Source organism: Anguilla anguilla, chromosome 18 (genome assembly GCF_013347855.1).
Source record: "Anguilla anguilla isolate fAngAng1 chromosome 18, fAngAng1.pri, whole genome shotgun sequence".
Classification (NCBI taxonomy): Eukaryota; Metazoa; Chordata; class Actinopteri; order Anguilliformes; family Anguillidae; genus Anguilla; species Anguilla anguilla.
The window spans coordinates 8,545,351-8,659,880 of record NC_049218.1 but is presented as its reverse complement, the minus strand read 5'-3'; the positions used below and the strand labels follow the sequence as shown (position 1 = coordinate 8,659,880).

General features: G+C 43.9%; 6 protein-coding genes across 12 annotated transcripts; 3 read left to right on the top strand and 3 right to left on the bottom strand.

The window, feature by feature from the left end:
- Window positions 1-5,429: 5,429 nt before the first annotated feature.
- On the top strand, window positions 5,430-14,260 carry LOC118217574 (zinc transporter ZIP9-B). The gene is made up of 7 exons (XM_035399449.1): window positions 5,430-5,862; window positions 6,811-6,916; window positions 8,367-8,546; window positions 9,036-9,104; window positions 11,276-11,361; window positions 12,338-12,472; window positions 13,095-14,260. Exons 1-7 carry the CDS (start codon window positions 5,767-5,769, stop codon window positions 13,359-13,361), a joined length of 939 nt encoding a protein of 312 aa, XP_035255340.1. The 5' UTR covers window positions 5,430-5,766; the 3' UTR covers window positions 13,362-14,260.
- A 427-nt stretch (window positions 14,261-14,687) lies between these two features.
- On the top strand, window positions 14,688-81,448 carry mtrf1l (mitochondrial translational release factor 1-like). 4 transcript variants are annotated; one of them, XM_035400169.1, is made up of 7 exons: window positions 14,688-15,054; window positions 77,862-77,941; window positions 78,427-78,610; window positions 78,945-79,108; window positions 79,829-79,946; window positions 80,735-80,871; window positions 81,188-81,448. In XM_035400169.1, the coding sequence occupies exons 2-7, from the start codon at window positions 77,876-77,878 to the stop codon at window positions 81,395-81,397; spliced, it is 879 nt and encodes a 292-aa protein (XP_035256060.1). In that variant the 5' UTR covers window positions 14,688-15,054; window positions 77,862-77,875; the 3' UTR covers window positions 81,398-81,448. The 4 variants fall into 4 exon arrangements, with proteins under 4 accessions (XP_035256060.1, XP_035256059.1, XP_035256057.1 ...); XM_035400168.1 differs by having other exon boundaries at window positions 78,393-78,610; XM_035400166.1 differs by lacking the exon at window positions 14,688-15,054 and adding an exon at window positions 76,657-77,468.
- LOC118217932 (coiled-coil domain-containing protein 177) lies at window positions 17,281-20,453 on the bottom strand. Its single transcript, XM_035400165.1, has one exon. It carries the CDS (start codon window positions 20,100-20,102, stop codon window positions 18,345-18,347), a length of 1,758 nt encoding a protein of 585 aa, XP_035256056.1. The 5' UTR covers window positions 20,103-20,453; the 3' UTR covers window positions 17,281-18,344.
- Window positions 23,672-47,768, bottom strand: slc29a1a (solute carrier family 29 member 1a). 3 transcript variants are annotated; one of them, XM_035400173.1, is made up of 14 exons: window positions 38,385-38,421; window positions 36,312-36,417; window positions 35,627-35,711; window positions 35,415-35,496; window positions 32,820-32,995; window positions 32,148-32,287; window positions 31,484-31,618; window positions 30,839-30,936; window positions 29,104-29,185; window positions 28,652-28,725; window positions 28,069-28,177; window positions 27,150-27,235; window positions 25,145-25,344; window positions 23,672-24,617 (listed from the first exon to the last, which is right to left on the bottom strand). In XM_035400173.1, the coding sequence occupies exons 3-14, from the start codon at window positions 35,653-35,655 to the stop codon at window positions 24,506-24,508; spliced, it is 1,323 nt and encodes a 440-aa protein (XP_035256064.1). In that variant the 5' UTR covers window positions 35,656-35,711; window positions 36,312-36,417; window positions 38,385-38,421; the 3' UTR covers window positions 23,672-24,505. The 3 variants fall into 3 exon arrangements, with proteins under 3 accessions (XP_035256064.1, XP_035256062.1, XP_035256061.1); XM_035400171.1 differs by lacking the exons at window positions 36,312-36,417; window positions 38,385-38,421 and adding an exon at window positions 47,694-47,768; XM_035400170.1 differs by lacking the exon at window positions 36,312-36,417 and having other exon boundaries at window positions 38,385-38,482.
- Window positions 81,449-82,572: 1,124 nt separating the features above from the next.
- fbxo5 (F-box protein 5) lies at window positions 82,573-86,456 on the top strand. Of its 2 annotated transcripts, XM_035399733.1 has the most exons (6): window positions 82,573-82,680; window positions 83,780-84,458; window positions 84,720-84,810; window positions 85,251-85,406; window positions 85,756-85,991; window positions 86,115-86,456. In XM_035399733.1, exons 2-6 carry the CDS (start codon window positions 83,848-83,850, stop codon window positions 86,170-86,172), a joined length of 1,152 nt encoding a protein of 383 aa, XP_035255624.1. In that variant the 5' UTR covers window positions 82,573-82,680; window positions 83,780-83,847; the 3' UTR covers window positions 86,173-86,456. The 2 variants fall into 2 exon arrangements, with proteins under 2 accessions (XP_035255624.1, XP_035255625.1); XM_035399734.1 differs by having other exon boundaries at window positions 82,574-82,680; window positions 85,756-86,456.
- A 14,784-nt stretch (window positions 86,457-101,240) lies between these two features.
- On the bottom strand, window positions 101,241-106,906 carry vip (vasoactive intestinal peptide). Its single transcript, XM_035399884.1, has 7 exons — window positions 106,754-106,906; window positions 106,040-106,144; window positions 105,103-105,219; window positions 104,802-104,906; window positions 103,854-103,985; window positions 103,125-103,233; window positions 101,241-102,588 (listed from the first exon to the last, which is right to left on the bottom strand). The coding sequence occupies exons 2-7, from the start codon at window positions 106,132-106,134 to the stop codon at window positions 102,580-102,582; spliced, it is 567 nt and encodes a 188-aa protein (XP_035255775.1). The 5' UTR covers window positions 106,135-106,144; window positions 106,754-106,906; the 3' UTR covers window positions 101,241-102,579.
- Between the last annotated feature and the right edge of the window lie 7,624 nt (window positions 106,907-114,530).

Here is a 114,530-nt window from a genome sequence, read left to right as displayed (position 1 = left end):
TCCCACAGACAGCCAGGCTCTTTTTCTACTGTGGTCAGTCACCGCAAGCGCACACTGGAAAAGTGTTGTTTTTTAAAATCCAGGTGGATTTCTTTTCTTCTTTTTTTTGTAAAGGAAAGAAAAACAAAAAACAGAACGAGGACCTGAGATGGTAGCCCCCTCCTTTGCTATTCTCCGGCCCCACGCCCCTCTGCCCCCTCCCACCCAGCTGCCCCCCCCCTGCTGGAAGCTCTACGAACTGCACACTACCAAGTTTCCAGAGTTTGTGACTAGCGCGCTAGACCGCACACACACTATTTATTTTCTCGATGACATGCTGGCGCCTGCAAGCGCCCTGAGCAGAGCCCCGCCTCTCTCATCCCGACACAGAGAGAGGTGTCCACTCACGTTCCTCACTGAGCTCCCGCCCCCAGTCCGTCCCACCTGACGCGCGGGTGAAGCCTGGCCCCCCCCCCACCGACTGCATGCATGCCTTATGCTAGGCTCATGCTCATTTCTAATTTGGCTTTTGGGTTTTTTAATGCCTTTTATAATGCCCTGGTCTAAAGTAAAGACGAGAAGGGTGTGAAGCACAGGAAGTTAGGTTCGCTGTGGCTAAACCGTTGGCTAAGGCTGTGGAAGTGGCAGGAAGTGAGTTAGAGGTGCTTTCAGCTCCAGTGAAGCGCTGCCTGTGGCGTTGGTCCAGAGGGTAAATAGAGGTCAGGGGTCAGCACCCTCTTCCAGCTCTGATGATTTTGTCTGTTTGGATTTTTTTTTTCTTTTTTTTTCAGCAGCAATACCACAGCTCTTTAATGTGCTCCATTTGGAACAAAGTAGAAAAGGAAAAAATCAATAATGTTTCCATGGTGGTTTTTGTTACACTACCAAAAAAAAAACTGGAAGAAAACTTGTTGACTGTTCTACTTCAACTCTGCTTGACTTAAACACTGTAACACTGGATCGGGGTGTCGTTAGGTGTCACACGCTGTGGATTGGTGCTTTCTCGCTCTGGAAGGGCCAGGAGAGTCGGATTGGGCAGAATTCCCTGTGAAAGCAGAAGGATCTGGGTCCCCGTGAGGGTGGGAGCGTGAGGGCGGAGTCACGGATGAGGGCGGAGTCGCAGACTTTTCGAATCATGACCCAATAAACGAAGCAGAGCTCTTGAGAGTCCGGTGTGTCTGTCGTGCTCTCACCAACCCTCCGTGGTCACTAAAAACTGTGGCATCGGTGCCGCAAGATTCGTCGTCCTTATATGTGGATCATTCATACTAATGGATTACTGAGTGATTTTATACTTTTGTAAATTTATGTTCATTTATTATTGATTACCTTCGGTCACTGCATAAAGTGACATCAGAAAGTAGCAGCCGGACACATAAGAAAACAGCATTTAATTTGATATGTTACCTCTAACCTCTAACTGGAAATTCTCAAGTTTCAATGAATTTGTGTTGTTTTTTATTTATATAAGTGCGTGCGTGTGTGCTTGCAAGGTTGCATGCGTGCGTGTTTGTGTGTAAAATTATTTTTTTTTCCTGTGTTAGGCACCTGGAGTAAAGTGTAAAAAAATTTTTTTTTTTTTGAGTACTTTTCAACTCTTGGACTGTTAAGTGCACTCTGTGACCTTTGACCTGTGTTTTATTGCACACACACACACTACTGCACAGTAACAACCTTCCTCACTAAGTTCTGTCGGAACACCATGATTGGCGGGCCCCTTTCGGGCCGTCCGAGCGTCCGCCTCAGTCGGGTCACGGTTGAACTGAGCTGGGGGGGCAAATTCCATGTCAGCTCATGATGTGAACTGAATTCCTCCCATTGTCCATAATGCTCTGTTCAGAATGTTCAGGTAATGAACTGAATGTCTGCATTTCATCTAATTTCCTACACTGCGTTTCTTTTTCTAATGCTCCCCCCCCCCCCTTTTCTCCCCTAATTTGGAATGCCCCTTTGTATTCATTGCCTCTGCTTTTGACTTGAGAGGGCACAGTGCAGTTCACGCCCCTGAGCTGGATTGAAATGGAATTACCCCCTGCTCTTTTAGCCATGAGAACTTCACCTTGTGGGCCGTTCCATTCCGTTGTGTGGGGGGAGACTCGCTTAGAGAAATGTGCTCTCTCTCCCACACAATTTCACACACGCATTGGAAGGTTTATTAGTTTGGTGGTATGATTGGTAAGTCCTTGTTGAAACAGTGTTTGGTTTTTTTTCTTTTCTTTTTTTAGTGTCACCTCTACTACCTTAATTGATGTAAGCTATTGCGCTAAAATGGATTTTAAATAGTTCTTGGGCTTGTTCTTGTTGGGGGTGGGTGGGGGGAACAGGATATTGTAATTAAGACATTTTTTAAGGTATGTATACAGTTTTTGCTCTTTTAGCTCTGTGACCTCTCCTGAAGAATTCACACTTCGCTACATTAGGCTCATGTTTATGACAGGTTTTTTGTACATTTCCGTGTTCTTTGCTTTGTGATCACTTGGACTGTGGGTGAGCTGAGAGCAAATAGTCTTTATTTTACTAATTAAATTCCAAATGTCTGTTTGCAGAGGTCTCTGAAACTGTCACACCATTACCTTCTGCTGAGATTATATGAGCTCATAGTAATAATGCTTCTAAATTCTTGCTTTAGCACCAATTCCTTCAACACCCAATAGCACATGCTGAATATTTTAGGTAAGGAGGAGGAACATATGGTACAGCATATATTTGCAGAGCACTCAGGCATATTCCAAAATTAAGGCTTTGCCAATAAATAAACCATGTATTAGGTTCTTATTTAATTCCGCAGGCTCAAGTTTGAAGTCTAAATGAATAACCACATTGCACACAAAAAAAGCAGTCTGCTTTAGTTCAGGTGTCTAGTCCCCTGGAAAAAATCTCTAACTGGAAAAGTCGAAACTTGTTGGACTGAAATTGCACTCATTCCCCCACCCCTCGGCTGTCACAGTGACACAATGGCCGTTAACTGATAACTGATAACAATTGATACCATTTTTGGTTTTTCTAATCTTCCTGTTTGAATAATGGCGCAGAAGGCAAGCAACGTTAACGTCCTCATCCGCCTTTTGATGCAGAGCACCAGAGACCAGCTGGGCCACAGTAGTCCTCAATCTGCTGTTTGCATCCTAAGTACAGGACGTCTTTCAAATATGTGGTTTCTGGTGCCCCATGAAAATGCCTGTGTGCATGTACCAATCCTGTGCTTTAAACTGAAAGCTTCCTTTTGGTTTTTGGGGATCCTCAGGAAATGGTGGGGTGGTGGTGCCGCTGCCCCCTGCTGCTTTGGAGGGAAAGGGAGGGTGGGTGGGGAGAGCTTCACCAACCACTGCAATCCAGGTGGACGCTGTCCACTAGAGGTCTCTGTACAGGCGTCTCTGTTCTCCAGACTTGGAGTACGGACTGATCTGTGTCCGGTAACAATGCACAAACAACGAGGAGGTTTGTAAATATTTTTGCCTGTCTACAAACCCCCTTCAACAAACTGAAATATGTTTGTCTGAATTTGTGCAAAGGAACCGCGCGATACTGTACGAATAATGATGTATCGAGAGAAAATAAATCTGTTTTAGTGCACCTGTGAGTTCCGTGTCATTTTCAGCAGACTGACGATTCCTCCAGTTGGAGGTTTACATCTTTGTTTTTGTTCTCTGGTCGAACAGTTTGTCGTTTCTGATTATTTGCGTTCCATTTAAGATGATTTGTCCCTCTGGAATCTTGGCTGAGTAATTGGTGAACAAAGTCCGCTTGTTTGACGGGAATGTTGTGCCCTCATCACCCTTCAGTGCTTTTACTGGCAGCCCCACACACAACCACCCCGCAGTGGACATTGTCCCCAACTTCACATTGTACTGTTAGTGACTGTTAACCCTTTAAGGTGTGAAATCACAAATATGTGATTAGAATGTTCTTCACTGAACATTCCGGTGCTGATGTAACAATCACTACTGCTAACTGAAAGCAATGGAGTTCTAGAACAGTGACTCTAGAATTTTGGAGTAATTTTGAGTACCTAATGCCCTGTAACTTTTCCAGTTCTTGAAAAATTTGTAAATATGTTGGCCCAAGTTGAAAATGAAGAACCATTTTATTGATAGGAAATGGACAATAAGCAGACACGACTTCTGATTGGCAACCCATACAAAAGGGATTTTAATTGTTATAGATTAAAAATATTTCCTCTAAATGTATATCATTTATTGCAAGCATGTAGACCTGCATTCTTTCCACAGGAATTTAAAATGATGTTTAAATTCATATTCAAGTTTTGGCCTGAACTTTTATACTTTTGGCCAAAGGCTGTGTGAAGAAAAGTTTGCCAAATTGTCGCAGTTTCATGTATGAGCATATTCCTCCTCAAAGCATTCCTTATTGCTTTGCTTTCTGGAGAGAAGTGCTGTCAGATTCCAGTTTTGGATGACCTGTTTTTGCTAGTTTTTTTTACATTATAATCAGTTTGCTGATACCCTTATCCAGAGGACCTACAGAAAATCAGTGTTAGTCTCAGGAATATGAAAGTGCGATGTCGCCGAGAAGGAGCAGAAGAGAAGGCCCATTTATCAATAAGTTGTTAACCCGTGTTGTTAACTGTAATGTAGCAAAGGGAAATGCAATTTAGACGGATAACCTATCTTTACTTCGCTGTACTTAACGTGGACTCTGGAGCCTATCATCAAACGGACAACAACAACCCCCCACCCCCACCCCCACCCCCTTCCCCCCCCCAGTGGTCTTTATTCTAATTATGTGAACTGGTTAATTTAGGTCACTGATTGGCTAAAAAGTCCACACACCTTCTTTCCAATGCCCTCTGATTGGCTAAAATGTCCATAGACCTTCTTGGCTAAAATCTCCAGCTGGAGCGATCGAGGACCAGAATTGGAGCACTCCTGTAAGAGAGTGAGAGTTTGCTAACTGCCCTATTTATCCCCATTAAAACAGAAATGTTTTTATTTGCGTGTTTGTTTATTTATTTATTATTTATTTCTTATGTAACTAAGCACTTCTCTACCTAACAAAATTCGTTCACAGTTGTCCATCTAAGCATTGGGTGCCATTGTGTAATTGGGATGTAGAGTCTACACAAAATAAATTTTCAGTTGAATTGTATTTGTACAGTACTTTTTATAGACAATATCAGACACTTTCAGAGGCACATATTTCCAACTTGTTTTTAGACGCTACACTCTTGGCAGCTTTTTCCCCGTGTCCAACTTTACAATAGCCTAATATTTCATGTTTTGGGGTTTTATTCCGCTATCCAGACGCAGTCACACATTTCTATTTCAGTCCTTTCCTACGGTTCCCTTTTCACATTTAAGCATCTCATGATCACTTAAAAAAAAAAAAAAAAAAAAAAAAAACAGCTGGTCACATGTTTGGCGGACTACGGTGTTCTCTTCTCCTGGAGTTTGAGTACTCTGTGTTCATTGGCTATACAGTAAGTCTGTAGTATTTAGCTTTGTTGTAATTCTGCGTCTGGACGCAGGGAGGTTATGAGTCGCAGCGGCTGTTGAAAATTAGGCTAAAGCCGTTAAACTCTCATTGCAGCGTACAGTGGCGACGTGGAAAGTTTACCCATAGCATTTCAATGAAATAAACAGCCTTTCTGGGTTGCGGTTGTTTTTCAAACGACACACTTGCTATATCTTATAGAGTAGTGCGTTTTAAAGTGACAGTCCCATGCAGCTGCCTTTCAGCCGAAAGTATTTCTGGAGAAAGTTTGGAAATGCATAGCGAACGTTGCAGCTAGCTTACTATCTATCAGACGCTGCCTGAAGCCCGTGCGCCATGGACGGAGCAATTGTGATCATTTTGATTTCAGTGGCTATGTTTGTCGGTTGCTTTCTTTTAGGGCTTATTCCACTCATGTTCAAACTGTCAGAGGTAAGTGAATTCGCCGCTTTACTGTTCCGTTTTGTCGAAGAGGCATTGAGGCTTTAGCTGAAGTTGTTCGCTACACCCAAAATTCACAGTCTGCCGGCTACATTTGCTCCCTGGTAGCCTGCAGTAAACTTGTGAAATATCAGGGATTTTCTCATTAGAATAATGTGTCGTAGCGTCGCTTAAAGTTTGCGCTGAAAAATTAAGGGCGACGAATTCCTTGACGTTTCGGTTTCCGAATGTTCAAGGATCACCTTTGTGTTGAAAATGTTTAAGGGTCCCTTTTGTTTTTTAAATAGATTGTTTCTGTAACGCTTTTTTGCGGTTATCTGTTGATGTTCTGTAGTTGAACTCCTCGCCAGCTAGTGAAAGTGTCGAGTGTGTGTCAGTAAATAGAAACATAATTAGGATGTTGCGCCTCTGTCTCTCAGTTATAGTTGAACTCAAACACATATGCATGCGTATATGCGCCCGTATATGCGTGTGTGTGTGTGTGTGTGTTAAATGTGTGCAGCATATTTCAGGGGCAGGGTGTAGCCTATGGAAGAGGCGTTAGCTTCTTCAATACATATCAGTCCACAGGCTTTGATTCAGACCCACATAAATAATAGAATCTTCTCACTTAATGCAAAGTAGTTTGATTTTCTGTGCACGTTTCTGCAGGAGCTTCAAAAAGGAGCAGCAATGTATCATAATGGTTTGGGGACGTATTGGTTTTTGCTTGAAACTTCGAGATTGTAAGAACTCCCTTTCCTGGGTGGGGCACCGTCATTGCATCTTGCATCTTAGCTCCAGCCTTTCAGTAGGGGCAGGATGCACATTTGGTATGTGTACTGGCATTCACTGAATTGTTTGAACTGAAATGGAATTAACCCCCAACCATACTGTCTTCCGGGGGAAGAAATATAAAGGCTGTCCTTTGATTGTGTTCCTCTCCGTCTCTCATTTCAGCAAAAGCTGCAGTATGTCAGTGTGCTGGGAGCAGGACTGCTGTGCGGAACAGCCCTGGCCATCATCATTCCAGAGGGGGTAGAACTTTTGGAAAACTCCTGGAGGGGTAACTCTGGGGGCTGGGTGAATCCGCTAATTAATCCGCTGATCTTACCTCATCAGGTCAGACAACCTAACCACCTCGATTTACATCTCAAAACCTTTCTCAGGCCAGTGCTCAATGGAGGTCCTTCTTCTCTTTTTTTAACATTATTTATCGATGGCGGTTATGGCGCTGGTGATTCCTCCTGTAGTTTGACAGGAAGCAGTCTGTCCCCTTCCCTGGGTCTGCAGCCATGTTTAAAGCTGTGTTTCTTCTTGGCCCTCGTTGTTTGGCCGATCATGGCGTTGCCAAGCCGACAGCTCTTTATTCTTGTGTGATTTGTCAGCAGTCCAGCCCCGTACCCCTATACATCTTAGCCTCAGTCCCATAGGGGCCTCTGATTTGGGGGAGCGGAGGGGTGGGAGGGGGGTGCCATCGGACATTCATTCTGAACCATAGAAAGAACCCCACTGCCTCTGTTTTTATTTGAATGCACTTGTGAGAAGCTGCATTTCAGTGGTGGGTGTGATGAAGTCTGATGTCGTTTTACATTACATGACATTACAGGCATTTAGCAGACGCTCTTATCCAGAGCGACTTACACAACGTTTACATTGCATTTACACTGCATAAATTTCAGCTTTGATACATGTCAGCTCTGTGACAGTTGCTGGTTTCGGTTGACCCCTACAGAGCATTGCCTGCTGAAAGCTTTGAGATGTAAATTGGGGTGGCGTTGTTGTTCTCGTACCAGAAGACTCAAATCTGTTCCAAGTCAATGTACAGCACACAGTGCCTTTGTTAGCGGGGAGAAAGGTGGTGGTAATTCTAGGTGCCCAAAGCTGGGGGGGGGGGGGGGAGAATCCTAGACAGGAGGATCATATATAACTTCATTCAGTGCTGGTGGGGTCCAATGTGAGACCTTTTCACAGGGCCCAAAATCAGTGGCGCCACCGCTGGCAGCACACCCCCATGTCTGTTGTGATTGCGATAGGGTGACAGTGTAGTACTGTAATGGTTAGGGTGCTGGGCTCCGGGCTTGATTCCCAGGTGTGGCTCTGCTCTTGAGCAAAGTACACAACCGTGTATTGATTCAGTAAATACTGCGATGTGATAAAGTGGGGAAAAGTGAGTTGTGTACACGGTTAAATCTTAGGTGTTTATTCAACTCTAGCAGAGCTTATATGACTTCACTCTGAATCAAACGTACTGGACTGTAAAATGAATGTTGTTAGAGTCAATTTTAGACTGGTTAAGTTTGTATAAATCGCTCTGTATAAGACTGTGTGTGTGCATGTGCCTGCGTGTGTACATGTGTGCACCTGCTTGTGTGTCTGTGTGTGTGCATATGCGCGTGTTTGTGGCTGCTTTGTGCGGCTGCGTGTGTGCATGTGTCTGTGCGTGTGTCTGCATGCATGAGTATGTGTGTATGTGTGCAGTCCATGTAAACGTGTCTCCTTCCCTGGTTCTGCAGGCCCTGTCCCTCCCTGCTCCAGCGGGGGGGGCAGAGAGAACAGCAGTGGGGGCACTCCCCCCCCCGCGCTGCCCGCCACGCAAGGCCTGCCACCCCACTTCTTCATCGGGGTGTCCCTGGTGGTGGGCTTCACACTCATGTTCGTGGTGGACCAGATAGGGAGCTACCTCTCCATCCATGGTGAGTGGGGCATCCCCCCCACTGCATACACACACACACACACACACACCCATGTACACATGTACACACAGACACATGTACACACACACACATACGCACGCACACACACATGTACACACACAGATGCGCACGCACATACACATGTACACACACACCCATACACACATGAACATAGATGAACACATATGTACGTGCACACCCTCATACCTAGACACATGCACACTCAGGATCCAGAGTGAAGTGAAAATGTGTTCTATGACATTTACGATGAAACAGCCATTTCACTGTGACATTCACGTCTTGATTCGAAGTTGAGGAAATGTGCTGAAGTCCTCCATTTGTGCTTATTTATTATTATAGTTTATTCAACAACCATAATAAGATAAATAAATAATATTCTTTTATTTGATGGGAGGGGGGAGCTCCGGGATTGATGTCTGGTCGTCCCCCCCCCCCCTCGTTCTGACCGCGTGCCGATTTTACCCACAGACCCCCGGACGGGCGTGTCCTCCAGCACCAGCATCACGGCCACGCTGGGCCTGGTCATTCACGCGGCCGGTAAGCACCGCTTTCCGGAGGCTTCCGCCGAACCCACTTCCTCCTTTAACCCCTTCCTTCCTGTCTGAATTACCGCTCCGCCCGATATCGCCTGGCCGCTCAGTCGGCCCGAAGTGTTCCCTTCCTCGTTTCGGGCGCGGTGCTGTTATGAATTCCGCGGGTTGCGTTTCATTTCCTGTGTTTATGCCGTGTTGTCTTTTGGTTTGGCATCAGTGTTTCGTTTGCAGTTATTTTTTTGATGTTGTTCTGTACACATACTTTTTGCTGATTCATTGTGAAACGACTCTGGGGACGGGAGGAGCACAGAGGCAGGGGCGGGGGGGGGGGGGGGGGGGGGGGGGGGGGGGGGGGGGGGGGGGTGGTGGTTGTTTTGGACACGGGGTAACAGGGAAATCCTTGTCGGGGGTGGGGGGGGGGGCGGTTGCTCAGGAGAGACTTTAGGCCTCTGTTGGAATGGTCCCCTGGGTTTTGTTTTAATATGTCTGACCTTGTGTAGGAAAACAGAAATCTGTATGGAATACTGAGACAGGAAGGCATCCTGTGTGAATCGCTGTAACCTAGAGGCCTGTACAAGCATGGAATTACAGCCCAAACTCGGCTGTACCTGGGACCTTGAGACCCGACCCGACCCAGCCCGACCAGTAGCGCCAAATTTGACACCTGAAACGGAAATCGCTCACAGAAGCAGTTTCGCAATTATCATGCTGCCACAGGCTGTATTTTATTTCCATAAGGGACTGTAAACAAGGCAAGGCCCTTCAGCAGGGTAGTGCGTTAGGCTAATAAACCACTTGTCTTACCGGTTAGTAGCGATCTAGCTCTGTCTGTACGCATCCAGTTTTTTCCGTTGGCAAACCTAACTTGTTTGCTGTACGTATATCACTAGTGCCTTCGCTGCCAGAAAGGTTTCTGCAGTTTCTGGGACAGTATCTCTAAGTTCAGTGTGATCAGTCTTTTTGCTATCATAGGTCAAAATAGCATTGCAAGCTCAACACCGTACGTGACCAGTGAACGTTTTACTTATTGTTACAATGAGGTCATAATATTTCCACCACAAAGCCGTTCCTGTCTCATTTGGAATTTTAAGAAGTTCTCCTTTCGCAAATTTTCGTATAATTTTATCAACTGTAAACAGTTAGCTGGGCTCACACACATGGACTAGAAAGAGAGAGTGCGTGTGCATAAAATTAGTTAAAATAAGAAGTTTATTTTTTCAAATAAAAATGTGTTTAAAACATAAACTAATAATTCATCCACTGCTAGACAACAAACCCAATCCCGGCCCGAGCCTGAAGTTGTATGTGGAAAAAAACGAGCTGAATCCAGCCCAGAACCGTACACTTGGTCCGGTCCCGTCACTCTTTGGTCAGGTAGCAGACCTCTACTGTTACCAGGGGTGAGAAGTTCATTCAGAAAGTAGAAGTCCTGCCATGTGTTTCTTCCACCCATGAACACAGCCAGCTGACGTCACTCATCAATTCTGCTTCCTGCCTAAAGAATTATGCTAATTATCAAATCCAGGTGATTGGACCAAAATGCTAGGGAGGACTTTTGCTTTCTGAACCTGGATTTTCCACCTCTGCCTGTAACCTGTTCTTCCAAATAAAAAGACAAAAACAGAAAGGTCTCTGGGGCATTATCTGTACTTCAGTCAGGTGGTAAAATGATGCGGTCAGGTGGACTCTGTGTTCCCCTCATTAAGCCGCCCTGAGCCCCCTGTTTTTAATGCTGATCGTAGATAACCTGCTCCCGCAGCCCCACTCTTATTTCATTATGGTGGTGTTTAAGGGAGACGGGCTGATCGTCGGTTGCAGAAACACGCTTCTCTGTCCATTCAGCAGAGTAACAGTGCCTATCCAGGCAGGAAGAGAACACAAAGAAAGAGAAGACCAAGAGAAAAGGCTATCAGATGCCCTGAACCTCTGCTCTGTGTATGTGTGCGCACGTGTGTGTGGTATATCTGTGTGTGTGTGTGTGTGTGTGTGTGTGCGTGCGTGTGTATATGTGTGTGCGTGTGTGTGTGTGGTATATCTGTGTGTGCGTGTTGTTGCGTGCGTGTGTATCTGTGTGTGCGTGTGTGTGTGGTGCATCTGTGTGTGTGTGTGTGTGTGTGTGTGTGTGTGTGTATCTGTGTGTGTGCGGCGCTCACTCTGGCCTCCGTGTTCCTGCAGCTGACGGTGTGGCTCTCGGGGCGGCTGTGGCCTCGTCGCAGGTCTCTGTTCAGGTCATCGTCTTCCTCGCCGTAATCCTGCACAAGGTGAGCAGCCTGCGGGCAGCCTGCTGGTACCTTAAAGAAAGAGAAGAGCCTGCCCTGGATACGTCTTTATGCTAGTGTGGGAAAAGAGACTATGAAAAGGCCTAAAATGTGTGTCATCCTGGCTTTATAGAAACAATAAAAACACAATACTGAAACCAAAGCACTTCACAAAAAAAAACTCAACAAAAAGGTTTGTTCTGCCCAGATAATAGGAGATACAGACACAAGCACAACAAAGCAACTCGAAAGAAGTCTCAGGTTCCTCTCGGAGAAGTAGATCTTGCCTCTTGTATTTGGCCGGATTAAGGATGTGATACACCTTGGCTGATTTCCATTCTGCCTCAGGTGTGAACGTCTGTAAGCCCCAGTCTTTGGGAGACAACAGGGAACAACTGACGGCTGTCAAAAAGTGGGAGCAGTCTTTTCACCAACACCACCCCCCTCCCCCCCCTCCCTGTATGTGCCAGTAGTACAGTTATGTAATACAGTTATTAGTTCTGGTAACCTTAGAAACAAAAGTAATAACTGTATAACTGTGAGATAGAGGGCGGGTGCCCCTAATGCAGGCACATAAATGCAGAGTTTCTCATCTGATGATGTCAGAGCGCTTTACAGTGAGGGGGGGGGGGGGGGGGGGGGGGGTGGAGCTCATCTCAGTGACCACTGTTGTGTAGCATCTACCTGGGAGCCATTTTCCCACCACAGCACCCTCGCCACTACATCCACGGGATGCCCCGTCGCAGCTTGGCAGTCTGCCTGAAGTAAAAGCAGGTATTGCCATGCATTACCCCGGATGTCCAGAGTTCAGGCAAATGCGTACGCTTATAGCAGCGATACTTGAACTGTCTGTTCTCTGTAAATCCAGGGTTTGGGTAGAGAGCCTATGTTTTAAGTTTCTACACCTACCACATACCTTCTACCCCTTGTGCCCTATCTATGCCCTACCCTCTACCCCTTATACCCCCCCCCGCTGCAGGCTCCTGCCGCACTCGGTCTGGTCTCTTTCCTGATGCACTCGGGCCTGGAGAAGAGGCAGATTCAGAAGCATCTCCTGGCCTTCTCAGTCGCAGCGCCCCTACTGGCCATCAGCACTTACTTCATCCTGATCGCGGTGAGAGACGGGCGGATGGTCGGCTCTCCTCCAATTGCACGCCTGTATCCTTGCAGACGGACTCGATAGAACGACGCTGACATCATCAGGGTCGTAATTCCCTCCCGCCGCCCCGTCTGCAGCACTCATGTTTGTTCCGGCTTCCGTCAGTCTCTGGTGCCCAATCACGTGTCCCGGAGGGCCGAGAGTACGCAGGCTTCCATTCCAACCAATCACTACGCCCGCTGATCTCACTGCCACTGTTAGTTCCCTCCTCTGTGGTTGAAGGTGTGTTAATTAGTGGAATAAGCAGGTGAAGTGAATGAAAACCTGCACACCCTCGGCCCTGCGGGGCACATGATTGGGCACCACTGGCGTACAGCGTCTCAGTCTAGGGCTGACAGACAGCTCAGTGGGAAACTGCTGCCGGACAGAGTAATGGGTCTGTAGCTTCAGGCTGGCACGGGAAAAGGCGGGATTATTTAAATTTATAAAGTCTTCAGTCTTCAGACGTTCCAAAATTCGGGTGGTATTTAAGATGCCAAATTAAATAAATAATTTTTTTTTTTTTAAAACACGCACTTTCTGCTCAGTGTGAGTGAAGTGTTCTCTCTCTCTCTCTCTTTCTCTCTGCTGTCTGCAGACCGGCGGCTCCTCCCAGTCCCGCCTGAGCGCCACGGGAATCGGCATGCTGTTCTCCGCCGGCACGTTCCTCTACGTGGCCACCGTGCACGTGCTACCAGAGATCAGCAGCAGGGGGCAGCAGCAGCAGCAGGCCTCCTCGCACCTTCACCACCATGCAGGCGCAGCCTCCTACCAGCAGGGGGGGCTGGGAGTCCTGGAGAGCCTGACGCTCATTATCGGGACGGCTCTGCCCGTCCTCCTGGCGCTCGTGCTTCATGACAACTGAACTGCGGCGGAACCCCTCCGCTGGCCGACCGTCGACAGAGCGACCGCGTGTCTGCGTCACCCTCCCTTCTCTGCGCGGTGGTGCGACCCTGTCAGATCGAGTCACACGAAAGGAACGCCAGCTAAAAAATGCTGAGAAAGAACAACTGGCTCTTCTCTGTCAAAATTGAATGTCTACCGAGTATACATGATTTCCAAGGGAAGTTTACACAATGTATCTGAATACAGAGTTCAATGCAGTAACTGTAAAAAAAAAAATATGAAAAGTTTAAATGGTCATGAAAATCAGTAGTGAAAAGACCAGTAAAACACGCAATCCATGCTGTGATTGCATATTCTTGACTGGGTGTCCAATTTGTATATTTGTAATAGTATTGTAGAAAATCTATTTTATTAATATAATGTTTTGTGTTCATATTGTTTCTTGTTCTTTTAAGGTTTTGAGAGGATTCATTGTTGCCTTCACAAGCCCAATATAAACTGATTTCAGCTGTCACAGCATTTTTGCCTTATTTTTCTCCATTTACACCTTGATTTGACTGCTAGCTACTTCATCCTAATGGTTGATATGAACAGCAGTTTTTCTATTACGGTCTGTGCGTGTTTGATGCCGTGTGAAGGCACTGTGAATTGAAATATTTTGCACTACTATGCAAAGAAGGTATAAGCATTATCTTTTTATCATGGAATATGTCTAATAATCTGTCAGACTTCACAGGAAATGTGCATGCACATGGTTTTATGGTACTGCAGTACTAGAACTAAAACTGTGATTAGATGTTATTTTTGTAAATCTGATCAAATGCCTTGATAATAATATATTATAAACTTATGTTCTGGTATAGGATGTCCAAACCTGGACAGGAAGTCATATATTGAATAAATGTTTACTTAAGAGACCGTGGATTGTTTTCTTTTGTCTGCTCCTCCTTGACCTGCCACCACAGCAATGTGGTCATATACATATATTCATTCATATACATATATATACATGTTGTAACCTCAAGACGTTTAAACTTGGGAACAAATGCTCACAAGGGGAATTACAGAGTCAGCTCCATATCCTCAAAGCCATTTGCTGCTAAAAACACACATCAGTATTAATGCAAGAGCTTCTAATGAAGGGCCTGTAGCTGAGAACCACAAATCTGTCCCTTGAGGCCAGTAATACTGCTGGGTTTCATTCTTCCCTCTAATCAGTGACTGATTTAAACCTGATGCGCCAGGTCACCTGATGCACTCCGGCCAATCGGTGAGGTTAATCGATCAATCAACTATCAGTTTGAAAAAGAAAACCAGTAGTGCTAATGCCCTTCAGAGCCAAACCAGAGTATCCCTGTCCTAGGTTTCTTTTTGATTTCTCCACTGTGGCTGAACTCCAGCTGATGGTTTTTTTTTTACAGGGAGGTTTAGCTGTCATTTTGTTGTGAGATTATATACTCCATTTCAGCTCGCAGTGGACATTCGTGTTTGAACGGGTGATGTTGGAGTTTGAATCGTTGCGAGCACCACCTGCGTCTCCCCACCTGAAGCTGGGGCTGAGGGGCGCCGGCCTAGTTCTGCTGTGGGGAAGCAGCGCTCCTGCTGGAGCTGACACGGCTTTGTGTGGACCTCAGCTGCAGCTGACGCCCGGCTGACTCTGAACCCGCTGGAGGAGGAAGGAGAGCTGAGCGAACAGCATCCCTGCTGTCCAGGTCAGTCCTGTTACTGGGCACAATACACGCTGTTGTTCTGATATGTTAACAAAACATTTTAAACATGTTCTGCTGCACTTGAAAATTCAGTTTGTAAATTTGTGGCGAGGGAAAAAAGTTCTATGGGCATTTTGCAATAGATAATATTGAATTTCAGTTCACTTTATGAGCTAAATTAATTGAATGGGCCTGCTCCATTTTAAACGGTTGTGTCATGGTAAATGTGTTTGTTGATTAAGTGGGTCATTCATTCAGAAAGGGGGAAGCCCCTATATTAAGCACACTGGCACCTGAGTCCACATGACAGATCCAGGCTCCAGCAGATTAAGGGTTTTCAGGGCAGAGCTGCTGAGGATCTCTGGGAGCCTCTTATGCTGTAAGGAGTTCGGCCTGTGGCTGAGGCAGGTCACACTGCTCAACTGACACCCATCACCGCAGGGCTAGATTAACAGGCCTACCCTGAGTACGCCCACGTACTTCATTTATGTGTGTGTGTCTGTGTGTGTGCGCGCCTGTATGCATGGTATTAGTAATTGTACCTTACTGAACCCGTGTTCAGCAGTTGTCTACGATCATGAAAAATGTACTTTTGTACGTCGCTTTGGATAAAAGCGTCTGCCAAATGAATGTAATGTATTAAGTGTGTGTGCGTGGACTGCAGAGGGTAGCTAAAACCTCTTTTTTCATTAAGCTACTGAATTTCATCGACTCACCATAAGGCTGAGAGGTATTGCATCGCGTTATCAGATCTGTTCATGTTTGAAGTTCTAAAATGAAATTCAAAACTTGTACTAATCTACAGAAATGCATTCAAATGCAACGTGTATGACTGAGCCTGGCTCAGACTGGACTCTGTATAAAGCAGACCCATGTGGTCCAGTGCAGTCACATGATCACTGCTGACAAGCCTTGTATGCACGTCGACCAATCATATTCACTCTTGTCCCAGGAGGGCTGCAGGGTCTTCTTTGTTACTCAGCACTTCGTTTAACCAAATAAATATCAGTTTAAAAAAATATTATTCATGCCTACAAATGTAAGGTGCACTATAAGCAGAGTGCAAATGTGTTGTATAGGTCTGTGTGTTGTTACGGGCTGAATTTCTACATCTAGGTGGACAATAAAGTAATTCTATTATTTTCTGGTGAATGTAACAACTGTTCTGGAACATTCTGGAACAGTGTGTAACACTGGACAGAGCTTGCTCTTTGGACACCCGCTGAACTGTGTAAATCACTGTCCCTGCGATGGGTTCGCCTAGCCAAGTACGAGCACTGCTTTGAGCTAACAGAGAGCTGTTAATATTCAAACTGAGCCATAACAATATGGACCCATTATAACTGCAGCCTTCAGTTTAAGCAGTTGTGCTGAAATGCTGTACGTGAATTCTGGACTGCCTTTACATTTCTCCCGCAAGAAATAAATGCAAGGTTAATATTCTGAACAGTAAAATAACCCCCTCAGCACATTAACGTTCACTGGCCTGTATTCACTTAACATCTGTTCTTAACTTTGAGGTAAACATAAGCATTACACTTCTCTCAAACCCAGTACCTGAGTTTATTTTTGTGACTGCTGAAGAAAAGGTGGATAATTCTTGCCTTTCATTGCTAGTCAAAGTTAAGGACAAATGTTGATTTGAATAACAGCCAGTAGTTGAGGCTGCATTCTCGGATTTATCAGTAGATATCGGTTTTGTGTCTTCATGAAATTCTGATTGTTTGTTATGGGCTGTTATCATGAGCTACAAAAACAGGTTCAACCAATTTGAACCATAAAACAGACCACCAAAACAGAAAACAGATTTATGACAAATTTAATTAGCCTTTAAAAAATAAAGAACAAATCCATCTAAAAATATAAATCATTCCATAAATATATAAACATAAAATAGCTGAAATGCCACATACATTCAAATAAGTGCATCCTGTCTAACCTTTGTTATTAGTTATGCAATATTCCTGAGATGTTGTGAGATTCACACACACAGTTTGGCCTACTGTTGAACAAAATTACTTTCACATTTGTGTCATAAATCTAAATACATACCCTCTAACCAGTATATATACGTAAGCCTCATGTTCTGATTAGAGCTACTCTGTTACAGTAACCATAGATCATAAGACTGTAAATAGGCATGATATGTATATGAAATGTAGACCAACTCTTATTTAATTTTTCAATATTGTAAGTCCATGGTTCTCAGTCCTGGGCTCGCTTGTGTACTTTTTTTTTTTTTTTTCTGGGGAGGACAGCCATTATTCTGATAAACGTTCTTCCACATTTTCCAGGAAACTTTAACACAATGTGGGTTTGGCTTGTTTCCCTCTCTTGGTTTGTTTTAACTTTCAGCAATTGTGATTCCACCAGTTTCACCTGTCAGTTTACAATTAATCAAATAATGCAGCCTCTTTCAAAGGGAATCATTTACTACAGCACGTTACAGAAAATGAAATGGTTAGTTGATAGGCTGATAGCCCTGGGATATGAATAAAGGCCATTAGGCTAATTCATGGCATGCACCGCTAGTTCAGACATAATGGGGCTTTTAGAGGGCAAATCATCCCCCTGGACATGAAGAATGATTAACAGCTTGTTACGATTCAGCAGATGCAATTGTGGCTCGAACAAAAAGCGAAAACATGGGTGTCCCAGGACCCCTGTTTTAAAGTGCTGTCTAATCAGTCCTCAGAGTGTGATCTTTCTCCTATCTACCACAACACATTGTGTGCCTTCTGTGAGACCACATGGGAAAAACACTTTTGGAATAAACCATTAAAGCTACGAAAACAAACAGACAAAAAAAGCTATGAAATTTGGCCTCAGGCATCCTATTATGCTGACTGTCATGTCTGTCATGAGTTCTGTGGTTGTAGAAAAAGACCTCCCATTGTCCATTTGGCAGCACAGAGGTGTCCTTAGACAACAGGAAACTAACCAAGCCAGGCAGGGCTAGTGCTCGCTAAATGAGAGAATCATTTGTGCAGAATGCGTCACGTCACTGCCAGTGTGATAATGACCATGTCGTTCAATCACTATAAAAAAATCTCCATCCCTGTGACAAACAGACCTGGGTCAAACAGTTGTGGTCATCACGGCTGTATCAGAAAAATTTGCAAGTGGACCAAGGGGAGATTGCAATTGCTTGTCTGTGGGAGGTCGGGGAGGGGGGCTTCGGCGAATAGAGATTGAGATCGTGGACTGGTAGGGGAACCTCCAAATTTGGGTGTCCCAATCAAAAACTGGGGGTGCTTAGGACATCCAGGACACAGCGTGCAGCCAGCAGTGGCTCAGAGCTGAACGCGGTCCAGGCCGGCACACAGCTGGGCCTCCAGGTCCATCTGGTGGAAGGCCCTGCTCTGCGTGTGCTCCCTCACCTTCTCCCGCATCTGAAAGGAGGCGCGGGCCACCTTGCGGGCCTCCTCCAGCGCCTCCTCCTTCTCCCGCCGCAGCCGCTCCCTCCGGCTCTCCTTGCGGGCGATGCCGCTCTGCCTCTGGAGGAGCAGCCCCTCCTCCTCCTGGCGCACCCTCTCCATGTGCAGCCGGTGCGAGCGCTCCCGCTCCTGGTTGGCCCGGCGGGCCTGCCTGGCCTTCTCCTGCCGCTGCTCCTCGACCAGCTTCGCCGCTCGATCCTGCCGCTGCTCGCTCAGCTGGGACAGCGCCTCCTTCTGCCGCTGCTCCTGCCGCTCCTGCCAGCTCGCGCGAACGCGGGCCTCCTGGAGCTGCTCCTCCTCGCGCATCGACCGCTCCTTCAGCTCCTGCTGCTGCGCCGCCGCCGCCTGCTCGCGGTTGTCATGGGAACGCCGCAGCTTCTGCTCCATGGCGCTCCTCTTTGCCAGCTCCTCGGCCAGGGCCTGGTCGTTCACCACCTGCTTGAGCAGGAGGTGGCGGAGCTGCTGCCTCTGGTTCCCCTGGTGCACCCGCTTCCATTCCCTCCTCTCCTGGACGAGCCGGCTCCTGCTGGCCCTCAGCTCCTTCTCCACGGCCACTCGGCTCTCCCTCTCCAGGCTCTCCCGCTCCTCCCTCTCCCGCTCCCTCAGCAGACGCTCCTGGCAGTGCTTGCGCTCCTGGGCCTCCCTCATCGCCGCCTCCTGCCTCTCCCGCCGCTGTGCGCACTGCTCCTCCACGTGTCGTCTCCAGCGCTCCTCCTGCACCGCCGCCTCCCGCTCGCGCAGCTCCGCCCGGAGCGCCTCCTCCCGTTCCCGCTGCCGGCGCCGCGCCTCCTGCCCTGCCTGCCACCTCCGCAAGCTGCGCTCCAGCTCCTTCCGCCGCTGACGCTCTGCCTGCAACCGCCCCAACTGCTCCCTCCTCTGCGCCTCCTTGCGCTGCTCGTCCGCGCGCTGGCTCTGCCGCAGGCGCGCCTGCTCGTCCTCGTGCTTCAGCAGCATCAGCGCGGCGATCTTGCGGTCTTTCTCCGGCACCATTACGCTAGTCTCCTTTCTAATCTCCCTCTCAAGCTTCTCCAGTTTCCTCTCGGTCGCTGGCGTGTGTCTGAAATCCCCCAGGCTGGTGACGGTGAGCTCTCGGGGGCTAACGTTCGTGCCCTCAGGCTTGAGAGACTTGCGCTCAGTCATGTCACCTGCTGATGATTCGCTGCTGGTCTTTCCGTGGCCCAAGGTGTTTTTCGTTCCAGAACTGGTACCTAGCTCGGTTTTTCGGAACTTTTTGTGTTCAGAGTTCTGGCTCTCGGTGGCTTGCTCAAGGTCAGTCTCGAAAGCTGCTTGTTTTTTAACGGACGACCCCCGGCCCCTTTCCGTACCCTCAACAATGATTTTCTCTCTCTCCTCGCGACACCGACGCAAAAGCCTCCGGCGCTCTTTTTCGTACACTTCATAAAGCAAAGTCGCTTCACCTAATGAAACGTTCCGGTGGTCATCGACGAAACTGGCCAACGACTTATGCAGAAGTTGTACTGGTTTGACCCCAAGTCTTGCACATGCTTCTAAAGATCTCGGGCTCGTCAAGACGTACCTGCTGCCTTCGGCGTCGCCTGTGTCAAAGTTGTTGAGGTCCAGGTGTAGCATCGGAGAGGAAGGTCTTTCCTCCATTATCTGTCACTAAGTTATATAATATTAATCTCTCTAGTCAAGATCTGTAACGCTTCGCTCTGCCTTTTAGCCTGCATCAGACTGGATTAAGTTCTATTTTTGAACAGCCTACCTGCATCCGCGAATTTTTAATTTTTTTTTATTTTTTTATTTTTTTAAATACAAGCCCGTATAGAAATTAAATCACGACAAGTGAACTAAAACACAAACGCGTAGCAAAAATTGCCCAAAATCGGAGCAACAGGTGCTGTCAATGTCTACACTACGCGTCGGCAAGGACGCTCGTTTCGTGACCATGGCAAACTAAATTGAGCAAGAGGGCGTCCTTTTCTTGCTTTGAAATGTTCGAGCCCCCTCTAGCCGCGGGGATGATTGATAGAAACTAAAGGGACATCTACTGCGACTTTACTAACAGGCTACTGTAACATAGGCAAACTGTGTATTCAAAGGGCTGAGCTTTGATAAATAAACGCTGATGTTCCCGTTTCAACAAAAATGTTAACACATTTGTGCAGAGCTAAACAATTTCTAACAGAATCTGTAAATGGAAGAGGTGTGAGAATTAGGCCTACTTGAAATCAGTAATGCGACAGTAGGTGGCAGTGAACGCCCGTAGTTACTCCGATAGCTTGTTCATTTTGTAGGCTTCCTATGGACATGTCCAGTGTCACTTTGTAATTGAGTGTGAGAATTTGGACCCTGGGTCACACACTTTTCTTGCTCAGATTGCAGGGTAACAGAGTAACAGCAACAGAGTAACTGGTCAATTGAAGTGATGAACCAGAAAATTATCTTTCCTGTATATATAAATATAAATAGTTATCCAGGGCTATTTGGTCTTGTACCTTGATTCCTACTTCACATCAGCAAAGCCATTTTTTGTTTTGTTTCATCCATGCCTTTTTAAACACTGAAAGTCCCCAGCCATCTTCTGATGTAGACTGAAGACCCCCCCCCCCCCCCCCCCCCCCAAAAAAAGAACTTCCACCTTGATTCTGCTAATTCAGGTTATAGTATTTTTATACCTTTTTATGTTTTTCTTTTTATGGTTTGTGATGGATATAATCTGTATCTATTCCTGATTTTTATTCTGGTTTTTGGTTAGCACAGTTGACTTGCGCTAGTGCTTCAGTGATGCTGCGCTGTATACTGACTGGTCTGTGAGTGCTGTTATAAGGCACTACTGCTCTTATGAATCAAGAATCAGTGCCCATATTCTCCTCCATTTTAAATAATCTGGGTGAGTGTGTAAACTGAATTAATGTAACATAACATAATGATGTAATGCTTCCAGTGGTTGTAACTTGACATTTCTTGAAAGTGAAAGGGTCAATGAAATGGCAGCACAGACAGTATTGAGCATCAGCATTCCCTTCAGAAAGGCTGTCATAGCGTCAGGCTGTATGCTGCAGTTCTGTGAATCGCTTAATAAAATGAGACTATTTTGCATGCGCTCCCTGCTTTTTTTTCATTGCTTTTTTACATGCCAAACGTCTGAACGGGATGACCATCAAAGGCAGGTGTACAAGGGCTGAACTTCTACTCGTAATAAAGATAATTAAATAATTAAATCTTGATTTGACATTTATATAAGCACCAGCTACTGCTGCAGACTACAAGTGCATCTTTAAGATTTTACTGTGGTCAAGTACAGGAGTGAATCAGTAGGCCTATAGTTTTAAAGGGCTGTCTGAAAATTGAAACTGCATTGGTGGGAACAAATACCAACATGCAGACTGTCCCTCCAGGACCAGAGTTGTGCACCCGTTTAAGATTATCCCAGATTTCAGGTGTGACGTGAGAGAGAGGTTTCGCAAACACCCCCCACCGCCCTCCCACCCCATGGGTGGCGCTAAAACTAATAACTGTCAATCACTGACTCGTCTGTAACGCTCAAGTTCTTTTTTTATCCTGGGGGAAATACAATAATTGGGGCCAAATCAGTGAACGAGCGATGTCACTTGGTGTGCTCCGCCCATATTCAGTTTAATGAAGCGCAACGGTCGGACATTGGCCCTGGTGTCTGGTTAGCAGTCTCACACACCACTTATGAATTTCTTTTATAGCGTTTCTAGAACGCGCATTGCGCTGCGGTCAGTCACCCAAGAACCGCCCGCCTACTGCGGGAGATACAGCTGGGCAAAATGGATCACGTTTCAGTCACAGCTAGAGTTCGTTTTATAGCGCGTAATTACTCTGACAATGCGGGTCGAGCCTCGTGTCTTTCTAGCATTAATGCATATTTTAGCGATCAGTTTCAATGTGGAATGGCACGCGTTGCGGTGTACGAGAATGCGTCATCGCAACGGTCGGAGAGCAGCGCGAGATCGTGGTTTTGTTGATTAGATGTGGTTCTCTGCTGTTGAAAAAAATTATCCGTCTAGCCTACATTTGATAGACAGACAGTAAAGCGTTCTTTAATTCGACTTGTATCTGAATATCTTCCCTCACAAATGAAAGTCGATACTACACCCTTCTTAATGCATCAGTGTTTTAAAATATCGTTTCGGTCCGTGTGACCCCAAGGCACCGATTGCTACTCCTATTGGCCTTTTTTTGGTCACAGTTGGGTTAGACTTTCACTGACTGAAACTTGAGGCACAACTGGGTTCAGATTTGACTCTGGGAGCACAGCTGGACTAGAATTTAACTCTCTAGAAATGGGGAGTTAGAATTTGAATATGTGGGAATGGTTGAGTTTGATTTTTTCCATTTTTGGTCCCAGTCATTTACCACTGAGGTCTAAGAACACATAAGCACATTATTGAACATTTGTTCCCCAACATTCCAAGTTTAATTTACTGGGTACATGTAAATGTATAGCCTGACTCACATGTCAAGATATGAATGTGAAAGAATTATACAAGATCCTTCTCTGGAAAAGCTAAGAAACATAATAATGTTAACGTTTCAACTGAAATTATTTGCACATGTATGGAGTATAAAGGACTACCAGTAATCATTGTGAGTTTATGGATGTAATCGGATGCAATTTTTATACTTAAAAAAGCACCAGATATTTCAAAGCAGATGTTAATTATTTTGATTGGTAAATCAGTTGCGCAAATTTCAATAAAAGCCCCATACATGCAATAGAACTGCAGCTTATTTTGACAGTTTTTCATAGTGTGGCTATTACTTTAACCAGCCATACAAAAACATTCACAAAAAACTTTTTTTTCTTCTTTTTTTTAACAAAAGCATTGTTTATTGTTTGAACACAATTCCATTACAAATGTGAAAAACAACTAGCGATGTCATCGCACACCTGCACCAGTTCTCTTTACCTGATATTCAATCAGCAGGCAACTACTGATGATGTCATCGCATACCTGCACCTCTCCCCATAGTGTATATAATATAATAATGAGTTATGAGGGTAGGAAGCTGGTTACTGCATTGCAGGCTGTGCACATTCACATGTACACCATGTAGGCAAAGGGATATTTTACACACATCATACAAAAAGATATTTAGAGCAAAGCAGACATCTATGACATTTAAAAATAAAATAATGTTTAAAAAAAAAAAAAAAAATCATATAAGAAGTACTGTCTTTTTTCCCCACCAAGTGTGCGCTCATCTCTGCAAGTGGCCAAATGTGAGCCAATAACAATCTCTTACACAGTTTTTAAAAAAATAAATGCATTTAGTTTTTTTTTTTTTTGTAGAACAATGCTACTTTTATAACAGTTGGGTCAGAAAACAGATGGTGGCACATCGCTGGGGGTGGAAACACGAGTCAGAAATCAAATTCCTGCTACGTGCATCATCTAATCTCTCGCTCTCTCAGAAATGTATGGCAACAGAAAAAAAAAAAAAAAAAAAAAAAACGGGGACAGAGCATATCAAGATAATAAAATAAATAAATAAAAATAAAACGGAGACCGTGTCCATGATCACGCAGGACGTGTGCCCGTGGCGGCTGACGTCACTGACGGGTCCGGAGCTCGATGCCACTCTGTGATCCTGCGTCTGGAAGCGTGGGCCGCGCACACGCTCCTTCCTTCGGCGGCAGGGCTGACGCGTGCGGGCGGGATCCCGAGATGGCGGTTATTCTGTTTGGGCTGGGAGAACTCCACCCCTTCACTGAGGAGCTCTCCCGGGCGACCCGACGGCCCGCCCCGTAGCGTACGTAGCCGGGCTGCGATACACAATTTGTTTATACAGTTTACTTTAAAAAAAAAAGTTTACACTGAATTTAAAAAGTAAAAATAAAATAAACTCTTTGAAGTTAAGGGCGCATTACAAAAAGAATATAATAAATCTGTTCTGTTCAGGCTAGAACATGGAGCGCCGTTTCCTAACGAGGCGGGACTGCGCGCGAAACCGAAGTTCTCCTCGTGAAACCCCGCGGCGGGCTAGCGCCGGGGGCGGCGGTGCTCGCGGCAGGGCGTCCCGCGCTACACCAGGGTCCGCACCACGAAGGACATGGCGGCCCCCAGGGCCAGGCCCAGCGACAGGAAGAAGGCCATGACGGCGCCCGCCGTCTCTGACTCGTGTCCCGCAACCTTCCTGTGGGGGGGGAGGAAGGAAGGAAGGAGCGTGTGAATGCCGAGAGAGGCTTACTCAGAGGGGGAAACATGGGAATGCAAAAGAGGCCATTTTAGGACAGCAGAGAAAATGATAGAGAAAAAAAAAGAAAAACAATTCCTGGAAAATTTAATGGAAAAACATGTCGGCAATCCAAAATATACAAAAGCAAATGAAATCGTTTTGAAATACTAATATTATTGATATTAAATGTTTCTTCATTAAAACTGAGTCGTGCATGGATTTTACTGCTGTGTAGAGCAGGGACACTCATGACCCTGGAGGTAAGCAGTCCCCCTCTAATCAGGGACTGATTTACACCTGGGACACCAGGTGACTGGAATCTGGCCAAATGGTGACCATCAATTAACTACCCAGTAGAAAAGAAAAACCAGTGCTGCCGCTAACTTTGAGAGACCGATTTGAGTAATTGGGGTCTAGAGGGCAGTGTATCAAACTTTCGGGTCTTGACCCAGTCATGGGAGGGGCGGAGCCGGCGTGGGACGTACTTGGGCCCGAAGCACATGCAGAGGCTGGCCAGGTAGCCGTTGCTGAAGGCGAAGAGGACCATGAAGAGGATGTACCAGGCGTCGTGCTCGAACACCACGGGCGTGTAGTTCCGGGGCTGCACGTTGCACAGCATGAAGAGCGGGATGAAGACCACGCGCAGGACGACCAGGATGGGCAGGAGGATGCTGTCTTTCCCGGGCTGGGGACAGAGGCGCGGGCGTCAGGCGTTTACACAGCACGGCGAGCTCTTACAGCGCCCTTCAAGTCCGCTAAAAGGCCAAACTGAGAGGGAAAAGTTCCGGAAAACTGGCTCAAAAAAAAAAAAAAACAGCCGCAGCTCTGATGTGGCTTGAAATTCAATCAGAGAGACGAGGTGCAGAAGAGCTGAAAGCATTTTTAATAGTCTTTAATCGACTGTGAGGAAACGCACAGAAATCCAGACTTTTTTTTTTTGCTGCCAGAGGAAGCATCATTAACTACAAGCATACGAAACTGTGCCAGGAGCCTCCTTTTACGTTCTACTTCACATCTTATATTGCCGGGCCAAAATATTCCTCGATAAATGCTATTTAAATGTCAATCTAAAACTTTTGCCCAACATGACCTTCAGAATTCAAAAACACTGGCATCCTCTGTCCGCCTATAAATGTTCCACAAAAGTCTTTTTTGTGCATTTCGCAATGTTCCTTAGGGGTAAAAGTGGGCTACAGGGAGCAGGATGGAACCCTGAATCTTGATTTTCTGCCACAATTTTGAGTGGGAAGAAAACCCCCAGACACGCCTGCAGTTTAAAAAGAGATTTTACATGCCTTCAGCGCATAATTATACAATAAATCCACTTAAAAATGACAGAAGACACAAATGTTGCAGCACCCAAGGGGTAATGTTGTCAGCCAAATCGAGTCTTAGCCCTGCAATCTGAATAGTTTACAGTCGGTCAGTCAACTTTTAAGTCCTTATGGTAAGAGAGGGAGGCAGCTGTACCCCAAACTCCCTCCCTTTGGCCGGACTCCTCTGCGCTCAGCACGCTCTTGTAGGGGGGAAGTAAACGAGGCCCAGCTGTACCGAGCGCTGTTTCTGCACCGCCGTCCAATTCAGGCAGCGCTGGGTCGGGGTCAAGATTACGCCCCCCCTCTCTTGCACGCTGAGAGAGACTCGGGCTGAATCAAAATCATTTTGCGGTCGAAGCAAAAACTCCCCAGTTTCCCCCACAAATTGGCACTGTCCCCTCTGGTCTTGAAGTTTAACTGACACACATTTTCCATTATTTAAAAAACAACAAAAAAAAAAAAACAACCACACCCTCAGCCATCCTAGCGCTGGCCTGCTGATGGAGTCAGGGCCCGGCAGCAACGTGCCCACGAACGGCATCCTCTCACCGCTGCAGCCTGTGGCCTCCGAGGTGCTTCCTGAAGCACAGAACGCCCCAAACCCGTCTAGCTGCGCTACCCACAGCTGCACCGGGCAGAACCCCTCCCTCTCCCCAGCCCAGGAACGGAGACGCCCAAACGCGTCTGGCGAAAGGACGCAGCCGTCACATTTCGAACGCTCGACCGCTTTCGCTCGCCTTGGTCACGCGGCAGCGCGCGGCTGTTGTCGTGGCCCGCTAACCGAAGCCGCCGTTTGCACGCAAAGCGCGGAACGCCGTCCGTCTCCTGGACCCTTAAAGCCCTTTTCCTGCACGGGATGTTTTTGCGTGCAGAATGCAGAGGTCAAATTAAGTCAGAATGTTGCGTAAACGTCAGCGACTCTCACAGAATAACAGGGGCGATCAGAGAGAGCCTAGCACATCTGTTACAGTTTATCTCTCTCTCTCTCTTCCATAAAGGCGGGGTCCCTCGTTCTGCTGCAAATCAGAAGTCTTGACAACCAATAATGTTGACCCGATATTATTATCTGGCTGGCCGTGACGGATGAGTCCTGGCGCCGGTTCTGTTGTATCCGGGAACGACTTGCCGGGAAATCTGGGGCCTTGCTGGGGTTTCGGACGCATTCCGGACTCACCCACATGCACACCGCCGTTAGACTCCGCCCGGCCCAGTCCATCACGTTGAAGATCAAGAAACAGGACACCGGGATGAAATACTTTTCTACGGAGAGAAAGGGTGAAGAGGGGAGAGAGAGAGAGAGTGTCAGATCTAGAACTTTACATTTCCATTGTAGCGTTGATTTTTCCATTTCAGAAAAAACAAAAAAAAACAAAACCAGCGGCGTTCTGCTAAAACTTTAACAGGACTGATCCTCCTCCACTTCTGTGCTGGTGCAGCTGGATGTGGCTAACGCAAGCGACTTCTCGTCTGTGTGACAGTGTGCGAGTGTGACAGTGTGTGACTGTGCGAGTGTGCCAGTGTGCGGATAGAGGCGTGTTCGCTGATGAAGCTGACAGGTGGCCCATCTGTGCCCTTAATCAGGGTGGAGGAGAACAGCGCCCTTGCGTGTGCCGCTGTTACTCTGTGTCTCTAATATTATTTGGGAGCTCCATGTGACTGCCCCGAGCAGGGCAGTTTCTGGCATTATCAGCATCATCAGCGGACTGTGGGAGTCCACTGGTGGGAAACACTCAGGCACAAAGGCATTGTCATTAATGGAGAGAAGGTTAAAACGAAAGTTGATCTTTTGTCCCGTCTGATTCTGAAGGAGGCCACTGTGTTCAGCTGTGTCACGTGTGGTTGGCATATTGCCGCGTGTCAGAGGGGGGCAGAGCCGCGCTGGTCCGCAGTCTGACTGGACCTATCAGAGACTTTCAGACAGACCGGCAGTGCTCTCACTGGTACACTGAAACTCTGGGTCATTCAGTCCTGCTCAAAACACTACTCTGCAGAGACCCACAAAAGTGCACACGCATGCTCTTTAGACAGACAGACAGACAGAAACACAAACGCGCGCGCACACACAGCGGTTTTGCGCGCGTGCACACACTCACCCCACGTGCTCCCTTTCTCCACGATGGACTTGACGTCCACGGTGACGGTGGGGAAGGTTCCGATGGTGATGGCAAATATGCAGCACACAGAGAGAGCCATCACCCAGATCTACAGAGACAGAGAGAAATATATAATGTCTAATATAATTTTTTTTTTTTATCCACAGAATATGCATCTGTAAGGGTTTTAATAAATGATAGCTCGGGAAAAAAAACCTTATACGAACAGCAATGCTGAGTTCTCCCACATCAACGTTCAGCTTATTAAACAGGAATATCCCATTTGGATGTAAAAGGGAGCGTTTTGCAATGCAAATAGAGTCTACCGGGCTGTGAATAATCACAATTCATTTCGGCTGATTCATGAAAGTCGACCAAAATTCAGTTCACGAACTGAAAAATGACCACGGAACATGTTCTGTGCGGGTTTCTCCGCGAACGAATGGAATTTCAATTTGTCTCCTGAGTGGACAGAATTTGAACTGAGTCAGAGTGTGGAAGTGAACGGGAATGTCGGAGAACGTTGTGAAGGAGGTGTGCAGTTCCGTGGGGCTCCAGTGGGGGGGCGCTGTGGCTGCCGTACCTGTTTGAAGATGGCGACCACGGATACGGCCGGACGGGGCGCTTCTTCCGTGAGCGAGTCCACTGGCCGCATCTCTGTTGAGGACCGGAAAAACACACAAACCGTTTTTAACAGGTTGACCTTTGACCTGAGCTTTGCCCCTACGCCGCCAGCCTGCAGCTGTTAATGATTTTTCTGCTTTTTCTCCCCAGTTTGAAATTTCGCTCAATAATGCTCGCGCTGCAATGCTCATTCGCATCCTTGTCGACAAGCTCAGTGCCAAGGAATAAATAAGTAAGACGTGGGATTTCACGAGGCAGTTTTGTGTGGTCTTTTGGGAGATTAAAAAAGCAGTTAGGCTGGCCTAGTTGTCATAGGTCCAGAGGAGAAGGACCCAAAAGGCTAACGGGATGCAGCAGAACAGGCGGAAAGTTCCGGGCAGCGCAGCGGCAGGCCAAACGCGGCCGGTTTACCTTTCTTTAACAGGTCCATCTTCTTCTCCTCATCGCCGGAAGCCCTGGCGCCATTAGACTCCAGATAGTACTGGAAGAACTCCTTCAGGAGGGAGAGGAGAGAAGAGCAGAGAGGGTTACTCCCAAAAGCACAGGGAGAGGTTTTAATAATCTCACTTGAAGAGTAGGCTTTAAAACAAAAAAAAATTGTGTCTGTGTTCTGGGACTCCATTGATTCCAGTTACCAGTGTTCAGCATTCAAAAGTTAAGAGTATTCTAATCACACACTTGTGACCTCACACCTCAGTGTTAAACACCCCTGCACACACATGCAGTTCCTTTCTTTTTTTGGCTCTCCTGGGGACCGAAGGCCTCGAACAGCGCCAACCCGCTATTTACATTCTGCGTGCCCCTTCAGGCAGATCCGCTGCGCGTGCAGAAAAAAACCGTGCGTTCACGTCGCCGCCAGCCCTGGGATGCAAACGAGACTGGGTTTGGGCACCGCGAGAACGGCGGAAACAAAAATGAGTGTCCCAACAAGAGACAAGCCCGCCTTCAAATAACCACATTCTGCAGCAGTGAGTGGGCCTAACAGCTACTGGCCAGGAGCTTATTTCTACAAAACTGATGTTGACATTTTCAATATTTGACTTGAGCTACTGTTTTGTCTCAGTTTAAGGCGTGCTCTTTCACATGCAGCTCTCAAAAACTGCTTGTTTGGCTTTCTAAATTGGCTATGGTGGGGTGTGTCATTGGGGATGGGTGATGGCATTGGTCCATATCCGTTCTGTGTACAAAAACCATTTTCTGCGATTGTACATGTGCAAGTGTACAAATTTACATCATGATATGAAACCACAAGTCTCGCATCTCATCAGATTAAGATCAAAGGAGCCTGCTTTGCCTAACAATAGGCTTACAAGTCTACGCACGGCAATTATCGGGTTCCTGTATAAACATTTTACCTGGAGATTTATGCCCTCACAGGAAAAATAATTATGTCTCTGGCACTGCCTGTTAAGTGAAATGCAATGGAATGCCTTGTCAGGACGTAACACTGGTTTGAATGCAGGGACCTGCATGATGCAATACGCAGCAGCCACAGGCCATCATAAATCATAACTGTACACCTGCTGCATGCTGCCTGGTCCCCCAGCAAGTCAAACAGGTTGCAAGACGAGCCCTTCAGGTGTCATGAACCGCAGAGCCGGAAAACTCAGGCTTGGATTCGCTGGCACTGTGCGGCTGACAGTGTAAGCTTTTGGGTATGGTGCGTTTCCAGTTTGGACGGGGTGAGGGGGTGCGTTTCCAGTTTGGAAAGGGTGAGGGGGTGTGTTTCCAGTTTGGACGGGGTGAGGGGGTGTGTGTTCAGTTTGGAAAGGGTGAGGGGTGTGTTCAGTTTGGGCAGGGCAAGGTTAAGGTGAAAGGCGTGTTCAGTTTGGGCAAGGTTAAGGTGAAGGGTGTGTTCAGTTTGGGCAAGGTTAAGGTGAAGGGTGTGTTCAGTTTGGGCAAGGTTAAGGTGAAGGGTGTGTTCAGTTTGGGCAGGTCGAGGTTAAGGTGAAAGGCGTGTTCAGTTTGGGCAAGGTTAAGGTGAAGGGTGTGTTCAGTTTGGGCAGGTTGAGGTTAAGGTGAAGGGTGTGTTCAGTTTGGGCAGGGCGAGGTTAAGGTGAAGGGTGTGTTCAGTTTGGGCAAGGTTAAGGTGAAGGGTGTGTTCAGTTTGGGCAGGTCGAGGTTAAGGTGAAGGGTGTGCTCTTACCAGTTTGGGCAGAGCGAGGTAAGACGCGATGGCCAGGAGGATGACGACACAGGCGGTGATGAAGTACCCAAAGGCGCTGTCTTTTAGCGCTGAACCAGCTGGAGGACAGAGGGGGGAGGGAGGTCAGCGTTGAGGGGGAAAGGGGGCCATGGGGTACCCCCTTATAGAAATTCAATAAACGGAAACATATACAATAAATAAAACCATATTCAGAATATTTCTTTTTAAAATAATGTTGAATATAATTCACAGGAGAATACGTCCAAAAAATCCACTGCAGTATCTGAAAGCTGCATTAAACTGGCTCAAGTCCTCCTGAGCACTTAGCCCTGATTACTCCCAAGGATCACAACACTTCTGGCCAAAACTCTCTGAATACTGTCCGCAGCTCACGACTGCCCTCCTTCCGAAAAATAACCCCAATTATCCAACCCCCCTTTTTGGCTGTGAATACGGGACGAGCAGCGAGCCTCTCTTCGCTCGGTGCGGTAGCGAGTGTGTTTTTGGATGGCTCTGTATTTTACTGTGCGGTATTTTGCACTGCGCTGTGCTGTATTGCTGTCGCCGTGGCGGCAGGCCGGGTCACTGCGGCGAATGAGAACCGGCGGGGCGGCGGTCGGACGAGGCGAGAGAAACGACACGTACTTGCGATGGCGCAGATCATGGAGGCGGCGGCGAAGGTCCCGGCGAGGCCCTGCCCGCTCATGATGGGCGTGGTGTACGAGGCGGGGAGCAGGCCGGCCAGCCCAAACAGACTGCCCTGCAGCATGGCTCCAAATGCTGAGGAGAGGGGTGGGAAAGAGGGGGGGGGTGGGAAAGAGGGGGGGGGTGGGAAAGGGGGGGGGGGGGGGGGGGGGGGGGGTTAGATGGACAGACTCGCACGCTTTTACGCAACGTCTCCGCTTGCTGGCCCGTGAGAACGCAGGCCCCGCCTCTCGCTGAGGAGTTTGGCTTAAACCCCACTCCTCTGGCTCCGCTCAGCCCTTCAATATCCACATAAAAGCCTTCGCATCGGTACACAAACCTGACCTTCGACCCCGGTGAAATAACAAACAAAGCAAAGGGAGGGGGGTGAAAAAAGCAAGGAGTCAGGATCTTTCTCAGGGATAAAAATCCAAGTGCACCAAGGGGGGGGGGGGGTGGGAGGGGCGACCCAAAAGGAGTTGAGGACAGAGGGGAAAGAGTGGGAATGTGGCCCGGGAGCGCAGGGTGGGATGGAAGGGCATTCACAGTTGAAGCAGAGGATTTTGGGTAAGGGAGGGAAAAAACTGTTGAAGCAGAAGATTTTTGGGAAAGAAGGTGGACTCACAGTTGATACAGACGATCTTCATCATGGTGACGACGAAGAAGGGGAGCGGTGCCATCTCCACTTTGACCAGCGCGGCCGTGATCAGGAACACCCCAAAAATCACTGACAGGCTCCCCACAATGCGCAGCTTCTGGGGAATCCTGAAAGAGAGAAACCCATCAAACCCAGCAACCCAATCAACCCCAACCCCATTAAACCCATCAACCCAACCCCATGAAACCCAGCCCTATCAACCCCACCCCATCAAACCCATCAACCCAACCCCATGAAACCCAGCCCTATCAACCCCACCCCATCAAACCCATCAACCCAACCCCATGAAACCCAGCCCTATCAACCGAAACCCAATCAAACCCATCAACTCCAACCCCATTAAACCCAACAACTCCAACCCCATCAGACTTATTAACCCAAACTAATCAAACCCATGAAACCCAACCCCATCAAATTCAGCCCCAATAAACCGAACCACATTAAACCCATCAAACTCAACCCAAGCAACCTCCACCTCATCAAACCTATCAAACACAGCCCCATCAGCCCGAACCCCATTAAACCCATCAACCCCAACCCTATGAAATTCAGGCCCATTAAACCCAACCCTATTAAAACCCATCAAACTCAACCCAATGAACCCCACCAAACCCATGAGCCCCAGCCCCCAGAACCTACTTCTGGTGGATGAAGGAGTTGAGGCAGGTGAAGATGAGCAGAGGAACCATGGCACACAGCGTCATGGTGCTGCTGAACTTGGCCTCCAGTACGCTGCGGCCATCTCCATCCCCCACGAACGTAGCATTGGCCGTCTGATTGGATAAGGACGGTTCCTTCAGCCTGTCTGTAAAGTACTGCAGAGACGCAAAGAATTAGGCTCTTCATTCCCCCACCCCAGAGAACCTCTCCTCCTCACCCTCAAACCCAGCACTGTTCATGGTGTAGGGGTGTAAACCTCAGGCTTCACCACGACAAGATACCATTTTGATTCCGGAGGCAACTGTTCGATATTTGGCAATATTGCACGTTTTGCTACGATACGATCCAAAACAATTTGATATAGTAAGAAACAATCAATGTATGGGATCCAGCTGACACAATCCTCTTACCATGATGAGATTCAGTGTACTAAAACCTATTTATAGCACTAGCTTGAGCGATGAGCCAGAAACAAAAACAACGATGCCGGAAGTGCTGCTAGAGAGCAAACTTCCGTAGGACTGCGGACATTTAAATATTTAGCTATGATTCAGAATGATATGGATCGATTTTTTTGCACGTTGTATCGACTGCATCATTGCCCTTTGAAGCCATACATTGATGGGGCGACATAGCTCAGGAGGTAAGAGCTGGTTGTCCGCCAGTCGGAGGGTTGCCGGTTCGATCCCCCGCCCTGGGCATGTCGAAGTGTCCCTGAGCAAGACACCTAACCCCTAACTGCTCTGGTGAATGCAAGGCATCAATTGTAAAGTGCTTTGGATAAAAGCGCTATATAAATGCAGTCCATTTACCATTTACCATCTGGAAGGATCACGGTATCGTTACACCCCTACCATGGTGTAACGGTTTTCATCGTTACTCAGCACTTGACTGATAGATGAATGCAGCCGGTCACACGGTTAACTTGCCTCGCCCAGTGTCCTGGGCCTGAAGCGGGTGCTGATTGATTCTAAGCAGAAACCAGCAACCCTACGGCTCTCTAAGAACAAGAGCGAATACCACTACACTAAACTCATCCTCTACAGCGGTACACTACATAGCACCGTAAGTAGCATCTGTCAAAATGGACAACAAACCCCCCCACCCCCCCTCGAGATTTTTGTATTCCCTTCCCTTGTTTCGTAACCAGCTTTCGCAACCTGCTAACATTAGAACATATTTAAATAACACAATAGTTCAAAACGTACAAAAAGGACACACTGTTAAATGTACGCAAACAACTACACTAAAACAGCAGTCAGTTACTGAGCATAGAATGGCACACAGAGCATAAAAGCACAAACTTTGCACGGTCTTTGAATACTGGCCTGAAACTTTAATGTGGTCACGGTACAGGGTAATGGTGGACAAGCGCATTTGTGCATGCATGCTTTTGTGAAAACCAGCAGCTGAATTAGTGGAACAAGCACACATTGGACAAGTTGTGCTTCCGGAGAAACGATGGTAAATGCCCAACCAATCAGCATATCCCGTTGTTTTATTGCCAGAAGCCATTGAACAATGCTCCCCACTTGATCTCACATTTACACTAATTCAATATTTCCTGCCCAGGAAAAAACCTTTTAATTACATTTTGAAAAAGTCCGATCTGTTCCTAATTCTGTTTCAGCACGTAGGGCAGCTTTCCGGAGGTCAATTCTACGCTCCTGTTAATGGTTCATTCCACGTTTACAGAAAGGCTGGGCCCTCTACGTGGGCCTATGACGGCTCTCTCAGTTCTGGGGAGGCGGGGTTTGTGACTGCAGAAGCCTGACGTCTTGGTGCACAGCAAAGTGCAGTTCAATCTGCCTCAGTTGACCGAGCCACCTGTTGTCTAAATTTAGTCCAGAATGTGTGATCCCGCCAAACCAAAGATGGCGGCAATTCCTCAAATCATTACACACACAGGTGTGGGACACAGTTGAGACGAAGTCCTTAGCCATTTCTGGATCAATCCCAATTTCTGCTCTGACTCTTTCAACCAACAAAATTGGATATGTAGTCCGTAACCTCAGCTGTACTGAGCCAACGACTGCTTTGTGTCTTACATGAAATATATTATTGTGGTCTAATCACTGGTGCATAGAGCTCATTTGGTAATTGAGCCAGGAAAACTAGATGAAATGAAAACCTGCACACACATCTGCCCACCCCAGCCTTAGCCTTAGCCACACCAGGATGTCACACACAACGGGGAAAGTAGTTTCCCTAGTGAAGGGTTAGGCAATCCCAAGACTGCAGCACCGGTGTGGATCCTTGTTTTTGGTGTCACCAATTACAAGTGTTCTAAATATCTGAACGCACTGAAGATTTAATTATAGTTTAGCCCACAACAATTTGTTTCATGTTTGAGACAGGAACAGTCATCAGCTGTCATTAATGAAGTCAGGAACTCATCAAATATGGCTAAAATAACAATCAAAAACATTTTTGCTGGGCAAATTAAATGGGATTAAATGGGAGCAGAAGTTGGCATGAAGTACAGAAACCGATACAGCTCTCCCCGTTACAACCCGCCCGCCCCGCCCAACTGATTTAAGCAACGGGCTGTATGCCCACGTGCATTAGCGTTACCATGGTTGCGGTTATGAAGAAGTTCCAGGGCAGAAGGGTTCCCAGCCCCATGATGAAGAATATGATCCACACTGCATTGTACCTGAAAAAGTGCAAATAACACCAATAAAGAAGCATGAACACGCCCAGTGGGACCACACCCAAAATCCTGCACCGCCTCCCCATCCCCAAACCTCCCTCCCCCCGTAAAACTGAAAGGAGAAAAGACTCACTTGTCCTGCGGAGCACTGATGGCCGTCATTTTACTCTGCGGTGGGTAGAGTTTTATTTACAACACCTGGCGACGAACCTTTAATGCTGCAAAACAAAATGGCACATGAATGCTACGTTTTGCTCGGCACAGAGCACCACTGAAAATGATTAGTTAGTATTGGCAACGCTCGTTTCTTAAGGCTTTCCCTCCATCTCCCAAACAGCTCTTAATCAGAAATGCCGAGGTCTCAGTTTTCTAAACCAGTGGTTCTCAAACTCGGTCCTGGGGGACCCCTGTGTATGCTGGTTTTCATTCCAGCCTCAACAGCAATCCCAGAATTTTAACAAGCCGTTCATTTTTCTTAATTAGGTGCTTTTCATGTTTTAGTTGGGCTCCCCAGTCTTATCCAGAAAGGGCCAGTGTGGGGGCACACACCTGATCCTGATTCTACTAATCAAGGTGCTTAACAATGACTCTAGTGATTGATAAGTAGAATCAGGTGTGTGCACCCACACTGGCCCTTTCTGGAACCCCAGCTCTAAAACATGAAAAGCACCTAATTAAGAAAAATTAACGGCTTGTTAAAATTCTGGGATTGGTGTTGAGGTTGGAATGAAAACCAGCATACACAGGGGTCCCCCAGGACCGAGTTTGAGAACCACTGTTCTAAACGCAAACAACAGGGCGGGGGGGCCGTGTTTCGCCAGCGCTGGTGCCTTTGGGTAGCAGACAGTGGATCTACAACTGAAGGAAATGAGTGGCCTTCATGGTGATCCTTTCACAGTCAATTCCTCTTCTTGGACCCAAATCCTTAAAATAACACAAAACAATCGCGATTCGAATGTGTCTAGCCATGCAAGAGGTATGCCGACTGCAAGTCATTCGCGATGGCAGAAAAAAGCACCTCTTTCTATATAAAGATTCAAATCAACACTAGACCAAAAAAAAAGTAAAGCCCGATCAACATAAACCAAATTGGTGCCTATCAAATTACATTCCGTCTCAGTGGTGACACCAGCACATGAAGTCCTGCATTCCAGAGATGCAGGATTTCATTTCAAAATCTGCGTTTCACACTAATTCACTTAAGTTCTGAAAAAAACAAAACCAAAAAAAAAAAAAAAATTATTTTTGCCACAATACGCTGATAATAATGACACATGTGCATGCCGTTCATTATTTTATTAAGACGCTAATAACAGGCGGGTTGATGTAAGGTAATGTTCTGGCGCTCCGATCAAAACAAATTTTTGCCACACAGTCTGATGATAAAATTCCCCAGGAGAGATTTACGTTTTATTTAGCCTACTCGTTCTGCACAAGCTGCAGTGGTGTAGGCAGAAAAAAGGTGTTGCCCAGGCCCCCCCCCCCCCACGTATTTTTGTACATTTTCCACACATGCTATGCCCCGCTGAAAGCACTCCTTTGAAGCTAATTCTACGACACTGCTGTGTTCCTAACAGCAATGCCATCATCATTCTCACTATTACAACGCTAACAGTGGTACAGAAAAACACAATTATGTAAACCATTTTTTTTTCTTTTTTAAATCAATATTACATATATACTACAATATTACAGCAAGACTGAGTTCACAACAAGCAGAGCACAGGCTTTACATGAACACAAACCAACAATGCGACCCTCCTGCCTGAAATGTGTGCGTCCACTCATGACAAACACAACTTATTTGCCCTAACTGAGAGGAAATAACAGAATTCATGTACACAACAAACTAGCCATCAAGTACAGGCAGTGAAGCATCAGAAAAATAACTAGCCAACCGTTTTTGTAAACCAACTAGATTTTTTACTTTAGAACATCTCTAGTGACAAATATTAACAACATGTTAATGTCTGAGACGGCACCTTTAGTGTTATAAAGCATTTTAACATTATAGTAATATTGCCACAGTGGCCATCAAAAATGTAGCTATATAATTCCAGCTTACCACTGACTGTTTGCTGCTGAGGAGGTAATGTATTGCAAACTCATTTGGAATGCACTTTATACAGCGCAGAGGACAACCTCACCACAATAGGTTGTTTTTACCACGTGAGCCAACTTTTTTTTATGTTCCAGAGTTTTAATTGGCTACAGTACAAATATGACAGGCACACAAAACAAATAAAATGCATTATCTTAGAACAAATAAAATAAAAGAACATGATCTCGTTTTTGACTTTTCATTCAAATTCAGTGCTTTCCTTTTTAATCTTGCAATGCTACGCAACAGCTGTGTAAATATTATGATCTATAAACAACCCAACTGTCAGACACCAAAGCCGCCTGGCTGATTATTCTGTTGTGGTTCAATGTGGGTCATCACCCGTTGTAATCTTCAAAAACAAACAACAAAAAAAGACCTTGGAATATTTGCGTTTATAGGATGCATTTTTTCCCCCTTTGTTTTGGCTCTCCGTGCATTAAAAAAAAAGCAGAATTCTGCGTTAACGTAACCTTGATAAAAGGCAGTGCATGCATGTACAGTAACTTAGGACAGATCTTGCACTGCAAAAGGCAGGCAATGCTGTAATAAGACCAAGATACTGCACTCTTAGGAAGACTTAAATTTCAGATTCTAAACTGAAGTCATAAATACATCAGACTTCAAATAAAAAAGGAATCTGTGACATCACAGACCACATCAAGCGCACAGACAGTCTATAGACGCACATTTTTGCGCAGGGAGGTTCGCTTAAGAGGCTGAGTTAAATGGTAAACAAGCGCAGATGTGCAGAAGAAGAGCTAGCGCTGTGGACAGCGGGCATACTTACGGTGCTCAGAGCAGGCCGCTGCAGCACACACCTGGCTAGCGTCTGATAGGGTTTTTAGAGACAGCAGCCGAGTTCAGTCTGCTTTATATCAGCCGTAAGCCCCCCCCCCCCCTCCCCCTGACACCCTGGCCAGCTCTCCCTGTGCGCCCCCCGCGCCCCCCCAACGCGTCCCACGCAGGCAGTAACGCCCCACAGGTTTCTGCAGCCGATAAGATTTCTATCCTGACGTGACCCGGCCGGCCCCTGGTGCGGTGGGTTGTTGTTTTGCGCGGTGCGGTGCGGTGCGGTGCGGCGCGAGCGTGACTTTTCTCACCAGGTAACACAAGTGCACGTGACACGCTGACACGCGAAACCCGGGGCGTGGTTACGTGGTGCCACCTTGTTCACGGGAACAAAAGCAGTGCCAGGAATGGGCCTACAAAAGCCCGTTTGCCAAACCGCTACGCTACGCCGTCCTCTCTCCTGCCGTTTTTCCTCCTTACAGGATAACGAACCTTCAGACGTCACAATGGCTGCACTTTCCCCAAGGTGTACAACAGCCCTCTGCGTCTCCCCACACACACACACACACACACACACGCGCGCACGCACGCACGCAAGTACACGCGCACACACACTGAGCTTGAGGTCTGCTGGTGGAAACGTGGCCCATCTTGATAAATTAGCGCTGCGGCGTGCTGTTTTTGCTGCGGTTTATTTCAGTGTTTATCTGTGCGCAGGGAGCAGTAACTGTTGCTCCGTTACACTGGAGCAAACAGGCCGCTGGACATGTAAGAGGAAAGGCTTTCTGCGCACTTGGAAGGGAAGAGCTCTGTTTTATAAATTATTACAGAGCTCAAAAAAAACATGCCGACAAATGACTTGGGGGTTACACAGTCCAGTCGGGCCCAGACAAACAAATCAGACGTTTTGTGTCCACGTAAAACAAATAATCCAAACCTACTGTACACACTTCTGACGATGCCAAGCGTCCCAACCCTGCCAGGCAAACTTTCCATTACAGAAGAAATGCAGGAAATATGGCTCAAGAAGAGCATCTGTGCACCCCGACTAAACTGACGCCTACAGCACTTTTTATAAAACGTTTCACCTTTTTATAAAAAAGTGGTTGGAGGGGGGGGCGGGGTTACGCTTAATTTGCTGCTTAACAGGTGGGATTGTGGGTGCCAGATCGGCCAGTGGGGGGGGGGGGAATGCTGGTGCATGATGAAACCTTGGCTGACAGGCTGACAGCACTCCTGCGCCTGGGCGAAGCTGCACCTCACAGTGCACCTTCCGGGGGGGGGCTGCCGGTCACAGTCTGCAGGGGCGAGGCCCGGGCTCCCAGGCCCGGCTGCTGGAACAGCGTGAAAACGTCGTCTGCCTCCAGCTCGTACTTCTCCCCATTTGTGGACTCATCAAACGTGAAATATCTATCAAGTCGCCGCCGTAGCACCCGCACCTATGCAAGGAGCTCAGCACTGGCCAGGTCTCTGTGACCGCTCTCCTTGCTACAAGGCCCCTGGGAGGGGAGGTTTGGTGCATCTAATTACAATCAATTACAGACCTGGCATTTGGAGCATGCTCTCTCTTATCGCGACTGACAACAAGATTTTCTCACAGAAGACAACAATGGCTAAGCCAGGCGAGCAAAGCCAACCAGATTAGCCTTGGACTCCACCTCATAGCTGACAAAGGATATGGCACTGGCTCAGAGCACACCCTGTTTTCAATGGGCAAGTAAGGGCTTTTATATACATTTTTAATGCGTAAATATTTGTGCGAAATGGGCGTTTGCTGCACGCTGCTGCCAAGTCACAACGAACACTCTTTATCTTCATACAGACATGGCTTAAACAAGTCTCTTTTGATTGACCAGTGACTGTTAAATCAGTTTATGTAACTAGGGATGGGCATGTAGATTCTAGAATGTGCATTCTAGAATTTGCTCCTATAGGGGGAACCGCCCACTGACTTAAAAAAATAAAATAAAATTTCAAGCAATTGCTACTGTGGCTGCAGTTGTGCGTGTTCTTTGTCATTTCGCATCAGATCTTTTAATGTAATAACTAAATGTTGTTAAAACACTGCAACTTTACTATGACTGCTCTGTGACAGTACCCAATATTTTCCAAAACAAACACCCAGCTTTAATCATATATATTAGTGAGTTTTAATGTGATATGCAATTTTGACTTTAAAACTCACATTTTGACTCGATTCCTCGAGTACTCATGCAAATCCCAAATCCATACGCATGTTTGCTACGGGTTTACTGCCAAGAATGTTACCCAGTGACCGTCAAATCAGCTATAGTCACTGCATTTGACTCATTTCCTGTTTTGGATTACTCAGAAACTTTCTTTCAAAGTTGGTTAGAGATTAAAAAGTTCCACACCCACTGAGAAAATCCCCATACTGCCCTAAATGAACAACTCACTGTGTACTTATTCATAATCATATTTTAGGGTCTGTGCCACCTGGGTACCATTTGAGATGGGTCTTCACCCACATGCAGTTTCTGTAAAGCAGATGCAGACCTTAACCTTTTCAAAATATTCAGTTTCCGTGGCTAGATGAGTATGGATTGGATTAAGCTCCAGTCTCGCACTTAGCCCCCAGATTGGTTGGGGCCTACCACTGCTGATCTCCAAGTGTACCATGTTTCCAATTAAGAATCATGGCCAACAGGCATGCAGAGCTCAACCCAAAAGGAGTATTCCCACAGCTAAACTCCCCCGTATTGAAATTCCACAACATATCTGGCGTCTCTAAAATGCGGCCCACACTGATTTATTTCGGTTCTCAAGAGGTAAAATGCATTAACTGCAATAGACGGTAACATTTTGAAGGGTCCGAACAAATTGGAGGGGTGAGTTGCGTAAACTACATTGCGCACTCTCTTGGCGCAGACTTGCCGCAAACGTTTCAAAAATGCAGATGTTTCAAAATCGCTCCAGGAAAATGCCCACGGGAGAAGGTGCCTCCATCCTGAACTGCGGCCAATATCAGCGCTGATGATAAGCATGGATGGAGACCTCAAACAGGGGCCATGGCTCCAACTGGATCAACAAAATGGCCCTGCATTTTCAGCTCTAAGGCCCCATTCACAGCTGCTCGCTTCATGCCACTTGTATCTGGATTGTATCCGGATTCAATTGTAACCACATTGCTTTAGCGCTTGTGGTAGTTGCTATTTTGCATGTAAAAAAATGCTAAACCCTGACAAACCCACTTCCTGTTTCGTTTTTCTGCCACTCCAAGAGCAATGATGGTAGCCGCTTCCAAAATAGCAAGTTTATAGGGCATTAAAGTTAAGGGGAGGATGCCATATTCGGCAGACAACGTACAACAGATGACGGCGGACGAGATTGTTTAAAACAGCAGCAACCCTGGTTGTGGCCGGAGCAAAACGTTCGATTTCTGTAACTATTCTGAAGCCTGTTCTGAACAGAAGTATCTGTCCATACCGCTAGTGGGCATTCAGTTTCACTTGAACTCCAACCACGCGTGTCCTCCACGCTCGCTGTGCCCGCGAATCTACGCGTGTTCCGCTTTGGGGAACGGCTATGTCGCGTGACCTCATACTTTGGAGAGGAGTTTCGGTTGTCGTGCATCTTGGGGAGACGGATGCATTTACACTTGTGGCCCATCCGTTTCAAATGCATTCCAGACCTCCTCCTGAAGTGGTTTCGGCGATAGGGTTTGAATCTGTGAGTCTTGGGTGCATTTACACCTGCATGTGGATAAATCCCTATGCTGGTATAATCCTATAACCTTGTGTCATTCCAGTGATTTACCCTTCTCCAAAACAGTCCTACACTCTGCTGCTAAAGGTCACCCAAAAGGTCACCCAAAAATTTGCAGGAAATTAATTTAATAAGAAAAACTGCTTTGTTCTGCTTGGTAACGAGTCAGCAGTGCTTGGATACAAAGTTAATGCCTAAACGTATGGGTCATCCAAGTGCAACCGACCCGATATCAGCACAACCATCTCATGAAATCTGGCACTCTGCATATCATCCATTTGCATATCACCCATTTTCTACAGTCAAGTTGCAGTGCAGCCTACGTGCGTTTGCTCTGACGCATTTTAATTCCACAAATTACAACAACGTTTTATTGGGCTACATTCCAGCAAGGTGGCATAGGACGGAAATGTACTCGCACACTTTGCAGGATGTGAGCTAATAAAAGTTGACAACCCCCCGGTTGTCTCAGCAGACGCAAATTTCCTCGGTCGTGCGAGGTAACCCATCAGCTGACGGCAGTCCCAGCCACGGGGGGGCGGGGGGCCGGGATAATTTTCCAGGCCCCGCAGAGCATACTCCTGCTATTTTTGGACACTAGGCGAAGTGTGTGTCTCACAACTGTAAACAATGAGCACACTTATTTCAGACACGCATGTGACAAACATAAGGTAGCCCGGCACGTAGTACTCCTGTGACCCGTCGCCATGGCGATTTTACACCGTGACACAAGCAGTATTGTAACATTAGTAGCGGCCCATACTAAAGGATATGGTAAGGCTAAGAGTATCGCAGTTAACAGGGCTGAGATCAATTCCATTTCAGATGAGGAAAGGAACTGCAAGTAAATTTACGCATTCATTGTGGGGGGAAAAATGATATGGGGCGACATAGCTCAGGAGGTAATCCCTAACTGCTCTGCCGAATGAGAGGCATCAATTGTAAAGCGCTTTGGATAAAAGCGCTATATAAATGCAGTCCATTTACCATTTCACTGAATGTATTGAATTTCAGTTGTGTCCTGAATTGAAAGGCAATTGACCCCAACATTGCTAACTAGGAATTATAGTGATATAGGATTGTTATAGCTGCACTACCATTGTATGTTAAATGGCTTGTTATCGAATCTCTTCAGATGAACAATGAACCGTTTATGAAATTAAATTATGAAATGATTGTGTGTGTGTGTTTTTGTTTTTTTTTTAACTCTTGAAGCAGTCAGGTTTTGACTGACGGAATTTTATCCTAACGTGGCCTCTTGTGCCACAGTCGTGCAAATCTCGTGTAATTTGATTTGAGGAAATGTTATTACAGCCAATGAAATTACAGGAACACGGCGAATCACATGGTCCTCAAGTTCTCCCCGAAGGCCTTGCATTCCTGTCGATTTTTCCCGGCCCTCACGGATGCGTCCACAGCCACCCCAGCCTGCCTCCCTCAGTGCTCTGTAGGCCACCGATCGTGAGCTCACAGCTCCGAGGGTCATTTCAGCAGCCGACCAAATGCCTTCAATTCAGGAAATCAACTGAAATTAATGGACAATCAGTTCTATTACTGAAAAACCAAATTGACTTAACTGAAACGAAAATAGCCTCGACCCCAATGCCCGTACATTTGGACATCACCCAGCTGAAATTCCAGACTATGATCTTATGATGGGAGATTGAAAATTTACAAGCTGTAATGAAAAGAGCCTCTAACGAGTTTGGTTTAAGTCATCGTACTGATTGATATGAAGCCATCAGACTCTTCAGTAAGGCATCTGGGTCAATTGGCCAAGTCACTCAATGACAAGTGGCACCATGTTGCGCACACTGTATGTTCACAAGGATTTCCCTTCCAGGAAACCCAATCGTCGCAACACCATTCGTGTGGAACCATGCACCCCCCTCCTAAGGAAGACACACTCTCATCATGAACTCACTCCTGCCCCTTGCGGAGATAGAAGCAGACATTGCCGTTAATGCTACAGTGACACATGCATTCCTAGGCTACCTTTCCCACTTGGTCTCTGTACTTACAGAGCGGTGATAGGACTCAAGTGGATGATTCTCATCACTGTGGCCTGTCTGGCTTTCTAAAATTCAGTGGGATCTTGTCGGAGAACAAGATATATTAATATCGCTGGTATCAAGAACAGATATTAATATCTTGTTGTGCTATTAATAAGCCCGCAGTGTACCAGTCAAGGCAGAGTACAGAACACAGCGTCTTAAAAAGGCAGATTTGACAGTCCATGTCAACTAGAAAAAAAAAACTGCAAAAATGACAGCTTGGAGAGATCACAAGTGATATGCAGTAAATAAAAATAAAAATAAAACCGAGGTAAATCTTATAAACGTGAGCACTGCTAAAACCCACTCTGTCAGTCAAACCTGTCAGGGTCAGAACCGTTTCCCCAGACGGTGCCTCTATGCTGATATTCTGATCCAGTAAGTTCTGCCGGGGGGCTAAATTTGGAATACCCATCGGAGTGGGCTGGAGACTGCCCCCCGCCTGTGCAGTCCACCTCTCCAGCACCTGCACAGCCTCAACAAGCAACTGTCCATCACAGGCCCCAACAAATGGCAACCCGTGGCCATCTTCCAAAATTCCTCACCCACTTCCTGGGATTGGGTTCATGAAGTGCCCCAGGGTTGCGGATCAAATTTACATCGATGCCGGATGCATCCAGAAATACTTCATCTGGGAACTGGGGTCTGGGCTGTGATTGACGCTGCATTGTTCGTAACACGAGGACGAGGACGGTTCTGTGCGGCTTGGTGGTGGTGGTGGTGGGGGGTGGATGTTTGTTAGCCATCTTGGGAATCACCAAGAGGTCCTACTGCACCACATGTGAGCAAAGCTTCTGTTCTCTAAATCCACCTACCTGGACTTCTCACCTGTTGGTCGCCTTAACAGTGATTACTGGTGTGGAACTAAGGGCCAGCACAGCCTGGATTAGTTACTCTGCTGGAGGAGCGTGTCCTTGCATTGACCTCCCCCAACTTGCAAATGGATATCTTATGACCGAGAAGCTGCAAAATGCTCTCCTAACTACTGACGGCACATTGGACCCCACTTCTGCTGCATCATACTCTGCTTTTAAAAACGTCACTCAAAATTAGTTAGTTTTAAAAAAATTTTAAAAAGTTAATTCCGTGAATTCTATCCTTTTTACAGAGAGGCTGGTGATGATGTAGCATAGGGAGAGTTGTGGCACTCTAAATAGTTAACAGTTGCCGTCAACCTTACTGGCAAGGTGCTCAGCTATGCGGTTAAATGCGTACAAAAAAACATAAATGACCAAAAGTGTTCTGAAAACAGAAGCCCTGATCTCTATGCATAATTATGGCAAACTAGTGGAAATGAGTCGACATTTAAAAACCTATTCAACCTACCTAGTCTCAACTAGCTACATTTGAGTACAGTACAGCAGACCTCAAAACAGGTGCACTCAACACTTGCCAAGGCAAAGTGTGTTACTGAAGCCCAAACTCGTAGCCTAGGGAACACAAAAAATGACAGTACTAGCAAAAGCACTTCTATGGCTACGGGTAAAGATCAATTGCCTCCACACAGCTACAGAAGAAAACTGCCATTAGCATCGCCCACAAGGTTCCTCATAAGATTCATATTAAACACTTTTAGGTGCTGTGTGAATTTTAAAAATCTAACTTTTGCCAAACTATTCTCTATAAATGCATTCTTTAAAAAAAGAAAGGTAGAAATAACAAAATCCTGGGTATACAAGACCAAAATTGTTTTGTTTATTAATTCAGAGTAGGCTGACTGAAATTGCAATACGTAACTTTAGTTCTTGAACCTAATGTATACCAATTACAGTTCACATCAATGGAGTGACTCCATGCCTCGCTTTGCTAGGAGAAGCAACGACAGCACACGCACGTACGCACGCCGCCCCCAGAGGACAAACAGAGTTGAAAAGTGAATGTGACGAAAGGGTGGAGGCACTAGACTCTGCTCCGTGAAGCATTACGCTTGAATGTGTTGAACTGCCAGACAAATTGGGGTCAAAGGATGGAGCGTGTGAGGGGCCTCGCGTGACAACACTTTGCTTGTTACTGCGAGCCCTTTTTCGACATGAGACGTGAAGGGACGTGACCAAGATCTTGGAATCACCATACACTGTAGTACAGTATGTACACGCGAATTACTGCAGTCAGACTGATGCCTTTTAAGGGGATTCTCTATGCCACTAACTCGCTCTGTCCGCGGTGAAGCCACTGATTCGCATATGTTCATAACTTTGCAATGCTGCACAATATCTTCAGGACTTCACATTCCATTAACATTCGCTTCCAAGTTGGGTTACCTGTCTGATATTTTGAGCCCTTAAAAAAAAAAAAAAAATCAACAGGCAACAAAGGCCAGCATAAAGCATAAAAGATCTAGCCCACGCAATTCTGCCCACCAAACCAGAGGTTCAGTTGGAGGCATTGAAGCAAGCGCACCCGCACACACACGCACAATAAGGGTCTTGTGGGGTCACCAAATACATTGTTCTGCATGATCCCCGCTGTCTCACTACCACAATGTCCCACCAGAACAGGGAACAGAACATCCTACATTTATTACACAAATATTGGGGGGATTAAAAAACTATATGATTCAACCCCTTTCCAGTTATCCATAACACAGCACGTGGAATCGTTCTGTTTCTTTTTTAAAATGTTCATTCGCAGTGGAACAATCGCTAAGATTACAACAACAAACACACGGAATCGTGCCTGTACCTAGTTCAACCCCTTTTGCGCCAAAATTCTATTACGAGTACGTTACTTCCCATCTGTTCTTTTGGCGCTCTACAGATACAAAAACGCCACTCAAATCGCTTCATGGAAGTTAGATGACAGAGCATTGCGCGCCGGCTTAAAACGCGGGTAAACTACATCTTTACACAAGCACATTAAACAAGCGTCTGCAGTTACATCAAAAACTTCAGTAAACTCACTATACTGACAAACGTCCACCCGCATATGCTCACTACTACTTCAAGAATATTTTAGAATTCGCGCTGAATGAATGAGAAGGATGTCAAGGTAGCGTAAAGGGTAACGTACAACAACAAAGTACGGACAATAAAGCCGTACGGACAACTAATTCACGTAAAAACGAACTAGAAATTAAAATGTCAGATAATTACGTACTGATCGTTTCGCATAGTTTAATGTTGGTACTTTCGATATGTGTATTTGGCGGTAGAGCAACGGCTCCTTTATTCCGTAGCCTACTTGTGTGAGCTTCAACACGCGCGTTTTGAGAGAGAGAGAGAGTCGGTTTAAATAATATTAATGTCCCATGAATTAAACACTTAATTGGACACTGATAGCCTATCATTTAGAATTTAATCGTCCCACGTGTTGAACAAGCGAGAGGCTAACTAGCAAGCCGTTTTGTATAGCTACGCGGCCAGGCAAAAGTAATGAATTGCCTTCCAAATTGGCTAACAGACAATAATAATTCGTAGATTAGCATATATAATTAACTTAAGTAATACAGACAATACTCGGTATTTAGGTCAATCAATACAATTCACTTCTTGGTTGAGAGAACGGAACCGCGGACATAGTGCACTTACCCCTTTGAGTCCGATATCTGGAGTGAAATGCCTCGGCTCCCGTGTAGGGTAACCATGCTCTCATGACGTAGCTAAACCACGCTGACAACACTCTCAGGGACGCCCCCCGAAGTTCCGTTTTCAAAAGAAATTCAAGCAACTCCCGACAAGCAATTTTCGTGTCAAGTGACACGAAATGTGTTTGATGTGTTTTAATTTAATTTAATTTAAGTTTCCAAGTGGCACTAAATTGTCACCCCCAACAGTGGCAAAACACAGCAATGTATTGATCGAATAAACCGATCACTCAGTTAATTTTGTGGGATGTCTATTTTGCCAGTTTCGTTCACATTGCCATTGTCCAAAAAAAAAAAAAAAACATTGCAAAAGAAATTGCACGCCTTCTTTGTGAAAACAGAGGTAAAATTCCTTAATTACCACTATTGTAGCCAACAATTGAGGATAGTTGTTGGGCTTAAATTGAAAAGGCCATTTTAAATCTGAAATAAAATCAGTCATTAAAATGCATTAGACTGGGGGGTCGGAGGCGCGGTGAGACATTCGATTTTGAAGTGCTGAATCCTGGCATCAATATCACTGATCACCCTTCATGCAAAACATTTTCCACTTAGTTTGCAGTCAGATGTTAAATTGACAATGGCTGCCGAATGCATGAGCCAATGGCTACCATTGAGACCCATTGTCATACCCGTTTCATTTCAAAGCCATTCTTCACTACGTGAGGAAGTTCAGAATGCGCAGTGCCATTGCAGACAGGACTATCTATTCTACCCGTCAACGGCCTTGTGTAACACAGCATGGCCTCCCATTTCAACCTTTAACCTTTATTCAACAGTGAAATGTGGCCCCAGACCTACTTAATGGGAAAATACAATTTCTTCGCCCCCCCACCCCCCAAACACACACACACAACCATGAAAGTATAGCCAAACATATTTTCAACGAATGCCTTTTTTTATTAGCATATATACAGACAACCGCATGCAGACGTAACAGCTCCGCTGATTAATCTTTTAAAGATGCACGTCTTTTAAAAGTCAAAGCGGTATGCGGTAAATCTATTTTTCCACGGGTAGCATTATCGATCAACCCACCAGCAGGTCCTGACCCGACCCGCGGGCTCGAGAATCACTGCGTCACGATCACCAGTTTGACCTGCACTTTGGACTTCATGCCAGCCATCATGCCAGCCAACCAACCCCCGGTCCCTCTGCTATCTCAGTTTTTTGCGGTTTACATTGCGTCTTTTGTGTATTTGTACACCTACAGTTAACCCTGCAAACATTCAAAAGTACATGTGAATCAAAAACAAGTCTCTTTTTTATGTCGGCTGGAGTTCAGTGTGGTGAGCATGTGAACAAAGGTCCGTTGCTGAGGGAGATATCAGCACCGCGGTAATCTGTAGTTGCTGAAACCAGAATGCTTAGTTCAGTTGCAAATGTGCATTTGCAAATAGGCCAGGAAGTTGTGAGGAGAAGTGTTGTGAACATGAAGATTTCTTAGCATACCATGATCAAATGTTATTAATTAATCTACAGTTAGTGGACAGTTACTGAAAATACAAAAGATTTTGTGCATTTGTAACCGAAAAGTAAATATTTGTAATAAATAAATAAATAAATAAAAATACTCCCCTCTCCCCACCATTTTTAGTTCTAGCCCCAGAATGGGAAAATTTTAAGGGAAGTAACAGGTCAGTTTGAAGTACCTTGTAAGACCTATCAGCTGTGACACTGATAACTTGGTATGATCTCTGCTCTTTGTCCAACGTTCTAGTGTGCACTTTTGTAAATAATTCTGGATGATTATTGGCTAAATGCTTAAAAGTAGTGTAGAATAATGTCTGAATGCATGAAACATGATACATATATATATGTGTATATATATATATATATATATATATATATATAAAGCAAATGGACAAAACACCCAATAGGCAAAAACACACATTGCAGTATATCCAAGACTGCCTATTGATTTTTTCGCAGTTTCAGTTAAAAGTTGACACACAATTTATTTTTAGAAAAAAGTAAAAAGTTACATTTTAGGGAAATGCCTCAGTATAAAATATGACGGCTGATGTCAAAAATGTGGTGTGTCTGGTGGCACATTTTACTGCTCATAGGGATCGATGTCCCTCGCAGTGAAACAATCAGCAATTATGTCAGTGAGTGTTAAGGCTAACATTGTTTGTAGTTTCAATGATACACATGTAACACAGCAAGATTGTGAGGAGATGCAAGATAATCGCTGAATCTGCTGGATTAGTAAATATACATTGCATCACATTTAACAAACACTAAATGAATGTTATTCATTCAAAATAATTGACAATGAAATAGAACATTGGTTCATCCATCAGAGTTAGGTGATCAACCGTGTCTCACCCCAACCGAGCAAGTACAGCATTTATAAAACACTAAGTTATGCCCAACCTAGAAACATAACACAAATCGCATTCATATGGCTAACACCCACATAAAATCACAAAGCATGCCAATACAGTCCTAAAGTTATGAATAAACAGTCTAATAAACAGTGCAATGTTAAACAGCAATGTCAGCTAAATCCCTAAAAATGTACAGCAAAGTTTTTTGGCACAACTCGACTACATCTGCAGGAGTGAATGGGGCCTGGCTGTAGTCATTTTGATTTTCAAAGAAGTTACTTTAGGCATAAAAATGGCATTTTGGCCAATTACACAGTTCAATTAAGGATATGGCAACTGAAGTGAAAATGTATAGGATTTCCAAAGGACTGTAAATTAGATTCACATTATTTCAAAATTGTCTGCGATTTATTTGTGCTCAGTGAATCAAGACCGGAAGTATTAAGTTCACATTTCCCAGGACAGCTTAATTTCGCAGTTTAAACTGAAGCTACTGTACCCACTATATATAGAGACATGGGTTGCATGTTTATTGAACACATTGTGTTAGCTTTTAAAATCAAGATTTAACCTGACCGCCGCCCCCCCCCCCCCCGCCACACATGCACACACATGCACACACACGCACACACACGCACACACACCCTCCCACTCTCAAAAGCAAGCGTATGAGTGATTGTCAAGCACACACACATTCTATGCAAAGTGATCTGCCATCCTGTTCTGGCACCTAACACACGGTAAATAATCACGCCCTCTCCTCAATTACAAGCCTGCCCTGTAAGTCACAAGACCGACCAAAAAAAAAAAAAAAAAAAAAAAAAAAACCCTTCATTTCCTTAAGTGGGTCAAATCAATTTGCTGAGATAACCCAAGACGAGGTCACTAAGGGTCCATGGCATTCCTGCCTAGTTCTGGTGAGCAGCGCTTAATGTCGGCTCTCCTGTCTCTCTGAGCCCAAGGAATGATCCGCCTCCTGCACGCGACCGCGCAGCCTGACGGACAACCGTCTACACTCTCCGCCCGCACGTCTTAAAGCTACGCTAAAAATGAGAGGCGGGGAGATCTAAGTAAAAGTTGTGTAAGTCGCTCTGGATAAGAGCGTCTGCTAAATGCCTGTAATGTAGATCCGGGGCTACGTGCTGCACACGGTGGCTCCCTTTAACTCCGTCTGTAAATAATAGGAGGGGATCTGCTGGGACAGCATCCTTCCCTAATGAACTAATATCAAACAATATCACCCATCCAAGTTGCTTGTGATGCTTTCCTATCACTGCAGCTGAACCATGCTGCCACCTTTTTAAAACCAGGGATCTCAAACTTCACTCCTGGAAGTCTGTAGTATCTGAAATCCTAAGCTGTACTAAAAAGTGTTTCAATTTTCTCTCATGAAAAAAAAATGGGAGTAATATCATGACAATAATAATAATGCATTTTATTTCTATAGCACTTTTCATCATACGGAGACGATCTGAAATTGCTTTACAAAATGGTAGCTATACAGTATTCAGTTTTTTCTACTGAAAACTTCTCCAATACTTAGGGCGGCAGGGTAGTCTAGTGTTGGACTGGAAGCTGTAGAGTTGCTGGTTTGACCTCCTGTTGGGCATATTTGGGTGCTGACTAGTTGGACCCCAACATGAAAAGAACGATCTCTGCCAGTGGGCCCTTGAGTACAGCCCTTAACCCCTTGAGTACGGCCCTTACCCCCCCCCCCCCCCCCCAAAAAAAAAAAAACGCTCCAGGGCTTTACCCCGTCCTCTCTCTCACTCACACTTGCAACTGTTCTCTCTGGTATTTCTCCCAGGGTGTTTTTGCAAATGAGAAACACGTTTTGGTTAAATAAAGGATTATAAAAAAAATTACTTAAAAAAAAACAACTTTTATTACATGAACCTAGTGATTGCTAAATGAATATAACAGAGCCATAAAAAAGACAGACCAAGATAAATAAGAAGTATGCAAGCAAATCAAAAAATACAAGGTACTTTCCCTACACAACATTTCTTGAATAGTATACCACCACAGCAACAAACCCACAAACATAACATCTTTCCCAGCATGGCCCACACATTAAATTACCATAGATACATCCCCACATGTTCAAGTACAATCTACTTAAGGATTCCGTGAACTAAGGAAATTGAGTATGATCAACTCAGTTTACATCAAAACTAACCAATAAACTGAAAACGAAAAAGGAAATATGTATTTTTAAATAAGAGAAAATAAAACTTGACATGAGTAACTTCAATACTTAGTAGCTTAATGAGTATTTTAACATCCACATTGCAGAAGTGCAATCTGTGGGTGAATTTTTGTATGCCCTGCAAAACATTCTGCAAACAAAGCAAAACAAGAACTTTTTGTTGGGCCAAAAAATAAGAACTTTTTTTCCATCCATGACCCCCTTGAAACAAGTACACACTTTTTTTGCAGAAAAATAACATTGACGTGGTTTTGTGATTTGCTATTCATCCACTGTCCACAGGGGACAGAGATGGGGGGAAAAAAACACTGGCAACCATGGTGAGAAACTGCTAAAAAAATGGAGAGGATTTGAAAAGGGAACAATGACAACCTCTGAAAAATCTGTGGGAACTATTTTTCCCTCCTCCAGGACCCGCCACAAGAATATTCAAGTTTTCTGTTGTCAGTGGTAACGGGCAGAGCTGCTCAGCTTTGTGTATGGATATTGCTGAATAGACCAGTCACTTTGTTCAAGAACGTTCAGTCAATCCTGAGAGTTACTTTGGAAATTTGGTCATTTGTATTTGTCCTAATATTGTAGCTTGTTCTTCTGCCTAGTTGGCTTGGCAGAGGTTAGGTCAGAATAGTGTTAACTGTGTGAACTAAACTGTGTTCTTGGCTAGAAATAGCTGTACAAAATAAGTATTGTATCTTATTGAACCTGTGTTTTGTAGTTGTCCATGACCATGAAATGCACTTTTGTACGTCGCTTTGGATAAAAGCGTCTGCCAATTAAATGTAATGTAATGGAACCAACAGCCCTCCAACTGCTAGTATCTGTTCAAACAGATTCTGTTCTTTCCCTCTTTCTGTTATCATTTCCTGCAATTACACTGGACAACTGTCATATTAGCTTTATTAAAGAACTTGACTCTGCTAACTTGTGAAGAGACAAGTGAAATAATACACATTCCATATAACAAGTTTGGGTCAGATCAAGTAAGATATCAGAGGTATTATTTACTGAAGAGGTCAGAGTGCTGGAACTGAAGGTCATGGATTCCAATGCTGATGGAACACTGTAGCTCAGCTCTTCAGCAAGGTGACTTTCTCAGGTAAAAAAAACCAACTTTGATATATGAGTTGCCAAATATGTAAGGCACAAACCTTCTTGCAGTGTATGTTTCCAGTTAATCTGACGGTCAAATAAATCATGTAAAATTTCAGCTCTCTTTGAACACAGCCCTTTGCATGTTCAGCCAAGCAAACTGAAAAAGCACATCCACTTTCTATTTCCCATTCATTCAACACAATAATTACTCCTAAAAGCCATTTCATTACATCTGACCCAACATGATAGCTGTCTTCTTTTCATAAAGGCTGGATACCGGAGAGACATTGCAAATCATCCGATATGGGAGGAATGGACACGTGCATTTAAATATGCGCATGTGATTTCATGCAGTCATTAGACACAGATATGCATAACATAATAGCATAACATAACTCTAGTAACATAAAAATTTGTTGTGATTTATGTATTTAATCTAAGAGAACAGATGAACGTTTTACTACATATTTCATGATCAGAAAGAGCTCCTCAATGTTTAAGGTTACAAATTATTTGCAAGCATCTATCACAGGAGGGTGTCTGGTTTAGATGTATAAATGCATTTCTTGGAAAAGCCAGTTACATGGACTGCTCTTGATTTGACCATTAGCACAATTTTCTGGCAGTTTCTTTTAAAATAGGCCAGTTCTTGCTTTTTTCCTGGAAAGACTGAGCTCAACTCCAGTCTCCTATTAGACACACAGTAGGTAGGTACAAGCTAAATGACAATGACAGGGTACCATTCATCAGAATTCAGCAGCTATAGAATGTACCAGCGGTGGAATCCATGTGATTTACAGCAACTGCCACGGTTTTAAACATGAAGAAAATAGGTCCCCTATTTTACCCTACACTGCCTAAATACCCGATCAAGTTATGAGAATTATTAAAGACAAAAGTGCTCTCAGAAATGTGCCTCACATTTAGAGCATTTTTGCCAGAACTCAAAAAGAAATTTTGTTTAAAAAACAACATTTTCTGCATTTAAGACCCTGGCTAATTTTCACTCCCAGTGATTTACTCCCATTTGATTACCCTTGCTGGCATGTGTTCAGAACGTCTTCACGCTTCAACCCTCGCTAAATTAGATTTTATTTTAGTTGCGCACTGAACTACAGGAGGGAGGAAATTCGGGTGAAGACAAAGCATAGAACAACGCTGCGACAAACGGAACATGTTTTGCAACTTGTTCTAAGGCTTGAGTCACCCACTCTGCTATAAATTTGTACACGCTGCTCAAACATTTATTCACCAATAGCAGTCTCCTTCACAGCTGGAGGTGAGACGGAGAGATCAGCAAAATATCCAACAGGGGCGAGGACTCTGAGGGCCAAGTGAACAGATGCACATAAATCATATTAAATACAGCGTGCATGAGCCACCTTCCACAGCTGTACAACAGCTTTGCTTCCATTTCTGGGGGGCAACATAGCTCAGGAGGTAAGAGCGGTTGTCTGGCAGTCGGAGGGCTGCCAGTTTGAATCCCTGCCCTGGGTGTGTCGAAGTGTCCCTGAGCAAAACACCTAACCCCTAACTGCTCTGGTGAATGAGAGGCATCAATTGTAAATCGCTTTGGATAAAAGCGCTATATAAATGCAGTCCATTTACCATTCACAACATCATAACTTAAAACGTAGCAACGTAAAACATATCATCACATCATAGATGAGAACAGGCCATTCAGCCCAATTTTCCTGACTAAATTAGTGCCGTGATTACCTACAGAATTGATCGTATCTAACACCGTATAAAGCCTGGTCTTGAAAATCCCCAGAGTTTCTGCCTCTACTACGTGACCTCCCAGGCTATTTCACACATTGACTACTCCATTTTGTCTAGCCTTTTTCAGATAAATATGTGAAAAAGGCTAGACAAAATGGAGTAGTTATTTTATTTACATTAAATACTTGCAGTTTGGAACTTGTCCATGATATACAACAGTAAATACTGAATGAACCTTGACTGACCAGCACTAAGGAAGCCCTCTAGCTTAAATGGTAGACAAAGGTATATACAGTAAGGAAATAAGCCAACCAGTACTGAGTCTTGTACCTTGCATTTATACTTGAGAATTATTTTGGTGTTTTTAACACCATGACACTTTACATTTAGCAGACACATCTCCATATTTACATCCTATCCATTTATAAAGCTTGATATTTTGCAAGGCAACTCAGGTTAGCCATTGTGTGCACAGACACTATGTTCAAGTGCACGGAACCTATGCTCATAAGCACAGCAGTGATCCACAAGGGATTTAAACCTGCAACCACTGTGCTACACGCCCAGCTCTCTAGCCAGTATTCTCCACTGCTGTCCTGGGTATTCTGCCAGGCGTTTTTCTGAGACATAGCAAGGTGGAGGCACCTAGTTGCTATGGACTCCCCAGGATAACACCAAAATATTCCTCTACTTCTTGTACAGAAAATATTTCATAGCCCCAGTGGTGGACTCTCTAATGCAGGGGACCATTCCCAGAAATGTCTTGCATGAGTTTTTACTGTGCATTAGAGAGTGAAAGGATGGAGATCAATCACCTGACTCCCAGGTACACTGCCCAAAGGGATGTGTATCAGCAATCAGGGGCCGGGCCGAAATGATTCATTCAGTTTTATTGCATTAAAAAATTTTTCTCAATTAGTCAATTTTCTGAAAGCATACTGATATGCTACTATGTTTAAACAGCTTTTTCTTTATTTCCACATGTGATTTGATGACATTTTGTTTGGATTGTGCATTTTTGAGATGAAAGGTTTTATAAGAACACATACTGTATGTAGTCTGCAGCATCATAAACTCAGTAGGGGAAACGGCAATAATCAAAATTAGTGTGCATCAATGCATGAATTTGTGTGAATAAATGGTTAAGCAACTGACTTCCCATTAGTTGCAATATTATTATACCACGTACAATGATATTGGTGAAAATGATGCTGAAAATTAAATTTGATTGTTTTTCCATAACATTGTTAAGATCTAAATGTGATGCATATTAAATCTCTTACATTTGCACTGTATTAATAATTTTAGTACATACCTGACGATTTTCATAAAATGACTGTTTTGTTACCTTAGTGACAAACACCTTGTGCCACCTCAAAGCCTCTCTCTATAACGTATGGAAAGGGAAAATACAGAATGAAATTTATTTCCTGCAATTGATTGCTTCTAGCAAGTTTTTAACCGGGGTCAAGCTATAGAACAATAGTAGCGCTGGCCTGAATTGTCATCTCTTATCAGATCCCCGTCTAGACAAGACTATGGTTAATCAGAAGGAGCAGCTGACGACCGGTTAATCAGCAAAGCACATCCCCAAAGTTGGGTGGCCATATCCCAAATTATAGTGTCAACCTGGTCACGTTTATAATTTTGTAGTATGGTTATGAGCAACCTGGTCAGGCCCATGGTACAGTCATAAGGTTATGAACAACATTGTCAGGCTCATGGTACAGTCATAAGGTTATGAGCAACCTGGTCAGGCTCATGGTACAGTCATAAGGTTATGAGCAACCTGGTCAGGCTCATGGTACAGTCATAAGGTTATGAGCAACCTGGTCAGGCTCATGGTACTGTAGTATGGTTATATAAGCAACCTGGTTAGGTTAAAGGTACAGTCGTTTGGTTATGAGCAACCTGGTCAGGCTCATGGTACTGTAGTATGGTTATATAAGCAACCTGGTTAGGTTAAAGGTACAGTCGTATGGTTATGAGCAACCTGGTCAGGCTCATCGTAAGGTTATGTGCAACCTGGTCAGGCTCATCGTAAGGTTATGAGCAACCTGGTCAGGCTCATCGTAAGGTTATGAGCAACCTGGTCAGGCTCATCGTAAGGTTATGAGCAACCTGGTCAGGCTCATGGTATAGTCCTAAGGTTATGAGCAACCTGGTCAGGCTCATCGTAAGGTTATGAGCAACCTGGTCAGGCTCATCGTAAGGTTATGAGCAACCTGGTCAGGCTCATGGTATTCCTAAGGTTATGAGCAACCTGGTCAGGCTCATGGTACAGTCGTAAGATTATGAGCAACCTGGTCAGGCTCATGGTACAGTCGTAAGATTATGAGCAACCTGGTCAGGCTCATGGTACAGTCGTAAGACTATGAGCCTGTTATAACCTTATGGTACCGTGAGGCTGAATCCTGAGGCACGTACAGCGAGGCCCGTCTGTGGGTCTTTGTTTTCTGCAGTTGACCCAATGAGGGAAGGGATATTTAAAAAAAGCCTCTTTCCCCTGAAACGTGCCCGTCCACACGGGACCATGTGTAGCAGGGACCGTGCTGGCAGCGCAGAGGGAAAAGTGAGAACACGCGCACTCAGTAAGGGCTGTGCCAGGCCAGAGGAACTTCAGTGAAGAGGAACAGCAGTGTTGGTGTTACAGAGTCAGCGGTCAAGACGGGTCTGAGCTAGCAGACTGTGGTTACTGTGTGGGAGCAGAGTTAACTGTTGGCTGTGTGTTTATGTCTGTGACTGTGTGTGTGTGTGTCTATGTGTTTGCATGTGTTGCATGTATTTGTGTCTTTATATGCATATGCCTGTTTGTGTGTGTGTAGGTGTATGTGAATGCCTGTGTGTCTGTGTGTGTTCCATATGTTGTGTGTGTGTGTGGGCGCGTGTGTTTATTGTGATTATATGCATGAGCCTGTTTGTGCATATACTACTTTTGTGAACATTTGCTGTCTGTATTTGCTTGTGTGTGTGTGTGTGTGTCTGCATGTGTTGCATATAATGGTTCTGTGTGTCTTTACGTGCATGTGCCTGCCTGTTTAGGTGTGTGTGTGTGCGCGTGAGAGAGAGAACGGAAAATGCCATCCTGACCTACTTGTGCCCACTCAACCCAGTGTCTGCCAGTCGACGTTTATTACTTATGAGTCTGTTGGAAAGTTGTTATCCTCACTGTTGCACATAGGCTCAAATCAGGTGCCTCCCACCTAAATTTTATGAGTAATTATGTTTATACTTCTCCTTCATGAGCAAATTGAGTAAACATAATCGGAACCTGATTACCAGAGCGGAATACCAAGGTGAAAATCAGGAAACTGTCCATTATTACTGTATGGCTATATTACAGGGATGCATTACTGTTGTCAGTAAGCCTACAGGGTTGACCAATGCTCTTCCAGCAGCAAGCAATTAAACATTTTCCTTTCTATCGGTGGGCACCCTACTGTTAAGGTCTGTTGTTTCATCTTTTGAATTGGTAGGCCTACTATCAAAAATAGAATTGGCTGGACGGGTGCTGACAGTTTGTTTTGGCTGTTAAGTCCTGCTCCAGAGAGCGAGCGGTTATTCCCCTTCCAGACACAGGAGAGTGTTCTCATCCCACAGCCTGTCTGTTCTTAAAAATACACCCACTGTGGTTTTTGAGTCAACACGGCTCGAAGAGTGAATAGCTCCTCTGCGATGCTTTTTCACTTCACCGTACTGCATCCAGCCCATGACTAGGGAGGCTTTACCGGTGACATTACTCACGCAAAACGTAACATTCCTGCCATACAAAAAAACTAATTAATACGGCTGCCGGTGTAACAAACTAAACCTGTCGCCATTTAATCCGTAGCTATATAACGAGTGAAAACACAGCTGTTTTTGTTATTTCGCGTCTGCCCCTTCTAACTGCGGCACCGGCCCACAACCACAAATTAACTGGTTTTGAGATGTATGAAAACAAGCTCCTCCTGCAAACAGCACCATCAACTTTCCCCGCGGCTGTTCTGGAGAAGGAAGTATGAGGGATGCCCGTATAAACAAATAATAAAACAAATAATTTAGGCTATTTTGTTTGAACAGCCTTTTCTTTATTTACACTCATAGCTCTGCTGGAGTGTCATCAAAATCAGCGATTGCTTAGTATACTTTTAAAGGGAAGGACATTTGACTTCTTACATGAAAATACATTTTTGTATAGCACGCAAATGTCGTTTCCCCGTTACTTTCTCAATTCCACATCCCACGTTTCCAGCGGAAATCAAAACGTTTCCGATAGTTTGTTGTTCAAAGGTGTATGGAGGTGGATGTGTGAGTTCATTCTGGGATATTTTTAAATAGCCTCCTAAGACTGTTCTTAACATTCCACGCCTTCATAATATCCCCTCTCCCCGAGATATTTCTCCCTTGATGAAGGTGTACTAACTGTTCCACCCCATCATTTCAGCTATTAAGGGCAAATGTCAAACAGTGTTACTTTAATATATGGCATTGAAGCTAAAATAAAAACCTTGTCGAAAGAAAATTTAATAGAAGAGAAACAATACAGATTCTGAAATAATTGCCATACAGTTAAAAATATAGTATAATTCACAGTTTAATTCATTTTATATGGAGGCATTCCTAATATTTCAATGGGTATCATTAAATATATTTCTCTACACAATTTACAATATAGGAAACATTTCAAATAACATTGTATTTCACAAATAAGTCAGTGTTGTCTTGATATCATTAGTTTTTGGCACCATGAGTTAAATGCTGAAAATATAATCAGAACAGCCTTCCATTATCACAAAAATGACAAATAAAGAATGCCAATATATTGGATTTCCATATATAAAAACAAGACCAGGTCAAAACCTCGCATATGGCTGGACCGAACCGGCCGACCAATGGTGTAACTTCATCAGTCAGTCACTCAGTCACAGAAATGCACGGTGTAACTTCATCACTCAGTGACTCAGTGAAAAGACATTCGTGTTTATAGGGCTGGCCACGCTGTTGCGGTCCAGCCAAAAATATATTTTGTTGTGTAAGGACCTGTTGTTCACAGAACAATTTCGCAGAAGTTCCGTATTTTAGATATTATGTTTTTCCAACACGAAAAACATATTCTATTACTATATGTGTTCCTATTTCTTTCTTTTTTTTTTTGCTTTTCGGGCTGCCATCCCAGTAGGAATTTCTCTTGCTTCCATGCGCTCTCTCCCTCAATCCGATACAATGACAGAAGCTATAAGATTTTCCAGGCATTGTCAAAGAGAGGCCACGTCTCAACAGTTCTCTGCCATTTTGAAAATGAACAGCCAATGGCACCGCACGTGGTGGTCCAAAACACCCTGTCATGTGACTATCAATGCACAGTCAGTGGTACTGCACGTGCTGGTCCAAAACACCCTGTCACGTGACTATCAAACCACAGTCAGTGGCCAAATGGGACTGGAATAATAAGAACATACTGTACAATGCAGCAGCCCGTCAGATGCTGAAGTTGGGTGGGTTGAAACCTTACCAGTGTCCTTAAATGGCGTTAATCTGAATGCACTCATTACATTGATTTAGTAGATGCTCGTCTCCAGAGCGACTCGCAACGTAAGAGAATATAACTGCCTGGGTTATGTGAGCACCCAAATCCATGCTGGCCAAGAGTCTAATTAATCAAGATATTTAAGATTTATTTAGTTTTTGAATGTCATGAAAAAGATAATCTGAGAGTGCAGATGAAACTAATGGCATGGGTATCTCCCTCTGAAAACATTGTATTGAAATACTTTGGCAACATACGAGCATTGAAAAGAATGGAATGCATTAACAAACCATTGCATCTTATCAGTAGTTTACACGTTTAAGAAACATTTATTTGAACAGAATTGCATTTTGGCTGCATGCCAAGGTGCTGAAAATGTACGCAGTGAATTTCCTTTTTTAGTTCCTTCTGTTTTTATTTGTGAAAACACTAAATCCCGCAATGCAAACTGAATTCTTCCCTCACTTAAATTTGAATATGGCCATTTACCCTTTTATACAAGGGCCATTTTGACAGACTTTAGCCAGATAAAAGGACACCAGGGTGGGACTTGAACTTTTTAGGAGTTGTTGACCTGAACTAATCTCTTCTGCTAAAATCTCCTGCAAAGCTTGAAGGGCACATGTGGCCACATGTGACACTAAACCCATGCAGATTGTATGGAGAAATTAAATTGACAACGTCAGTGTTCAGCGTGATCGTTAGCTAAGCTTCAGGTGTTGCAATTCACATGTAAAATGTGTACCACCAGCATAGATTTGGTCCTCCCCCCTCCTTTCCAGAGTTTTAGTAAATTAGGGTACTTTTGGTAGGTGCTGACAGACTTTATTTTCTTCACCATTCACTGTAGTTTTTTAAGATGAGCTGTGCAGAAAAAAAGAATCCCTTTAATGTTTTAATGCCTTCAGAAACTTGGAAATTTCACAAAAGGATTAAGGCTTTTGAGGAGGCCTCCTGTCTCCCCACAAAGGAGTCCTAATCTCCCCTCACACTCCAGCTCATAAGGATGGGCCATTCCAAAAGCCTGAATTGAGTGGAGCTTAACAGACTCCACGCAGGTAAAATGACTGTCTCGGCTCAAACACTAAATGCTCCGTCTGAATCTTAAAGGCACAGTGCCATTTATAATGTGATGTAAAGTTAAATTGTATACAGTATGTATATATGTGATGTATTCTTATCCATCTCAAATTGCAAAAAGCACGCGCTGCTGTTTTACGTAACTTAATGTAACACATTTTTAGTTGCTCAGGGACGACACAAGTAGATATTTTCTAAATAAAATAGATGCAAATGCACTACACAATGCCTTATAAATGGTGCACATTTCCATGTATGATTTATAAAACATTATATTGATGAAATATATTGAGTATATGCATAAACAAACTAAATGCCTACTTCAAACGTGAATGGATTTAACTGTGATGCATCTGAATTGATACTTTTTTTCCTTTTTCTTCTAAATGATCAAAGGGCCTAGTGCAGCCTACATTGCCAGTGGGCTGACAGTTGAGTTTCCCTGCTCTACATCATGGATGGTTCTCCACGCAGTGCAGAAGTAATAGAGATCAGTCGTGAGGTCCAGAAGAAGTCTTAGTCTTGGCATTTCAATAAGCTCTGAATGAGGCCCTGGGTTCTCGCTGCGCTCTTTTTCATTGCTTTGGAAGAACGTAGTGATTCCTGCGTGGAAGCACGGCAGGGTGCTCATCAGTGTTCAGCGCTGTAACACAACGTTACCTGCCCAATGACCGTTTTCTTCAAACACAGTGCAATCCCCCAGAGACACATTTCACCTCTGATCTGTTTAGCAGATCTGACTGAAATGTGTGATTGGCCTGGTCACCTGCTCACCCTGATCGGTCTGACGAACCTGTTCAGATGACACAAGACTACTGGTTGACTTTAGCCTTTCAGACACGTTCCACACTCCACACAATAAAACACTTTCTGACTGAAATGTGATTGGCCTGGTCACCTGCTCACCCTGATCGGTCTGACGATCCTGTTCAGATGACACAAGACTACTGGTTGACTTTAGCCTTTCAGACACGTTCCACACTCCACACAAGAAAGTGTTTTAATTTAGACACAGATTAATGAAAAAAAAAAATTCAACAGAACAAATAAAATCAACCTCTTTCCTCTTGTCCTGTGATAATAGTGTATGTAAAAGACTTAATAAATCCAAGTACATTTCATCAAGTGATGCAATGCATGTAACAAGGCTTTAAAAAAAGAGCAGGATGGAAAAATGGGATGGAGTGTTGATGCTGTTGATCTGAACTGCGTGTTGATTGTTCCAGACTCTCGCATTGAGGGAAGAGTCCTGGTAAAAGTTAACGACAGCAGCACTGACAACACGATCCAAAAAATACTTTAGCAGAGCTCACCCGGTTATGACAGGACAAGAAACGGGTTAGAGTGTCAGAGACTGTGATCGAAAGGACATCCTGCCAGCCAGTCGATCGTTCGATTGTTTTGTCTTAATAGTCGCCTGAGCCCTCACCAAAGTAAACACGGACAAGGTCGGCCCCTCCAGCCAACGCGCCCAACGCAGGCCTCAGAGTTCCTGTCCATCATCTCCACCCTGCTTATGATTGTTCTTGGAAAGCACCTGCTGAGGCCATCATGAGCGAAAAAGGCACCCGGTGCCTGTGACTGGAAGTGCAGCCATGTCAGAATATATATCTATTTCCTTACATTTATATAGCACTTTTCTGAATGCTCAAAGTGCTTTACGGTGAAGGAGAACTCACCTCACCCACCACCAATGTGTAGCACCCACCTGGGTGATGCACGGCAGCCATTTTGCGCCAGAAAGCTCACCAAACATTAGCGAATCCCTTCATTATTCATCATAGCACCACATTATGTTACATTACATTACAGGCATTTAGTGGACGCTCTCATCCAGAGTGATCTACACACCTTTTGCGTTTTTTTTTATTTTTTACATAGCATCCATTTATACAGCTGGATATATACTGAAGCAATTCAGGTTAAGTACCTTGCTCAAGGGTACAAAGGCAGTGTCTCACTTGGGAATCAAACCTGTAACCTTTAGGTTACAAGGCCAGTGTAATTCCTTACATTTATATAGCACTTTTCTCGAACCTCGGTGCTTTTTACGGTGATGAGGGGGAAACTCACCTCATCCACCACCGATGTGTAGCACCTGGGTGGTGCATGGCAGCCATTTTGCACAATTAACAACCCACTTTTCACATTACGTAAATACTCTGGTCTCAATAATGTCCGAAAATAGACATTCCACATCTCAGCAGACAATGCACAGGCACATACGGGTTCGCTCTTTAAGAGTTTGATGGAGTCCCATAATGATGTTCTGTTTGTGCACAAATTGAACGTAATGCAAATGATGGACTTTATTTCACAGGGGCTGCTGGTGTGTGCTGTATGATGCTGTCATCCTGGCTGGCTAGAACCCTCTCTTCCCTGGGCAACGTTACAGCAAATGGCATGTTGCCCTACAGACCTGCTGGCCAGAATCAGAGCCACAGTGTCTGCAGGTTTTACTTTTAGTGAAATGTATCACACTTGGTTTCACCATAGAACTCCTGCAGAAGACAGTAGGACTCCTGCAGAACAGAGTTCTAAACTAGACAGACCCATAAACTTATTTTGCAATACAGCTGGAGGTCCAAAGAGATCACCGTCGTTATAGAGTCCTGGATGTTTCATCATAACGCAATAATACGATTACAGACGTCCCCAAGCATCTGAAGCATGTGATCACTTGTACTCAGTAAGCCGATTCATTCAGCAAAACGAACTGCCGCAGTGCTGGGCTCTGGCTACATCCAGCCCCGATTCCGTAGCCTGAGATGAACCTCCCGTCTTCCCAAACTCCGTCGGTTACCCCACTTTGTGGACGCTGGATGGCACATGCCTGGGCATTGCGGGTGATGTTGGCAGAGCTGCCTCCGCTCCAGTTAAAACGGGACGGCGCGTTCCCCTCAGAGCCTTCCTCCAAGGCCGCTATGCTCTGGTGTTCATTAGCGAGCCGGAGACGTAGCACCTGCAGGAACGCAGACGCGGATTGGGAGGAAGACTGGGATGAGCGACGGCTGGTGGTGCGGCACTGACATCCGGGGGAGTCACGCCGCTCCCCCTCCCCGCCAACTAGCTAAATGCAACTGAAAGGGAGTTCTGTACACTTCCCGCCAAAAAGCTGGAATGAACCACAATGGCTGCCATGAGCCACAGGAATGGTAGAAAACAGTGATTACAGAAAGGCAGCTGTAGAACCGGCGCGGTGGAGGAAAAGCCCTCTGTAATTACGTGCAGAGTCCAGTCATTCTGTGTAATCAAGATCTCGGATGGCATGTAATTTCTGTTTTTAATACAGCTTAACTGAAGCAGCCAAGCAAACTCACTGCTCAATCGGAAGTGTTCTCTAAAGTTCTAGTCCATGTAGCCTACATCTGGTTCCACTACACTGCCTGTTAGCCCAAAATCAATAGGCTGTATCACTACTATCAAGTTGAAAATGATCTTTGAATAGATTGCAGCCATTCTTTGGGAATCCTCCCTTAAGGTGTCGAGCAACCAGGAGAGTGAGACTTCATTAAGCCGGAAAACAAAAAGCAAAGCTGTCAGTGATGTACACTCAGCAGAAATTTAGTTGCGATGCTGCGGTGTGTTTTCTGAAATGAGGAAGTACATGATAATTAATTAAGTTATACTTCCAGAAAGCTAGAAAACAGAAACCACAGTGTGTGAGTGTAAGCGAATTATTTTTATGGTCCGGATCATTAGTTCTTGTTTCTGGAAAATTTGCACAAATTTGTCACCCGTTCCCCATTCTGTTTTAACCTTTACCCAGCAATCAGCTGAGCTCTCCACACGCAAAACCAATTTCCTCATGCATTTCAGACGCACAATGCTGAAAATTTACGAAGTGCATAAAAAAGAAAAAAGCAACAAAATGCACATTTTCTGGTGAAAGGCCAATGACTTTGCATTCCGACTCGTTGCAAATATATACTGAGCATAATACAGGAAATTAACCATATTTTCTCACCAAATGTTGTGATGGCATACCTGATCCTAAAGTAACTCTGCGTTCTTCTGAGAGATTTTTATTCATATTTCATATCCTGCAGCCAACATTCTTCTGCCATTGAGAACATGGACTGTGTTTTCTCCTTGATTAATGAAAGGACTGAACGGCAGTATGATTTCATCGCTCCTTCTTAACAGGAAATGGGGACCGACAGGGTGGTCTTACCTACAGTACCATATGTTACCAATTACGCCGTGCATTACCCATAAATACACACATGGCGTATGACACTATGCATTACCTATAAAACCATGCATTACCTACAACACAATTCATTACACATGGCACCCTAGCTGCACACTGTCAGACAAACTGCACAAAAATTGTACCTGTGAGGGTACAATGGCTTGCCACTGGGGCAGCAACCCCTGAAGGTGCACCCATTGTACCCTTTGCCCTTTTAAATGAGTGTTCTAAGGTGCGAATATGACCCATAGAGGGAACCTTAACAGGAAGTGTACCTCAGAGAACAAAAAAGTGCCCCTTTCTGAATGCGCATATGAGCGCACCGGCTGCCATCGTTAATTAAAATCTCATCTGAATTCACAGACAGGCTCTCAGTTCTACCGGCCTTTACCCTGGTGAATACACCGTATGCCTGTGGACCCATATTTGACCTAGCACTTAGTTTTATTTATCAAGCCCCCCCCCCCCCCCCTTGACGTTAGTCTCCAGGGACTTGTGGAATGGCTGTACCCAAGCGGTGTTGAACGTATTGCTGCGATGATCTAACCTTTGCGCAACAGCAGTGTTTTGCACCAAGCATGTGTTTCAGACATCTTTGTGAGGTACATGCTGCTGACTGAGGGCTTCTCACTGTGAAGCTGGTCCCTCTATATGAAGACATGCTGGCTCAGTCTTTCCTCTAATGTCACCTGCTCGAAGGACTGAGTGACACTTCAGGGCGACAGTGTGAGGGTGTGTGTGGGTCTGCAGGCACGCCGACGTCAAAGTACACATGTACACACCCACACACACACACAGCATCAGCATCAGCAAACTCTACAACTGTTAATGAGGTGTGGTATTTCAGAACCTGAAACAAAAAAAACGATTGCACATGATCCGTCCATCGCATTGGGGCCTCCCGTGATTGCTATGGTTATGCTACGGTTATCTGCTAAGCATGAGTGTCTCTCTCTAGCAGGCCATAACAGGAGGGAGTGAGGGAGAGAAGGAGAGTGTATGTGTGTGTGAGAGAGAGAGAGCAAGAGACCAAGAAAGAGGGTGTATGTGTGTTTATGTGTGTGTGTGTGTGTGTGTGTGTGAGCGAGACTGTGTGTATATGTGTGAGAGAGAGTGTGTGTTTGTATGTGTGTGTATGTGTGGTGTGTGTGTGTGTGTGTGTATGTGTGTGTGTGTGTGTGAGAGAGACAGAGAGAGACAGACAGCGCATAAGAGTGCATGTGTGTACATGTGAGAGAGAGAGTGTGCCTATGTGTGTGAGAGAAAGAGAGAGAGTGTGTGTGCGTATGTGTGTGAGAGAAAGAGAGAAGGACTCTGCCTCTGAACATTCAGAGCGTAAATTGTCTGAATGTTCTGACCTTAAACGTGTCACACAGTCATAGTGCATTTCAGAGAAAAGCTTTCCTTCGTTTTCTCGGACTGCGTTAATCACTGTTCACATGAGAACTCGGTGTGCTTGCGCTCGACAGCCTTCACACGGGCTCATTAAGAGAGCGCAGAATGCTAGGCTAAGAATGCACTGTGCCGAAATGTCGTCATGCCATTTTAACGCAGATGTTTTCGGTCATGCCTTCGTGATCCGAGCACTATCTTTTGTTTTTGAAAGATTTCGCCCACCTTGCATTGGCAAGAGCAGTTGTGCATTCCAGTACTGTCTGGTAGGGATGTATGAGTCTACACCCACCGCTGGCACGTCTCTGAGAGCTGAGAGACAGCTGGGAAGTCTGTTTGAAATTATCTGCAATATCAAAGCTGAACACAGAGTCTTGGAGCTGTAAGGACCGTTACTACCCTTCTGCCAAGCTGTGAGCACGACAGGTCTACCACATAATTTAAAATTCAGGAAATTAGATAAAATTCAACAAATTAAACTAATGGGGAGGTTTTTATTTATTTATTTTGGGGGGGGGGGGGGGGTTTAGGCCTGGTTTTTGCTCAATTTTCTTTTCTTTTTCCACTGTGAAAAGTCTTTGTGACAGTGTCTCCATAAAATGGCGTGATACGAATAAAATTGAATTGAACTGAAATCTCCTCATGAAGCGCTGCAATTTTTGGAAGTTTTTCCCAAATCACAAATCTAATTGAAATAAAATTTCCTAAATTGACTTGGAACGAAAGTGACCCGCAGCCCCGACAGGCAGTGATGAAGCCAAGCGGGGCCCACTGGTGAGAGGCAGCAGCAACTACAAATCCCCCCCCCCCACCCCCACCATCATGCCCCGGCCGGTCTCTCTGACCTGCTCCTCTCCTCTCAAACACACAGGCCCAGCTGCCAACTGACCACCCTGCTCTCCCAGGCTCCTCTGTAGGGCACCCCCCTGTGGTGTGCACCCCCCCCCCCCACCACCCCCACCGACACATTTGAGCTTCTCACTCGTCTATTTAAAAAGCTCATCTGCTGAGCATGACTTATATTGCAAAACATTCACACCATATGTCTCCCCTGTACTGCATGTGAATTTGCACGTCGTCATCGTCATCATCAGACAAAGCTGGTTTGTGAACCAATGGTGTAGTGTTTGGTCACAGCAGGCCTGAATTTGGGGACCCTGTGTCTCTCTCTGGCCTGATCACGGTTCTCACGCACCGCAGGGACTCGACCGTTAGACCGTCACAAGTCGTGCTGCAATGGCAGTAATCGAAGGTCCAAGGCAACATCCGCTCCAGCTGACAAAACACTGTAGCCCCTCAAAGGCACAAACACTGCTCCACACACAAATAGCTATGTATGCAAACATACATATACGCTCACACATGCACAGACACATGCCCATACACACACATACTGTATGCACACACACACAAATATGCACACATATACCCAAGTCTAGATTCACACATAAACATATACACATGTACGCACACACACAGACACACACACACAACTATGCACACACATGCAAGCAGACACGCATGAACCAAATTCATACATGCTTCTCCACTGAGAATAACTTCCTTGCAGTTTCTTTAAGACAAATATCAAACAAAAAAATGAGCAAACATTTAAAATCAGCAGGGTGCAGCACCATTGACACAAATGGCACTGTCTAAGTAAAATGCACATTTTTAACATGTTTTTTAATTTTTCGGGACATGCAACACAGGAACATCTGATATTCCACATGAACATTATCCATTATCCATTATTTCAACATAGCATAAAAATATGTGTCATATTCTCCTACCAGAAGTTTGATAAATGACGATGATATTAATGAAAATGAATGAGGTCCTTTGTGGCGGTTCATTGACATGAATCAGTTACCATCCTGTGTTGCTGGAACTGATTGATCACAGTCAACGGTCTATTTGAGTTTGATACGGTTTTTTTTTTACAAAGCACTGACCTTCACAGGTTAAGCAACCAGATACTATGCTTGCTTTGACTGTGCACAATCAGGCAGAGGGCCAGAAAGCCAATATTTTCTCAGCTCATTTTGGATTACATTAATGGGTGCAAAAAACCCTGGAGCGTTGGTTGTAGCAGTATGAATTCGATCCGACCTTGCAGCTACTTAGCTGTGGTATGCTAAGTGTTTTTATTTTATTTATCCATCTAGAGCCTCGACGAAACGTTTTGTCATATCTACGTTTCCAAAGAACGCACGGGAGAATCAACTTACATGTTTTATTTGTTGCGTGATCCTCTCTTCACCTGTGCGCGAACGGTTGGGACGAGTACACAAAGTTAGTGGGCTCTTCTGCCTTTTTTCCGTTATCCTGGCGGTGCAAGCGTACGAAATCCTGAGTTAAACTGCAGGTATTTACATTTGAGGGCTGCTAGCGTACAGTCAGGTCTGCCTTTGGATTGTGCCAAAAATGCCAACCTACTGCGTTTTATGGAGACGTTAAGCAAGCTTGGATTCCTGTATATGTTTAAATTCGTCAGCTGTCGTACGTTTAGTGCGAAAATAAAACGCCTTCCACTCACATAACATCTGTAAATAATTTCGCTCTTTCTTAAAGAGACAAACAGCCTGAAAATGGTGCATTTAATAGTTAAAACTGGGTGCGTAGTTCGGTTTGGTTTTTTTTAATACCCAAAGTGTCGCTCCCAAAGTGTTTTATTTATTTTCGGATGCTCACAACGCTTATTGCGTCCCCGGCAACGTTCTTGATTTGGCTATTACTCTCTGTAAGTGCCTTATAGCAAGATAATTTGGTCCAGGCTAACATCAAACTGGCTAGTAAAATATTCTTCCTGAACCTATTGAAATCAGTTCATTTAAAAGAGCGCGTCGGGTTAAAACAAGATTTAAAAAAAGGTTATTTTAATCCACTGAAGGCGGTAGAGTGCTAATGTTTGTGATCATGCACATTCTGGAGCCATGTCACATCTAGCCGAATGGCCTCAGGTTACATCATATGACGGTCAGCTGAGAAAATCCTCCAGGTGTGTCGCGCCTGGTGTGCAAGCGCGCTCATGTGCTGCCTCATCACTGCCGTAGAGGGGGAAGTGTTCGGCCATGAGGCACTAAAACCATAGTCTTGCACGAAACCCCAGATCTCAGATAATGCATTTAATGAACACATTTTCATAAATAAAACAAAAGAACAATTTAATTTAGAATAAATATGTATTGCCAAAATGGTAGCTATTTCCTCCCCCCCCCCCCCCAAAGTTTATGCCCCCCATTTTAATTTATGGGGGGATGGGGTGGCTACACCCTTGCCCAGTGTATTCAGTGGATTCTACTGTTCCCTTCCCGTAAAGGAAATGTTTGCCCTCAGTTGCTCTTGTCTTCAGGACTTTGATTCATAATAGTGCTTTATATGTAGCAGTGTTGAACTGGCTTGAGGTGTTCTGGAGTGACAGGCTCACAGTAGGCATTATGGCACTAAAGAGGTCGAACTCACCACCTATTTTGGTGGGTTTTTTTTCTTCTGTTTCAACATGCTGGCAAGAATCTGACAACAACTGCATCAGGGTCACAAGCTCCTGTCTTCTTATTAATAGCCCTGATGGGGGGGGGGGGGCTAAGGCTGAGAAGCGGGTGTGACCTCTGATGTCATACCTGCTGTGAGCTCAAAGTACTGATGGTCATGGGGAGGAGTATCTGCCGAAGGCAGTGACAGGAAAACAGTTGCAGTTTCCCGCAGACTGCGGCTGTCAGTCCAGAGTGGACGGCTGGAGGTTTTCCCTACATGACCATTGGGGTCAGGGACGGCTCAAGCCTTTCTCCCATCCTGGGCCGAAATGGCGACCGGGGAGGATGGGTGAAGGTCATGATTGTGGACTGTGGGGAGGTTGGCGGGGGAGTAGGTAGTTATTGCGTACCCGCTCAGGGGAGGATCAGTGACTATCATGAATGCAACTAATGGATTTTATCCTCTTCTTTTTGCACCACTGCAACAAAAACGCTGCTACCCACCCCCCCCCCCCCCCCCAAGACAGATGGCGTCTTGGGTGACCGCCTGTGTTACCTATGCCTAGAACTGGCCCTGGTTGGGGATGTTGGTTTTTTCATAAATCACTCAGGTGCACAAGGGTTTGCACTCACCTAGAGGGGAAACTTTATAAACTGAACAAATGCCCTGCAGTTCTAAAGTCTTTCTTCTTCTTTTCTTCCATCATAAGCTAGCAAGTGTATGCACACATTTGGTATAAGATCTCTTTCATGTATTGACACAGTCAGTGGATTATGATGGTACAAAAATAATTAAAACTGAAGAATTTTTGAGTCGGCAGCATTTGGCAAGGGCAGATAAATTCATGTTGAAATTCGAACCCCATGTTGGATTACGTTATAACGACACATACCGCATACATGGAGCAGTGAAAACTCCGGTAATAAGATCACAATGAATAAATCAAGCAACCAATCAAATTTATTCCGATTTAAATTCCTTATTTGTATAGCCCACTTTACAAAGAAGGTGAAGTGGATGGCATTGCTGCCTCACAGTAAGAGGGTCCCATGCTCAAATCCCAGCCGAGGGCCTTTCTGTGTGGAATCCGGGTACTCCAGTTTCCTCCCACAGTCCAAAGACATGCAGGTTAGGCCTCTGGCCGGCTCAGTGTGTGGGCTCATGGGAACAAGTTCAGGACTGGGTGTTCATCTGCCATTGGTCTGTGTAATCCCGCTCATTAAAGGTGCTGTGTACTTGAATTAGCTTGTAAGGTTTGGAATGATTGTTCCCAAATAATAGGAACTGTTTACGTTTTTAAATAAAGATGCAGAACTGACCCGTTCAGACTCTTGTCCAACATCTGCCCTGTAATCCCAGTTTCTGCAACATTTTGAGTGTTGAGGTTTTGTGAAAAGTGCTAATTTGAGACCTGGATTAAATTTGGGATTACATTTTATTTGAAATAGTATAACCCTTTATATACCTTAAGACACAACCATATGATTGCATGTTTTGGTTTGTTACATGTTTAATTGAAAATCCCTGGTGAATTACGGGAGAGTTTTCAAATTTCACTGGCATCTAAAAGTCAAATGATCAAAGAGTCAAATTATTTCAGATATGCATTTGGCTCAGGTCTGAATGAACCCCTCGTCCCTTTGAAGTGTAAAATGGTATGGTAAACATAGATAAAATGACAAAATAAGCACTCTCTCGTACCCCTTGGAGATGTTATTACACAGTGTGTCCTCACTACCCCCTAGAGATTTTACATGCACTCGTTTCAGCGGCTTCTTGTCTTTCATTCCATATGCTTTGGATGATGTATATTTGTAAGGCAGTGGCAGAATTAGCTTCGTATAATAACACAAGCAGCCATTCAGTTATTGATAAGTTGAAGGGAAACATGATCAAAGCCGTTCTTAAATTCCCAATTCCTGGTAGCTGTGCCTTCAAATTCTTCCCAATTTCCTCTGTTAACTTCAAAGATGTCAGGTTGGTTTTACCTCCTGCCTTTTTAATAGGCGGAATCTATAATGCTTTATTTGCTCCATCCACACCCTGTTTAGTAAAAGTATCCGTGACCTTTGCCCCGCCCCCCCCCCCTTCGGCCCCCCCTTTAGGCCTTACCCATGTGAACACTGGAAACAGACAATATACACTGTTCCTCCTGTTGCAGTCTCTACAAATGTACCTAAAGTGTAGCGTGGTGCAAAAGCAGCAGAGGGTTTATATATGATTGTATGTAAAATTGCACAACAGTCCGTTCATGTCCTTTGCCACGTATTGCTTATTGAGTTTTACCCTTTTATCTTGTTAATAATCCAGTCTGTAGCATTCAGCGCTCAAACCTATAACAGAAAAAGGCATGGTCAGGTCAGCATGTCTTTTTTCCTGTCAAATCACGCCAGGGTGAAAAGAACAGTCAACTCCTTTTCAGAAAGAGAGATTTCAGAAAGCAGCGAGCCAGGGATCCCATGGCGCACTAATTTGTTGCAATTATAAACAAAGCCCACAGGCTTTAAAAAATCCCTAACCAAAAAAAAAAAAAAAGGCCTCTTGAAACAAGAGGCAAATGAGAGAAGTTCTTAACTTCTCATCGTCTTCATTTTTTGGTTGATGTTCTCTTTCCAGCAGAAAAAAATTCCCTTAAATGGCAGCAAAACAGGAAATTGAAAAACATAGTTCAGGCTTACCCCAGGCAGGCAAGAAAAGAAAGAGCCCAACGAGTATATTAAATTATAACGTGCGTAACAATTGCAACATGATTTCCATCATCTTCTCAAAGATCAAACAGCTCCAGCCTTGAAACCCAAGATTTAAAAAAATGTATATATTAATGAACCCACATCGTTTATCCCCTCATTTAGAGATTATTCCAGGGAAGGTTGCCAGTCCTGGTTTTGTCAATGGGGGGTGTGTGTTTTTTGGGCAGTTCCCCAAAAACAAGTACAAAAACGTTGCCATGGAGAGAAATACTTGCAGGACCTGGAACACAAAGCTCCAGTCACCTCACATTTTCCAGTCCTTTAGGTAGAGACAACTCTACAGTTAGGAAGGCTTGTGTGTACTCATTATATCTTCAAAATGAGCAGACACCTTTTTAAAAATGACTGTACAGTATCTTAAAATCCATTTAATTCATCTGACCGAGGATAATGACAAAGAAATGACCATTGAGATATCGAGTGAATATTTAAATAATACACTGCGTTATGTCAAAGGAATTTGTCAGAATAAATGCATTTCAGCCACGTGCATTTCTTACCCTTTTTCTTTCTTCCTTTCTAAAATCTAGTTTTGGGGGCCTGTGAAAATTGTTTACATAAAACGAGGTATTTTGTACAATGTATATTTTTATACATGTTTAAAATGATGCCACTGTCAGGAAAAAGACTTGTTCTGCGGTATAATTAAGCAATACGGTACGAAAGGCCGTGCTGTAGCCTATCGCAAACACATTATAGGTCGAATACGACGCGAAGCGTTTTATAAAACGGTGACATCATAGGCCTATAGAAACAACTGATGACAATATTATTTTGTTATATTACTGTAAAGTAACGGTTTGTGTGCGGAGTGATACTGTTTACGAACAGGCTGTTTGATTTACTGTTACTGCATCGGATTGTATTTACAATCACTGTAGGACGCGGCCTCATCCAGATCTATCCAGAATCGAAAAAACCCTGTTTAATAAAGCCGTTATAAGCACAATTGCTCATTGCTTCTGCATGGGTTCAAATTCTGCTGAATCCTGGGATTCATGGAATCCTGGCACAGACACTCTTAACATGCAGCATTTAGTGGAGGTCTAGGCTTCTCCCTCCCCCTTCGCCCCTAAAAATTTGTAGTAAAACAGCATGGTCACCGGCTTGACCCATTTGAGGCAAATCCCCCCAGTTCCCCTGAATAATTAGCACGCAAAACTGCTGGAGATTAACCTTTTTCTCCCCCCCCGTGACACGTGGGGCAGCCGGCCCAAGCATTTCACAGGAATGTTGAGTTTCTGCCAGTGTTGTTTAAAGAGGGCCGCGCCATGAACTGAGGGCATGGATGGTGCATCCAAGGGGATTCGTCTAGATCAGCGGTCTAGATCCAACTCTGGCCCAGGACCCACAGGATCTGCTGGTTTTTTGGTTTTCGCCGTAAAATCCCAGTTGAGACCTTAGCAACCAGGTGAGGTGAGGTAACTTTGTAATCAACTGCTCTAATTGATTGAATGAATGCAAAGTAACCATGACAACAAGCAGATCCCGTAGCTCTCCCAGACCCAGAGTTGGAGACCACTGATCTAGATGTCTGGGTGATGACATCACATCCTCTTGGCTTCCAGCAACATTCTGCAAAGATTTAATTGAACATAACTAAATACAAATTACATTACTAAATATACATAAATTATATATGATCATTTAGAACCAGGTTGGTGCTTTGGTTAGTACAGTACATGTTTTATTACACATTGTGTGACTGTCGTACTTACGTAGCCGCAAGACTTACATGTGTCTGTGTATCAGTCAGTCTGACTGCCTGTCTATCCACCAATGTACGAAGAGTAACAAAAATCATTTTTAAATAACCCCTGAAAAGTACTGTGCTCCTCTGTTTTCACATATATCCTGAAATGTATGCAATACAATAAAATCATTTTAAAAAATGTATCTAAAAAGGTTTTAATTGATAACAGCAACAAAAACCCGTTTTGTCCTGGTTTCTTAGTGAGGAAAATGTGATGACAACCCACAAAAATGTGTGAAAACAACTCTTCGTGCTCCATTTAAAGTGAGAATCTGCAGTTGTTTTTTTTGGTATTTTTTATTGCCCTAACATACTTTTGTGAGCATCTGTTTGCACTGTGTTTTATTTTTAGAAGATATAAGATGCATGTTATCAGTGAATTTCACTCATCAGCCTGCATTCATTTCTTAAAGGTCACATTCTTAAAGTCTGAAACCAATTCAAAGAGTGCTGATAATGAGCAGTTCTGCCCTAAAGGCATCATAATTACAGCCGTTTCCTGATGTCTGTTTTTAACACTTATGCTGGATGCTGTTGGATCTGCCTTGCATGTTGAAATACTTATGAGCACAGAAATACTTATGGCTTAAGTCAGACAGTATTTCAATGAAGAGGTCTTGGTGATTGTGTTACTAAGATTGCCATCTGTGGGTCAAAAAAGGAACTGCATCCAGACTGACGGGCAGGTGCAATGCTTGAAAGGTACATATAGCACTTTCGCTTTTTTCATACCTCAACCGAAGTTGGTAATTTCACAAGAGGGGGTCGGGGGCACTCAGCGAGTGCGATGTAACAATAAAGATGTATATTTTATTATATTGCACTTTCTTCCAATAAAAGCCATTTCTTTCAAAATCCAGACAACATATATTCAAAACACACAGATATGTCAGCACATTATAAAAACTCCGGCCAAAACACTCTGTAAAAACAGCGCGGGTGCCAGAACAACATCAAGTGCAAATCACCAAGGAAAACTTCACATACAGCGCCAAAGTGACACATCAACATGGACAGATCATTTACGACTACAGTAAAAAAATAAAAAATAAAAAACAAATAATAATAATAATAATAATAAAACACTGGACATGCTGGCTTTTGTTTGTACCGTACACATACACACCCATATAATCGGAACTTTACAGTTGGTACATTCTTTTTGCTTGTAACTTTGTGGAAAATTGAAAAAGATAACACAATTTGAAATTAATCTAAAAAGGAAATACCAGACCTTTAAATCGATTATATTGTTCATTTTAACTACTAGTTCATACATTTTCGTTTCAAGCTTGACTCTTCCTCTACCGTATTGAAACAACATCGCCGTCTTCAGAATTGTACGCCAGTAAAACGTGCGCGTTTACCAATGGACATATGGTAACTAAACCACGTGGAACATTACGCATTTACAACATGTGTCTGTGTCAGCGTCCTTGAGGAAGTAGCGATTCTCTGTATTAAAATGAGTGAAATATGTGGGTTTTAACAAGTTAATCGTTGCATATATTGTCGTTAGCTGGTAGAAAAATACATTTTTATTTTGAATTTCATCCTGTATATTTCAGAAAAGCGTCATTATGTTTATTTGGTACGCTAACCTGCAACATGTTCGTTAGCCAGTTAGCTTCAAGTATGTAGCTATTTCTACTAGTAAGCAGTAGTAGTAAGTCAAATACACAGATTAGTGTGCGATGATTTCCGCCTCAACGACTACTAATAAAGAAGACTCAAGTAATACTCAGCAATGTCTCTGACTGGCATGTTTTTTTGCAAGACCGCTGTACGTCAGTGGGTAAGACTGAACTGTTTCAAGACGCATGGCTGTATCCTGCAAAATCTTAGAGCGTGTTCATCTGGTATGTCCAGAACTGATTGTATGGGCATTGGACGTACAATTAAATCTCTGCACCGCATGCTACAAATACGGAGAACCCTGCATGTTACACAGCCGGCGATGTCAACAAACTTGCTTTCGGTTGAAGAGCTCTTCGGGAAGAAGTCGTTACAGCAATACCTGAAGGAAGTGGAGACCGAGTATAGAGACCTTCTGAAAAGTGTCAACTTGCCAGAGACAGAACAAGGCGGAGAAGAAGATATGAAATTCAAAAGAACAAGGGTTGCCAATCTAGCCCCGCTGGTTGAGCAGGTCAAAAATCTGCAACTCAAACAGAAGGAATACGAGGAAACGGAGGCTTTGCTAAAAGGTTAGCTACTGAGTGATTTCCAATGCAGAGTGCACGGGAGGTCATTGCAGTGGTCAAATTAAACTACATTTTTAATGCTTCGGTGAAATTTCTGTAAATAATTAAACAGATGGTCAACTTTCTGGGGTTTTAGAAAAAATAATGTCTCTGTGCCAGCTTCAGTGGAGTATTTTCTTGATTCTGACAATGAACCTTTAAATGCCACCACACCAGCGATTGTAAAGCCATTGCAGGCCATTGTAAACTTCTGTAAATATATATAATATCCTTAATTGCAAAACGCTATCGCTTAAAGTAACATTGCCGCTAAATTTTGGTAAAAAATAAAGATCAGTTTCTTTTGTTATTTTATGTTTGTGTTGTGCTTACTTACGTAATTTTACATTCTTACAGATGAAGATCCTGAAATGCAAGAACTGGCAGAAATTGACAGGAATGCATGCCAAGAGGCTATACAGGAACTCCGGAAAAAGGTGAAAATCTATGCTGTCATTCTATAATATAGGGAAAAATCCATACAGTTCTCTAATGTGACATTTCTCAAATGCATTGTCCTGGGAGCCAGTTTCTTTTTAAAAGTGGTTCATATGGTCCAAATGTTTTTCCACAAACTGTGTATATGATATATAAGATATGTTGTAGCCCCAGACCAAAGGGGTATCCAGATACTTTTGGTCATATAGTGTACTGTATGAAGCACTATGTTATACTTCACATCAATGACCCATGTCTAACAAAAACACCATCAGCTGAAATTAAAAAGAAATAGTGTTCCAATGAATGGGGTATGGAAGAGATACTGAAAGTCAGTGTGTCTTCTCAATGCGTAATCCCAAAATTCAATGCATCTCATCAATCCTGAATCCCAGAAGTCAATGTGTCTTCTCAGTCTGGAATTCTCGATCATTTCCTGCTTTGTCGCAGAAGTCAGCGTGTCCTCTCCCATGTGGATTTCCAGATCCTCTCACGCTTGATCCCTGTGGAGGAGCTGGACGAAAGTGACCTGGTCCTGGAGGTTTGTGCCGGTGTGGGAGGACAAGAGGCCATGCTCTTCACAGCAGAGGTGTTTGACATGTACCAGAACTTCGCCGCCTTCCAGGGGTGGCTCTTTGAAGTACTGGAGTACATGCCAAGTGAAATGGGTTAGTGTTTGCAGAAATCATCACCAGTGTTGTACACTGTCCGATTATAGCTGCTGTGTGTGTTTTCCTGTCTTCAGTCTCTGCTTGTGTCTTGTTTTTTATGTATGTCACAAAGAAATGAGATTACAGTAAATAAAAATGAAGTAAGATGTTGTAGGTAGTACAGGAACAGTTAAGTAATGGTTCTGTCTTAAGTCTACTACAGTAAAAAGGTGTCACCAAGCATACAGATCGGCCCTTGTTGTTCACCACTGGTGTTGGCATGTTCCAGTTTAGGGTTAGGATCAGAAAATAGAAGTAAATTACCATACTCCCCCCCCCCTTTCTGTATTAGGAGGGTTACGTCATGCTACCGCAAGCATCAGTGGTACACAGAGTTACATGAAGATGAAGTTTGAGGGCGGGGTCCACAGAGTCCAGAGGGTTCCCAGAACCGAAAAGCAGGGGCGCATGCACACCAGCACGATGACGGTGGCAATCCTGCCCCAACCCACAGAGGTGAGGTTTCATCAGGCGAGACATTCAGTTTAGCAGATCTTTACTGCCCCCCTTTGGTCAATGTGTGAACTTCACTAAAAATCTGTGTTACATACATTTAACAATCATGCTTAAAACAAACAACAACAAAAAAAAAACGTAAACAGTATTTTACAAAGACGTGTAAGAGCTAAAAGTTAGATTGTGTATGAAGTAATAACAGGAATCCATCTGCAAGTCAATTCAGAAAGTTCAGAATGGACAAATTAGGCAAAAATATATTTTTTTAAATGTGCAAAGAGGGTAAGGTTTGTTCAAGCAGTGTCCCCTATCTGCAGTGGTTCCAGAACAATCCAAGCCCGAAACTTATTTAATGAGCAAAATTTTGTGTGACTCACCTTTTTAAAAAAATGTAGCCTGGCATACTTGCAAAACATAACCTAAATCAAATGTTTTTTAACTTATGCCAAAATAAATTAATGCACCCAGTAACTATCAGACTAATGCACTATATAGTGTCATTTTTTGTCAATCTCTAGAGAGTGTATAATATGACAGTTATGTTCAGGAAGTTTGTTTTTTGTTCCCATGATTCCCTCAGAAACGATCACAAGCTATCTCACAAGTGCAGTACTGGCCTTACTGTGATTGCACGTGTTTTGTCCCCTCTGGGGAGCCATTTGGCAAAGCTAGTATGTGGGCAAGAATCTAATCTTGGGGTTTATTTCTGTTTTTGTCAAGATAACTTTCACAATCAACCCAAAGGACTTGAGGATTGAAACTAAGCGGGCGAGTGGAGCAGGAGGCCAGCATGTCAACACCACGGATAGCGCGGTCCGAATGGTGCACATCCCCACAGGTACAGCATGATACAGCGCGGTCCGAATCGTGCACATCCCCACAGGTACAGCATGATACAGCGCGGTCCAAAATGTGCACATCCCCACAGGTAGAGCGTGATACAGCACAGTCTGAATCGTCCACATCCCCACAGCTAGAGCATGATACTGCACAGTCTGAATCGTGCACATCCCCACAGGTAGAGCGCGATACAGCACAGTCTGAATCGTGCACATCCCCACAGGTAGAGCACAATACAGCACAGTCCGAATTGTGCACATCCCCACAGGTAGAGCGCGATACAGCACAGTCTGAATCGTGCACATCCCCACAGGTAGAGCGAGATACAGCACAGTCCGAACCGTGCACATCCCCACAGGTAGAGCGCGATACAGCACAGTCTGAATCGTGCACATCCCCACAGGTAGAGCGCGATACAGCACAGTCCGAATCGTGCACATCCCCACAGGTAGAGCACGATGCAGCACAGTCAGAATTGTGCACATCCCCACAGGTAGAGCCTGATAGAGAGTCTGACACACGTCCATCAATGCATGACTCCGCTTAAGTCTTGCAATTTTATGTTTTCGTGTTTATGTAGTATTATTAGAAAGCAAATTGGTCATGGCATATATGTTCATATTTACCACAGGCGGGGCTAGTAAACCCTTGCCAGTTTTCTGTTCACTTCAGCATTAGGTGAACCTAAGTGTAGTTTAAATCATTGTTTTTTTTTCAGTTTGTGGTCTCGGTGAACCACAGTAACATTATTGAACTGTAGTTTCATCTGTGATTTTTATTTTTTAGGTGTGGTTTCCGAGTGTCAGCAGGAAAGATCCCAGCTGAGGAACAGGGAAAAAGCCATGCAGATCCTGCGAGCCAAACTGTATAGCTTGAAACTGGAGGACGAGACCAGCAAGAGATACCAAGCCCGCAAAATCCAGGTACCATCTCCGCAAACCTTTAACTGTGTCTGTAACGGATAATGAACAATGTCATGCAGATTTCTGTGGTAGAATAAGCATAATTTTTAAGAAGAGATTTTTTCCCTTAATACAGTAATCTTATTTGTTTATAACACCAGCTGTAGGTTTATGTGTTCCGGCATGACCACAACAATACAGTGTTTGGTTCATTCCATTGAAATCTAGGAATGAACTGAATTTCAGTTCATTTCTTGAATTGACATAATTAAAATCGAACCGACTCCAATCCTCATACAGTAGGATCTAGAGATATGCTTTTTTTGTGCTGTATTAGATTGGCACCAAAGGAAGATCTGAGAAAATTCGGACCTACAACTTTTCCCAAGACCGAATCACAGATCACAGGATTGGGAAGACGCTCCACGATGTGAAAGGGTTCCTACTGGGAGAAGAGTTATTGGAGGAGATGAATGAGGCCTTACAGCAGTTTGCTGAACAGGAAGCTCTCATGGACATTTTGAAGGAGCACACATCAGATGACTGATTTTTATGGGAAATAAAAGTGTGTAATAAATAAATAATAGTTTGTATTTAATGTGGTGTGGCACCATCTCTTCGTCTCTTTTTTACATTGCATTTATTTCTGTGCATTATTTGAATTTCCTTTGATAGGAAATTAGGTTACAATTATGTTATTAACATAACATAGTACAGCATAACATAACATAATGACGGGAACAGGCCATTCAGCTCAACATTTTCCTACCATTAAAGTGCACATCTTGCCGTTAAATTAAAATACTCTGTCTGCTTACATTGCCCTGTGCAGTGGCAGTATCAGATGAGGACTGTTACTTACTGTTGTTCTGATAAGTACCTTAAGTATTGTAGAACTACCATGCTTATTCATGATTGATATGTTAAGGTCAAAAGTTTTATTTCACCCACAATTTTCAAGCAATCAGAGATAATAAAAACCCTTTTATTCACCCAAATATGAATCTTAGATTCATGAAAATAGCCACCATTTGCAATAATAACTGCTGAGTGTATTCATGGGAATGTTTCTACAACAAGGTCAGTCATATGGTTCTGAAAGTTCCCACAGATTGCTGTACTTGTGGGTCAGTTCTCGTTGAGCTTTGTGTCCAGTTTGTCCCAAACTTACTTCGATTTTAACTTATTAGAAAATGTAATTGTTCCCCTGTTTATTTAGCGTAAAGTGGCTTTTTTAATGAACTCCAAAACTTCTGACTATCCACTTCTTGCCTTGTGAGGTTATTTACAGAACTTACTGCTTAAATTTCAATAAAAACACTTACTGAAACAAGTGAAGTTTATACACGCACACATACAGTATATAATTGAGCTGTTAGATCTATAGCCTATTTTAAATCGTTGATAGGAAGACGATAAAAAATGCTACTGCATCTCAGATAAAGTCGTTTTTCATTCTGCTTACAAAGACAAGGTCCTGTGCATGAATACTTCCGCTCTCGTTCTGTGATTCTTTTTCCATTAGGTTAGTTCGGGTTCGGGTTAGTTGTTCTTGTTGGCGCGTTTCATCCATCTCAGCGTTGCATTGCTTCTTCCAGATGACGTTTTGCGGAATTGCCCCGCCTCAACGCTCGCTGTCCCAGCTTCAGCTATCATTGGTTCGTCTCCGAAGTTAAAGGTATCCCGCTCTCGGCTGTGACTGGCTACTACATTTGGCCGCAATTTTCAAAGTACTTAACTGGCGCTTTTTCAGTCTTGGAATTGAATGATACTAGCCAGGTAACAAAACTAACCCAGAGGCTTCGCATGAACAATATTACAAGTTAAAAGGTAAGATTATCGTGTTTGTTTAATATGGAGGCACGTTTATGAAGATCCAGCCGACTTACTTTAGTCTCGTTGATTTTAGAATGTTTATCGAGTTTTCTTGGCTTGCGCTGCATAATTTACGGACATAGCAGGCATATTTCAAAGTTTTTCGCTATCTTGCTAACATGTAAGTAATTTATTTTTCTTGCAATTCCTGCAGTGGCAGTGGAAATTGGTCCATAAATAGTCAATAGTTCCAGAAAAGGCTAGCCGAAATCTTCGCAATTTGCTGAAATGTGCCAACGAGTCAGCTACGGAAATGACTGGCTAACATTAATTTGCCAACATTGGATATACGTTTCCGCAAACAGTGTAGATTATTCCGCTCCAGCCAACTGGCGTATATATTTATTTGGGTGAAATGCATCCGTGTAAGTAGCCAAATTATTTGGCTTTGCAACACGATTATGTATGAGTATAAGCAATGAAGTACCTGATTTGCTGGCTAGCCAGATGCAAGCTCTGTGAGATTCTAGCTAACGTTAGCCCCTTTCATGTTTCCTTGTTTATAATGTAAACGTTTACCTGACTTTGACTAACTATGTAACTTAACTTTGTTCGAGTTCAAAATGCTTTACTCCGTGTAAACCGTTGAAGAAAAGATTGTTCTTAGACGCTTAATGCGATAGGCCCCTAAAACCCGAATGTCTGGTCTAGAGGTGGGGGGCGCTAAAATAGTTTCTTTTGAATTTGCATGTGGCATTTAGGCGCCAGAGCTACCCAACAACCCCAGCTAACGTGGACAGTGTCAAATCAAGTGACCAAACATTTAATTTTAATCATAGTAGCACAATATGAGTAAGTTAGGTTGATCAGTATCGCGAAGTGTAACCTGACTTGACATTTGTTTGCTGTCCTCGCCACTGCTTAGGCTATGTGTAGTTTACCATTATATGCAATTCATATAACGAATGTAAATATAATTGTTTAATATTCATTATACATAGTGAATGCTGGTTTTCTGCATATTTGACATAATATTCACTGTCATAAAATATTGAAGCTTGTTTTATAAGTGACAAGTATGGATTATTTAGTTCTTTTCTTCTTTTTCCTTCAGGGTATTAAAAAAGCACTTTGGAGGAAAGTAGAGATTAAAAAAAAAAAATAAATAAAAAAAAAAAAAATATGAAAAGCCCTTTTACCAAGCCAGAGGCCCCTCTTATCTGTAAAATGGAGCGTTGTGAGAAGGTGCTGGAACAGACTTCACCCAAAAAGACTCCAGCGAGCGTCGCCCTCAAACCTCGCCCCCCGGCGTGCGTGAAGGCCTTAACCTTCGACTCCCACGAGAGCCCGGCCACCCGGGACAAGGAGAACCGCGAGGAGTCCCTCTCCTCCAGCCTGCTGGGCTGCGGGGAGCTGGAGGGCGAGGCGGCGGCCCTGGCCCTCAGCAGCTTCCAGGAGGACAGCGGTTACGCCTCCCCCGACCAGACGGGCGGCTCCTCCACCCCTCTGGCCGCTGCCGCCTCCCTGCTCCGGGCCGGCCCGGCGGACCCCAAGCTCCCGGCCCTGCTGTTCCAGCGCGCCGTGTGCCGGGCGCTGCGCGAGGGCTACGAGCGGACGCGGCGGTTCGACTGGACGGTGGCGCACGGCCTGGCGGGGCAGTTCGGCCTGCACAATGTGATCGGTGGGAAAATGGGGCTGGAGCACGTGGACGTGCTGCAGGGCCTCCTGAAGAGGGACATGAAGCACCTCTTGACCAGGATCCTGCTCCTCCTGGGAGACGGTGATCTTGTAAGGTAAGCACGTTTACCCGGGTTTTTGCTTTGTGAGCAAACCTATATGCAGTGCTTTAAGTGCATATAATCTGCTTTATAAATGTACGCTGTTTAACTTTTGCATAAATATAGGTAGTCGTCGTCCGTGGAAAATATTTGTGTGTAAATGACTGCTTGTAATAAATGTGTGGCTGCTCTACACGACTGCTGTGTTTTGGATGCGAGTTTGGCTTGCCTGTGTTTTCACTGCCCCCGTCTTACGTGTGCAATTACTCTCTGCAGCTGCAAAAAAGTGAGCAGGACCTGGCGGAAGATCATTTCCGGTGACCCGAGGGCACAAAGAAGGTGTAAAGAAGCTGAACAGAGGCTCTGGGTAAGGCTCTCTTTTTTTAAATTAATGGCGTACTCCATAGAAACGTACTGTCTTCAGCGTCTGTGGCAGAACCTGGGTAACTCATCCAGCTGTCAGCTGGACCTTTGAAACCCCCCCCCCCCCCCCCCCCCCCCCCCACCCCAATGTGGTGGGACAATGTGAAAAGCCAGCTAGCGTGGGACTGATGTTTGTTCCTCAGCATTGTCTGGAATGTTTCAAATGGAAGAGTTTGCGCAAAACCGAGAAAGACGTTGGGTCTAAATTCCTTTGGCGCTAGGTCAGTTTGGTTAGTTGGGTGACGGTTTTAGATTTGAAGCCGTTACTTTACCCTCTGCATTATTTTATGGGTGAGCATTACTTGTTGTTTTTGCTCTTTATAATTAGTTGTGTTATTGTACTAGCATTAGCTGCTGTTGCTTAGTTGTGTTCCTCTGATACAGGATTCCAGACAGAATGGGCCCCTTTTGACGCGGGACGTCAACCCCTCCAGGAGTGCATTCAGCCACGTCCAGCTTTTGGCCTCCATTCCCATACAGAAGCCAAGTGGGCAGGACCAGACCTCGTCCCGGAAAAGCCGCTTTCGGGAGTTCCAGGAGGTAATTTTCCGTGCGCCGCGTCTCCCTCGGTCATGAGCGTCAGAGGCATAATGGGCCTGCGCAGCCTGCTTTGGTGTTGTGTGAAGTGCGTTTTTCTTGCTTTGGACTACAATCCCCAGAATGCCCTTGTATCTGCCTTTGTCGAGCTGGCAGGTCTTCAAACTTCTGTAAATATCCAAAATATCCTTAATCATGCAAATGCTGGCTCGATGGAAAACGATCAGTGAAACCCAAATGCTAACCACCACCCCCCCCCCCCACTCCCCAGAAAGTGAGCTAATCCCTTTTTAAGACTGAGGCGGTCTGCAGCAGAATCGTAACGTGGTTGCGTGTGTGGTTTTTTTTGCAGATCGGCTGCACGGTGAGGCAGGACGAGGGCCTGAAGCCGTGCAGGGTGTGCGGGTCCCCGGCGCGGTTCAGCCCGGCCGCGTGCCGGGCTGCGTGCACCCGCCGCAGCTGCGGCTTCGTCTGCTGCACGCTGTGCCAGGCGCAGTACCACGGCTCGTCCGCCTGCCGCCTGGGCGTGTCCCGCAACCCCGGCCAGTCCAAGCCCTGCCTTCTCGTCGGGAGCGCCCAAAGCAAGAGGAACGTCAGGCGCCTTTGAGGCCACAGACTTAGTTTTTTTTTAAGAAAAAGATTATGCACTTTTTTTTATTGGAAAGACATTTAAAAAAATATTTATTGAATTTGTATTTTGACATTTTTTAGCCGGTGCTCCTCCCGAAACGGGTCCATTTCAAATGACCGTCGACTATCGAGCGTATGAGCCACTACGCCTGATTGTCGTGATCTGACAATCGTGCTGGATGCAGAGAGAAGAAGAAGAAGAAAAAAAAAAAAAAAGTCAAGGAAATGGTTGGGAGTTTGTGAATATAAAATCATAAAATGTGAGTTTTATAAAAGCTGTACATGTGCGTTCTGTGTTTGTTGAATTCAGTGATGTTTGTCACTAAAGTCTTGTCTGTTCTGTCCTTTTCATTGTGAAAATGTAAAAATTTTAATTGTTTAAACTGGTCTCAATAAAAATCCTTCTTTTTTTATGGAATCAGATTTGAGCGGCTGTTTCACTTTTATTCAGAAACTTCTTGGAAAGTGGTGAGTTTGGCGGTTTTCCTTATTTGAGCACGGTTGTGGCGTGGCAACGTTAGACCCTTGGGGATGTGGCTTAGCAATGTTGGAGATATTTCACTTTGGTATAACACAAGTCATTTTGTGGAGCTTACCCCATTGTATTGGCATACCATGAATACTGGTATGAAGATCAGATGCCCCTGTTGACCGGTAACATCCGTGCCATTCCTCTTGGTTTTCCAGTTCCCATTCAGGCTGGCTGTATTACAAAAAATTATATTTCAAGTCCAACATGGAGGACACTTGGTTTTTTAAATTCTCATTTTATGAATCGTGTAAAACGTACCTATATAGACATGACTTAAATGACAAATATTTTGCGTTATGTTCATCTGTAGAGAACTATGTTCAGGAAAATTTATCAAGTGAACGGGAAAGGTCATGGGGTCACCAAAATCAACAGATGTCTTCCTCTTGGGAACATGAATGTGCACAGCAAATTTGATGGCAATCTGGCCATTACTTTTCCAGATACAGTATGTCTGTCATGCAATGACAGACTGATTTCAAAACAACCTCTTTGGCAGAGGTAATAAACAGGTGGGTAACCCGGCTTCAAAGAGTAAAAAGACTGACCATGTATTTGCTCCACCACCATGCACTAAACCAGCTGATCATAATAATTAGTTCTCCTATCATGCTGAAGAGCTATGCTAATTAGTCAGCTGGTTTAGTGCATGGTGGTGGAGCAAATACATGGTCAGTCTTTTTACTCTTTGAAGCCGGGTTACCCACCTCTGGTAATAAATGAGCGGAAGTAAAATAAATTGGGAAGACAAACTAGTTAAATTCTGCACCACCTCTTTACACCTCTAGATGGCAGTGTATGGCAATGTAATGCTTTTCTCGAGGGGAGCGTGAACGAATCAGCAGTGAATGAATCCAAATCAGCTGTTTCAGGCTATACCAAAAGTTGTATGGCTAACTGCCTACAGTTTACATTGATGTTGATTTGCTAACACATTTTTTATTTTTATTTGTCAGGAAATGCATGACAGGACCCCAGATAATCTGTCAGATTTTCAAAGTCTGAAGCTTTCTGTCACATTTTAGTATATCTTAATTACTGTTTAATGAGTTTACAAATGTCTTCACAATCACAACTTGACGTGTTGACAGTAAATAGGTTCAATTAGCTTCCGAGTGGAAGTCAGGCAGTTGGGTTCAGTTCGCACATTAGCTGGGCCTGAGAGATTAGATTAGGCCATTAACTCTGAGAGAGCATGGCTTTGTGCCACTGCCTCTGAATCTAGGCATTAATGCTGCTAATCTGTGTTCAGTGGGGCGTTTGCCAGCAGTATCCAGCATTTATCCAGAGTGGATTCGAATGACGCTACAGTCCTGTAGCTGTCCCGCTAAATCTTTGAAATATCCACCTGCGGACTTTCCCTAGGATTTCATTTACAAATGCTTGTATGTAATACATAATGTATAATTTATATGTATTTTCAGGCTAACAAATGAATTTACAATAAACTTTTTTTTTCTTCCCGAGAACACACATACTGCTGGCAAAAATGTGCTTAATTTCAAAATAATTTTGAATATGTATTTGCAAAGTAGCCCCCTTAAACCAGTGTGCACAACTGAACTTTGTGAATGAGATTGTGACAATGTATGGACATGGTATCAAAATCAAAAATGCCATATCCAACCTTTAATTTCAGTATGATCCAAAAGTATAACGTTGTTTCTGTGTTTTGGATTAAGTGACAATGAACTTTTTCTCTTGAGTTTTAATATAGGAGGTGATGTACTGAATTCTATTTTGTTTGGGTTTAACAGCACAACAGTCTATTTTTTTTTGGGGGGGGGAGGGGCTTGCAGAATTTTTCTAGATTTTAATAATTTTAACGTCACCCCCCAAAAATTGGACACAGGAGCTTAGTCATGTATAGTATCTTAGGGGGTAAACATCTGCAACAAAACTCCTAGCAGAGCATTCCCATACATGTGAATTTATACACCCAAGATGTTCACAGTGCACCCAACCACACATTTTGTCATCAGATCTGTTATACAGTGCTTGCACTCACATTCTATGAAAACAATAAGTTGATTTCCTTCTACACTTGGCAGAAGGATACTGTCAATACTGAGAACATAATTGGCTATTTCTATTTTTAATATACCAATCAAGTTTTCCACAATGCCCAAAATCAGGTTTTACACTTCCTGAAACCATTTCCAGTTTCAATTTATATTGTGGTGCAAGAAATACAATCCAAAGACTGGGTTATATCAAGCCAGCCATTATGTAACACGGATGCCATTTTCAGTTCATCGGAAGGTAAAATTGATTTCTCAAAAAAAAAAAAGTGAGAAATTTATCTTACCGGCTTTCTGCAGAAACTGTTAAGTGATTGTCCTGGGCTACGCTGGTGGAGAACATGTTACTTTACAACATTTGACAAGTCCCAGGGATCAAATAGGATTTTTCACCCGTGTTGAATTTAATTTCAACAGCAATATGTTTTCACAGCAACACGCTGCATTTCCATTAGGTTGCTTCAGAAAGAGAAAGCTTGAGGATTATTGCACTGCAGTGTTTCAGTCTGGAAATTAAATTGTACAAATAAGAGGCATTTTCACCTTCAGCGCACCAGAATAACCATCTTCTGGAGCTGAGCTCCTGTGTACCAGGGGATGTTTCAGCAGGAGGTAGAAGGTTCATGTGGTCGTTATAAGATAACCCCGTGTACTTTTTAGAGAAATAGAAATAATATTTCAGAGGAAAATTATCTCAGAAATTTCACAAAGTATGGTTTTGGGTTTGAGATTTTAGATTTGTAAAAATACTATTATGTCGACAGCACCACCGATCAGGCATGCTTGGTGACTGAGCACATAGGCACTTAGTTTAAGAACCAAAAATCCAATGTAAAATTTGGATGAATGAAGCCAAATCATGCATGATCTCCACTGCACAAACTATTTTATGTTTTTTTGGATGGCACATTTATGAATACACAAAAAGAAAGTCGTTAGTGACTTGCTGCTTTGTGGTGTTGCCAAAATATGTAGCCTAATTAAACTAATCTTATACTCATTATATGAGACATGGATACTTCTTTGCCCATCATGAGCTGATGTACAATTATTACCGAAGACAGCTGGTGTTCCCCTCTGCCTTTATATTCCCATGCTCGTTTTAATCAGGAATTGGGCCAAAATCTGTTTGGTTTCCTGTCATTAGCTAACCTACCTCAAGGTGAAAATTACTGGCAGTTGGTTTTATGTTTTATGATGAAATTAGTCATACAAGTGAAATGTTTTTTTCCTTCAGAGATGACTGCAAAAGAAACGTAAAAATAGATTATTCTGGACCGGTCTTTTTTCCACTTATGAAATCCATATACGCCCACTGTGTTTCCTTACAATGCTGTCCCCGCAGCGGCCTTTTCAATCAGTCCAGGCTTGCGCGGTTTTGTCAGTTTCCTCCGCGGCTCGAGGCTCTACAGTTTGGATTTCCGCGGACTAAATGTCAACGCGCAGTTAATGGTCTGTCACTATCTTCAGAAAGAGTCCCGCGTGCCTGGTTACAAGCTGGTCATTTTCTTCCCGCGTGACTGCGGCCACCCTGCGGAGATTGTGCAGTTTATGTCGCCGCACTACTCATTTTGTTCCACCACCGGTGTGAATGCATGGACATGCCTATGGTGCAAGATGGTAGAAACCCTACAGATACCACATCACCCCGTAACAATGGCCACACATCTAAAAGCTGCTTAAGACATATAGCACTTAAGAATTCACTCACGTTTCATTCATGCGCTCCAATTCAGTTTTTCTTTCTATATTTATTTATGCCTGTGACCCTTAGTTGATTAATTCTAGAATGCATTTGATAATTTACAGCAGGCACAGAAACAGCGGCGTAAACATAGCCTACTTGTATTAAAAATCACAGAGGACTACGCAAGGACAGCAAGGACCTTTGCCGCGGCTATCCTGAAATTATGACATCATTAGGATACGTAGCGCTGCAGTGACGATAACGACAGCACAATGAGACTGTTGTGTCAAATACTAAATGATGCGCGGCTGTAACCCCGAGGGTCGATCATAAGAAATGATTACTTCCGATTGAGGGGCCCTTCCATCTGCAAATTTTGGCGTAGGCTTTATATGTAAGTTCGTTATAAAAGTCATTGTAAATGCTGAAGATTAATCTTCAGTCTCACTTGCAGAATGTGAAATCGCTTTGCTTAGTTCTAATTAGAGACAAATTACAGAATCAGATGTGATGGTCACATTTTCTGCGTAAATAGATTAGCCTGTAGCGAAGCTACCACTTAACATTTGAGGTGGTTATGTACCATTTAACTTTTGAGGAGGACGTATTAAACGAAAATTAAAAATAGTGTATTTTTGTCATTTTGATGACGTCAGTACTAAGGGGTGATTCAATAATAGTGCAAAGACGTTTTCTCTGTGCAGAGATTAATATCTATGATCTGCCTTCACTGGCACTGTGTGTGCGTATGTGTGGTGGGGGTCAGAATAGCTTCAGAAATTACACTGGGGGGCACGGTTCCCCAATATTCAGGAGAATATTCCGTGGCATATTTTATGCCTGCTTATTTATATCAATGTCATGTTACATTGCACTTTATAACTTCATAACTTTCCTCCATCAGACATACCCAAAACAGTATTGTGCATTGTGCCCAATCACAGTTAGAGTGCCTGTGTCTAACACACCTTTGTCAAATGTGGCCGCCTCATTGTAATAGTAAGCAAGGCTTGACCACTTTGTTTATGGTGGTTCTTTAGTAACCAATCCTGTGCGTGTGTTTCAGCTGAAATGAGTTTCTCTTTCATGTCACTGTTCATTCAGTTCATTCAAGGGAGCTTCTCATATGTGCAAATATTACTTAATCTACACCTGTTTTAGGTTCACACAATGCTGCCTGTGATCCATGGCCTTATAACAAAGCATGTAATGGTAAAAAATGATTTGTTGTTTCGAACATTAAATTATATTTCTTATTTCTGCTCCCCCCCCCCCCCCCCCCGCCACCATATTGATTGCCAAATGACTGCAACGAAAAAGTTTAACAGGCCAGATTGTTGTTTACTTGGATTGGATCACCTCTTTAACAAAAGTAAAAAAATTATAATAATTTACAAACGCACTTATTTGGCAGCTGCTTTGGTGATTTGTTGAATCTGACATTATTTTAAATATGCAGTGTTTTGCTATTAGTGGGACAGTAATTTTGATATTTGTTAAATATAAATCATTTGCGAAATGTGCTTTATAAATACATTTTGATTTGATTTGACTTGGTATATGGCGTCAGTTTTATGTTATGCACACAGAAGATGTCATTCATATTGGATGTGAAAAATTTCAAATATCAAAGAGGCAATTTTCCAGGAAAATCTAAAAATAAATGGCAGCTATGAGCTGCAGGGACATTATCTGGAAGTCTGAAGTCAAAGTTCAAAGTCTTTGCTCCATAGCAAGTAATTAATCCCAGTCATGCCCTTTCCGAGACACAAGAGCTGCGGAATTCAATTAGTGAGCCTTTGGGTTATTACATCTTCACATAATTTATCAAATTACACCAACATTGGGACGCGGATCCTAATGGGACCTCGTAATGGCAGAAGTCATTAGGATTTGTTGTCACGAATACAGGTGTTGGACTGTCATCTTCCTGCGTAAGCAGCCGCAGAGAAATCGTCTGCCCTGCTGCCTTTCAGTGCAACCAAGGCGCATTTAAAAATATTTTAAAAACCGGATAAAGGAATTTTTTTCCCCCACTTTTCGGGAGGAATGGAATTTAAAAAAGTGTTTATTGTTTGAAAAAAAAAGAAAGCTTAAAAGCCAATGTGTTTCAGCCTAGAGTGTCATACTGAGAAAGAAAGCACTGCAATTCGGCTGTAACTGCTGCAAGGCGGTTTAGCTTTAAAAATCAACCAATACAAACATTGCGTTTGTCAATGAAGTGAACAGCCAGAGAATTTTAAGGGAACTCAGGTAACCACGTGTGGTCATCTTGCAGTAACTTGGTGATGGGTTTTCGAAAGCAGGTTTCTGATAGCACTTATATCATTATTCTCCAATCAGCCGCCATTTACTCAGGGTATAGACTGAAGGATATGACTCATGGCAGAGGCATAGACCATTTCTGAGAGAAAGTTCAGATATTCTACACATGCATGGTCATGCTGTAGCTGTTTAGTTCCGTAAGCTATTACTCGAGAACCTTTTGAAGGTGCTATGAATCCCTGATAATTATTGTTGCTAATTTAGCCTTCACCTTTTTCAGTTTGATAATTATGTAAAAGAAACATCATCTCACCACACAGATTGAGTAGATTCAGTTGGTGTGGTTCATCGTTTCTGGCCCACAGGCTTGGTCTGAACTGCCTCTGGACGTGAACCTTTAAACTCACGTTAGCTATGGAAGCCCCAACCGTGTCGCTTACAACAAGCCAGTGGGAGTGATGTCACTGGCCATTGCAGTCCAGTTATACACGCGACATCCTCAGAGTCTCCAGGGGTGGAGATGTTAGACATGCATGTGCGCCAGTTGGTGGCAGTTTCATTTTGGTCATTTAAAAGTTGTCCATCCAATCTGCAGTTTTAGCTCCAGGGAATTCCTGGACTTAAATCCCTGATCTTTGCACTTGTGTTTGCCTTGCAAGTTGCTCTGGTTGAGAGAGTGCTAAATGGCAGTAAAGTAATCTAATGCAATGTCATGTACAGTAACTTTCTCCAACATGGAACTTTCAGTAAGCTCTTTTTTCCAGGCACGTTGTTTACAATTTCTGAACAGGCTCTATTTTGGGCAAATGTGAGACATGACATTACTGTCTATCCAAATCCAGAAAAAAATATGATCCATTTGCTTTGCATTTTTGATAATTGCTAATTTGGTCATTTTCAGCAACATAAAATTAGATCCCACAAATCAGGATATGGTTGCAAATGACTGAAATAAATTTACTTACCACAGAGCAGCATCATGCCAGAAACACAGCCATTTCATTCTGTCTGTCTGTCCCTGCTAATGCCTGGATAAATTTAACGAGCGTCTGACAATAATGCTTTGTAATTATGTGATGTATATAAAGCTTCACGTGCTGTTTATCATTATTCTGTTTAAAAATATTGGGGCCTCGTTCAGAAAACTTTTCTTAAATAATTCTTATTTTTGTTCTTAAATATGTACCTATGAAAAACCCAATATGGGATTCATGACACATGTGCAGACCTTTGTTTCTGTGCGTATCCCAGATGTATGCGATAACCTGACATTTTAACCTGGCAGGCTATTGTGTGGAATAGCCTGGCAGGTCACATAGCAGAGGCAGAAACTCAGGGGATTTTCAAGACCAGACTTTATATGATGTTACTATCTAGTCTGTAGGTAATCAGAGCACTAGGTACATTTTAGCTAGGAAAATGGCGAGCACTGTTGGGCTGAATGGCCTGTTCTTGTCATCATTATATATAAATATATATATATATAATGCGCTATGTTATGTACACACAGTAATGCAATGTACGTAAACATATACACACATATAAACACACTCAAATGTACGCGTGCGCACACACGCACACACGCACATACGCACACACACACACATCCGCACATCTGAGACATCCCCAGAGGATGACTGAGCCACCAGTGGAGTGATGTTAATGGTGACTGACTGGCACGGTTCCCCCACCCATATGCCAAAGAGTCAAAGGTCAGCCCCTCACTGAGCTGTCAAGGCACCAGGAAATGACGGGCTCCGCCCCGCGGCAGCCTGAGATACGTGCCTGCTGACAGGCTGGGAAACGAGGGCTACTGATTTCCACAGTGCACCCCCCCCCCCACCCTCCCCTTGCACCACCGTGGTGTCAATGTCCCATCGTCGCCTTTGGTTATATTGACCAATATGAGAAAAGTGGAGTGGCCAAGCTCAAAAAACAATTTCGTTTTCTGTTTGAGTCAGAGTTCAGTTGAGAGTTAAATCAGTTGAAAATAGCCGGACGTCTATTTGTTGTGTTGGAAAAGCTTGGAGAGTAAAACACATTAGATGAGCAGACACAAACTGCGAAACTGACTTGCTGCCTAGTCCACAACAGCTGTGCCCTACCTACCAAAATATTCCATACTCAATTGCTGCTGACCCATCCGGATCAGACGTCTGACAGAGAAGGCCATGGCATGAAGCTGGGATCCTCAATTCTGGAACTCTAGGCCAATAGTACTGCTGGTTTTCATTCATTCCCACCAATCAGGACTGATTTAAACCCGGGGTGCCAGGTCAGTTAAATCTCAATCTGGCCAATTAGTGGCACTAATCAAGTCAGATAACTCTCAGGTAGAAAAGACAACCCGCTGTACCACTGGCCCCCGAGGGCCAGATTTCGATATCCCTGTCACAGAGGTAACCTCAACATTACTCTCAAAGCAGCAGGTGAGTGCTTTTGTTCTGTGAACCTTGACTAGGGGCCCTTTGCGTCTTTTCCAAAATAATCAGGCTCATACGTTGTTTTTAAAAATCCCGGCGGGAGGTTTTTTGAAAGAACGTTGCTTGTCACATTTGAAACGGGACATTTCTTTGACAACAAATGAACGAGTGACTTTTGAGCATCGAGTCCCCAAACAAAGGGAGGTTTAAGACAGCAAGTGGCCAAACGCGATTCTATGCAGGTTTAGTTGACATGGAGGGTTCCCCGTGCTAAATGATCTCCCAGTGCTGTGGACAGTACAAAACGTGTTGCCCGGCGATTCACAGAGGCTGTCACACCACCTCACGAGTACCGGGGACGTTTCTTTTTTTTTCTTCTGGATTTTAATTGGAGGAGAGCGAGGGGGACAAGCTCGTGCTCCACGGCCATTCCGAACTCGAGGGCCATCGAGATAGTGAAGTGATTCGTTCTTTGTAGAGCTCCGTCTCCACGAGGGGGCCATTTAGTTCACATAAGTGACCATAATGTTAATCACTGAATTATATTAGCTTACGGCCGAAAATTTAATTTCAGTCGTAAACCCCAGGGTTCCGAGAGCCACCATTTTAACAGTTAAATGCATGAACTCACTTTCAGAAATGAATGTCAAGTACATGGGCAGGGCACGAACTGGTGCAAGTCCTCTCAAATTTGAAGCACAATAAATGTGTCACAGGTTTCCCTTTGGAAACGCCTCACAGGAACGCATACACGCTTGGACAGAAACGGACACAGATAAATGCTCTTAACCAGAGTGACTTCTACAGCTCTTGTACATATAATCTATTTATACAGCTGAATGTTTTACTGAAGCAATTCAGGTTAAGTACCTAACTCAAGGGTGTGATGACAGTGACCCTCAAGGGGAATGGACCACACAACCTTGGACTAGTAAGCCCACTCCCCTAACCACTGCACTGCCTCCCACTCCACTCATTCACACACAAACACACACACAGACATGTGTGGGGACACAGATGCATATACACACAAACACACACGTGTGGGGACACAGATGCATATACACACACGCACACACGTGTGGGGACACAGATTAATATACACACAAACACACACAGAGACGCATGCGCAGGCACACACTCTCACACACACACACGCATGCACGCACAAACACACACACACATGCACACACGCACACACACTGCCTTTCTTGACCACTCCATTTCTAAATGGACGAGTTGTTTGAAGTGGCTCCTCACAATTATTACTGAAATGTCACTGAGAGCTGCTGGCCTCTAAAATGCTGCAGCCACACACACGTTTCTGAGGCTCTCTATTTTTACACATAGGCTCCTGGCTGGCAATTAATATAAACAACAAGGGCTGTTATTGAGACCAGCACATCAGAGTGTAAATGTGAACCCTTTACCTTTCATACTCCCCGACTCCCCCTATCTCACACCGACAGCTCTCATTACAGGGTGTGATGCTAGTCTGTATGCGGGTGCATTACTGCTCATGCTCAACTGAAGCATGGCGCATTGAGAATGAGAACCACTGCTGGCTTTTGGAAAATTTCTGTGTGTTTAGTGGACTGAATACGGACACTGCAAAACTGTTTAAAGAGAATGAAGAGAAGGCTTTTTGGAATGTTTTTTTTTTTTGCTCCTAAATTTTTAGTCAGTGTTCTAGAACTCCATTCAGTTAAGAACATTCTAATCACACACTTGTGATCACACAGCTTAAACGGTTAAATCAAATGGTGATTCAGAACCATGGCATTCAAACAGGATTTTGAATTCTAACAAATTTGGGACAAGTTTATCTTCCTGTTTACCCTGTAGCAGCTGTGCCTTTGACAAGCGTTAGAACAGGGAAGTTCTCAAGGGCCACGGTGGCTGTGGGGTTTTGTGTTTTCCTTTCATTTTCAGCCATGGGAACAAGGTGTGCGGCCTCTGACAAATCATTGATCTAAAGCATTCACTTATGTGCTGAAAAATACCAAAAGTACCACAAAGAACCAGCAGACCCTAGAGCTAGAGATTTGTCTGTCCATCCATTACAGCAACCTTATTATAATTTACATCTGACAACGGCTTATATATATCATTTGTGTTAAGCTACTGCAACATTGTGACACAGCTGACACTTCCATTCCAAAGCAAGGCACACCATATAATTGTGGCAAAGATCTGACACCAGCCTAAATCGGGCTGAATTATATAAAAATAAAAAAATAAAAAAAATCTAACACTGAGCACCACTGAACAAAAAATAGCACACGGCGCAGTGACAGAAGAGCTTACAGAATGGAGGGTATGGCTGGACATGGCGCTCCTGCTGAGCGACCTTTACAAACCTGCGAATGCATCTTGCGTTTTCACACCTGACGGTAATTGAGAGAGCCTGGAGCACGACTTTTTTTTGGGTGGGCTGGTAGATAGATAGAGGTTTTTTTTTTTTTTCCTCAGGAGATAATGACAGGGCGCCGGATACTGGCGCAAGGAGGATCTTGACATTATGAGACGGGTCTCGGTAATGTAAAAAACGCGGAGCTGGGCTTCTTGTGCGGCGCGCTTCTTTCTCTCTCGCCCTCCTGGGCTATCCGAGTGTCTCATCAAGCAGGCTGTGAAAGGGGGTCTTGCAAATGTGCTTTTTGTCCGCCCAAATGCTACCCGGGAGAAGCTGGCGGAGGCTTATCATTTTGCGACCTGGAAATTTAGAATTGCTCTTGGGGCTGGGCGTGACCTGCCTGCCAACTGGCTAGCGGATCTCGTCTCTCCACAAGGGGGTTGCTTTCCAACCTTTTTCTACACTCCTTTTATTAGCACGGGGCCCAGTATTTCAGACCTGAATTGGTGGGAATTGTTCAGCTCAGATTAGATTCGCAGACGAGCTAGCTTAGCTAGCTTGCTAGCAAAATCCCGCTTTTTCCTGTTTCCTGTCTTTTCCCCCTCTTTTCTTTGCTTCTGGATTAGTCATCGACATGCCACCCTTTTCCTTGGCCTTCTTATCACCCCCAGCTGCAGTGAGATGACAATCCGATGTGACAAATTGTGATGCAAGTGCAAGTGATGCAAAAAAAAAAAAAAAACCTTTTCTGGTCTCCTGCCCCTTCAGATTATGTGTTTTTTGTTGTTGTTGATGTTGATTGTTCTCAGTCAAACAATGTATAAGTTTGGCTCTGAAGAGATGAATGACAATATCGCTGGGGTGCACCTTAAAACAATGTCTCTTCATTAATTGTATTCTGAAACTCTTGATGGACTGTGGACAGTATGCTACCCTACATTATATGAAATATATATGCTATGGCTAACCACATTTACTACATACATCATGTTTGTGTTATTACAACCCAATATCTTATACATATAATGGGATTTTCAATTACATTTCTGTTGAACAGCCTCACAAAAATTGTTTTTATGACAAATATTTCTATAATTAATTTTCCTTTTTCCACCTATTGGAATTCCCTAATTTCCCTATTTAGGCCTATGACATTGCTGCAACATCCTCTGTCCATTCTGATGAGCACAGTCTAACACCCACTGAAAAAGGGCCAGCTTCCAGCTTCTCAGCGTACGGTCCACCAGCTGAGCTGCGCAGTAACTCTGCAGTCCCTCAGCTGAGTTGCGCAGTCAGTTTGCAGTCCCCCAGCTGAGCTGTGCAGTCAGTCTGAAGTCCCCCAGCTGAGCTGCGCAGTCGGTCTGCAGTCCCACAGCTGAGCTGCGCAGTCACTCTGCAGTCCCACAGCTGAGCTGCGCAGTCAGTCTGCAGTCCCCCAGCTGAGCTGCGCAGTCAGTCTGCAGCCCCCCAGCTGAGCTGCGCAGTCAATCTGCAGTCCCCCAGCTGAGCTGCGCAGTCACTCTGCAGTCCCCCAGCTGAGCTGCGCAGTCAATCTGCAGTCCCCCCACTGAGCTGCACAGTGATTTCACCAGAGCACTGCACACCTAACACAGCTGATGCAGGAATGTACATGGCAGGTGCCTGATCCATCCCTCTCTGAGCAGAGCCTGGAGCAGTTATGCGCAGTCCTACATGGCTACTCTCTCACTAATAAATGCACAGAGGAGGTACATTTTTGTTCTTCAATGAACAAATTTCAAAAATCTACCCCGAAGGTACAATAATATTATATGTGTGTGCTAATCAGTGCCTTTTACAAGAAAAAAGGTACAAATTATTTATGCATCGCTGGCTATGGGCACCACCCCAGTGACAAGCATTTGTACCTTTTTAGACACTTTGTGGTTCCTTGTTTCTGAGGGTGTAAAAAAAAAGCCGGCAGTAGCACGGTCAGGATTTGGATTGTGGGGTTCATCACTGTACGGAGAACAAAGGCTTTATAACTGTGTGCCACCCAATAACCCTCGAGTCCATAACCCTGGCCCTGGAGAACTGCGCGTTGCTCTGTTTTTCACTGTTATTCTGGACTTAATTGATCAATTAAAGCAGTTAATTACACAGTTATTATCGCTTCACCTGCTTTCTTACGTCTGACCTTGTTGCTGAGTTTAAAGTGAAATCCCCTCCAAGACCAGGTTTACAGAACACTGGAGTAGCCCATGTTCTAACATCCCAAAATCTGCAATAGCCCATAAGCCTGTAATAAAGAAGAAGGCATTTGCAAATAACAAATAATTCTCTGAAGACTTCAGAAGACATTGGCCTGGTCACTAAAGGAATTAATGTTTATAGAGCATGACAGCTGCTTGGTTGCAGCTTCTAAATCTGGAGACCACTTTAGTCCATACCATTTCATATCATCTGATTTGGAACCACATCTAGGCGGTGCATTGCTTTTGACATTCGTGACTAATTTGTGTTCAAATAACTTGCTCAGTTTGACACTTGTAAACGCACTGACAAATCGCTGCCATTCAGAAACTGCACGTTTTTTCTAACAGGCCGCAGCAGGAGAGCGTACGATTAATGGTGTAATTGTTTGAGAGTGGGGAGCCTCTTCAAATTACACTCAAACAAATGAGCATAAAGGCTACTTTTGTTTTACAGCAAAGCACAATATTCTAAGTGTGTGGCATTTAGGTTATTACAAATAGGTCCAGTTTTGCCAGTGATTTCAATTGGTCTTTAGTTACCATGCACTGCATGGTATTTAAGTATTTAAGTATTAATGACTCACTGTCCTACGACTGCTGCTGCTGTAAAGTTGCTGAAGAACAACCACCTACTGCACCAAATGTAAATGTCACCTTGTGACATTTGGATGTTTTTGAGATGGGTAGGCGTGCCAGCAAATGGGTCAGAAAGGGCCAGTGATTCGTAGCCCTGGTCTTGCAGTGCCGCGGGTCAGGCTGGTATTCATTGCTACTCTGAGCCTAATTGATCAGATAGGAGTAGGAGTAGCTGCTTAACTCGCCTCACCTGGTTTCTCAGATCGCAATTGGTCGCTGATTTTGAAGTTTTAACACTTTGAAGATTAGGTTTTTATGGAATGTTTTTTCCCCTCAAAATTCTAAACCAGTGTTCTGGAACACTATTGCCTTCAGTTACCAGTACAGATTGTTACAGCATTTGAAATGCTAAGTTAAGAACAATTAAATCACACACTTGCAATCTTACACCTCAGTGGAAACACCAGCTCGACCTATGGCTCTCGAGGACCAGAGTTGAAGAACACAGTTTCGGCCAATCATCCATTTGCATCGCTCGCTGTTTTAGCAGGTAGAGGTGCAGGCATAGGATCTGCATCCACACAACCGCATCACCTGACCAGGCTCGTTACGTGGTACCTGGATTGGCTCATTCTTTTTTACATTTTTTTAAAGGAGAGCAGTCAGTTCACCCTGCTTTCAGGTTAATAGCAGGGATCGAACCTTCAGCCGCGCAGGGTCGACCGCCCTATGAACGGTGACACACGTCACACCTGGTTTGGCCATTCTGACTATACGATTCACCTCAGCATTTGTGATGTCTGTGATGTTGTTTCTTCATTCCGTAAAGTTCAAAGAACGTCTTTGTCAGCTGTCTGCAGTTTTGGCCATTTTAGATGTTGTCAGCCAGAATTTTGAACTTTAATTTTTGAAACTCAAAGTTAATTAACCCTTTAAGGTGTAAGATCACAAATGTGTGGTTAGAATGTTCTTAACTAAGCATTCTAATGCCTTACGTAACAATCACTACTGGTAACTGAAAGCAATGGAGTTTTAGAACACTGACTTGGAATTTTGAAAAAGAAATGCATTCCAAAAAACCTACTCTTCAAAGGGTTCAATTATTTTTAACTGCAAGAAAAATCACACGCATAAATATAGCTTTGCACAAGTAATTTTTTTTATTAACTGCATATATTAGAAGTTACATTCGTTCAAAAAGGAAACCAAGAAATGTATTTTATAAATAAAGTATTCTAATAACATATCTTGGTAAATCGCACACTCCCCCAAAGTATCTTTGTCTTCCATTCATTTCATTTGAGCTTTCAGAATGTTATGCACGTTCCCAAGCACTCTAATCAAAAACTTGCAAATAATAACACCCCTCTAAAAACTATTAGCCTTATGCTAAAATTACCGATGCCCCCCTCTGAGAGTCAGTCTCACTGTGTGTGAAATGTGAAATCAAAATGCATTAAGACATGTGCATGATGACCAAAGAGAGATTTAGATGCCAAACTTATCTGTGAGCAGCTGAAATTATTCTCCGTTCAGCGGATACCCAAAGGAATGAACAGCAATGTCATATGTTTTGACACGTGTCTTTGTCAAGAATCTGTTATCAACAGACCCTGTACTTGGTTAGGCTTCGTTAGAAGGATGGAGAATTTGACTTTATTTTGACGGGCAGGGGGACAGATGGAACATTTCTCCATTCAGTTTTTCAGGTTGGAAAAATGAAGAATTCTAGTCTATAACCCCTGAGGGAACTGTATTCAAGGTCCAGCTAGTGCTTTCCCGACTGCAGCATTGATCAAAAATATCGGCTGGCTGATGGAATGTTTGATATGGTTATGTTTGGAAGAATGTTTATTTCTAACAAGTGGCTTTTATGGCTTACAAACATTTGCGATTCATAGAACAAAACAGGTAAATATTTTAAATTTTCCTACAAGTTTTACTTTTTTGGTATCGCATATGGACATAAAGGTACATAAATAATTTCATATAAAATTGTTCTGATTTACAAAATAAAGTGACATCTATTATGTGGTGGTCCAATCTTGCATCACTTAAATTCTTCAGATGAGTATATGTTATGATATCATTCTATGCGAATACAAACTAATTATATGCATAATTGTGGATCATTATGTGGTCTTCATCTCTATGATACAATATGATTGTACTATGCCCAGTACTGTAGTGCTCAATTCAATGCATTTATTGAACTACCATTTACAGAAGACTAGTTCAAACAACGCCTCTGGTCCATGGCCAACACACAATATATACAATTTCAACTTTCACTAAAGTATGTATGTACAATGTAAACATTTACTTCATATATAAGAGCCAGGTTTTCACACATTATTATTTTTTTAACGCTGAAATATTTCTGTTTTGGTTTTAATACTGACGTTTTTAGCTAAATGGTCTTCAAACGGCAAATCAATAATGAAATGATGGCGGGATTCTTTTCAGGCAGTTTTCCTCAGAGTGTCTGTAAAATAAAAAAATGACAAACAGAACATTTTAGATCATTGATCAGGGACAGCCAGGTCAAACATGAGCATGTCACGTATAATGTGAGGTTTTCTGTAGCAGGCTTGGGGCAAACGAGCATTCAGACATGCTTGTGTTTTCCTGCTTGTAGGAGATGGTGAGTCTTGTGGGCTGGGTGGCCTGTTCTCGTGATTACGTGTCCTTGTGTTCTCAAGTTCTTTCTCTGACGCAGCCAAGCGAGGGTCAGTTAGGATCACAACTGTGCACCGTCTGCATTTGACCAATAATGGCAGAGGGAAGGACGAGAGCTCATTGGTTGGTTTGAGTAAGGCCTGCTCTTCAGGCCATTTTGGGCTTGTCTGCTTTCATCGTGCTTCGTAGCCCGGCTCCATGGCAACCGTCGTCGTGCGACAGCGAGGTGCGCGGAGCTGAGGCCAGGCTTCACCTGTTTTTACCTGTTTGTGCGCCGAGGCTATGCCGAGGACGGCACTAGTGGTGACTATAGTGTGTAGAACCACGTGACGTGGGGCTTACCAATGGAAGATGACTGAGGAGCTCATCCACACTGACATCGTCGTAGCTCTCTGGAAACGGGGGGTCATTTCTCGGGGAGTCCTCCTTCAAAGTTGAAGGGTCCTCTTGGCTGTCAGTGAGAAACAAACTGTAAATTAGGAACAAATAGTATTTTAATGAAACAGAGAGAGAGAGAGAGAGAGAGTGTGTGGGTGTGTGTGTGAGAGAGAGAGAGAGAGTGAGAGAATGTGCGCTGTAGGGTCTGTTGATGTCCATTGTTATTCAACACTAAATCAATTAAAGCAGTCGACTAACCTCCCCCTGTTCTAAGACTTCATTACTTATTAATGACTGTTATTACTGATGCTATTATGCCGTTATAATACATAGGAATTGGTCTTAAGATTTAGACATTTAACAGAGCCAGACCACCTTACACAGTTAAATTCCCATTATTTACTTTTTTGCTTGTTGCATGCATTTCATTTAGTCAACTGAGAAAAGTATCTTTCTCAAAGGCACAATGACAGTGCCTGAGAATCTCACCTACAAGTTACAAGCCCAGTTCCTGAACTATTATACACAGTGAAACGTTCAATGTTAAATACATTCTCACAGTATATATGGTCTCAGTTGGACTTATATGTACTCTGTTAGAGTTGAATTAACGCTGGATATTTTTCCGTGCGCTGCAGTCCCAATTTCCAGCTTTTTTTTCTAGTAATAGTGCACTTTTCAGCGAGATCTTACCTCCTCTTCCCTGTGAGCACAGAGTTCAGATACTTCTTCACAGCCATTTGTTTCCGGAAGCGACTGTAGTTATCTGTAAAAATGGCATCCGAATGACGCTTCACCGGCATCTGCTCCTCCATCAACTCATTACTGGAATTACACAGAGAGGATTTGACATCGCAAAAGTACTATTTATTTGAACATCTGGCTCTAACGTGCCAAATTGAAACAGTGAAACGGAAAGAAGTAGGCTATTCGAAGAAACGTCACGAAATGTTGATTAATTTGTGTGACCTGAGCTGGTTGAACAATATAAATTCGTACTGGAAACTTAAACCCAAATTAAACATAGACATTTGCAAACTTTTTGGTTAGTGTAATAAAGTAACCTATGCACTTCGAATCGAGGATTCATTGTATTGTTGCAATAGCGATCTCCTGTGCCCCAAATAATCTTTGCAAGGTGCGCACCTCTCACAATCGGTGAAATGACTTACTGCAGGCTACCGATACAATATCGATCACCCCTGCCCAACCTCTCCATCCCTTCATTAACCCAGTTATCATCGGCAATATTTTACGGGAATAAAAGTATTGAAAATAACACATAATATTTTATATAATTAGGTTATGTAAAATATAATTTATTCGAATGCGTTTGGGAATGGAATGTTGACCTCAATTGTCACAACTTGGCTGCTGCTTCAAAACAAACCTACAGACTTTTCTGTGTTACTAGATGTACAATGTAACATAGAAAACTAAGAGACATACACTGAAATAGCGTCTCGTTGTATTTCCTCTTGCCTTAACTGAATGAGCAGAGATAATTGTTTATTCGGTTATAGCACTCTAATTTGAAATGGGCTAGTGTGTACGATTTATAGTTATTGTATAGTTGTATAGTAGTTATCAAAGTAGAGCAAGCAAGTAAAACAAACAATCCGAACATAAACCCAAGTTTACCTCACTCTTTTTCCAATTAAAGATTCCAGGTACCGTCTGGCGGATAGCTGTCCAAGAAGTTTGCTATATCCGCTCGTGAAAAGACCGTCTGCGTGTCTTGTAGGTCTGAAAAAATGTATTAATAAAAAACTTTGAAAATGCAATTGAAGTCTGAAAACAACAGAGCGTAGATGGCTTTACACCACTTCGTCAAGCGGTAGGCTACATTTCAGTTGCATGAATTATTGCAATGGTCGAATCACTAATAAGACGAAATGAGCAATAAGAACTGAATGTGTAATTATTTTGATTAGACCCTTACCTTGCTGCTGCTGCGTTTGAAAAATCGTAGTAAAATTTATAATTCTCTGGAAGTGAATCGTGAACTGAGGGACTCTTTGTCCAGTCGTTCTCGTTATCGCCTTCGAGCTTATCCAACCTGTGGATCAATAATAATTTGATGATTGTACCAATACTAGCCAAAAAACAAGATAATAATTTTAAAATTAAAATAAATCAGAGGCAATCGAGGTAGTCTCCTGATATTTAAGTGAATAAACATCCCAGAAACTTTAAACATGCCAACCCGATTTCTGGCTTGAATGGAATATCCATCTTCAGTTATTCTGATATTTTTTTCAAAAGTGACAACCCGACTACTTTGCGTATAACAATAGATACGTTATCTTTAAATTATGTTTCAAATAGTATAAAACATATATTAAAAGCAGTCGGTCTGAAATGTACATGTACAAATGCACTGTTATTGAATACTTAAATGCTAATAAATATCAATCCTTTATCTTTGATCGTATATTGTTGTATGGTAATGCAATGGTGCTATTGAGCAAATTTGAGTGCTGTGTGACACGCAAATTGGATGAGGCTCGCGTAAAACTATATACAAATTATTGTCCGCTTTTTGTAGTGTCCTGAGCGTAAATCAATGCACGACACATACAGAAAAATCAATTGAGTGTACATAATCAATCACATCACCTAAAAAGAGAGAGCGCTTACATAAGTGTAATTTACATACATAGCCATACTTTTTGCATGAGCAGAAACTCTTTAGGAAGACACAATACGATGCCCTCACTATTGGGGTGGCAGGTATGCCATCCCGCCAAGTTACGCCTTGTTGAGATTTGCATCGTCCAACGTAATTACGTAAAGGTAGCCTTGAAACGGCACCTGCCTGTTAATATGTGTAGGGAGGACAGCTGTGCGTTGTTTGCGGATTGAGAGAGAGCTCATACCTCATAGATGGATAAGGTAGGCTCAGGGTCCTGGTATACAACACGCTGCACAAAGCTATCAGGAGGAGAAGCTGGGAGCCGTTCCTTGGTAACATTGCTTTCAATCTGCGCAAGAGCAGAATGTGTTAATCCGTCTTCAATCAGCCTTGAATCTTCACTATCTGAGAGAATCTAAAGTATTATAACACGAGAATTCGGCCAACTACAAAGGAACGAATACAAGTATGTCGGCTATCTTTTTCCGTGATATCGAGAGCAGGTAACATATGACCTGCTATCCACATAGCTTTTCATGTCAACTATGTCCAATGTAACATATTAGTCTTGGATGTTTGATAACATTTTAAATAATTAGGCGACTAAAACTATTGTGATATAAATCTAAATTTAGCTATCACTAAATTACTACAAAAAACCGTAAGTATAGTATTATTAACAAAGTTAACAAAAATAAAGGCAACATTACATATCAACCACTTAAGCTGTTAAACAATCGTTCCAGGTGTAACCAGACATACCTTTTTATAGTAACGGATCTCTTATACAAGTCTCTTAATGCATTGATCTCTTATACTCGTATACATTTTTTTTTTAACAGGGAACAATTAGAAAAATAAAAACTACCGGGATGTCATTAACTTCAAGAGTATACAAATCAACAAATAAGCACCCGGAATAACAGTCACAACACGCCAACAAACTCCTTGTACTCACATGTGCGTTGAAGTGTTTTCTGTGTGTCTTTGACAGAAGCTGTCCGTGGTCCTGATAGCGGGGTTTTTATTATGCAGGTGGCTGAAGTATCTCCGAAAGGCGAGGGCGCGCTCCGCTGAATGTCACTCCCGCTTGTCCAATCAGTTTCTCTAAGGTTTTGCGCTCCCGTTGGCTCGTTTTATACATTTCAACACTTTTCATTACACAGGAAGGAACCAGATTCGATAAGGGCTAATACGTCATTACATGCCCCATTGGGACGCATGCCTTCGTCACCGGTTGTTGGCCGCCTTAGTCTGATGAACCAACCCTACGGTGGAATTAAGTTTTACCCAGAGAAAGTGCCACATTTTATGTGATGCATAATGTTGATCCATTCTGCTGCTTGTACTCCATAATGTCCAGCTGTAGGTAATACGCAGGGAACCTATAATAGCTACTTTTGGAATATTCTTAAATCAATACAGCTGGCATTATGTGCACAGATTCACTGGAATATGGTGGAAATGATTTGACGTAAACATACTTTCAGGTAAATTATGGAGACCATAAAAGCACATTGGTTTCTGCACTGTAAAATATTTACACGTTAGTGATAACTGCATACTATAACAGTAGACATAGAATAAAAAAATGGCATATTTGAAAGAGTTATTCTTTTACCTTTAACAATTGGTACTAAACAACTATGAACCAAAGAATGTTACAAATACAGAATGACTTCTTTATTTATAACCTCATTCTCTATTTGTAACCTTTAAAGTTGTAGAAGAACGATAAAATGGTGAGGAACTGAAACAGCAGATCCACAGTGCATCTTCCATACCCGAGGAAGACATAGGTACGCGATTGGAAATTAGTTTTCATTTACTGTAAAATAGAAATTAATTTATTTATAATATGTAAGTCTCCCTGATAATATACTGTATCAGAGGGAATCCCTAACCTTATTAATCCGATATGGATTCAGAGCCCAAACTCGGATTTGAATAGTCAGGTGATGGGAGTTTAAAATAATATATAAAGGACGTATGGTGTTTGTTCAGGGTCAGATTTTCCCCCCCAAAAGCCTTCACTCTTTATGTGTCACCCAGCTCTGCCGTTACCTTGGAAAGGGTCATTCATTGAAATTGAAAGCGACGTCAAAATGACACGAGAAGGGTACTGTGGGCATACTCCGAGTTAATCCATGCTGCCGTGGCTGAGTGAATGACAGGCTGCTATGAGCTCGCTTTCTGTGTGATCAGAATAATTCTATTTACACATGTTAGTCAGACTCTGTTCGGTAGACCCTATTATGCATCTGCAGTCGTAACTTCGCCTTCGACAACAAGGCTCCTCTGTAGTTTCTGAGGCAGGCTACTCAGTTGAGAACTGTGTCCTGGGAAAGGACGGGTATGCTTTCAGTCTAGACCAGGTGTGTAGTGTAGGAAACTGCAGTGTGGCATAACGTTTAAGTGTCTGAGCTTTTAACTTCGAGGTTTCTGGTTCAATTCTCGAACGGGGCATTGCTGCTGTATCCTTGAATGAGGTACCTGACTTGCACCAGTAAATATCCAGCTGTATAAATGGATCATATGTACCAAGAGAAAGCTGTGTAACTCACTCTCAGTAAGAGTGTCTAATACTTTAAATGCCACTGGCTCCGTCACTGGCTCCGTAGCAAGGCCTACTTACAGTCTACTAATCCCAATAGAAACACAGCAGTGGTAGCTGTCATACCATAGAAACAAGTCTGTGGTACTTTTTCTATAACTGTGAGTTACTTTACAGAACATGAATGTAGAGTAATGCAGATAATACAATTCAAACCAATATTTGCAAGTTTTCATCTTTTAATTATCTTTATCATGACATACAGACCAGTCTGTGCTGAGCTTAACTTGCGTGACATCGGTGCTGCCTGGATCCCTGAATCGCGTATATAGTGATTTCAGCTCAGACCACCAGTCACTCTGAGCTTAATCACATGGGTAATGCAATCATGCCAAAAATTAAATGGATTATGCGCAAACTACTGGGAAACATGCTGGCTTAATTGACAGGGATGATTTAAAACAGAGTCTGCCAGGGGCCCAGTGTCCAGGAAATGTTTGCATTATTTCGACAGAACCGGGGGGGAAATACGAATTCCCCACGGGCTGAGAACGGTTCGGGTCGGGCGGTCACCCTCCCGGGGAATTTCGAGAGACCTGTCCTGTCGATGGCAGGGAGTCGCTCGTCCCGAGATCATTATTCCTGCGTCCGTCGATGTCTCAGCTGCCAATTATGCCCGCCGCAGGATGCGTCTGCTTCCATTCTCTGTCCCGTTCCCCCTGGCCGTCGCCGTCGTTGGCACTGCTGCGTGTCGCCCCATCCAGTGCCCAGCCCCAGCGCCAGTCACGCGGTAATCACAGAAAGGCTGGCGGTGAGTCACGGTCTCTCGTGGCAGCTACGCGGTTCATTCTCTTCCACAGACACGCGGATGGACGGATGCCTGAAAATTCTCGGGAGTGAGGCACATGTGGAATTGACCAGGCGAACCTCTTTACCTTGACAAATTGACAAAGACCATTAGGACAGAAGTGGAAAGTCACTTGGGAGTTTTTTTTTTTTTTTTTTACGGAAACGCCCAGCATGAGTCAGGCGTTTTTGTATACGCATTTTCACCCCCGCACACACACACGAACACCTTGGTATTCAGACCTTAACACCTTTCCTAATGATTTCGGCCGGCAACACTTCCCTGGTTAAAGATCCGAGAAGCGAATTGAGATTAATGAAAGCCAGATAAGGAAATTACCTCGCTGATTGTTAGAGGCAGGGGGATCTGCGCCGTATAAATCAAGACAGAAAAAAGAAAGATACCCTTTGTTGAAACTGTGCGTTAAAAATAAATCTTGACTACAATTGGATAAAGGGGGTTGGTACTTAGAAACATGCCCCAGCACAGAACACCTGTTCTCTATACCATAAAGAAAGGATCCATGTTCATATTCATACACTATTAAATAAAAGGATAGCTCAGAAATTTAAGTTTCACCAGTAGAGATCATTTCCCAATAGAATTATGTCAAAAATAATTTATCTTGAGGTTATATTTGCCCTAATCTTCACTGTCTAGGCTTCATAAATAATTATGTTTTTATTTAAATGAACCAACTAATGTTACTTAAATCGAGCTATTTTTTTATGGGGGGTCACGGAGGAACTGACCTTCCTGTCACATGACTAACTCCTACATTGGACCAATTAAACAGCTTCTTACAGCATCATACTAATGCTTGAAATGCATCTGTATATTCCGCCAGGTAAAATACATTATCCTCAATAATGGTTTCAGAGTCTCATTAGGTTTCTGTGCTGGAGGGAGAGAGAAGCATGACACGCATCATCCGAGTCCCAAACCAGAGAACAGCTCTCCTGGGACCCAGGAGGGATCATAGCCAATCACATTACAGAATTTAGTTCTGGGCCACTAATAAAATTGTGTTTTACATTTCCTTCAATGCTAACAAGATAAATAGTGCATTTAAGACATGCTACTCAAATCCCTGACTGACTGGAGCTCGCTAATGGTCAGATGCTTCTGCTGGGACATGGAATAATGGTAAAGGGACCCACAGAAGAGAATTCCTAGATCTCGGAGGTATTACTTGAAGAGTGCAGGGAAGTAAATGAAATTATGCAGTAGTTTTGATTTCTTTGGAAATTATTTTATTTGAAGCAGTCAGATCAGCTAATTGTATTTAACACTGAGTGATTATTATTGAACAATCAACTTAGTGACATTAAATAGACAAAGAAACAAGACATAATTAATGGACACAGAGGGGTTAAGAATATTAAACTTTGGGAAAGTGTGTCATTGGCCATAAAATGTGTGGTTAGACCCTTCTGACTGCCAACCAAATTATAAGGCATTTGCTCAATCCATGAAGTATATTTGAATTTTCCTGCAATTCAGGCTGAAATTTTTTTCTAAAGAGCACACATTTGTATCAGTGTTTAATTCCATGCATGTGTGAAATGTTTTTTATGAAGAGTATTTCACAGTATATTCAGAATATATCGATATTTCTAAATTGGATATTGATAGTTACTTTGAGTATTGCTCAATATTTCCATTCATTTTGTCTTTTCAACAGTAAAGGTTAAACAGCACAACCATTCAATAATTATGGTGTGAATAAAACATGGCCAAAATTATGTGGACACCTGACATCCAACATCTCATCCAAAATTATGGGCAATAATATGGAATTGGTCCACCCTTTGCTGCTATAAGAACTTCCACTCTTCTGAGAATAATTTATACACGATATTGGAGCATTGCTGCAGGGATTTGCTTCCATTCAGCCACAAGAGTGTTAGTGTGGTTGGGTACTGATTGGGTGATTAGGCCTGGCTCGCAGTTGGCTTTCCAATTGGTCCTAAAGGTGTTGGATGGTGTCGAGGTCCGGACTCTGCGCAGGCCATTCAAGTTCTTCCACACCATTCTCAACAAAACCATTCCTATATGGACCCTTCTGTGTGCCCGGGGGCATTGCCATGCTGAAACAGGAAGGGCCTTCCCCAAACTGTTGGGGAAGCACAGAATCGTCTAGAATGTGATTGTATGCTGTAGCCTTCACTGGAACTAAGGGCCCCAGCCCAAACCATGAAAAACCACCCCAGTTCAAGGGGTGTCCAGATACTTTTGCTCATATAGTGTATATATATATATTTCAGCTGCTTTTTATAATGAAGTTGCTTACATATTAATGGTCAGTATTTTACAGGAATCCTTGGAAAAAATGTCACTGGTCCTAAAGGCAAATGGCCAGAATTGTTTTCTTGATTACATTGCAATGTCTGGATTATAGGGAATATATTTTATTCAATAATTGGTGACAGACACATCAGCTGCCGCTACTTCAGTGTGACGCAAACACATACAAAAAAAGTGATATAAAAAAACGTGGAGTATTGAAAGCAAGTCAGAGTTACGGCAGCCATATGTGCGAGTGGGGACGATGATATGGGAACTTAATCAAGTCAAACAGGAGCCAGAAACACGTAGCTTCACCTGGGGAGAGGATAGAATATTGGAGGACAGGGCAACCTTGTTTACTGCGCTTGCCATGCCTGTCATAGCTCTTCACACCCCTTCAATTCGATTGGTAATGATCGCACACATCTGTCTCTCTTCTCCTCCACCGGCTGGGTCCAATCTGATTCCATGGGCCTTGGGCTGTAGAATAATTTGGGGCAGTCCTCAGGCTCAGGATCTGGAATTTTGCGGCACATTTATGAATGAAAAAAAAAATCATGTATATGTAGTACCCTCCATATTATTTAGGACAAAGAAATATATACTTTTTTCTTGGTTTGGCTCTGTACTCCACAGTTTTATATTTCCAATCAAACAGCTCACATGTGGATAAAATCACGGTCTCACCTTTTATTAAAGACCCTTTTTTTAAAATACATTTTGGTTTCACCGTATACAAATTACTGTATTTTCTATACTTTTATAGATTTTAGGTCACCTGAAATATATGCATATTGCTTTGTGTGTTTAATGGTTTCTCTGGGTTGTGCTGGATGAGGGTAGAGTTATTACATTACATTTATTTGGCAGATGCTATTATCCAAAGCGACGTACAAAAAGTGCATTTCATGGTCATAGACTACTACTAAACACAGGTTCAATAAGATACAATACTTATTTTGTACAGCTATTTCTAGCCAAGAACACAGTTTAGTTCACACAGTGAACATATTCTGACCTAACCTCTGCAAAGCCAACAAGAAGAATTAGCAGAAGAATTAGCGACAGTATTAGGACAAATACAAATGACCAAAAAGTGCTGGGATGGGGCACCATGTAACAGGTGTCATAAAAGGGGGGGGGGGTGGATTTAGAGTGAAATGTACAGCCTGGTGGTAGTTAGTCTAGGTATAGTCTGAAGAGATGAGTCTTCAGGCCACGGCGGAAGATGGGTAGTGAGGGGGAGGTTCGGAGAGGGACGGGGAGTTCGTTCCACCACTGGGGAGCTAGGGTGGAGAAACTCTGTGATCCCTTTGGTCGGGTGGGAGGGGTTACAAGGTGCCCTGCTGCCGCAGAGCGGAGTGGTCGAGCAGGTACATAGGATCGAATCATGTCCTGCAAGTAGATGGGGGCTGTCCTGTTGGCTGCAGTGTAGGCAAGGGTCAGGGCTTTGAACCAGATCCTGGCAGCGACCGGTAGCCAGTGGAGTGATCGCAGCAGAGGAGTGACGTGGGAGAATTTGGGAAGGTTGTAGATGAGTCGGGCAGCGGTATTCTGAATCATCTGTAGTGGCTGTATGGCACAAGCTGGCAGGCTTGCAAGGAGAGAGTTGTAGTAATCAATGCGAGAGGTCACCGTAGCCTGGATGAGCAGCTGGGTAGAGTGCGTTGTCAGGTATGGTCGAATCCTTCTGATGTTGTACAGAAGGAATCTGCAGGACCATGCTGTTGCCTTGATGTGCTCCTTGAGGTCCAGTTGGTCATCCAGGAGTCCCCCAAGCTCTTGGCAGAGTGAGAGGCAGTCACTGTGGTGCTATCAACCGTGATTGAGAGCTCAAGTAGTAAGGAGGTCTTGCATGGGAAGAAGAGCAGCTCAGTTATGTTGAGGTTGAGCTTCAGGTGGTGGCTGGCCATCCAGGTGGAGATGTCAGCCAGGCAGGAAGATATCTTATCATCGACCTGTGTGGCCAAGGGGGGGAAAGAAAAGAAGAGTTGCGTGTCATCTGCATAACAATGATAGGAGAAGCCATGTGAATTAATAACTGAACCAAGAGATTTGGTGTATAAGGAGAACAGCAGAGGACCCGGTACAGATCCCTGCGGCACTCCCGTAACAAGGGGATGAGAAGCAGAGGCAGACCCCTTCCAGGTGACCTGGTAGGACCTATCTGCAAGATACGAAGCGAACCAAGACAGGGCAGTCCCAGCAATGCCCATCTCAGCCAAGGTGGAGAGGAGTATTTTATGGTTGACCGCGTCGAAAGCCGCAGACGGGTCAAGAAGGATCAGGACAGAGGAAAGGCGTGAGGCTCTTGCAGTGGCAAGTGCCTCCGTCACAGCCAGGAGCGCAGTCTCTGTTGAGTGCCTGGATTGGAAGCCAGACTGGTGAGGGTCTAGCAGGTTGTTCTGATGGAGAAAAGAGGTTAGTTGTTTAAGAACTGCTCGCTCAAGGGTTTTGGATAGAAAGGGTAGAAGCGATACAAGTCGATAATTCATTACATCGGAGGGGTCTGAGGTGGGTTTTTTGAGAAGTGGGGCAACACGAGCCATCTTAAAATCAGAGGGAACATGACCAGAGGCAAGAGAGGAACAATGGAGGACAGATAGGGAAGAATCTCGCTGGAAATGGATAGGAGAACTGTAGATGGGATGGGGTCAAGTGGACAGGTGGTTGCACAATGAGAGGTGATGAGTTGTAGTACATCAGAGTCCTCCAGCATCTCGAAGGAGGTCAGTGTGGCTGTGAGTTTGTCCCGGGGGGTTGGGGGGCTCACTGGATGGGCAAAGGAGTTTCGGATTGTAGCCACCTTTCCTTCAAAGGCGGCCAGAAAGTCATCTGCGGAGAGGGAAGAGGGAGGTGGGGGTGGAGGAGGAAGGAGGAGGGAAGAGAAGGTGGAGAGTAGTTTGCGTGGGTTAGAGACACATGCACTGATCTTAGATTGGAAAAATTAGGCTTTAGCTGATGTGAGGGCAGATGTGAAAGTCACCAGCAGGGTATGATGTGCGGTCAGGTCATCAGAGGATCGGGATTTCCTCCACTTCCTTT

Coding starts and splice junctions, on each gene's coding strand:
- LOC118217932 (XM_035400165.1), bottom strand. CDS start 20,102: ATGGAGGAAAGACCTTCCTCTCCGATGCTACACCTGGACCTCAACAAC.
- vip (XM_035399884.1), bottom strand. CDS start 106,134: ATGTTACCAAGGAACGGCTCCCAGCTTCTCCTCCTGATAGCTTTGTGC. Junction 105,220..106,039: donor CTACCTTATCCATCTATGAG/GTATGAGCTCTC, acceptor ATTGATCCACAG/GTTGGATAAGCTCGAAGGCG. Junction 103,234..103,853: donor GTGCTCACAGGGAAGAGGAG/GTAAGATCTCGC, acceptor TCTCACTGACAG/CCAAGAGGACCCTTCAACTT.
- mtrf1l (XM_035400166.1), top strand. CDS start 77,009: ATGTCTCTGACTGGCATGTTTTTTTGCAAGACCGCTGTACGTCAGTGG. Junction 77,469..77,861: donor AACGGAGGCTTTGCTAAAAG/GTTAGCTACTGA, acceptor ACATTCTTACAG/ATGAAGATCCTGAAATGCAA. Junction 80,872..81,187: donor ACCAAGCCCGCAAAATCCAG/GTACCATCTCCG, acceptor GTGCTGTATTAG/ATTGGCACCAAAGGAAGATC.
- LOC118217574 (XM_035399449.1), top strand. CDS start 5,767: ATGGACGGAGCAATTGTGATCATTTTGATTTCAGTGGCTATGTTTGTC. Junction 6,917..8,366: donor TTTGGAAAACTCCTGGAGGG/GTAACTCTGGGG, acceptor CTGGTTCTGCAG/GCCCTGTCCCTCCCTGCTCC. Junction 8,547..9,035: donor GAGCTACCTCTCCATCCATG/GTGAGTGGGGCA, acceptor TTTTACCCACAG/ACCCCCGGACGGGCGTGTCC.
- slc29a1a (XM_035400171.1), bottom strand. CDS start 35,655: ATGACGGCCATCAGTGCTCCGCAGGACAA. Junction 35,497..35,626: donor ATCAGTGCTCCGCAGGACAA/GTGAGTCTTTTC, acceptor GCACTTTTTCAG/GTACAATGCAGTGTGGATCA. Junction 27,236..28,068: donor GGAGAAAGGGAGCACGTGGG/GTGAGTGTGTGC, acceptor TTCTCTCCGTAG/AAAAGTATTTCATCCCGGTG.
- fbxo5 (XM_035399733.1), top strand. CDS start 83,848: ATGAAAAGCCCTTTTACCAAGCCAGAGGCCCCTCTTATCTGTAAAATG. Junction 84,811..85,250: donor AAGCTGAACAGAGGCTCTGG/GTAAGGCTCTCT, acceptor CCTCTGATACAG/GATTCCAGACAGAATGGGCC. Junction 85,407..85,755: donor GCTTTCGGGAGTTCCAGGAG/GTAATTTTCCGT, acceptor TTTTTTTTGCAG/ATCGGCTGCACGGTGAGGCA.